Source organism: the organism of the source record quoted next, unplaced genomic scaffold, assembly GCF_019419815.1.
Source record: "Pyrus x bretschneideri cultivar Hongxiangsu unplaced genomic scaffold, Pyrus_bretschneideri_v1 Contig68, whole genome shotgun sequence".
Classification (NCBI taxonomy): Eukaryota; Viridiplantae; Streptophyta; class Magnoliopsida; order Rosales; family Rosaceae; genus Pyrus; species Pyrus x bretschneideri.
Window position 1 is genome coordinate 580,229 of NW_025999807.1, and position 144,179 is coordinate 724,407.

A 144,179-nucleotide genomic window follows, 5' to 3' on the forward strand; every position below is an offset into this window, starting at 1 on the left:
CCGTGCCTTTTTACATTCCCCCACACTTGTTTTCTGCAATATGTTGATCAAAAGGAATTCATTCTAAGTCATGCTTCACTATCCTTTAAGAACAAGGGTATGGAAATTCCTAATCTAGGCTAGGTGAGGATAATGTGGTTAACAAAGAAAATAGGCTAAATAAGGTTCAAAAGGGTTAATCCTACAATACATATGCAAAAGGGTTAGGCTTTTTGGCTTTGGTTTAACTAAACAACTTCATCTTATTGTATGTTATGCAATCAATATCATGCTTTGAATGAAATGGGCATGAGTTCTAGTATTTGGAACTATAATGATAAAACGCATTCTAATTAGCAACCAAGCAAAGAATGATGAGATCATGCAACGACTTTAGAAAACAAGAAATCACAGATTTATACTCTCCAAAGAATGTTTTAGGCTGAAGTTTCTCAGGGGTGTAGCGTTAGTTTCAGTTCCTTTCTTCAAGCATGTTACAAAAACTGATTTTCTCATGTGATTACATGTGAATTTGTAAACTATAATTATAACCAAGCATAAACCAAAGAGTAAATCAAACTTCTATCCATGTTTGTAACTTTCTTTAATAGTCATGCAATTAAAAACCAAATCCTCATCATTGTGTTGGAAGGTACCCTAAGACACAAACAAACACACAAAAACAACTTTAAAACAACTCTTTTTGGGTTTTTCAAAATTGTTTTCAATATTTTTTTCAAAATTTTCGTATTTTCTGATCCAAACATATAAAAACACTTCAAAACACACTAAAAACACTTAAAAACAGTGAGAAACAACATTAGAAGTGATAGGTGATAAAATCCCAGAAAATCATGCAAAAACAGCTTGTTTACCCCTCCACACTTAAATCAAACATTGTCCTTAATGTTTCAAACAAAGACTCACATTCAAACAAACAACATAAACTAACTAGCATGATGAAATAAAAGCAATAAAGAGAAGAGTTTCGGAACGCAAATCTAGTTATGGATTGTTGAATTGCCTAAGGTGTCTTTATTTGAATGCATGGGTTGTCTCCCAAGAAGCGCTTGCTTTAACGTCTTGCAGTCGGACCAAACCTCTTCTTAGGCTCAATTGGAACCCAAGGCATGGAGGGTTACATCCTCCACAATCTGCCCTTCAACACTTTCATAATATGGCTTCAAACGATACCCATTCACGTTGAATTCTTGGCCATTCCTTAAGCTTTGGATTTGAACTGCACCATACGGAAAAACATTAGTAATAACAAAGGGCCAATCCATTTAAAACGTAACTTACCAGAAAACAAACGAAGGCGAGAATTAAAAAGTAACACTTTCTGCCCTATGGTGAAAGTTTTGCTTCGAATCATCTTGTCATGGAAGGCCTTGGTCTTTTCCTTGTAAATGCAAGCATTCTCATAAGCTTCAAGCCTAATCTCTTCAAGTTCATTCAATTGAAGCTTCCTATGAATTCCAACCGCATTTATGTTCATGTTGAATGTTTTGATAGCCCAATGTGCCTTGTGTTCTAACTCCACGGGAAGATGGCATGGTTTGCCATAGACAAGCCGAAAGGGGGACATCCCAATGGGTGTTTTGTAGGCTGTTCGATAGGCCCACAATGCATCTTCCAAAGGCAAGCTCCAATCCTTTCTTGTTGGCCCAACGGTCTTCTCCAAAATTTGCTTGATTTCTCTATTGGAAACCTCGGCTTGGCCATTGGTTTGAGGATGATAAGGTGTTGAAACCTTATGTGTGACTTGATATTTCTTGAGCAACGCCTCAATGGTGTGATTACAAAAATAAGACCCTCCATCACTAATGAGCACTCTAGGCATCCCAAATCTAGAAAAGATGTTAGTTTTCATGAAATCTGCAACCACTCTAGAATTATTAGTACGGATGGCTTTTGCTTCCACCCATTTGGAAACATAATCAATCGCAAGCAAAATATAAGTGAAACCATATGAAGAAGGAAAAGGACCCATGAAATCAATGCCCCAAACATAAAAAATTTCAACATTGAATATAGGGATTTGCAGCATTTGATCCCTTGCACCTATATTGCCCATTCTTTGACAACGATCACAAGTTAAACAAAAAGTTCTAGCATCTTTAAAGATTGTAGGCCAATAAAATCCACATTCTAACACCTTAAGGGCTGTGTGTTGTGTGCCAAAATGTCATCCATATGCATAAGTGTGACAAAAAGTTAAAAGTGAATTAAACTCACAATCATGCACACATCTACAAAGAATCTGATCCGCACAATATTTCCACAAATATGGGTCATCCCATACATAAAACTGTGCCTCTTTCTTGAGTTTATCACGTTGGTGTTTGGTTATGGTGTTTGGAACTCATTTTGACACCAAATAATTCACCAAATCGGCATACCAAGGTTCATTTACCTTAATGGACAACAATTGCTCATCAGGGAATGTCTCTTGGATGGGTAAAGACTCCTCATTGCACACTAAACGACTCAAATGGTCAGCCACCACGTTTTCACTCCCTTTCTTGTCTCTAATTTCAATATCAAACTCTTGGAGGAGAAGCATCCAACGAATTAGCCTTGGTTTGGCCTCCTTTTTAGTGAATAAGTACTTCAAAGATGCATGGTCAGAATAAACAACAACTTTAGTGCCAAGTAAATATGAACGAAACTTATCTAAAGCAAACACAACGGCAAGAAGTTCCTTTTCAGTGGTAGAGTAGTTCAATTGAGCATCATTCAAAGTCCAAGATGCATAATAGATAACATGTGGTTGCTTGTTCTTCCTTTGGCCCAAAACAGCCCCTATTGCATAATCGAATGAATCATACATGAGCTCAAAAGGCATGCTCTAATCTGGTGAGACTATGATTGATGCCCTGGTAAGCATCTCCTTGAGGTGCTTGAATGCCTTCTCACACTCCTCGTTGAATTCAAATGACACTTCCTTTTGTAGGAGACGGCAAAGGGATTGTGCAATCTTGGAAAAATCCTTGATAAATCTTCTATAGAATCCTGCATGTCCAAGAAAAAAACGAACCTTTCTCACCAAAGTAGGAGAGGGTAAGTAACGTACAAGATCTATTTTTGATTTATCAACTTCAATTTCTTTTTCAGAGATGATATAACCTAAAACTATTCCTTGTTTTATCATGAAATGACATTTTTCCCAATTTAAAACAAGGTTAGTTTCCATGCATCTTTTCAAGATTAAAGTGAGATTATGCAAACAATCATTAAATGAGTCACCAAATGTCACATCCCGGCCCGGGGGGGGGGGACCATTTCCCGGGCTCGCTCCACCACCGTAGCACCATATTGTCCGCTTTGGGCCCCGACCACGCCCTCACGATTTTGTTTCTGGGAACTCACACGAGAACTTCCCAGTGGGTCACCCATCCTGGGAGTGCTCTCGTGCACTACTCGCTTAACTTCAGAGTTCCGATGGAACCCGAAGCCAGTGAGCTCCCAAAAGACCTCGTACTAGGTAGAGATGAAATACACATATAAGGATCACTCCCTTAGGCGATGTGGGATGTTACACCAAACACACTAAAATAATCCATGAATACCTTAATAATCTTCTCAACATAATCAGAAAATATACTTACCATGCATCTTTGAAAGGTGGCTGGTGCATTGCACAAACCAAATGGCATACAACGATAAGCAAAAGTACCAAATGGACAAGTAAAAGTGGTATTTTCTTGATCATCCGGAGCTATGAAAATTTGATTATATCCTAAATAACCATCAAGGAAACAATAAAAAGAATGACCGGCTAACCTTTCAAGCATTTGATCAATGAATGGCAAAGGGAAGTGGTCATTCCTTGTTGTTGCGTTTAGCTTCATATAATCAATGCAAACTCTCCAACCTGTTTGGATGCGTGTAGGCACAAGCTCATTCTCTTTATTCTTCACCACTGTGACTCCGGACTTCTTTGGAACTACTTGGACCAGTGAAACCCAACAACTATCCGAGATGGGTTAGATAATGCCACAATCAAGGAGTTTGATAATCTCCTTCTTCACGACTTCCATCATTGGAGGGTTGAGTCGGCGTTGAGCTTCTCTAGATGGTTTAGCCCCCTCCTCCATGAGTATACGGTGAATGCATATAGTAGGGCTTATTCCTTTCATATCGGCCAAAGTCCACCCAATGGCTGTTTTGTGATCCTTTAGAACCCTCGCCAACTTGTACTCTTCTTGTGCTGTGAGTGAGGAAGCCACTATGACGGGTAATGTCTCTTGTTCGCCCAAGAAAACATACTTTAATGGTTTGGTAATGGTTTAAGCTCAAAGGTAGGTGGTTGTACTATGGAAGGAAGCAAATTGTTAGTTGAAATTGGAATTGAAATTGGGATTGAGGACTTACAATTGACCCATGGCAAGGACTCTAGGGTAGCCACCACTTCAATTACATCATCACAAAGGGGCACGGCATGGAATTCCAGATTGGTGCCATTGGGTGCAATTGGTGCTGCCATTTGATTTTTCAATTCTATTCCACTTGTAATAACTGTTTCAAGTGCATCTTATGTAATTGTTCAAGATGTTCCTGTGCCAATGAATCAAAGATATCAATAAAGAAGCATGAATGATCATCATTAAGAAATCTCATGGTTTCAGAAATATTAAAATCAATAACTTCCCCATCAAATTCCATCGTTAAAGTTCCTTTAAACACATCGATCTTGGTGCGGGCTGTCTTCATGAATGGCCTCCCAAGAAGGAGCGGCAAGGATGTGGAATGGGTGGTTTCTTCCATCTCAAGAACATAGAAATCCGCCGGGAAGATCAAGTCATTAACCTGCACTAAAACAACTTCCAAAACTCTCTTTGGATAGGCATTAGATCGATATGCCAATTGAATAATCACAACATCGTTTTTCAATTATCCTAGGTTCATGGATGTATAAATAGAGTATGGCATGACATTAATTGAAGCTCCTAAGTCTAACATAGCATGTTCAAACTTAGTTTGGCCAATAATGCAAGGGATTGTAAAGCTACCTGGATCTTTGCACTTTGGAGGTAACTTTCTTTGTAAAACAACGAAAACGTTTTCACTTACCTTAACCACCTCTTTATTCGAAACCCTCTTCCTTGTGGTGCAAAGTTCCTTCAAGAATTTGGCATATTTGAGAACTTGCTTGATGGCATCGAGGAGTGGAATATTGACTTATACTTTCTTAAATGTCTCAAGAATGTTTTTGTCATTCTACTCTTTCTTTGCTTGCATAAATCTGCAAGGGAAAGAACATTGGGTGGAATAGGGTTAGAATTAATCGAATTTGAACCCTACTTACCTATATTAGCTGAATTAGATGAATTGGATGAATTGGGGTCCCTAAGTGGCTGCGGCAAGGGTGCTTCTACCCTTTTCGTGGCTTTGCTTTGCTCCTCTTATTCCAATTGCAGCTTCTCATCTTCGTTTTGACTTGTTTTGGATGGTTTTGGATTAGTGCCAACTTCTTTTCCACTTCTCAATGTGATTGCTTTGGCAGATTCGAATTCGCCATTTGGATTGACAATGGTTGAACTAGGGAGCTTGGCTTGGTCTCGGAATTGTCCTACAAACTCCGTTATCTGCCCAATTTGTTTCTCCAAGTGGTCCACCCTTTTGTCTTGATTTTGCATTGCTTTGTTTTGATTCTCATGCCCCTGAGACAAATTGGTAAGTAACTTAATAAGTGTATCATTGTCCAAAGACGTGCTTGGATTGGTTTGGGTAGGTTGTGTTTGGGCTTGATTTGGTGCGTATGGCTTGGTATAGAAGCCTGGGGGTTGTTGCCTAAATCTTCATTGTTTTTAAGGCTCCATCCACTTGAAATTTGGGTGATCTGTCCAACCCGGATTGTATATGTTGGGATATGGATCATTCCGTGGCTGATTTTGGCTTGGAAATCCAATAGCATTTCCACTCTCCCATCCCCTATTCTCAATCAATTGATGGCACTTTTCAAAAGGGTGTCCTTGGATAGACACACACGCCACATACACTTGGTCTTTGTATCCTCATTCCTTCGGTTATCTGAGACATAATAGAAGTAAGATTAGCTAATTGAGATTAAATGTCGGATGTGGAACTTACCTCATGCACTTGCTGCCGTGGGGGGTCTCTTTGCCTAATTTCTTCGTATTGTTGTGCATTTAAAGCACGGTTTGCAATTAGGGTCTTGGCTGCCATAGGAGTTTTGTCCACCAATGCACCTTCCGCTGAAGCATCAAGCATTTGCCTTTCAATTGGAAGAAGGCCTTCATAGAAATATTGAAGTAGAAGCTCTTCTTTCATTTGATGTTGAGGACATGATGCGACAAGGGCCTTGAAACGCTCATAATAGGCCGGAAAAGACTCACCTTGGCTTCGTTGGATTCCGCTAATTTTCTTCCTCAAGAGAATGACTCTTGAAGTAGGGAAGAATTTCTCTAGAAATGCTCTCTTCATGCTCTCCCAAGAAGTGACAGTCCCATGTGCTAATTCGTATAACCAATCTTTAGCCTTTTCCAATAAAGAGAATGGAAAGGCCTTCATCTTCAAAATATTGCTATCAACATTAATTGGAGTCATGCTTGAACACACCACCTCGAACTCTTTTAGATGCTTGTTTGGATCCTCCATGGATAACCCATGGAACTTTGGGATGTGGTTTAACAAACTAGACTTTAATTCAAAATCATCGGTCTTATCTTGAGCTGCCCTAGGGTATTGGATGCATAATGGTGCGGCATTGTCCATTCCCGAGGCAGAAAGCTCCTTGATTATACGATTGTCCGCTGCCATGACTTGTGCCTCTTCTTCCTCTCTTGCCGTGGGCTCCTCTTCCTCCTCAAAATCAGATTCCAAGCTAGAACTTGGTGGGTTAAGTTCTGGGTCCTTCCTCTTCCTTCTTAAAGTGCGCTCAAAATCATCACCAAAGTCCAAGATGTTTGCACGAACAGGTTGAGAGCTACGAGTCATAAACTAGTACCTACAAACAAGAAAAGAGAACAAGGTCAGCAACTAAAACAAAATATATGAAAAAGAAACAACAGGGGATGAGCAAAGTTGCTAATCCCCGGCAACGGCGCCAAAAATTTGATGTGATAAATAATAGCACTCAAATTAAACCCTCTTATTGACAATTGTAGTAAAGATGTAAGTAGGGATTGTTCTAGGCCGGGGATTAGGAGGGATTGCTAATCTAATGAAAACTGACTCAAAGATACAAAAATATGCTTAAAAACACTTAAACAAACTCAAAGACCCTTAACTAAACTTATATGACTCAAAACAAACTCAAAAGACTCAAAACAACACAAAACAATCAAATAGACTCAAACTAGACTCTAGGACTTAATTTGGACGAAAATAGAATTTGTTTTGACTCAGAACACTTAAAAACACACAATAGGACAGATTTGACACAACAAAGTAAAGGGGATTGGGTTTTTGACGAATTTAATGTAAAAACAAGTAACTAAAAGACCTAAACAAAGTTTGGACGAATTTGGGAAAAACTATGGATGATTAGCTAGCTAGAGGATTCTTTTCCACACATGATACATTCGAACACAAATTGATTTCCAGTTGCTTTTTCAATAAACCATGAACCTTAACACCCCAGATTAACCGTGACATCACTAATTAACCCTCATATTCTCCTTTAGTTATTGGATTGGATGACATCATTCGACAACCCAAAGCATTCTTCGAAAGTTCCCTACATGACATCATAATAGAGATACAATCAAAGATCATTACGTTCTTTGAAAATCATAAGTATTGACAAAGCATTCGTAACTATGACATCATGATACTCATGCTAGGAATTTAACTTAACATGATTGTGAAAACAATCTTAACTACTTGTCAATATAAGTTTGTAACGATTATGTGAAACTCCCTTATATTCTAGCACCAAATTCAAGCATGCAAATTAAGTAGGCCTCCCTAATCAACATACAAGAATAAGTTCTCCATCAAACGGTTAAGTAAATTGCATTCACAATTTATGAAATCACAACTGGAATTAATCAATTCATATCACAAACATAATCATGGTTTCAAAGCCTCCCCTAGCTAAAACGGGTTTAACCTCTCATGTTCACAACAAAACAATGGAAAATAGAATTAAACATTGAAAACAAAAGATAGATTACACCTAAAAATGTTCCAACACTCCAACTTGAATGCAAAAACGTCCAAGGCTTCTTCTTCTCTTCTTCTTCCTTGCTATGTTGCGGCACAAAGGGTTTAGGGATGATTTTGGATGTGTTTCTGGGTTAGGAGTGGATTTGGGTTAGTAGGGGAGTGCGGCAAAGTAGAGGAATGGTGTATGGATGTGTGGCTGAAGGTATGAAAGTATGGGAATGGTGTAAGAGTGAATGAAGGCTACGGCAAAGGGTGGTGAGTAAGGATGAAGGATGGCAGGTTGTGTATATGAGTGAATAATGTTCTCTATGGGTGCGGCAAAGGCTATTTATTTGAGGGAAAAGATCTTAGCTTTTATTAAATGGTTTAGGAAAGAATTAGACCCCAAATCCACAAGGAAAATGAGACTTAAAGTTAGAAATCCCAAGGGAAAAGGGAAGGAATTTGCGGCAACGAAGGATAGGAAAAGAAATGTGATTTAAAGCTGAAATTAGGCAAGGATTTAGGATAGAATAGGAATGTAAGGTGCGGCATTGACTAGGATTAAAAAGGAATGTGATCTTGGGACACAAAATAGGGAATAAACAATCCCCTTGCACGGCAAGGAAGGAACAAGTTAAGGTAAGCCACGGCAAATGCAATAAAGGTGCAAGGAAGGTTTAGTTTGTGTCTTAAAATGCATAAGAGTCCTTCAATGTTGCTAGAACTTAGGGGCTTTTAGGATTAGGAAAGGTCAAACCAAAATAAGAAACCTTGGCTTAACTTTCCTACTTCAAGTAGGAATCCTTCTTTGACTAGGAATCATTCTTTGACTAGTAATCCTTCTTTGATTAAGAATCCTTTTTTGATTAGGAATCCTAACATCTTTAGGTCTTCAATTTTGTCCATTCATTTTGCTCCAAGCATATGCTATCAATTCCAAGTCCAATTTTGCTCCAAAAGGCTCCAAAATGCACCTTCTTAGCCATATGAACCTACAAACACACGAAAATAGCGCAAAATACGAAAATAATTATGAACTAAAAACATAAATGTAAGAAAACAAGCTAACTAAGTCGCCTAAATATGCTCCTATCAATCACCCCCGTCTCAACACAAATGTACCCAATGGAATCATTCTTCAAGCCTAAGTAAGAATCCAGCCAAGACGAAGTTCTTCATGCTGTTCCTTCCCAATCCTCAACAATAAACATTGACAAGATTATGATCCCCCTTTCTACCTAACCCTCTTGGTCACGAAAAACCCATCGAAGATCAGGATTCAGGAATGCTTCCACTTTCTTTGATCATGGCTGAAAGAGAATCTAAACTTGCATAACAGCGAACCTGAGTTTTTACAATAATCCAACTTGTTACCGAAGGCTGTTCCAGTCTTTTGGGTTTGGAGCTGTTTTGGGTGTGGAAGGTGGTGTTTCAAGGTTTAGGTGGAAATGCATATCCATAGCAGAGCTCCTTTCACATTTGGCAGGAAATCTGGGATGATGTTATTTATTTTATTCACAGTTGGATCGAATGAAGTACAAAAATTAATAAGGGCGTGAGAGGTAAAAAAAGGCGTGAATAACACTATTTTTTTGTTTTTTGTTTTTGTAACGTTATTATTTTTATTTCAAGTAAGTTGTCTTTTGTCTTACTATTCTCAACTTTCGTCTGCTGAAATGAGCAAATTACATGGGACATGTTGGCTTCAACGTGGCATTTGAAAACAATAATGCATTGCCACGAGAGACCAAAATACACAACAATGTATTGTTGGATGGGAATGCAACTCGTTTTATGTAAGTCATTCTCCTTTACAAGATAACCAATATTAATCATAATACATGAATTAGTTGATGATGAGAAGCTCGTAGAATTGTATATTATACAAACTAATAGAAAAGCAAATGGCTCATCTCCGTCAAGGATCTTTTTTGGTGTTACAAGCATTTACACTAAACACAAGGCTTTACACCAATACTTTGCGGAAAAATTCAGGCGTAATTGTGCAGGAAGCCCTTTGTTGAACTACAAGATTGCGAAATTGTGTTCTGATGACTCTCGCTCAACTGATGATCAACAAAAGCAAAGAATATTGGGATCCTTGAAAAAAAATTCCGATAATAAAGCCTACTGGCACGCCATACCAGCAGAGGCAGTGTCCAAAAGTCTTCTAGCTTTTGGTTGGTCACTTGGGATTTGCCCGAATTTTCAATGAGAAAATCCACAACAGAGACTATAGCAAAATCAATTAATAAGTATAAAATTTCAAACACAAACCTTTCCATATAGGTTCGCCTTGGTAGGCAAAGCTCCAGATGCCAACAACAGTCTTATAACATCAGCATGTTCACCTCTTGTTGCATGATGAAGAGGCTACAGAAGATTTTTCAAAAAAATGACCACAAACATTTTTGAAAATCAAGCCCCGTTACAACATTTGATACACAGTTCCCATTTGAAAGCAAGAATTCATTTTACCATCTAATCATCTATCTAAACTCCCACGTAAAACACAATAAAGATGGGATTCGAGTAATACTCACAGTATCACCTTCGGCATCAGCTGTTTCTAGCATTCTTTTTACACGCTCAGCATCATTAGCACTGTTGCTCAAAAGTAGAACCACTTCGATGTATCCTACATCAATCATTTAGGAAAAAATAAAAAAATTGCATAGAAAGATAATTCACACATCGTAATAGTTACAAAGTTTTTATAGCCTACCCATCATACAAAGGAATTGCTCCATCTTCATCCTTAGCCTCCAAATTTGCTCATCTCTCCAAAAGTAACTACATTCGAAGAATTATTCTCAGCTCAAAGTATTACTCAACAAAATGAAAACAGAATCACATACTAAGCAGGCGACTGACCTGGACACAAAAAAGATTACCATATAGACAGGCCAGATGGAAAGCTATGTCTCCATCCTTCACTGCGTCATCGATGCTACCTACTAAGTTATCTGTATACAAATCAGAAAGAAGGGGATTGGGGAATGCATCGGTAGAAATTAGATAACACCCAGATATCAAAATGGAGCAATTAAATACCCCAAGAAAACAAATTTAATAAATCATGAATATTAGTACAATGAAATAAATAAAATGGGCAGGTATTTAAACGCATAAAAATCAAACGGCCCTTACGATAAACATTTTGCTTTTAGTCTTTCGTTACGATTTTTATATTAAATATTTGAAATTTAGAATAGAGGGGAAGTACATAGAAGAGTAGAAGAATGATGGTCGGATAGATGTAGAAGAAATGTATCAAAAAATGATGGGAAAAGTGAAAATTCAAAATGTGTTGGGTATCCCACATTGGTGGCAGAAAGAAAAAAATAATGAGTTTAAATATGATTACCCCATTCTAACTAATATTAAGGTCTTTTGTAATAAAACTCCATTCTTTATTTAACAAATTTATTTATTTATTCTTTTAAGTTGCCCACCACCATCATTGTGGTCAACCTATTCCGAATAGGAGCAACCCACTCTATGACAACCCTTAGAGCAGTTCCACCATGGTGTTTAGCCCGGTGGATAGGTGATGGAATAGTGCTAGATAGCCTGGCCTTGATGCTCCAGCGTGTGCCAGCCCGAGAGCCCGAATGCAACCTGACGCACGGCTGACGTAGCCTAGACATCAGCCACTTTTTTTATCTTTTTTTGTCAGGTCTCAAACTCTTCCAACATCGCATTGATCTCATCCACTATCCCCATCCTCTCCACCTACTGATAGGAGCATATTTAGGCGACTTAGTTGGCTTGTTTTCGTACATTTATGTTGTTAGTTCATAGTTATTTTAGTAGTTTAAGCTATTTTCGTGTGTTGTTAGGTTCATATGGCTAAGGAAGTAAAAAGGTGCATTTTGGAGCAAAATTGGGCTTGGAATGGATAGCGTATGCTTGGAGCAAAAGAAATGGACGAAATTGAAGACTTAAAGATGTTAGGATTCCTAATCAAAGTAGGATTCCTAATCAAAGAAGGATTCCCAATCAAAGTAGGATTCCTAATCAAAGAAGGATTCCTAATCAAAGTAAGAAAGTTAAGCTAAGGTTTCCTATTTTGGTTTAACCTTTCCTAATCCTAAATATCCCCAAGTTCCAGCAACTTAGAAGGTATCTTATGCATTTTAGGACACAAAACAAAGATTCCTTGCACTATCCTAGTCTATGCCGCACCTTTCTTACCCTTCTCTTCCAAAATATGCCATATATCTTCTTTCCCCTTTTATTCTAGTCAATGCCGCAACTTTCCTTCCTTTTTTCCATTAGGATTCTGATTTGTTACCCTTTTTCCTTGAGGATTTGGAGCTAAAAACCTTCCCAAATTAATTACTTATTGCCTTAACCTCTCTCCCTCTATATATACATAATTTGCTGCACATATTGGAGACTCTAGACAGCCATACACATCCATTCTAATTATTCCTCATTCTCTCCATTCATTCAGCCATCATCCACCCTCTACCACCATCCAACCTATCCATCCAACCTATCCATCCATCACCATAATTCATACCCAAACACCCTTGTGTCGTAACAAAGAAGGAGAAAGAAGAGAGGAGAAGCCTTGGACGTTTTGGTCATTCAACCTTGGATTGTTGGAGCGTTTCTAGGTGTATTCAATCTTTGTTTTCAATGTTTAATTTATATTCTCTTTGTTTTGTTGTAAACATGAGGAGCTAAACTTGTTTTAGCTAGGGGAGACTTTGAAACCATGATTATATTTGCAATATGAATTGATTAATTTCAGTTGTGATTTCATAAATTGTGAATGCAATTTACTTAACCGTTTGATGGATAACTTATTCTTGTTTGTTGATTAAGGGTGCACACTTAATTTGCATGCTTGAATTTGGTGCTAGAATATAAGGGAGTTTCACATAATCATTACAAACTTATATTCACAAGTAGTTAAGGTTGTTTTCACAATCATGTTAAGTAAATTCCTAGCATGAGTATCATGATGTCATAGTTACAAGTGCTTTGTCAATACTTATGATGTTCATAGAACGTAATGATCTTTGATTGTATCTCTATTATGATGTCATGTAGCGAACTTTTGAAGAATGCTTTGGGTTATCGTATGATGTCATCTAATCCAATAACTAAAGGAAAATTTGAGGGTTAATTAGTGATGTCACGGTTAATCTGGGGTGTTGAGGTTCATGGTTTATCGAAAAAGCAACTGGAAATCAATTTGTGTTCAAATGTGTCATGTGTGGAAGAGAATCCTCTAGCTATCTAATCATCCATCGTTTTTCCCAAATTCGTCCAAATCCTATTTAAATCTTTTAGTTACTTGTTTTTATCTTAAATTCGTTAAAACCAAAACCCCCCTTTGTTTTAAGTGTCAATTAGGTTAGAATTTGAGCTATTGTGTGTTTTTAAGTGTTTTGAGTCAAAACTAATTCAATTTTCGTCCAAAGTAAGTCCTAGAGTCTAGTTTGAGTCTTTTGAGTTTGTTTTGAGTCATATAAGTTTAGTTAAGAGTCTTTGAGTTTGTTTAAGTGTTTTTAAGCATCTTTTTGTATCTTTGAGTCAGTTTTCATTAGATTAGCAATCCTTCCTAATCCCCGGCCTAGAACGATCCCTACTTATATCTATACTACAATTGTCAAAAAGAGGGTTTAATTTGTGTGCTATCTTTTATCACACCACCTACAGCGGTGGTCACGGCGGAGGAGGATAAGGAGCTGATGGAGGATTCGGAGCATGCGATTCCGGTCTCTGCGATGTGAGAGACGAAGACTGCGCAGCAGAGGACATGGCGGTGGAGGAGAAGAAGGGGAGGAAGGATAGGTAGCAGAGTAATGGTTGGCGAGTAGGAAGAGGGAGAGGGAGATGAGGGCAATGGTCGTAATTTTGAGGCAAGTTAGAGTCTTTAGCATGTCGATGGTGGTGGCCGCGACAGCCGTCATGATCAGATTTGATTTTCTCGAGAATGCGAAGTAAACAACTGGAAAAATTTGAAGGGAAAATAGAGGATGGGTGTTAATGGAAATTAAGTAATTTAATTAATTAAAAATTAAATGGAAAATTAAATAATCGTGGAGTAGACTTTGCAAAATTACAAATCTTATCCGAAATTACAAATAAAATTATTTTGTATTATTTTATAAATAAAAAAATAGTAATATTTTATTGTTAATCGTCAGGGCTATTCAGTGTAGGGGTGGAGATGCAAAAGGCGATTACTGTTCATTAAGGGCAGTTACTGTTCACTGGGTGGATAACATAGTGGATAGCCTTAGGGGGCCTCCACCACGCTGGAACTGCTCTTAGGAAAGATCGAGTTAGATTTGTCCCGAATCATCAGTCCCTTGTCTTAGGTCAGACTTTTTTGTTTTTTATTTGAACAAACAATATTATCTACACTAAAATAGAGAGAGGTGAGTATAGCTTTAAAATGAGCTAACAATGATATAGTTTAGGCGAGAATTGAACTTAACACCTCTTACTTACAAATAAAGAGGAATACCACTATCAATATTCACTCTCCAATTTTGGGTTGGTTTTCAGATTGTTGCTTGAAAATTTTTATTTTTTTATATTGCACTACAAGGTATTGAAATTATATAAATTTATGTCTTTGGTCTGATCAACTAGTTGATCTTTTATTAAAAGAAAAACTAATGAAAATGAGTAAATTGAATAGTATCAGAATTGACTTTTTAGTGTAAAAATGTAATTTTTTGTTAAAGCGAACAATACCGATAACTTTTCATTAAAGTTCCATTTATTAAATTGATGGTATAATAAGCATGAGACCTGTATATAAGCTGACATATAAGCCATATTCATGCCACATAGACAAAGAAAAAACCTCAACACTTTGATGGAGGATTAGACATTCAAATAGACTAAGGGCTGGTTTGGTATTGCTGTGCTTTGAAAAAAAAAAACTGTTTCTGCTGTGCTGTGAGAATAAGCTCATTTTTGTTGGTTCACATTTTCATTTTTTTTTTCACCCAAAAATATGAAAATAAGCTGTTTTTAAATGTTTACCAAACACCTTTTCGAGCTCAGCTTTTTTTGATATCCACTTTTTATAAAAGCACATCAGTACCAAATCAGTACTAAATGTCTAAATTGATACAAATTCAAAATCACATGTGCAATGTGAAAAAATTAAGATATCATGGCTCATATTGAAGAACACATCAAACCTCGAGAATGTAAAATGTAGTTTGCCCTAAATGCTTCCCATCCACATTCATGATCTATTATCTGATCTCAGTGGGGAGATGATGGCCACCGACGATGTTGAGAAGTGTCGTCGGCGCTTGGGTTGGATTTTGGGTTCTAATATTTTGTTATTATTTGGTAAATTTGAGAGTATGCTGGAGAAGTTTACTAGTTAATCTTGAGGTACAAAAAGTTGAATTAAAACAAAATTTACTTAATTTTTTTTTTTAGTCAAAATTTACTTAATAATTAATATAGTCATAATTAACATAGCTGAGAAGTTTTATTAGTTGAGTGTTTGGTATTTAAGCGGGTACTTATGTATCATAAAATAAGAGAAGAAATACCGAAAAAAATATATATATATATATATATATTTTTTTTTTTACTTTTTTATACCATGTGAAACACCCGTGAATACCAAGTAACTTGAATATCAAGTGGCTGGCCTCCGAGTTTCAGAATATTAGTTGGAACTTGGAATCATATTTTCAGAGAGACGAATTTTGTAGCTGATGCTTTAGCCCATGTGGGCCTTACTTTAAAAAATCCTTGCTTATGGGATTATTGCCTTGCTAGTTTTAGCTGCGGAAGCTTTTAGATTTTGATCATTTGGATTATTGTTGTACTAGAGGCTTTCAGCTTTAATAATTTTTCTTTGCAGATTAAAAAAGAAAAAACCGAGTACCCAAAAAAATCTCTCTCTATAATGGCGGTGAGCGAAATCCGAAGGAAAACTAGCTAGATAAACCTTGTGACTAGCAAGCATCTATCTTTCAACCAAGGTTTGAGAAAGCCTAGGTATGAACTCTTTTGTCCACGTCAAGCGTGAACTGATGTTTCAACACAAGCAAAGGCTTGTGTCAAACGTGAGTCAAAACACTATTAAATTAACATGAAAACGCATCTCGTGCATAAGTTACAAACATGTACATCAAGTTAATTGAAACCTTTTGAACTAGTTCTAGAGTACTTTTTATCCATTCAAGTCCCACAAACAAGAAATGCATTTTGCATGCCACACAACCACATGGTTATGCCTAATTACCTAGTATGCGATGTACCAATGGTATATTAAAAAATATTCTGGCTCGCTAAAGAGTTGTTTGATAATCATTTCATTTTTAGGTTTTGTTTTCACTCCTTTCAAAAATGAATAGCTTTTTGTAACTACTTTTAGTTTTAAAAATATGAAATTTAAAAACAAAAAACTGAAAACTACTTTGTTGAGTTTTCATAAATTAGCATTCAGCTTACAGCTTTCATTTTTTTTTTATAATTAAAAAATGAAAACGGTTATCAAATAAGATTTCGGTTTTTACTTTTTAGTTTTCAAAAAAGTAAAAAATAAAAGCAAAATGGTTAATTATCAAACGGCTTCTAAATATATGTAGTATTATGATATATCTTTTTCGTAGCAGTTACATATTAGTGTTCAAATTTGATCGTTCATTTTTAAGGGGGATTCAATGCTCTATTGCATTGTAGGAAAAAAAAAAAAAAGAAGAAATATACGATGTAAGACTTGAATGTATTACATATATACATACATATATATATATATATATATATATATCGCTAATCATTTTTAAAGATACATCACATTTGCAAATAAATCTCACCTCTTAAAAATGTGTTGTGTATACACATACAAATAACTTTAAGGGTGTTCTATCCACAAACCCCTTTTTACTTCTCACACACTTCTTGTTAATTTCTGTTATTTGATTAAAAGTATGTATGGATACCATACCTCATAACTTTGTCGTTATGATTCGAAAGTACAGTTTAAACTTTTCAACTATTGTAACCGTTGCATGCTTACCAATTAATTGCGTTTCAGTGATACTGTTTACAAATAAATGAGTAATACTAGGGAGACTAAATTGTAGACCAGATTTTGTAAATTAAATGACATGAAAGTTGATGATTGAATTATTACTTAAGTATTGATTAACGTGTTTATTTCCCATTAGTGACATATCATTCAATTTACAAATTTAGTTTTCTTAGCATTACTCATAAATATACGAGTAATGTTATTCATACCATATTTTTATACCACTTTAGGTAGCATTTGATGTGGACAGACATATAATTTGAAACATTTGCAAAACCCAAGGAAATGAAGGAAAAGACTCCTTATATACCACAATCATCATTTAATTAACTAGTTTTTCTTAATTATTAGTTTATTAAATATTGTACTAAATTTAAAATTTTGATTAATTCAAATGATGTGGTTATCCACATCAAATGCCACCTAATATAGTATGAAAATATGGTACAAAAACATGATATGAATAGTATTTCTCTAAATATACTTGCATCATGCTCGATAGTTTTAATTGGATAGAGTAACAAACGGCCACGGAAGGGGATTTTCTTATATATTACCATTATTGCCGCCATGAACGGCCATGGAGATGATAGCTCTCCCCTGGGTCCAATAATCAACGACATCTGTGCGTTTCTCAGTGACATTTCGCAAACAAAGCTCCACTATGTCAGACGGGAGGAAAACCAGGTGGCTCACAGGCTTGCTCGCACTGGAGTTGGAAGTTTTCAGGAGTTAACATGGCTGACGGAACCTCCAGACTTAATTTTGGATGCTTTATTTGAAGATGCATCAAGTTAATTTTTATTTGCGATGTGAGGATAGTAAAAATTTGTTTATTTGTGCGAGATGCTCTTTTTCCTTTCGACCGGATTGAAAGTCATGGCAAGGTTTTTATCGAGATCCATGTTAGCACACTATCCACACTTTGTACGAATTCCCCTTTTGTCAATGAATATTGTGCTTTCTATAAAAATAAATAAATAAATAACAAACGGAATAAAAGAGCACGCGTGTGGTATACCACTTTCTTATATAAATGCATGGAAAATGCAAAGGTAGATCGATCCATAAAAGATGGGCGGTTAGCTTAGAGCTACTGGCTTTGCTTGCCATCCGTTTAAACTTTTATTTGCATTTTGTCAGTTATATGAAACAGACAGACAGAGACAAATGCTTTTAGTTTTCTTGTAAACCAAACAAGCGAACCTAATCCCTACTTTCGGTTCAGGTTTTGGTGGTGCCAAACTCATTCCAATTGCCATGCCTTATACCCTTCTTAAAACTCTAAGGTGCTCTGAAGTGTAGAATACGCCGGAGTATATATTCAGTACAAAAACAACGTAGCCAAAAATTTAATACACAAGTCAGTTAATTCCCCAAAAGAATTGATCAATTTCAACTATATGATTAAATTTTGGGCATGTATAAAGAATCAACAATGAATATTGAATAAGTAACAAATAATGTTGACTATTAATTGGGCCACATTGATTTTGGGGGTTTCTAGTTAGCTAGCTGTGTTTTAGTAATGGCAACCCACCAAAGGACAGGCAGAGAAGATGATGACTTGTTCCTTCTTGGGGCCAAAGGGAAACTTATTGGTTTCCTGCAGGCGCTCTTCTTCTGGCGCAGGAAGATTAAGATCCAACTGCAAAACATTTCGTGGTCTCTTTGATCCCGATTGAGACTGAGGAGGACTACTCATGGTTGCTACTGCTGTTGTTGCAGCTGTGTTTATGAATGTTCTATGCCTCCTCATATGACCCCCTAAAGCTTGACCAGATATGAACTCCGCGCCACACACCGAACACTCATGAACCTTATTGGCTTTGTTGTTGTTGTTGTTATAACAAGGACTAGTAGCACTGCTCAATGCCCTGAAAGCCGTATTCGAAATTTGTAATGACAACATGGTGCTTGTGTTGTTAAACCGATCAAATTCCTCCGCTTCTTCCACAAACGACAACGCTTTCTTATTTTCTTGCGTTGTGCTGTTAATATTAACCTGCTTACCAGGTTTCTTGTGACTGGCTCTATGTCCACCAAGCGCTTGAAATGATGGGAAGCACCGGTCACATGTCTTGCACTGATACAAACATAACCCCGTCGAAGCTGCAGCTGAAGCCGCCTTATTGTTGTTAACCAAACTAGGGTTTTGGGGTTTGGGGATGGAATTGCCTTGCGCCAAAAGAATCAAACAGTTCGCCATGTCCTCCTCTTCCTCCGTACTGATCTCTGTGAATTGATCAGCTGAGCTGGCTGGTGAGGCTGTAGGACCAACAACATCAGTACTATCTCTTGGTCTGGGACCTACAAGGCCTTCATGTTGAAGATGATCATGATCATAGCCTACACTTGATGAGCTTGAAGCTGTTGTAGCTATGGCAGAAAGCGGGGAAGCCAAACGTTGCCGTTTTGTGCGTTTTCCCTTGATGATCATCATCTGAGCCTGATCCTTATAACCCAAAACAGCTTCATCCTGATCTTGGTGATCTGCAGCTTCCATCATCATCATCATCGATCTCGATCTGTTGCAGCACCACACCAGCAACCCTACCAATAAAAACGTTTCGAAAATTTGAAACCAGAGAGAGAGAGAGAGAGAGATGGATGGAATTGAAGAAGCAACGTTAAGAAAGTGGGGAGGGTGCAATTATAGTGGTGAGATAGAGCGAGTTTTAAGTAGTAGAGGAGTCTAAAAAAAAGTCGCCCAGGTGATGAATAGTATAGTAACCTTGAGTTTTTGTGCCAAGGTTGGCGCTTTTAATTTCCAACCTTCGAAGTTATATATAGAAATATATAAAACAAGGCATATATATATATATATATATATATAAATGTATTTGTGTATGTGAGTGATCGAATATATCTATCTTTGAAGCATTTATACAGAAACAATACAGGTGTGTATTGACGGAGGGAGAGAGAGAGAGAGAGAGAGAGAGAGATTAGCTAGATGCAATGTAAGTGTGAGGAAGCGAGGCAACGAGTGAGATTCGGTTGGCTTTGAAGCAAACCCATTACTTTTTTCAAACGATTCCTGTCTGGAGAGGAAGAAAATTGGTTTGCAAGCCTGTGACTGCCACAGAATTTGTGCTTCTCCTCCCACCCTTTTTTTACTCTTTTTTGGTAAATTTGCTTTTCTTGCTTGTGTGTGTTTGTTAAATTATCGCCTGTTTGAACTATTTTTGGGTTTTTACAGTGTAGTTTAACAAATCTGACACACTGACTATTTGTACCATATTTATCGACCACCTTACTGACTATATTATAGGTGAGACAGATAACGATGAGCAATGCTGTATTACTTCCTCTTAACTAATTAACTAATTTAATAACTTATTACCCAAATGTTTGAAATTTGGTGGTTGGAGATCTTTGTGACTTTGTGAGGATGGGATTTTGATAAGTTTTAACTATTAATAGATTGGAAATTCATGACTGACTTAATCAAACTGGCTTAAATAATTCATGATGCAGTTGACCCACCCACTTCATATTATACACTAATCTCACTTCTTGGATGGACAATAACCCAAGAATCACGCTGGGCCTATGCTATGATCCAATTATTCGATTGACATTTCATGCTCCCTCGAATCATTAGGGCAGCTGCACCAAAAATAATTAGGGTAATAAAATAAATAATTAACACTTTCTTAGTACAACTTAGCAGCAGAATTACATGAAGGCTTATAATTTTACGAGGCAATCAAAGTGCAAGCATTGCTCTGCTAAATTTCTATCTCTGGGGACACAGTTAGATTTACTACCACCATGTACCCGCATTCTGACCGAGTATCGAACATATCTCAGTCTCCATACATCATCTTACAAAGCACACAAAAAAAAAAATTAGAAATATCCAACTAATTTTTAAGATTTGGGAAGAAAAAAAATGTAAAAGTTATAGCTATCAGCTAATCTGGTTCATGAGATTTAATTAGTTAACCCTAGTGGCACTGGAATGAAGAGAGCAAATGGTACCTAGATTGTAAGTCAGCGTTGTCTAATTAGATAATTATCTTATTAGATGAGCTGCTAATTATTGATGACTTGTATATTATGAATTAATGTGACATAAAAAAAAACAACAAGATGACTGGTGCATGCATATTCTATGTCCAATGATTGACAATAACAGCAAGAGTACAAGTACAACCAATGCCAAATATTAGAGAGAATGCTAATATTAATATATTCTGGAAAAAGGAATGTTGGAAAGAATAACTTTTAAGTTTTTCCTTCCAATACATAACTATCATCCCATTATTTATTAATTAACAATTAACACCTCTCCGTTCCTTCCTTCGACAAACTGTAATCTCTCAAGTTAGTAAACACCATAATCTCGTTTTAATTTTTTATACTGTACTTATTACGAACTTTCATATACGTCGGTTATGTATAACAACTAGTGAGACCATACCATACATATATATTTATAGTATATTATATATTTAAGAAAAAGAGTTTATATATTTTGGGTCATAGTTATGGGTGATTACGTGTCACTTTGTTACTTGACAAAGCCAAGATATATACCAAAAAAAAAAAAAAATTTTAAATACTTTGGACGGTGACCAAAAGTAGAGGGTAGAGTATTGTGGAGTAGAGGGTAGAGAGAGGAATGGGTGTGTAGGGAGAGATTCTTGGCGTAAGGAATTGTAGGGTGAGGAGGGGCTGTGTTGTGAGGGGCACGTAAATGCCAAGGCCAGCATCAGCTGTAGTTAGTGACACAAAGTAAAGCATCAAATTCAATTATTTTTTATTATTTTTTAGGGATTGGTGATACTTAACATGGGGTTTGCTTCATTAATTTTCCTTTGCCCTACTCTTTTCTTGTATGCATGATCATGTCCAACACACACACATATAAATATTATATACTAGGCATTTTCGTGTCCTTAAGATTAATATAACTACTCACTTTGGTTCCTGGATTTAAAAGCGATAGATATGGTCTCTGAATTTATCTATCGTCACAAACTTATATTCACAAGTAGTTAAGGTTGCTTTCACAATCATGTTAAGTAAATTCCTAGCATGAGTATCATGATGTCATAGTTACAAGTGCTTTGTCAATACTTATGATTTCCATTGAACGTAATGATCTTTGAGTGTATTTCTATTATGATGTCATGTAGGGAACTTTTGAAGAATGCTTTGGGTTGTCGTATGATGTCATCCAATCCAATAACTTAAGGGAATTCTGAGGGTTAATTAGTGATGTCACGGTTAATCTGGGGTGTTGAGGTTCATGGTTTATCGGAAAAGCAACTGGAAATCAATTTATGTTTGAATGTATCATGTGTGGAGAAGTATCCCTTGGCTATTTAATCATCCATTGGTTTTTCCCAAATTCGTCAAAATCTGTTTGAAGTCTTTAATTTACTTGTTTTTCTCTTAAATTCGTCCAAAACCAAATCCCCTTTACTTACTTGTTTCAAATCTGTCCAAAAGTGTGTTTTTGAGTCTTTTGAGTCAAAACCAATTGTATTTTCGTCCAAATTAAGTCCTAGAGTCTAAATTGAGTCTTTTTGATTGTTTTGAGTTGTTTTGAGTCTTTTAAGTTTGTTTTGGGTCATATAAGTTTAGTTAAGAGTCTTTGAGTTTGTTTAAGTGTTTTTAAGCATATTTTTGTATCTTTGAGTCAGTTTTCATTAGATCCATTAAAAATTTCTGTTAAATAAGGATAAAATGACAATAATACTCTCAATTTTGTCAAATCATTTTGACTCATTGTTTATTAATTAAGGTTATTTTTGTCATTTTGGTCTTTATTTAACAGAGATTTTCATGAAAGGACCAAAATGATAAACAATGGACAAACTCAGTGACCATTTCTATCGATTGCAAATCTCAAGGATCAAGTGTAAAGTTATGCTAATCTTAAGGATCATTTTGTGGCTAAAATGCCTTTTATATACTACTACTTCTCATCCACTTCTTATCCTCAAAAGCTTTTGTGCATCTAAAATATTAGAGTATTTGTTAGAACTAAAATAGAGAGAGAGAGAGTGGGGAGGAGAAATCAAAGTAAATAAAGCTTGTGAGAATGACTTTAATTCAATGCCATTTCACATAAATATCAAAGCTTAAAGCAAAGCCCATTGTAAATAAATTGCTTAAAATAAATAAAACTTAAAGATAACGACTATTATTATGGGAAGGGCTACAGTGTTGCACAATTCATATTATAATAATGTATAGTATATAGTATAGGATGTGCTATTATACTGCACCAATCATATTAATACCAAAATTAATGATAATAAGGAAAAATTAAATATTAAGTTACTATACTTCCTCTCTCCTTTCTAACGTGGTCATGTACAAAACCATAATATCTGTAAGATCCTATTAGTTGCTCAGGAAGTAGCAGTAATGGTTCCATCAAGTTTTGGAGTCAAGAGTAGAGATTGAGAATTATGGGATGACCAAACCGTTGGATCTGACCCAAAATTTTATTTCGGATTTTATCCGTTGTATTGGGTACGGATGAAAGGATAATGAACAACTTCAATGAAGGAAGCATTTCCATCCAAGATAAGGAAATTGGACTTTAAAAACTGCTAAGATGGTTAACAGTTTTTCCGTAGGTTAGTATTGCAAAGATCTGCAATGATTTTACTGTTGGATCTTTATGAGATTTTAACATATTATGGGAGAGAATATATGAAACAACTTTTATGAAGGAAAAGTTTCTATTTGAGTACTAGAGGTTGGAGTTTCAAAGTTCGTAACACGACTGTTGAATTTTCTGCGATTTCAAGTCTGTATTTCTTTTTTGCTTCTACCAATAATAATATATTGTCATACAACAAGATATATACTTCCTTTAAGAAAATTAGTCGTACTGAGGTATGAGTAGGGATGGGCAACTGGTATGGCGGGCGGGTAACCGAGGTTATTTACCCATAACCGTTTATGTTCATACCCACATAACCATTTACCCATTGGTTAAATGCATAAACCGTTATACCCATACCCATAACCATTTATAATCGGTTAATCATATCCATAACCGTGTACCATTTACCCATTTAACCATAACCATACCCGTTACCCGGTTATCCTTTTTTTTACCCATTTACCCCTTTTTCACCTGTCTATATGCTTTTTTTTAACAACTTGAAAATTACAAAAGAAAATTTTGTCATAATTTTCGTTTTCTGACAATTAAATAAGTTTGCTTATCTGGGTGCAATGAGGGAGTACATCCGTTCTAGTCAATGTGGCTACGCTCATGCCAGCATGCAGTAACGTATGTTAAACATTGACAAACGCACAAATTATGAAAATTCTCACTTGAAATACTTAAACTTTACTGACTCAAATGTAATTAAATTAAGGAGGAAACAAGCGATTGATCAAAGCAAGTTGATGATATTCATGGGGTTTGCACGTTTCAGGCAGGGAATCAAAACGCATCGCATCAAGCAATAATCAATAACTAAACGCGACATAGACAAACCCGTGTTCACCTGAGCTCTGATCAGCTATGTTGGTCCACTCGGAATCCCTGCTGAAGACCTCTGCTCTGCTTGTTGTTGAGATAGAGAGTGAGCTCTAGAGAGGGGAGAGGGTATCGAGGAGGGAGAGATGAGCGGGGGATGGGGCGTTTGAGACTCTGAGTTTGGTGGAGAGATTGAAAATTTAGGGTTTTTAATTTTTTTTTTTTTAATTTTACATATATTAAATTAAATGGGTAAATGGATACCCGTTATAACTGCGGGTAATACCCATAACCAATGGATACCTGTTATAATCGCGGGTAATACCCATAACCGCCCATTTAAATTTCATGGATAAACGGTTATCCCCATAATTGTTTGTTCGTCTAAATGGTTACCCATAATTGTAACAGTGAACATTAAATGGGTGGGTAACCGCGGTTACCCAAACCCATGGGTATTTTGCCCATTCCTAGTTATGAGGATAAAATGAAAGAATTTTCTTATTTTTGATATTCCAATCAATAGAGGTGAGAGGTAGGTAGTGCTTTACGAGCTTCATGGCGTGCTTTTCATTGACACAAAAGTTTATTGTGCTGACAACGTGGTGTGAAATAGACGATCCATGTAGTGGTAAATAAAGTAAATAAGAAGCAATATTAATGAGGTTCGCAAATGTGCCTATATCCTCGGAACAACATCAGTAGTTTTTTTCGTCATTTCAAATACTAAGAGTACAAATATAACTCTCCCTATTATTATATCTTCTCTCTAGCCTTAGCATAGCCGTCTTGCTCTCACATATAGATATGATAATTGATGGTATTTACAAATAAGCTCTACCCACGTATTTATAGTAAATAGTGTCGAGTACAAATGACTTCTGCTAAAGCAAATTATACACCCATACATAAATATTTACATCAGTGTTTTGACATGAAATGAATACAGTATCACTATACTCGGCCATTCACATTTCCATCCACATTTGTAAATGCAATTACATTTTTAAATCAAAGAGTTGCAATAATTACGTTGGTTAGATTTAGATCGGCAAATGCTGCCGTGTCGCCTCGTCATCAGTTTCGTCATGCCACATGAAAAATATCAAAAAACTGATAAAACGCACCTCATTTTCTTATCGGACGCTTTCCTCAACAGCTTCGCTTTCACTTGAAAGCTCTGCAAACCGCAAGGGGTAGGCCTTCTCCTTTGGGCCTTCCTCTTCCCTCGCCATTTTTACACCTTCAAGCTTCAGTTATCTCTTCTGGTTTACGTAGTTTTTAGTTAATCTAGGAGAATGGACGGCGGATTCGAGCCCCAGGTGTCCATTGACGACCACCATTCCCACCAGAAAGTCAACTCTCTCACCGATATGGAATCTGGGAATTTCGGGTATTTCTCCTTTTTCAAAAATTTTGAATTTTTGAGCTGAATTTTGTGATTAGTTGTTGTTGGTATTGATGTATTTTTTAAGGTGCGCGCATTACAGACGGAGGTGTAAGATCAGAGCACCATGCTGTGATGGGATATTCGATTGCAGGCATTCCCATAAAGAAGCTAAGGTCAGTTTTTATTTATTTTTCTTCCGGGTTTTTATTGATTTCGTGATCGTTGTGAAATTCAGCTTCTGATGATTTGGATGTTTTTGTTCTTGGAGCAGAACTCATTGGAGGTTGATCCTTTAGATCGCCATGATGTTCCTTGCCACGATGTGAAATGGGTTAGTTGCTTTTACTCCCTCTGATTAATCTTGTAAATGTGAGTTTGATATCAATTTGTTTGTACCATACTTGACCAATCCCGAAACTATTAAGCACCGGTCAACAGCATATCGTCAAGGACCCACAAGACTTTTCCTCAAACCAGGAGGCCAATCACAACATGACACATGTCGGTATCAGAGGCCAATCACAGCGCAACACGTGTTGATATCAGAGGCCAATCACAACACGACACGTGTCAATGTCAGAACAAAGCTAGAAACTCTCTTCTATAAAAGGGCATCATTCTCCCACAATAATTCCTAATGTCATTTGTACTAAACTATTCACTAGAACTCACTAAAAGAGAGCTTGAACCTATGTATTTGTGTAAACCCTTCACAACTAATGAGAACTCCTCTACTTCGTGGACGTAGCCAATCTGGGTGAACCACGTACATCTTGTGTTGTTTGCTTCCCTATCTCTATTCATTTACATACTTATCCACACTAATGACCAGAGCAATCTAGAGAAGGTCACAAACTTGACACTTTTTGTTGTACCAAAGTCCTCGCCGATTTTGTGCATCAACATTTGGCGCCGTCTGTGAGAATCGCACTTATTCCTACTGATAGGAGCATATTTATGCACCTTAGTTTAGCTTGTTATTGTGCATTTATAGTGTTTTTCCTTAGTAAAGTAGTCTTTTAAGCTAGTTTTATGTATTTTCAGGTTTTAAGGGCAAAGTATGCAAAAGGATGCATTTTGGAGCCTTTTGGAGCAAATTAGAGCTTGGAATGGACATCATATGCTTGGAGCCAAAAGGATGGACGAAATTGAAGATTTGAAGATGATGTTTCCTACTTGAACAAGGTTTCCTAGTTGAAGTAGGAAAGCCCCTAATGGAAACAGGTTTCCTAGTTGAATTAGGATTCCTAGAAGAATGAAGATTCCTACTCAAACAAGGTTTCCTACTTGAAGTAGGAAAGTCAAAATCCAAATGGTCTCAAGTGAAGCAACAAAGAAGTTTTCCAAGTCCAAGAAGGAAAAGGAGTCCAAGATGAAGAAGGAATGATGAAGACAAGGTTTCCTAATCCTAATAGGCAAAGTTTTCAAGTACAATGAGGAGTCCTTATCCATTTAGGACACCCTATCCTATTCTTGCCGTGGGTTTTATCCAATTCCCCTTAGTTTTAGGGCTTTTTAGAAGCCCTAAACATTATCCCTAAGCTTTGCCACACCCTTATCCCTTTTTCCCTACAAATTTGGTACTTAAAGCATGATTTTAGGAACCTTATCTTATCTCCTACAAAGGTGGCGCCCAAACCCTTCTAGAAATCTGATTTCCCTTGCCTTGCAAGGCATTCTAGAAACCTTATCACCTTATCCCATACCTGCCGCACCTAGGAAGCATTATCCCTCTCTATTCAAGTCCATATCTGATTACCCTAGGGTTTTAAGTGCCTATATATACTCATATTAACCCCTAGATCAGAACACCACCCCTTCACACAACATTCATTCATCCATTGAGAGAACCAACCTGTGCCGTGACCCTACTACTACCCATCCATCATTCCCCTACTTCCACACCTCCATCCCAACCTCCATACACCACCATCAACCCTTGCCGCACCACCCTACATACCTAAATCCATCCAAAAACCAGAAAATCATCCAAAAACCCACCATAGACCCTTTGCCGTGACTTAGCAAGGAAGAGGAGAAGGAAGACCAAGCCTTGGGCGTTTGTGCATTCAAGTTGGAGTGTTGGACGTTTCTAGGTGTAATCTATCTTTTATTTTCAATGTTTAAATCTATATTGCTTTGTTTTGTCATGAACATGAGAGGCTAAACTCGTTTTAGCCTAGGGATGCTTTGAAACCATGATTACATTTATAATATGAGTTGATTAAGTCCAGTTGTGATTTCATAAATTGTGAACGCAATTTACTTAACCGTTTGATGGATAACTTATTCTTGTATGTTTATTAGGGAGGCCTACTTAATTTGCATGCTTGAATTTGGTGCTAGAATATTAGGGTGTTTCACATAATCGTCACAAACTAATATTCACAAGTAGTTAAGGTTGTTATCACAATCATGTTAAGTAAATTCCTAGCATGAGTATCATGATGTCATAGTTACAAGTGCTTTGTCAATACTTATGATTTGCATTGAACGTAATGATCTTTGACCGTATCTCTATTATGATGTCATGTAGGGGACGTTTTGGAGAATGCTTTGGGTTGTCGTATGATGTCATCCAATCCACTAACTTAAGGGAAATCTGAGGGTTAATTAGTGATGTCACGGTTAATCTGGGGTGTTGAGATTCATGGTTTATCGAAAAAGCAACTGGAAATCAATTTATGTTAGGAAGTATCATGTGTGGAGAAGTATCCCTTGGCTATCCCATCATCCATTAGTTTTTCTTATTTTCGTCCAAAATCTATTTTAAAGTTTTAAGTTACTTGTTTTCCTTTAAAATTCGTCCAAAATCAAAACCCCTTTTCTTACTTGTTCCAAATCTGTCCAAAAGAGTCGTTTTGAGTCTCTAGAGTCAAAACCAAGTGTATTTTTGTCCAAACTAAGTCCTAGAGTCTAAATTGAGTCTTTTTGGTTGTTTTAAGTTGTTTTGAGTCTTTAAAGTTTGTTTTTGAGTCATACAAGTTAGTAAGAGTCTTGTGAGTTATTTAAAGTGTTTTAAAGCCTATTTTCACTTGTTTGAGTCAATTTTCATTAGATTAGCAATCCCTCCTAATCCCCGGCCTAGAACGATCCCTACTTATATCTATACTACAATTGTCAAAAAGAGGGTTTAATTTGTGTGCTATCTTTTATCACATCAAATTTTTGGCGCCGTTGCCGGGGATTAGCAATTTTGCTAATCCCCCGTTGTTTCTTTGTGTTTTCTTTTTGTTTTAGCTACTGACCTAGTTTCTTTTCTTGTTTGTAGGTACTAGTTTATGACTCGTAGTTCTCAACCTGTTAGTGCAAACATCTTGGATTTTGACGACGATTTTAAGCGCACTTTGAGGAAGAAGAAGAAGAACCCAGAATCTAGTACGGCTCCCAACCTTGAGGAGGAGGAAGAGCCAACGCCAAGGGAGGAAGAAGAACCCACGACACAAGAGGAAGAAACCATGGCAGTGGACAACCGTACAATCAAGGAGCTTTCCGCTTCGGGAATGGCCAATGCCGCACCCTTGTGCATCCAATACCCAAGGGCGGCTCAAGACAAGACCGACGAATTTGAATTGAAGTCAAGCTTGTTGCACCACATTCCAAAGTTCCATGGATTGTCCATGGAGGATCCCAACAAGCATTTGAAGGAGTTCGAGGTGGTGTGTTCGAGCATGACTCCAGTTAACGTTGATGGTAGCATTTTGAAGATGAAGGCTTTCCCGTTCTCACTTTTGGAGAAGGCCAAGGATTGGTTATACGAGTTAGCACCCGGAACTGTCACCTCTTGGGAGAGCATGAAGAGGGCGTTTCTTGAAAAGTTCTTTCCTACTTCGAGAGTCATTCTCTTGAGAAAGAAGATTAGCGGAATTCAACAAAGTCAAGGGGAGTCTTTTCCAACATACTATGAGCGCTTTAAAACCCTTGTTGCATCATGTCCTCAACATCAAATGAAGGAAGAGCTTCTAATTCAATACTTCTATGAAGGTCTTCTTCCCATTGAAAGACAAATGCTTGATGCTTCGGCGGGAGGAGCGTTGGTGGATAAAACCCCTATGGCAGCCAAGAACCTCATTGCAAACCGAGCTCTCAATGCACAACAATACGAAGGAATTGGGCAAAGGGACCCCCCACGGCAACAAGTGAATGAGGTAAGTTCTCAATCCGACCTTCAAACTCAATTAGCTAATCTTACTTCTCTTGTGTCTCAGATGGCCGAAGGAATGAAGACCCAAAGTCCAATTGTATGTGGCGTATGTTCTATTCAAGGTCATCCTTCGGACAAGTGCCCTCAATTGATTGAGAATGGTGGGTGGGAGAGTGCAAACGCCATTGGATTTCCAAGCCAAAATCAACCAAGAAATGATCCATATTCCAATACATACAATCCGGGTTGGAGAGACCATCCAAACTTCAAGTGGAGGGAGCCTCAACAACCTTACCAACAAGGAGGCTTTAGGCAGCAACCCCCGGGGTTTTACACCAAAACCCACGGCCAAGAACAAACCCAACCCCAATCCGCCCAATCACATCAAGGTACGTCTTTAGATAATGCTACAATTCTCAAGTTACTTACTAGTTTGTCTCAGGGGCAAGAAAATCAAACCAAAGTATTGCAAAACCAAGAAAAGGCAATGCAAAACCAAGACAAAAGGGTGGACCACTTAGAGAAGCAAATAGGGCAGATTGCGGAGTTTGTGGGACAATTCCGAGACCAAGGCAAGCTCCCAAGTTCAACCATTGTCAATCCAAAGGGAGGGTTCGAATCTGCCAAAGCAATTACTTTGAGGAGTGGAAAAGAAGTTGGCACTACATCCACACCATCCAAAACAAGTCGTAATGAAGACGAGACGTTGCAACATGAAGAGGAGACTGAAGGGAAGCCCACGGCAAGGACACCACTTCCATTGCCGCAAGCCCAAAAGGACCAAAACTCATCCAAGCCATCCCATTCGGCCACCAAAGGTAAGTTGGGTTCAAATTTGATTAATTCTAACCTCGTTCCACCCAATGTTCCTTTTCCTCACAGATTTTTGCAAACAAAGAAGGAGGAGCATGAGAAGGACATTCTTGAGACGTTTAGGAAAGTTCAAGTCAATATCCCGCTCCTAGACGCCATAAAGCAAGTGCCCAAATACGCTAAGTTTTTGAAGGAATTGTGCACTACAAGGAAGAGGGCGTCACATAAAGAGGTAGTAAGGGTAAGTGAGAATGTTTCCGCTGTTTTACAAAGAAAGTTACCACCAAAGTGCAAAGATCCAGGTAGCTTTACAATCCCTTGTATTATTGGTCAAACTAAGTTCGAACATGCTATGTTAGACTTAGGAGCTTCAATTAACGTCATGCCATACTCTATTTATGCTTCAATGAACCTTGGTGAATTGAAAAATGATGGTGTGATTATTCAGTTGGCCGATAGATCTAATGCCTATCCAAAGGGCGTATTGGAAGATGTCTTAGTGCAGGTGAATAACTTGATTTTTCCAGCGGATTTCTATGTCCTTGAAATGGAGGAAACAACCCATGCTCCATCCTTGCCGATTCTTCTTGGGAGGCCATTCATGAAGACGGCCCGAACGAAGATAGACGTGTTTAAAGGCACTTTAACAATGGAATTCGATGGGGAAGTGATTGATTTTAATATTTCTGAAACTATGAAATTTCCTAATGATGATCACTCATGTTTCTCTATTGATATTCTTGATTCTTTGGCGCAGGCACACCTTGATCAATTACATGGCGATGCATTTGAAACGGTCATTACAAATGGCATCGAAATGAAGGACCACATAACACCCCAAGGCACACAATTGAACACCCATGCCGTGACCTTTGATGAAGATGTGATTGAGACCGTGGCAGCCCTAGAGTCATTGCCACGGCTCCAAGGTAAGTCCCCTAGTCCAAATTCAATTCCAATTTCGACTAATAAGTTGCTTCCTTTTATAGAACAACCACCTACACTTGAGCTCAAACCATTGCCAAATCACTTGAAGTATGTGTTTTTGGGCGAGCAAGACACATTGCCCGTCATTATAGCTTCTTCACTCACGGCACAAGAGGAGGAGAAATTGGTGAGGGTTCTCAAAGAGCACAAGACGGCCATTGGGTGGACTTTGGCCGACATCAAGGGTATAAGTCCTACCACGTGCATGCATCGAATTCTTATGGAAGAAGGCGCCAAACCATCAAGGGAAGCCCAACGTCGACTCAACCCACCAATGATGGAAGTAGTAAAGAAGGAAATCATCAAATTGCTTGATTGTGGCGTCATCTATCCCATCTCGGATAGTTGTTGGGTTTCACCGGTCCAAGTGGTTCCCAAGAAGTCTGGAGTCACGGTGGTGAAGAATGAGGAAGATGAACTTGTGCCTACACGCATTCAAACCGGTTGGAGGGTGTGCATTGACTATAGGAAGCTAAATGCCGCAACAAGGAAAGATCACTTCCCTTTGCCATTCATTGATCAAATGCTTGAAAGGTTAGCCGGTCATTCTTTTTATTGCTTTCTTGATGGTTATTCAGGATATAATCAAATTGTCATAGCGCCGGATGATCAAGAAAAGACCACCTTTACTTGTCCATTTGGTACTTTTGCATATCGTCGTATGCCATTTGGTTTATGCAATGCACCAGCCACTTTTCAACGATGCATGGTAAGTATATTCTCAGATTATGTTGAAAAGATAATTGAAGTATTTATGGACGATTTTAGTGTCTTTGGGGACTCATTTGATGATTGCTTGCATAATCTTACTTTAATCTTGAAAAGATGCGTGGAAACTAACCTTGTTTTAAATTGGGAAAAATGTCATTTTATGGTTAAACAAGGCATAGTTTTGGGTCATATCGTCTCCGAAAAAGGAATTGAAGTTGATAAGTCTAAAATAGATCTTGTACGTTACTTACCCTCTCCTACTTCGGTTAGAGAGGTTCGTTCTTTTCTTGGCCACGCAGGATTCTATAGGCGATTTATCAAGGATTTCTCCAAGATTGCACAACCCCTATGCCGTCTCCTACAAAAAGAAGTGGCGTTTGAGTTCAACGAGGAGTGCGAGAAGGCATTCAAGCTCCTCAAGCACAAACTTACCACGGCACCTATCATCCTTCCACCTGATTGGACGTTGCCTTTCGAGCTCATGTGTGATGCATCCGATTATGCAATAGGGGCTGTTTTGGGTCAAAGGAAGAACAAGCAATCCCACGCCATCTACTATGCTTCTAGGACCTTGAATGATGCTCAACTAAACTATTCTACCACGGAAAAAGAACTTCTTGCCGTTGTGTTCGCTTTAGATAAGTTTCGTTCATATTTACTTGGCACTAAAGTAATTGTATTTTCTGACCATGCAGCTCTTAGGTACTTATTCACTAAAAAGGAGGCTAAACCAAGGCTCATTAGATGGATGCTTCTTCTCCAAGAGTTTGATATTGAAATTCGAGACAAGAAAGGGAGTGAGAACGTAGTGGCTGACCATTTAAGTCGTTTGGTGTGCAATGAGGACTCCGTACCCATCCAAGAGACCTTCCCTGATGAACAATTGTTGTCCATTAAGGTATGTGAACCTTGGTATGCCGATTTGGTCAATTTTTTGGTGTCAAAACGTGTTCCAAGTACCCTAGCTAGGCACCAACGTGATAAGTTAAAGAAAGAGGCACGATTTTATGTATGGGATGACCCATACTTGTGGAAGTTTTGTGCAGATCAGATTGTGCGTCGTTGTGTGCATGATTGTGAGTTTAATTCGATTCTAACCTTTTGTCATACTTATGCTTGTGGTGGCCATTTTGGCACGCAACGCACTGCCCTTAAAGTGTTAGAATGTGGTTTTTATTGGCCAACAATCTTTAAAGATGCTAGAACATTTTGTTTAACTTGTGATCGTTGCCAACGAATGGGAAATATAGGTACAAGGGACCAAATGCCGCAAACACCTATCTTTAATGTTGAAATTTTTGATGTTTGGGGTATTGATTTCATGGGCCCTTTCCCATCTTCGTTTGGTTTTACTTATATTTTGCTTGCGGTGGATTATGTCTCAAAATGGGTGGAAGCCAAGGCCACCCGTACTAATGATTCTAGAGTTGTTGCAGATTTTATAAAGACTAACATTTTTGCTAGATTTGGGATGCCTCGAGTGCTTATTAGTGATGGAGGCTCTCACTTTTGTAATCGGACCATTGAAGCACTACTCAAGAAGTATCAAGTCACACATAAGGTTTCAACACCTTACCATCCCCAAACCAATGGCCAAGCCGAGGTGTCCAATAGAGAAATCAAGCAAATCTTGGAGAAGACCGTTGGACCAACAAGAAAAGATTGGAGTGTGCGTTTGGAGGATGCATTATGGGCCTATAGGACGGCATACAAAACACCAATAGGCATGTCCCCTTTTCGGCTAGTGTATGGCAAGCCATGTCATCTCCCCGTGGAGTTAGAGCACAAGGCTCATTGGGCGATCAAGAAATTCAACATGGACATAGACACAGCGGGAATGCATAGAAAGTTGCAATTGAATGAACTTGAGGAACTTAGGCGTGAAGCATATGAGAATGCTTGCATTTACAAGGAAAAGACCAAAGCTTTCCATGACAAGATGATCCGAAGCAAAACATTCTCCATAGGGCAAAAAGTTTTACTTTTTAATTCCCGCCTTCGGTTATTTCCGGGTAAGTTACGTTCTAAATGGATTGGACCTTTTGTTGTTACTAATGTTTTTCCACATGGTGCAGTTCAAGTCCAAAGCTTAAGGAATGGGGTGGAATTCAAGGTCAACGGACATAGATTGAAGCCATACTATGAGAATGCCGTGGGGCAGGTTGTGGAGGAGATCTCACTCCATGCTGTGGGCACCAATGGTGCCTGAACGAGGTCTTCGTCCGGCTGTACGACGTTAAAGCAAGCGCTACTTGGGAGGCAACCCATGCATTCAACAAAGGAAGACCGAGAAAGCATTCCAATTCCAGATTTGCGTTCCTAAACTCTTCTCTTTGTTGTTGATTTTGAATCTGCCATGTTAGGTTGTTAGATGTTGTTTGTTTGTTTGTTATTTGTGTGAGTCTATGCTTGAAACATTGAGGACAATGTTTGATTTAAGTGTGGGGGGGTAACCAAAGTGTTTTGATGCAAATTCGTAGGGTTTTGTCACCCATAATTTCAAATGTTGTTTCTTGCTGTTTTTAGGTGTTTTTAGGCTGTTTTGGTGTGTTTTAGTATTTGTTGTTCTAAAATTCCGAAAATCACATAAAAATTTGAAAAAAATTGTTTTGAAAACCCAAAAAGAGTTGTTTTAAGTTGTTTTTGTGTGTTTGTTTGTGTCTTAGGGTACCTTCCAACACAATGATGAGGATTCGGTTTGTAATTGCATGACTGTTAAAGAGAATGATTAACATGGATGAAAGTTTGTTTTACTCTTTGTTTATGCTTGGTTGTGGTTATAACTTATGACTTCACATGTAATCAAAAAGAAAAAAATTAGTTTTGTAACATGCTTGAAGGAAGGAACTCAAACAAATGCTACAACCTTGTGAGACTTGAGCATATAATGTTATTTGGAGAGTTAAAATCTGTGCATTCTTGTTTTCTAAAGTCGTTGCATGATCTCATTATTCGTTGCTTGGTTACTACTTAGAAGGCGTTTCATCACTATAGTTCCAAATACTAGAACTCATACCCATTTTATTCAAAGCATGAAATTGATTAGCATAACAAATAACAAGATGAAGTTGTGTAGTAGTCACCACCATAGCCAAATAGCCGAATCCACCCTTGTCATTTGTATTGTAGGTTTAAACCCCTTTGAGCCTTATTTAGCCTATTTTCATTGTTAGCCACATTATCCTCACCTAGCCTAGATTAGGACTTTCCATACCTTTGTTCTTAAAGGATAGTAAAGCACGACGTAGGGTGAACTCCTTTGGTCAATATATGGCAGGAAACGAGTGTGGGGGAAGATGATAGGGCACGAAAAAAAAAAAAAAACAAAAAAAAAAAAAAAAAAAAAAAAAAAAAAAAAAAGAAGAAGAAAAAAAGAGAAATTCGTAGAAAAATCAAAAGAAAATAGAAAAGTGTTGAAAAGAAAGAAAAAGAGTTGAAAAATAAGTGAGAATGAACTCACAAGTGTTGGTTGTTGAAGGAAGGGTCCAAAAGAGTGAATTTGACCCTAAATGTTGCATGAATCTTCCCTTGTGTGTACTAATTGATGTCGGCCATTTGAAGAGAGTTTAAGTGTCAAATTCATTACTTTGCTTACTATTGCTTTAAAGAACGTTTGTTTTATCCTTTACCTTTCTTTGTTAGCCAATACCCCTAGCCCCGTTACAACCCTTGACTTTAATCTTGAGTGTTATGTGTTTCAATTTGTGGAGTTTAAAATTGGTACGAGCATATGGTGTCACTGGTTCTCGCATCTAAGTAGTAGCATTCCATTCATGAGATCGTATTGATAAACATGCTATTTAACTCCGAAAAGTGCTTTCTTTGTCATACATATATGTGAGCATTCGTTTTCATATTTACATCTATCTTCTCACATATAACTAGTATAGGGTGTGTAGTCAGAAAATCTGTGTGAAAATTGAGTGCATATCGAGTAAGGAATTGAGGGAATTCTCTAAGGCATGTTACTACATTCAAAATCATGTTTTAATTGGTTATTTGTGAACTAATGAGTAGTGACTATGATTAAGTAAATGCTTAAGCGTAAAGATGGCTAAAATCTGTGGGAATGATGATTTTTAACATGTCATGTGCATTGGAAATCCCTGAGGCGATTGTTGGAAGGTGTAGGTTGTGTTTTACTCGTTTTACTTCGTTTATTTACTTTGTTTCATTTTGTTTTGGTCGAGGACTAGCAAAAGCTAAGTGTAGGGGAATTTGATAGGAGCATATTTATGCACCTTAGTTTAGCTTGTTCTTGTGCATTTATAGTGTTTTTCCTTAGTAAAGTAGTCTTTTAAGCTAGTTTTATGTATTTTCAGGTTTTAAGGGCAAAGTATGCAAAATGATGCATTTTGGAGCCTTTTGGAGCAAATTAGAGCTTGGAATGGACATCATATGCTTGGAGCCAAGAGGATGGACGAAATTGAAGATTTGAAGATGATGTTTCCTACTTGAACAAGGTTTCCTAGTTGAAGTAGGAAAGCCCCTAATGGAAACAGGTTTCCTAGTTGAATTAGGATTCCTAGAAGAATGAAGATTCCTACTCAAACAAGGTTTCCTACTTGAAGTAGGAAAGTCAAAATCCAAATGGTCTCAAGTGAAGCAACAAAGAAGTTTTCCAAGTCCAAGAAGGAAAAGGAGTCCAAGATGAAGAAGGAATGATGAAGACAAGGTTTCCTAATCCTAATAGGCAAAGTTTTCAAGTACAATGAGGAGTCCTTATCCATTTAGGACACCCTATCTTATCCTTGCCGTGGGTTTTATCCAATTCCCCTTAGTTTTAGGGCTTTCTAGAAGCCCTAAACATTATCCCTAAGCTTTGCCACACCCTTATCCCTTTTTCCCTACAAATTTGGTACTTAAAGCATGATTTTAGGAACCTTATCTTATCTCCTACAAAGGTGGCGCCCAAACCCTTCTAGAAATCTGATTTCCCTTGCCTTGCAAGGCATTCTAGAAACCTTATCACCTTATCCCATACCTGCCGCACCTAGGAAGCATTATCCCTCTCTATTCAAGTCCATATCTGATTACCCTAGGGTTTTAAGTGCCTATATATACTCATATTAACCCCTAGATCAGAACACCACCCCTTCACACAACATTCATTCATCCATTGAGAGAACCAACTTGTGCCGTGACCCTACTACTACCCATCCATCATTCCCCTACTTCCACACCTCCATCCCAACCTCCATACACCACCATCAACCCTTGCCGCACCACCCTACATACCTAAATCCATCCAAAAACCAGAAAATCATCCAAAAACCCACCATAGACCCTTTGCCGTGACTTAGCAAGGAAGAGGAGAAGGAAGACCAAGCCTTGGGCGTTTGTGCATTCAAGTTGGAGTGTTGGACGTTTCTAGGTGTAATCTATCTTTTATTTTCAATGTTTAAATCTATATTGCTTTGTTTTGTCATGAACATGAGAGGCTAAACTCGTTTTAGCCTAGGGATGCTTTGAAACCATGATTACATTTATAATATGAGTTGATTAAGTCCAGTTGTGATTTTATAAATTGTGAACGCAATTTACTTAACCGTTTGATGGATAACTTATTCTTGTATGTTTATTAGGGAGGCCTACTTAATTTGCATGCTTGAATTTGGTGCTAGAATATTAGGGTGTTTCACATAATCGTCACAAACTAATATTCACAAGTAGTTAAGGTTGTTTTCACAATCATGTTAAGTAAATTCCTAGCATGATTATCATGATGTCATAGTTACAAGTGCTTTGTCAATACTTATGATTTCCATTGAACGTAATGATCTTTGACCGTATCTCTATTATGATGTCATGTAGGGGACGTTTTGGAGAATGCTTTGGGTTGTCGTATGATGTCATCCAATCCACTAACTTAAGGGAAATCTGAGGGTTAATTAGTGATGTCACGGTTAATCTGGGGTGTTGAGATTCATGGTTTATCGAAAAAGCAACTGGAAATCAATTTATGTTAGGAAGTATCATGTGTGGAGAAGTATCCCTTGGCTATCCCATCATCCATTAGTTTTTCTTATTTTCGTCCAAAATCTATTTTAAAGTTTTAAGTTACTTGTTTTCCTTTAAATTCGTCCAAAATCAAAACCCCTTTTCTTACTTGTTCCAAATCTGTCCAAAAGAGTCGTTTTGAGTCTTTAGAGTCAAAACCAAGTGTATTTTCGTCCAAACTAAGTCCTAGAGTCTAAATTGAGTCTTTTTGGTTGTTTTAAGTTGTTTTGAGTCTTTAAAGTTTGTTTTTGAGTCATACAAGTTAGTAAGAGTCTTGTGAGTTATTTAAAGTGTTTTAAAGCCTATTTTCACTTGTTTGAGTCAATTTTCATTAGATTAGCAATCCCTCCTAATCCCCGGCCTAGAACGATCCCTACTTATATCTATACTACAATTGTCAAAAAGAGGGTTTAATTTATGTGCTATCTTTTATCACATCACATACTCTCTCCAGCTTTGTCAAGCTGGTTTCCACCATTCGCACACTTTCTTTCGACCAGACACCCCTCTCCAACATGGGGAGTGAAGGGAGCCACAACACGCAGAACGACACCCCCTCGCACTTAGTGCAAAGCAACTAAACAAGGAATGAAAGAGGTTTGCTCTTCAGGCTAAAGTCGATGAGCTAGAGGCTCAGAGCAACAAGATAGCGATAAAGAATGAGATCCTCCAAGAGCAGTATGAGAAGCTCTTCGGAATGCTCTATGAAGCTAGGCATACTCAAACACACGAACTCATCGCCCCCGAGGAAGTCAACCACCACCTGGGTGCCTCCCAAGACGGGGGATCACCTGCCTTCAACATGGATATCCCTAATGGGGAGCGAGTTACTCATCAAGGTGTTGATTAACATGAGACCTCTCTCGACCCAGCTGCTTTGACCCAAAGTAGGAGAAGTGGAGGAATGCACCTTCTTACAGAAGGAGTAGAAGGATCAAAAGCCGTTTATCGCGACTGTCGAGACTTCCTGAGGCAACGTCGAGAGAACCCCATTCATATAAACTCGAAGGTCAATGATCCAAGGGTTTCTAAAAGGTTCGGTCCTCTTCTATGCCCCAAGCCAATTGCCAATTTAGGGAATGAGCGACATGTCCTAGAGGAATATGAAAGTATGGGGGACTCGGGGGCGTTTCAACAGGCTCGCCCTGGAAGTCAGTATGGTGAGTCCAAAGAAAAATCCCATGCCCTTGACCAAGCTTTCCTACTTCCAAGAGGAGATGGAGACTTACGGAAGAAGGATCCAGCAGTACCTGACTCCACTCAGGACCCCCTTGTCCTACAACTCCTTGAGGAAGTAAACAAGTTGAAGGCCGAACGTCAAGCCGAAATACTTGACTGGAACCAACCTAAGCCTGGCCCTTTTACAAGGAGGATCTTCGACACCCCCTTCAAGCAAAGACAAAGCAGAAGCTTGGCTTACAACTCTACACTGGAAGGGAGGACCCGGTTGAACACCTTAACCTCTTTGAGTCCACCATGGCATACTGGATGCACACCGACGAAGAAAGATGTCTTCTCTTCCCCTCTATCCTTTCTAGCGGAGCTCTGAATTGGTATTGCCGTCTTCCACCTAAGATAGTAGACTCAATTGAGGAATTGAGGAAACTGTTTGTCTCTTAACACATCTTCCAGACAAATCGCTTACATTCTGCAGATGACTTGTACACTATTAGCCAGAAGCCGAACGAGTCACTACGAAAGTATGCTGGCTGTTTCAGCCATGAGTATTCTCGCTGCGCTGAGGCAGATGACAAGACCGCCATCAAAGCCTTCACGACAGGCCTACGTGATTGTTTCTTCAAGTATATGATCAATGCCAACACTTGGAAGACTTACTCAGGGGTGATGGCACAGGCTTACAACCACGTCTTCGCCGAAGCAAGGACATACCAAGGGAACCCCCATATGGTTAACCCCTATCAACAAGTGGGAAGTGGAAGTCAAGTTCTACCAAGTGAGGAGATCTTGGCCATTTAGACACCCATTGCATCATCTCCTGCCTCATTTAGCTGCTCGCTAAGTCACCAAACGTATTTGTCTCTTGGTAAGAGGAAGAATTTTTACTCTCAGCAAGCCTATTACAACAAGAGGGATAAAAGTTCGTATTAAGACAACCAGGGATGAACGTACCGTTGACTATTATGAAGGAAAATTTGTGAAAAACAAGTTCATTTGAGCAACATCAACAACATGCAATTTAACAATTAAAAGGCGGAATCATGTTTATATGCACTCAAAAACAAAACTTAACCCATGAACTTCAAAGCCTAGTAGATAGGTGAATCAAGACTCAACTCAAAACAAAGTGAGTTGAGAAATCAATACCTTTGTAGATTCCTCTTTGCATAAGCAAAGGCTAATCACCCAAAGAGAGGGCCTTCATTCCTTGCATCTTAGATCCATGGATTTGGATGGATGAAAAGGTTTCTTCAAGTTCCCAAAATTGAGAACCTCTAAGTCTCCACACCAAGGCATATTGTAGAAGAAATGAGTGACCTAGAGGAAGTAAGATTGCTAGATGTTTTCCTCTAGGGTGGCCAGCCTCTTTGAGAGCAAAGGGAGGTTTGTGTTCTCATCTTTACTCCTTAGAAAACCCTAAGGATGAAATGGCTATAAAGATGTCTTTATACCACCTCACAATGGAGTGGCAAACTTGCAATTAAGCCAAGTTCACTACCCTCCTCTAAATGGCCGGCCTAAGGGGATTTATTGGGCTATTTGGGCCTTTGTGAATCATTATTCATTAAGTTGTCATACAACTTAAGTCAATGGACTTGACGTTCGAAGCCCATTGGGCCTTAAGGTCCAAAACTATCCCGAGGTCTTTTAACGAACTTATTCGTTTGATTAATAATCATATTAATTAATCCTTGCCATAAATAATTAAACCATTTAATTATTCTTACTCATCTCCGTTGAATCTTCAATCTCTACCTTACACGGTGTACGATCCATTAGGTTCCTTTTAGCGAGGCAGTGGGCGATTCAAACTCTTTCAAATCGATTGTGTAATGAAACTTACTTTCAATTCTCCCGTTAGTGATAATACACTTTTAGGGCTTCCACAAACCATGGTTGACGCCTAGCAGCATGTCATGGTTACCCAAGCTAATCAGAAGAGGTGGAGAACCTATTCAGTTTTAGGATTACAAATGCAATACGGTCTTTCTCTAATACAATACTCTTGACCACATTGTTTGGTTTGATAGTTTATTCATGTCTACTATCCAATGTGAATCTTGTACTTATATGATTACCTTGAATGTGATCTGGAACGCATTCCAACATCTCATTCATACTCTGGCCAGAGATTCTAAATCATATCATAGAGTATTCTCCCTCAAACAGTTTGAAGGTTAGAGATCCCTTGTTGCGCATTCACTTGCCTCCATGGCTAAGTGGCTTAACCCCGACGATGCCGTGGACACTCGCCTGATGGAGTGACTTTGACATAATCAAAGATTAAGGACCTAACCACAAGACAACTGTGATGCCTCAGGTCAAAAGACTAATTTGCATTATCCCAACCATGAGTTCTCATGTGACATGAATATGAGAACTCTTCGTTGATCGTGTTCAGTGAACTCATTCTCTATTGAGCAACTACGTACTTGTCTTGATGTCACACACACCAATGACTCGAGACTAGTCACTCTCCCTGAGAGAAGACATAGCACGTACTGATCTTAACGGACTGTCAATGCCCAATTGACAATCCTATGATCAGGAACGTTTAGGATGTGTCAACGAAAGAATGGTCTCATGAATCTAACTTCTTTAGATCGCATTCTTCCAATCACATATTCCTTGGACGTATCGTTTAAGCATATAACATTTATATGAGACGGCTCAAACAATAATCTTTGCCCTTTACATTTAAACTACATTAGTTTGAAATGTCCGTAAAGTATCATCATATGATTGGTTTTAGTGCACATTTCCAACAATCTCCCACTTGCACTAGAGCCAATCAGCTTAGTCATCATTGATGATACCTCTTCTGTAATTCATTTCATAAATGGCTAAGTAGTAGGCCTAAACAATGGATATCTATATGTTATCCATAGAAGCAACCTTGAGAATAACGACGTCACCATTATACATGATTCTCAATCATGTGGTTCAGTCTCTCATTTGAGTTCGGACCTTGATGAGACCTTGATTCCCTGGCTTGAGCTATTGCCCCATTAGTGTTATACACTTTCTGGTTGGAACCGAATGGAGAGTTCATAAATGAACTTTCCCATCCAAACAACAATGTTGTAAGCTTCTATATGGCAATATATTTTGCATACTTGATGGAACACATTAAAGTCATTACTTTTAACGTTTCCACCCAAATATCTCTTTAGTCATAATAAAGAGATATCTCATTATCACTTCATTCATAATGAAGAGATATTCTATGATGGATTAGATTCATAATCTAATACATTTACGCTTCCATTACGTTACTCTAATTCTTCCTCATTCTTGAGGAATCCATCCTTAGTATTTCTTAAATACCTTAGGATTCACTTGACAGTTGCCATGGTTCTGATCCTGGGCTTGCACTGATATCATCTTGTACCGTTCTAGGTACAACTTATATCAATGTTTTCATACAATATGAAATACATAAATCACCTTTCTGCGTATGCATAAAGGATTCTATTTACGCATTATTTCTTTGGGAGTCATAGGGTACATTCCTTTTGAGAAGAACAACTTCCTAGTCTCACTAGTATTGTCATTCTAATTGAAGTTTATCATCATATGAGAAACTTCCTAGCATCTCTTGTCTATTTTAGGGATTGATATAATCCAATTATATCTTGAAATCTATCATTATAGATTTCCATCCCATGTATATAGACTATGTCTCCCATATACATTCTATCATTATAGAATGTTTAAAGTCATAACTTTAACGATGAAGAATTCCTTTCATTTTCAAAATTAATATATATCATGTATATATATTCAAATTTAGGAATATGATTAACTCCCACTAATCTTTTGTAAACCTAGTAAACAAAATATTCATTTACATCTTTATGAGAAATCAAACGATTTGATCCTTTTTCTCATAAGATGCTTATAGCTCCCACTAACTTGCTGAGATTCATGATGGATGGATCTCTACAACTTATATGTCTTGTGATTCTTAGTTTTAGACATATATTATCAAGACTATCTTGATAATGGTTTCGGAAACCCATATTATGTCCAAACATTGAATCACCATTTAGTTGTTTCTAGCAATCTTCGAATTAATTGAAACTAAGACTATGTCAAAGACGGTTTCTTCAAAGTCAACCATTTTCTTTGAGTGTAGTCACCTTAAGCTACCGATTAGCTATTAAGGTTTCATTATTTCGATTCAAATGGTACTTTACCATTTCCTTGAGTATATGTCATATATATACACTCAGTGTAGTCATAAGGATTTTCATTCTTATTTCTTTCGAATTAAGAGGTGTAACTCTATGACATAGTCATAAAGTTCAAACCATTCAACTGAGACGATTTATAAATCCTTCTCGACTACCTTGGAGCTTGTGGTGTAGGAACTAGGTTGTTATTTTTGTTGATCATATCAAACAAATATTGCTTATTAGCACACAACCCCAAATCTTAACATGTTTAAGATTTGTCTTTCTTTCCAACTACATCTTATGGAGTTATGAAAATTTTGGAAGATCTTCTAATTGACAATCATATTGTTTTTAGAAGTGTATATATATATCCTATATATGGGTAATAGATAACATCCAACGAACTAAATTTTATTCAAGTTCGTTCTTCTCCTAATGGAGAAATTCATTATCTTATGATGCTATTTTCCTTGATATCTTTCAAGGAAACTCATCTAAAGTGTTATCTTTCCTTGGATCAAATCCAAGGAGGTAAATACTTTAGACGTCTTACTCATCAACTCACATTTCTTGAATTCTTTGAAACCTTTTGCAAAGTATTCGGACTTGTGTTTATTCAAAATAAACTATAGTCCAACCGAGAGTGATCTTCGGTGAATGTCATACAACATGAGTAGTATTATGTTGTGGACAAGTGCCACTAACATCTAAGTGAATTAACCTCAACAACTTTGTGATTCTTTCTTCTTTCCAAAAGAATAAAGATTCGAACATTTCACCTCTATACAATTTTAACAAGAAGGTATTGGATCCGGATCTAACGATCCAAAGCATCCATCTATGACCAACTCGTAACTTATGTTTTAGAGGTATCACAACTCAGTTGGGATTAGTCACTACCTTGCAACCTTTTGGGTTTTAAGCATCATCGTATTCTAAACAGTTAAACTACCACATCATCTTTACTATAGAGACAACCAATTAAATTACAATAATCTAATTATTGATTAATAAAGAACAATGTTTTGTCAAACAAAACATTTATCCATCTCTACTATAGTGACGGATTTAAGTTCCTTAAAATTGGAATGTAAAGACAATCTTTAGTATTTTCCAATTTTTTTGGTAGTTCATATGAGGAAGTAAGTACAATCCGCTTTCGCAGAGATCTATATTTTATTCACTTTCCGAATGTGAAGTACTTTCTCTTCTCTCATTAATCTTCTACTTTTTATTAGCACACTTTTACAACAATTGTAAAACATAGTTACTAATACGGAATCAAGCATTCAAGTAGAAGAACCAACTGTTTTGAACTATTTCAAGAACATATTACAACACCTTCGAAAGGTGTGTTCTTGACACTTGCAAGACATTTCTTGCAAATACCCCTTCCAATGTCCATCCTTTCATAAGGAAAGTTTGTTCCCTTGGAGTTATTTTGCCTTCTTCATTTGACTTCTCCTTTGACTACAATAGTCATGGTCCCTAAACTCCCACTATCTCTCTTGAAACTTATTTCAATTGTGTTATACACATCAAACAATTTGGAGAGTGTGCGGTTATTGTTCACTATATAGTTTACAATAAACTTAGTGAACCATTAGGATAGGGACACAAAGGTGAAGTCCTTGCCTAGTTTCCGTCTCGTTAAGTGGTTTAACACTTCAACACTCAATGATTCAAAATCATCATAAGTCCATATAAATGGACTATTTTTGTCAACCAACCATTTTGTTCTAAACATAATAACAAACTTTCAAGAGTTGTTCAAGGCAACTCTCATTTCTTCATACAACAATTTGTAAGTGAAGAATCATGGCACATAAAGTGTCCATGCCCTTGTGCTTACTTCTCAAGTTCCTTGTTCGTGTAACAAAGAGACAAGCACTAAAGTTTGTGTTGATTAAGGGTTGTTCAGGCAACTCTTATTTCTTCATACAACAATTTGTATTTGAAGAATTTATGACATTAAAAGTGTTGTCCTTCTCATGTTAGACTTATCTAACATATTCTTCCAATGATACATTATCAATAGGAAGATTGTGAGGATGAGACTACTTAGTTACATCTACAAGCCATTAAAGACAATCTATGGGATTGTAGAACTAAGTCCGGAAATTAAAGCATTTGGCTTTTCTTTGTCAAGTTTTGGATAGCGTTTGCAAATATATTGGTAAACAAATACATAACGAATATAAATTGATTGATTTTAAGCCATTTGATTCGGGTCTTTAAATCAAATAGCACCACCCACTATTTTTGGCAAATTCCATAAACCTCATCGGAATTCGAGAGTTTTGGAGGAAACTCTTAGTAGGGTATGGGAGGCTCACTATTACCAAGCCCACCTCACGATGATACGATATCGGCTAGCATTAATAATAATGAGAGAGTATGCTTACTCATTTGCATCTCTTGCAAGTACCCATCTTATTTGGCCTCTAGAGAATGTTGCCTCACAATGATATGATATCGGCGCCATTGCACTTAGTTAAGTTATTCCCACCATGCTTAGTTCATGAAGGGGTTCAAGAATAGCCTCACAATGATATGATATTGGCCATCCTCGTTGCCTACACTCACCTCATCATATGCGTATAGACTCCTCCTGAGTGTAAGCATGCACTTTGTACTCCCCCATGATAGGGTGAAGCCGGTGTACAAGTCACAAACGATTGGAGCCTACCACGGTGGAAGGCCACGAAGAGATATTCAAAGCATCTCTCGCTTATCAACTTAATAATGGTTTGGTTGAGGGTTTTAGGTCTCATCACATAAATATTCATTTTAATCTAATTAAAACAATTTTGGTCCTATTACAACTATTGGTCCATTTGATTGATTTAGTTGTATATAATACTCCCACTAAGCTTTTAAAACGGTTTTTAAAGCAAGAGTATATGATACTACTAACATAAGGTTTGCATTCATTGATGGACTATATAGTTGCCTTAGGGCCTTAGGATGACTATGAACCTTTGATTCGATTCAACACGAGCCTAGTGTTGAATCTCGGTCTAGGGATGGTGATTGATTTTAGTTACGCGTTTAATCACATTAAGGCGTGTTGTCTTATTGGGCGTTGGACCCAACTACTCCAATTTCATGCATATCGAATAAAACAAGAAAGGAGTACTTCAAAGTAAATAAGAGTTTATGCTCTTTTACAACAATTGATCAAATCAAATTACTTTAAAGTAAAGAAGAGCTTATGCTCTTTTACAACAATTGATCATATCAAATTACAACCAAAATTTAATCTACACATTCCCATGGTTCAAACAAATTTGAAACGGCCATTCACATAGCTCAATTATCGTAGGCTAAGGTTCATAATCACCCTTTCTTTAATTAATTAACGCTTTAACTAATTAAACTTGAATGCAACATTTTCATTTGGTTTTTGTATCCATAGAATTGATTTAAATGGAGCTAAATGAAATGAAAATCCAATTCTCATTTAAAGAGACAAAACAATTTTGTTCTCTACCTAACTTGGGCCAAAATGCTATGATCTCAACTTTTGGGCCATTTTGCAAAACTTAAACTTTTGGGGTCACTTTGTAAAAACACAAAAGTCCACTACTTCATGTAATTACAACTAGAACCCAAAAAATTTCCACAAAAGCTAAAACTTCATTAAAGGAGCAAAACAATTTGTCCTTTTAGTGATTTTGGACCTTTACGTAAAAACGTAAACTTTTGGGTCAAAGTACAAATACACAAAAGTATCAAAACTTTATGTAATTGCATGAAAGCCCCACAAAGACCCTAATTGAGTAGGGTGGCCGGCCATTGAAGCAAAGTATTAAAAAAAATTTCAAAGTTTTTGTAAGTGGGGTGTGTGAAATGGAATAAATCATTACACACCTACCCACTAAAATTTCTTTAATTTTTCAAAATAAATATCTAATATATTTAAACATAAGAAATATTTCAAAACAAAAACTTTATGAAATAAATCAAAACTTTGAATCAAAACACCAAACCTTTTGTTCTTGGCAAGAACATATCAAGAACAATGAAGAACATCCATGAAAACCCATAAGAGCTCCATGAACATTCTTCACCCAAAAACATACCAAAACCACTCAAACTTAAGGGAAATAACATACAACCATACTAGGGTACATAGGGGTTCCAAAAGTCACTTTAAAACACTTTTAACAAGTCAAACAAGAACCCAAAAATCCACCCTTTGGATTTGGCCGAATTTCCCCAAAAACATGGCACCAAATTTTAGCTCCAAAATTCATGCTCATATGAACTACATCTACAACATTTGAGATGGCAAATTTTCTAACAAAATTTACATTCAAAGAAGCAAGAATAAAGCTTGTAACAATTACAACATTCAAATCACAAACTATGAACTACAAAACCCAAAAGGATTCACCAACTACTAGACTTAGGCTCTTGATACCACTTGAAGGAAAATTTGTGAAAAACAAGTTCATTTGAGCAACATCAACAACATGCAATTTAACAATTAAAAGGCGGAATCATGTTTATATGCACTCAAAAACAAAACTTAACCCATGAACTTCAAAGCCTAGTAGATAGGTGAATCAAGACTCAACTCAAAACAAAGTGAGTTGAGAAATCAATACCTTTGTAGATTCCTCTTTGCATAAGCAAAGGCTAATCACCCAAAGAGAGGGCCTTCATTCCTTGCATCTTAGATCCATGGATTTGGATGGATGAAAAGGTTTCTCCAAGTTCCCAAAATTGAGAACCTCTAAGTCTCCACACCAAGGCATATTGTAGAAGAAATGAGTGACCTAGAGGAAGTAAGATTGCTAGATGTTTTCCTCTAGGGTGGCCGGCCACTTTGAGAGCAAAGGGAGGTTTGTGTTCTCATCTTTACTCCTTAGAAAACCCTAAGGATGAAATGGCTATAAAGATGTCTTTATACCACCTCACAATGGAGTGGCAAACTTGCAATTAAGCCAAGTTCACTACCCTCCTCTAAATGGCCGGCCTAAGGGGATTTATTGGGCTATTTGGGCCTTTGTGAATCATTATTCATTAAGTTGTCATACAACTTAAGTCAATGGACTTGACGTTCGAAGCCCATTGTGCCTTAAGGTCCAAAACTATCCCGAGGTCTTTTAACGAACTTATTCGTTTGATTAATAATCATATTAATTAATCCTTGCCATAAATAATTAAACCATTTAATTATTCTTACTCATCTCCGTTGAATCTTCAATCTCTACCTTACACGGTGTACGATCCATTAGGTTCCTTTTAGCGAGGCAGTGGGCGATTCAAACTCTTTCAAATCGATTGTGAATTGAAACTTACTTTCAATTCTCCCGTTAGTGATAATACACTTTTAGGGCTTCCACAAACCATGGTTGACGCCTAGCAGCATGTCATGGTTACCCAAGCTAATCAGAAGAGGTGGAGAACCTATTCAGTTTTAGGATTACAAATGCAATACGGTCTTTCTCTAATACAATACTCTTGACCACATTGTTTGGTTTGATAGTTTATTCATGTCTACTATCCAATGTGAATCTTGTACTTATATGATTACCTTGAATGTGATCTGGAACGCATTCCAACATCTCATTCATACTCTGGCCAGAGATTCTAAATCATATCATAGAGTATTCTCCCTCAAACAGTTTGAAGGTTAGAGATCCCTTGTTGCGCATTCACTTGCCTCCATGGCTAAGTGGCTTAACCCCGACGATGCCGTGGACACCCGCCTGATGGAGTGACTTTGACATAATCAAAGATTAAGGACCTAACCACAAGACAACTGTGATGCCTCAGGTCAAAAGACTAATTTGCATTATCCCAACCATGAGTTCTCATGTGACATGAATATGAGAACTCTTCGTTGATCGTGTTCAGTGAACTCATTCTCTATTGAGCACCTACGTACTTGTCTTGATGTCACACACACCAATGACTCGAGACTAGTCACTCTCCCTGAGAGAAGACATAGCACGTACTGATCTTAACGGACTGTCAATGCCCAATTGACAATCCTATGATCAGGAACGTTTAGGATGTATCAACGAAAGAATGGTCTCATGAATCTAACTTCTTTAGATCGCATTCTTCCAATCACATATTCCTTGGACGTATCGTTTAAGCATATAACATTTATATGAGACGGCTTAAACAATAATCTTTGCCCTTTACATTTAAACTACATTAGTTTGAAATGTTCGTAAAGTATCATCATATGATTGGTTTTAGGGCACATTTCCAACATATTATGACTATGGGGCAAAGCTTCACTTTTTCAAAGTGGAGGACTGGGTACTGAAGGAAATGCTATTATAAGAAGGCATACACATTACAAATGTTTTGACTTTCAACCACTTGAGATCTTTTGACACACAAGCCATTCGGAAAATGTTTAAAGAAGAGGGAATTCAGACAACTTCTTCTGAGTCTTTTGCATTCCTAGCACTAGAACACTTGGTCTGCGCTGACCTACCCCTATACTCCAACTCAGAGCTTCAACATGCGTACTTTGATACAAAGTATGTGATACTAAGTGTTATAACCAACATGGTTCACATATCGAAAGCATGGATCCCTTCATGCATAGCAAAACATTCATAAGCATCATTCATGCCAATCAACATAAACATCATATATTCCAACACATTTATATATAAACATCATACATTCCAACACATCCATACATAAGCCAACTGTGCTTCGAAAGGGTTCAACATACTTTGTGTCATTCGACACTTGCTATAATGTGCCTCGACACCTTGCCCTTATTCTCATCAACCAAATGATGAAATGTGAAGAAAGAACTCATCTTCATGCCACCAACGAGGTGATGAAATAAACAACCCGTACTCTCCTTCATGCCACCAACCAGGTGATAAAATGTACAACCTGTACTTTAATATCATTTGGCAACTTGCCACTCATGCCACCAACCAGGTGAAGAAAGAACTCATTTTCATGCCACCAAACAGGTGATGAAATGTACAACTCGTAATCTCCTTCATGCCACCAACCAGGTGATGAAATGTACAACCCGTACTCTAATATCATTTGGCAACTTGCCACTCATGCTACCAACCAAGTGAAGAATGAACTCATCTTCGTGCCACCAACCAGGTGATGAAATGTACAACCCGTACTCTAACATCATTTGGCAACTTGCCACTCATGCCACCAACCAGGTAAAGAAGGAACTCATCTTCGTGCCACCAACCAGGTGATGAAATGTGATGAAAGGTGATAAAGGAACTCATGTTCGTACCACTAACCAAGTGATGAAAGCAACTCACCATTCATTCCACCAACCAGGAGACGAGTAGTACAACCTATACATGTGACTCCTAGCATTCACAAATAATAAAAAACCCTCAAGTTTTACAACTCAACTAGGGGAGCACTTATGCTTAACAAGAGTTATAGTCACCAACAAAGTCTTATTGCAAGCCACCAACGGCTTCAGTGCATGGTATATGAAGATCAAGCTCTTCAGCCCTCTTACATTTGCTTCAGACATTTCTCCTCTGTAACAATGCAAACACTACAGCTCGTAGAAAGCTTCACATACTCTTGATCAAGACTGTTTGAAGCAAATTCAATTTATATGGTTCATCCAAACCTTCGACTACTACAAGGTGTGGCTTGCATCACAATCTCTTGCTCAACAGTGTGGAAGCAAAATTTGTATATGTTGTCTCTCCCACATTTTCAAATTTTTAATTTTCCCCAAAAAAAAAAAAAAAAAAAAAATTGGGAAATTCAACAACTTCAACAAATGAAGGGTAACTACAACTCTCAAAAGCTTCACACACTCTTAATCAAGATAGTGTGAAGGAAAATCAATTCATAGTGCCCAACAAAGCTTCAACCTCAAAGCTTCACCTACAAAGTTTCAACATCAAAGCTTCACCACAAGAGCTTCAACAAATGGAGGGCAATAACAAATGTCAAAAGCCTCACACACTCTTGATCAAGATAGTATGAAGCAAAATCAATTTATGGTGCCAACAAAAGCTTCAACAAGCGAAGGGCAACAATAATTCTCAAAAACTTCACACTCTTGATCAAGGTAGTGTGAAGCAAAATCAATTTATGGTGCTAACAAAAGCTTCAACAAGTGAAGGGCAACAACAATTCTTAAAAAGCTTCACACACTCTTGATCAAGATAGTGTGAAGCAAAACCAACTTATGGTACCAACAAAAGCTTCAACAAGTGAAGGACAACAACAAATGTCAAAAGCCTCACACACTCTTAATCAAGATAGTGTGAAGCAAAATCAATTTATGGTGCCAACAAAAGCTTCAACAAGTGAAGGGCAACTATTCTCAAAAGCTTCACACACTCTTGATCAAGATAGTGTGAAGCAAAATCAATTTATGGTGCCCAACAAAGCTTCAACATAAAAGCTTCACCTATAAAGTTTCAATATCAAAGCTTCACCACAAGAGCTTCAACAAATGGAGGGCAACAACAAATGTCAAAAGCCTCACACTCTTAATCAAGATAGTATGAAGCAAAATCAATTTATGGTGCCAACAAAAGCTTCAACAAGTGAAGGGCAACAACAATTCTCAAAAGCTTCACACATTCTTGATCAAGATAGTGTGAAGCAAAATCAATTTATGGTGTCAACAAAAGCTTCAACAAGTGAAGGGCAACAACAATTCTCAAAACGCTTCACACACTCTTGATCAAGATAGTGTGAAGCAAAACCAACTTATGGTGCCAACAAAAGCTTCAACAAGTGAAGGGAACAACAAATGTCAAAAGCCTCACACACTCTTGATCAAGATAGTATGAAGCAAAATCAATTTATGGTGCCAACAAAAGCTTCAATAAGTGAAGGGCAACAACAATTCTCAAAAACTTCACACACTCTTGTTCAAGATAGTGTGAAACAAAATCAATTTATGGTGCCCAACAAAGCTTCAACACAAAAGCTTCACCTACAAAGTTTCAACATCAAACAAAGCTTCATCAATGGAGAGCAACTACATTCTCAAAAAGCTTCACACACTCTTGATCAAGATAGTGTGAAGCAAAACCAACTTATGGTGCCAACAAAAGCTTCAACAAGTGAAGGGCAACAATAAATGTCAAAAGCCTCACACACTCTTGATCAAGATAGCGTGAAGCAAAATCAATTTATGGTGCCAACAAAAGCTTCAACAAGTGAAGGGCAACTACAATTCTCAAAAGCTTCACACACTCTTGATCAAGATATTGTGAAGCAAAATCAATTTATGGTGCCCAACAAAGCTTCAACACAAAAGCTTCACCTACAAAGTTTCAACACCAAAGCTTCACCACAAGAGCTTCAACAAATGGATGGCAACAACAAATGTCAAAAGCCTCACACTTTTGATCAAGATAGTATGCAGCAAAATCAATTTATGGTGCCAACAAAAGCTTCAACAAGTGAAGGGCAACAACAATTCTCAAAAGCTTCACACACTCTTGATCAAGATAGTGTGAAGCAAAATCAATTTATGGTGCCAACAAAAGCTTCAACACAAAAGCTTCACCTACAAAGTTTCAACATCAAACAAAGCTTCATCAATGGAGAGCAACTACAATTCTCAAAAGCTTCACAAAGTTTCAACATCAAACAAAGCTTCATCAATGGAGAGCAACTACAATTCTCAAAAGCTTCACATACTCTTGATCAAGATAGTGTGAAGCGAAATCAATTTATGGTGCCCAACAAAGCTTCAACACAAAAGCTTCACCTACAAAGTTTCAACACAAGAGCTTCACCTACAAAGTTTCAATACAAAAGCTTCAACTACAAAGCTTCAACACCAAAATTTCACCTACAAAGGTTCAACTCTTAACTACAAAGCTTCAACACAAAAGTTTCAACACCAAAAACTTTACCTACAAAGGTTCAACTCTCAACTACAAAGCTTCAACACAAAAGCTTCAACACCAAAACTTCAACATCAAAGCTTCACCAAAAAAAAAAAAAAAAAACATTTTCGAAAATTCAAAAAAAAAAAAAAAAAAAAAAGAAAGAAAGAAAGAAAGAAAGAAAGAAATGAGCCTAGACCTCTATTTCTTTGGGCCTAACAACTTTCATACCAAATATATATGAAGGAGGAGTTTTGGGCAACCACTTAGAAAGAAAAATAGTGAAGTTTTGTTTGGAAAATTGCCTACTGGCAAGACACCTCCCTCGACCGGAGACTTGGGGGACTCATACCATATACCACTACACCTTGGTACTCAGAAATTTTACGACTATTCAGTGCCTTGGATTTTTCAAGTCCCCAACCGAGAAGTTTTCCTCACTCAAGAAATTAAGAGAGCACTACTTCAACCTATAGGGACCACCCACGAAGTTTCAACATGCAAACTTCAACAAAATAAAAAATCCAAGCTCAGCATCATTGCTCTAATTGAAGAGATCGAGAAGCCTCAACAGCCTTTTGCTAACATTGTTGTCAAAGAACAAAGCTTCGCCATACCACATCTACTACTTTGTCAAACAGCAAAAGTATCCCATATTATCAGGATCGAACATACTCCAGATTTGACGGACTTGTTTTGACCCTCAAATTCTAGAGTTGGCTCGCTCCTTTAGAGGAAACCAGAAAACCCTCCAGCTTAGTTCAAGAATACACCTGTGGAAAGTCAAGTACAACAAAGCATGTGCCAATTCGTCCGTCTTCTCCAAAAGCAAGAGTACCTCATATCATCTCTTCTCCCTGTTTCTTCTCTTTATCCTTGTTGCTGAATGAGAGACAGGGAGAATGAGTACAATCAGTCGGAACCCATGATCAACCTACTGATCTGAGACTGATTGCTTGGAACCCTGATTGCTTACCTTGTCTGTCACCTCCTTCAGCAGATCTCCTCGCTTAGAAACTTGGGGGACTCCTACTATATGGTCTGTATCACACTTAACCAAACCCGAAACTACAAGTAAGCTTCAAATGAAAATGATACATTACCTTGTGCGTCAACGCTAACTAAAGATACCACTCTTGGATGAAGGAAAAGTACTTCTAAGAGAAGATGCCACTACTACTTACAGGACAGAGAAGGCAAGTGAAGGCGACACCACACTTCGGTACTTGGAAGTTTCGTGATTACTCAAGGGTTTGGATCTTGCAAGTCCCCAACCGAGGAGCTTCCCTCACTCGGGAACTTAGGGGAGCACTGTTTGTACCATACTTGACTAATCCCGAAACTACTAAGCATCGGTCAACAACATACCGTCAAGGACCTGATAGGAGCATATTCATGCGACTTAAATGGCTTGTTCTCGTACGTTTATGTTATGTTTCTCTAGTTATTTTAGTCCTTTATGCTTCTTTTGTGTGTTTTCAGGTTCTAAGGGCTTAGGGAGCAAGAAAGTGCATTTTGAGGCTATTTGGAGCATTTTTGGGCATGGATTGGATAGCTTAATCATGGAGCAAAGAGGATGGACGAAATTGAAGCCTTGTATGCTCTTTGGGGACATCAAACAAAGGGCCTAGCCCAATCAAACAAATCCTTTGAGCCATGGAAAACCTCTAGCCCAATCAAACATATTATGCCATGCAAACCAACCTATTTTAGGCCCATTCTATGTACTTAAACCCTAGCCCTTTAAACTAGCCCTATTATGATTTATTCACTTCCATACTCTTCTTAATTCCACATGCATTCACACACATGCACATCATTCACTCACATTACCTAGCCACATGCTTTCCAAGCTTTCCCCCTTAATCATTAAGCAAAACATTCACACACATGCACCCAAAACACATTGCCGTGCAATGTGTTTCCATTTTCTGCACCTTTCCTCCTTGCAAACACATGCATTCATCATTATAACCCACCTACATTCTACCTAATCCACATGCCTTCCCAACAATATAATTGAGCCAACACATGCATCCAAACAAAGCCAACCTAGCTAACCCTACATGCATTTCTTTATTCATTCTTCATCACATGCATTTTCACCACCATTCACACACACATTCACCCTTTGTGCCGTGCCTTCCCTCTCCTATTTCCAACCACATTCTTCCACTTCCCACTTCATCATTACACCACCTAATCCACATGCACTCCCATCCATTTCATCATTGCATTCATCACCAAAGAACCAACAACAATGCCGTGCATTACTCATCAATTCAAGCCACATTCCACATGTTTTCACAACCTAATTCACATGCACATTCAGCCACCTTTCTCCCAAAAACAGTGCACATGCATTCATTATTCATTCACTTTGCATTCCCTTTACATATACACCCCACATGTCCCTTTCCATCATTCAACACATGCATCACAACCCCAAAACTAACACAAAACAACTCAATGCCGTGCACTCCTTTAGCATTTCCAGCTTTTCCCTTTACATTTCACATGCATTCCATACTTCTCCTAGCTATTTTCCATCATTATTTCAGCCACCATTCACTCTTTAACCCACACACACTTCACACAAACAACATTCACATGCATTTCCAACACAAAACACACTCAAAACCGTGGCCACCTTTGCATTTCAGCATTCCCATTTGCATTTTCAGATTTCCAGCTTTCCAACCTAGCCAAGTCACATGCATTCATTCATAATCATTCACCAAACATGCAGCCACATTTCCACCCACCTCCTAGCTGTCATGTTCCCTCCATTACTCCTATAAATACCCTTGCATTCATTCATTCATATCTCATTCCATTCACAACACAACACACAACACAAACACACATCCCTTGCCGTGCATATCCTTCCATTTCTGTGCAGTTTTTCTCCTCCATTGCAGCCACTATCCAACCACTTCCCATCTGATAGGAGCATATTTAGGCGACTTAGTTAGCTTGTTTTCTTGCATTTAATTAGCTAAACTATGTTAATTATAGTGTTTAAAGTTATTTTCGTGCAATTTCAGGTTTTAGTGTCAAAGTATGCAAAAAGAAGCAATTTGGAGCATTCTAGAGCATTTTTGGGCCAAGATTGGATAGTGCAAGCATGGAGGCATGAGGATGGACGAATTTGAAAGGCTTGAATTCAGTTAGGGAGTTGCAAGGGGGCCTAAATACCTGATTTCTAGAAGGCTACATTGCAGCCACATGCACTCCCATCCTTTAATCCATTGCAGCCACATGCACTTCCATCCTTTCATCATTACACCACAAATCAGCCACATGCACTTTGCCTTTCATCATTGCACCACAAATCAGCCACATGCACTCCCATGCTCTCCCATTAATTAATTCAAGTCCATATCTGATTTCCCTAGGGTTCTAAGTGCCTATATATACTCATATTAACCCCTAGATCAGATCACCACCTCTCATACACATTCATTCACGCCAGAAATTCATTCCCTCTCTCTAACACAGCCATACTTCACCATTCTTCATATTTTCTGCCCAAAAACACTCCTTGCCTTCCCCTACATCCATCCCTATCCTAAACACATCATTCTACACCATCCATAACTCCCCATCCCTCCAAACCTATCCTTAGACCTTGTGCTACAACGAAGAGGAGGAGAAGAGTGCCTAAACGTTCATACAATTCAAGTTTGAGTTGTTGGAATGTTTAGGTGTTTCTTTTCCTCGATTCCAATGTTTAATTTCAATTCTCTTTGTTTTGTACGTATGAGGAACTAAACCGCCCCTTGGCTAGGGGGGGATTCGAAATATATGTTTATGCTTGCATTTTGATTTGATTACTTCTAATTGCGTTTCATAAGTCGTGGATTCAATTTGTTTAACTGTTTGATTGATAACTTATTTATGTATGTTTATTGAGAGTATACGCTTAATTTTCATGCATGAATATGACGCTAGAATATAAGTGAATTTCACCTAATAGTTACGAACTTATATTCACAAGTAGTGGAGGTTGCTTATAAACAATCGCGTTAAACGAATTCTTGGCATAAGTTTCATGCAATCATAGTAACGAATGCCTCGTCAACACTTATAGTTTTCATGTTGCTTAATGATTCTTGCTTGTATCTCTATTATGCAATTCATGTAGGGAACTTGTGAGGAATGCTTTGGGTTGTCGTATGCAATCATCCAATTCATTAACTTAAGGAAAACTTGAAGGTTAATTTAAGCGGACCTAATTAACCCGGGGTGATGAGTTTCATAATTTATTGAAACGCAATTGGAAATCTTTTTATTATGCAAGTGTAACATGTATGGAGATGAACCCCTTAGCTAGCCATCCCATCCATTCAATTCCATCACATTCATCTTTACAATCTGTTTTTAAATACAATCTGTGCATTTTAGTTAATTTCGTCAAAAACTCAATCCCCCTTTACTTTAATGTCCAAATTAGTTAGAAAGTGTTTTAGTTTGTGTTTATAAGTGTTTTGATTCAATTTGTTATACAAATTCGTCCAAATTCACCAAAGTGCTCAAAACTGCCCAGAAAGTGTTTTTAAGGCAGTTTTGAGTGTTTTGGGTGATGTTTGAGTCTTTTGGTTTGTTTTAGTGTTTTAAGTGTTTAGTTTTGCATTCTTTGAGTCTAGTTTAGTGTTAAAGTGTCTTAGTTTGTGTTTCTAAGTGTTTTGATTCAAGTTATTACCCAAATTCGTCCAAAGTACTCAAAGTGCTCAAAACTGCCCAGAAAGTGTTTTTAAGGCAGTTTTGAGTGTTTTGGTGCTGTTTTGAGTCTTTTGGTTTGTTTTGGTGTTTTAAAGTTTAGTTTTGCATTCTTTGAGTCAAGTTTAGTGTTTTAAACTTTGTTTTTGAGTTTTTAAGTCAGTTTCCAAGTGTTTAGCAATCCCTCCTAATCCCCGGTTAAGAACGATCCCTACTTATATCTATACTACAATTGTCAAGAAGAGGGTTTAATTTGTGTGCGTATAAATCTCGCATCAAATTTTGGCGCCGTTGCCGGGGATTAGCAACTTTGCTAATCTCTTGGATTGTTTTATTTTCGTTTGTGTGTATATATTTTTAGTTTTATTTTGTTGATTTTAGAAGCAAGACATGGCACTTGATAGTGTTTCTCTTTTGTCACAGCTTATGGAAGAGTACCAAACGCAAAGAGTTGGTACATTTGATCATAATCAATCAAGGAACGACGTGTTTTCCAATACTTACAATTCGGATTGGAGTGATCATTCAAACTCTATGTGGTGGGAACCTCAACATATTCAACAAGAAGGATATTGGCAACCATATGAGGAGTTCTATACAACACCTATGCAGCCACCACAACCTGGCCAAACAAATTCAAGTGAGTCTTTGTATAATGATACGGTTAGTAAGTTACTCACCAATTTGTCTCAGGGGCAAGAAGATCTAAACAAAGCAAGGCAAAATCAAGACAAAAGGTTGGACTACTTGGAAAAGCAAATTGGGCAGATCGCGGAGTTCGTAGGACAATTTCAAGACCAAGGCAAACTCCTTATTTCAACCATTGCAAATCCGAAGGAAGGATTTGAAACTGCCTTGAGAAGTAGCAAGGAGGTTGGAAGGGACCCTCAACCATCAAAATCAAATCACAAGGAAGAGGAATACACCCAACCCACGGCAAGAGTGGAAACACCTTTGCCGGAGGCACCTATTGCTCCTACGCCATCTAATTCAAGTAAGGTTGTTCCAAATTTAATTAGTTCTAACCCCATTCCACCTAATATCCCTATTCCTTGCAGGTTCATGAATTCCAAGGAAGAAGAAAGTGAAAAAGACACCTTGGAAGCCCTTCCAAAGGTGAAAAGTAGGGAATATCATGAATTCATTAAAGAGGACGTTCTTGAGATAAACAACCCCAAAGAAGTTGAATTTTATGACACAAGACAAGGACCAATCCTCACATCAAATCTAACCAAGTGCAAAGTCCCTGAAACGTTCAAAGAAGGGGTGTTTATTCTTGAGTTCTTATTGGATCACATAAGTAAGCCACCTCCTCCAATTTCAATTTTCTTTTATACTAACATGTTGTTAATGATTCAGGCATCCAATCTTGAATTTAAACCATTACCGGATCATTTCAAGTATCACCTTCCATTCAAAGATCAATTCCATGCCGTTTGATTCAAATAGAAAAAAAAAAAAAAAAAAAAAAAAAAAAAAAAAATTCATATATTAAATAAAATAAAAGAACATGGCCAAATGATGGAGCCTTCACAAAGGATGTTTACGTGAAGCCCCACTACGAGGCATCGGAGCGGAAGGCATCGGAGCAGAAGGCATCAGAGCAGGAGGCATCGGAGCGGAAGGCATCGGAGCGGAAGGCATCGGAGCAGAAGGTATCGGAGCGGAAGGCATCGGAGATAGAGCGTTCCAGGCCTCAATACTTGGCGGAATGCTGGATGACCCAGGAAAAAGGTGTCTCTGGAAGAAAGACGCAAGTCTTTGACGGTCACTTTGCATTCGACCTTGAGATTCTTGCATCTCATCAAGCTTCCTCTTCATGCCTGACGAATAGTTATTTGCAAGCACATGCAAACTTCTATTCTCGTACTTAAGCTGTTTGATCTCCTGCTTAAGACTCTCCACCTCCGCCATCAAGGATTCAACCTGACGGGAGCGAGCAAGTAGGCGTTGGCCCATGTTGGACACAGAGCCAGCACACTGAACGCTAAGAGCCAAGGACTCTTGAACGGCCAACTCATCGGACCGTCCTGAAAGCAACTGACTATCTTTTGGAGTGAGGAGGTTCCTTGCTACTATTGTAGCTGTTGTGGCATCCTGCATCACGGAGTCTTCACCTGTAAGAGGACCGTTAGAAGATAAAAAAGAAGGGCGCCATACGTTACCTTGACGCGGCGCGCCCGTATCACTGCTTCTGCTGAGACTCAATTCTAAGCTAAGGTTCGATGGGTTTGCCATTTTTTCAAAGGTGTTCAAAGAGAAGGGGTGGATGGAGTTAAATTTCAAAGGGCCGGAGACAATTTTCAAAAATGGGCAGTCTTCGGAGTGTGTATGTTGGTGGTGATCGATAGCTCTATAAAAAGCCAAGGCGACGCGTCCACCGATTCAAAAAGCCGGAATTTCCTGCGTAAAGTTCGGCGACGTTCTCTCGGCTTTTCAGAAACGCGTTCAACTTTGTCAACACGTGGAGGCCATCATCGCAACTACACATCTTTAGCCGACAAGCGCAAAGTTCGGCGACGCTTTCTCTACTTTTCAGAAAACGCATGCAGCTTTGTCAAAAGAGCCGCACCCACACTACTACGTGTCGTTCAGAAAGCGAAGGGGCGTCGCTCAAAAATCGAAGGGGCGCCTGCTCAGAAATCGAAGAGGCGTCGTTCAGAAATCGAAGAGGCGTCACTATTTCAAAAAGCCAGATTTGCGGGATCAAAACGTTTGTCAACAAGGGTAAAAGAACAACACCACCACTTGCTATTGGGAAATCCCTATATATGTCGACCTTCATCTTTTATGGCAAGGCAAACCTGAAGAAAATGCCCAACTCTTCCTCACTTTTGAGGGCGCACTCCCAGCAAAGCCTTTCGAAATACTCAATTCTTTCTTCTTCCCCAAAGATGATACCAGATGCCTGGAGTACAGATGACCCAGGAGGAAACAGCACAACAAATACATGTGCTGATTCATTCACCGCTTCTTCAAAAGCAAAGGTATCTCATATCATCAAGGTCAAAAGCAAAAGTATCTCATATCATGCTCTTTCCCTGTCTTTTCCTTTGTCTTTGTTATTACTCGCATAGCAAAGTAAAAGAAGCAATCAGCCGGCACTTGGAGTCAGTTTTCCGACGGCCGGGAATCCCTTTCCTGATTGCTTACCTAGCGTTGCTCTCGAGTAGTCATCTTCAACGGTTGATACACTTCCAGAGAAGGGACCACTTCTGCAAAGGGGAGCAAGTAAGGCAAGGGAAAATGACACATTGAAGCATGTGGAGACAAGCAACAACTGCATATGCTGAGCTATCCTCTAACCCTCTTCAATACGTATTGGAGAGATTGAACAAAGAAACAGATAAAAGGAGGAAGCTCAAACCTTCGGGGGAGACCAAAGGAAGCCTGCTGCCCAGTTCAAGAGTAGCACAAAGGAAAATCAACGATGGGAGCAGCGCAGTTCAAGAGTAAGCCTGTGGAATCACAAAGATCCAAGCCTCAATGCAATTACCAAGGAGAAGATGGAATTTACACTCTATAACCAGATTTGCGTCTCTAAACTCTTCTCTTTGTTAACTACATTCTGCCATGTTTAGTATGTTTAGTTGCTTTTTGTGTGTTTACTTATGTTTTGTGTGAATCTATGCTTAAAACATTGAGGACAATGTTTGATTTAAGTGTGGGGGGGTAACTAAGTATATTTGATGCAAATTCGTGGGATTTTATCACCCATAACTTCAAATGTTGTTCCTTGCTGTTTTAAGGTGTTTTTAAGATGTTTTAGAGTGTTTTAGTATGTTTTGTTTTATAACTCCGAAAATCACATAAAAATTTGAAAAACATGTTTTGAAAAGCCTAAAAAGAGTGTTTTAAGTCGTTTTTGTGTGTTTGTGTCTTAGGATACCTTCCAACACAATGATAAGGATTTGGTTTGTAATTGCATGACTGTTAAAAAGAGTTATAAACATAGAGAAAAGTTTGATTTACTCTTGGTATATGCTTGGTTATGGTTATAATGTATGACTTCACATGCAATCATAAAAGAAAAATTCGTTTTTGTAACATGCTTGAAGGAAGGAACTCAAACAAACGCTACAACCCTGTGAGACTCGAGCCATTACCTTCTTTGGAGAGTTATAATCTGTGATTCTTTGTTTTCTAAAGTTGTTGCATGATCTCATTATTCCTTGCTTGGTTGCTACTTAGAATGCAATTATATCATGATAGAACTAAATGCTAGAACTTATATCCGTTTCATTCAAAGCATGACATTGAATTGCATAACACATATCAAGATGAAGTTGTGTAACCACCACCATAGCCAAATAGCCTTACTTCCCATATTTCATATATGTTGTAAGTTTTAACCCCGTTGAGCCTTGTTTAGCCTTTATTCTTTGTTTACCCACATTTTCCTCACCTAGCCTAGAGTAGGACTTTCCTATACCCTTGTTCTTAAAGTATAGTGAGCATGACTTAAATGAATTCCTTTTGAGTTACATTATGCAAGAAAATGAGTGTGGGGGAGTAAAAGTTTGTTCTTACGTTTATATGTATGTTTTGAGATTCAAAAAAAAGAAAAGAAGAAGAAAAGAAAAAAAAAAAAAAAAAAAAAAAAAGAGTGAAAATAAGTAAGAATGAACTCACGAGCGTTGATGGTTGAAGAAAGGGTCCAAAAAGTTGAATATGGCCCTAAGTTTTGTGTGACTTTCCCTTGGGTGTTCAAAGTTGACTTCTGCCGTGTATGTGAATGATGCCGTGGGATCCTTGTGCTTTCCAGCTTTCCTAGCTGTTTTCCACCACATTCCAGCACATGCATGCTTAAACAAACAGCCATATGTTCCCTCCACTACTCCTATAAATACCCTTGCATTCATTCATTCAGATATCATCTCATTCACAACACAACACCCCTCAAACACATCCATTCTTCTTCCTAGCCGTGAGTTTTTCTCCCTTACAATCCAAACACCATCCATCCAATTCCATAATTCCCCAATCCATTCAACACACCAACAACATCCCTTAGACCTTATGCCACAATAAAGAGGAAGATAAGAGAGCCTAAACGTTCATACAATTCAAGTTTGAGTTGTTGGAATGTTTAGGCGTTTCTTTGATTTCAATGTCTAATTTCAATTCTCTTTGTTTTGTAAGTATGAGGAACTAAAACCCCCTTAGCTAGGGGGTGATTTGAAATATATGTTTATGCTTGCAATATGATTTGAGTACTTCTAATTACGTTTCATAAGTTGTGAATTCAATTTGTTTAACTATTTGATTGATAACCTATTTGTGTATGTTTATTGAGAGTTGACGCTTAATTTTCATGCACGAATTTGACGCTAGAATATAAGTGAGTTTCACGTAATAGTTATGAACTTATATTCACAAGTAGTGGAGGTTGCTTATAAACAATCGCGTTAAACATATTCTTGGCATAAGTTTCATGCAATCATAGTAACGAATGCCTCGTCAACACTTATAGTTTTCATGTTGCTTAATGATTCTTGCTTGTATCTCTATTATGCAATTCATGTAGGGAACTTGTGAGGAATGCTTTGGGTTGTCGTATGCAATCATCCAATTCATTAACTTAAGGAAAACTTGAAGGTTAATTTAAGCGGACCTAATTAACCCGGGGTGATGAGTTTCATAATTTATTGAAACGCAATTGGAAATCTTTTTATTATGCAAGTGTAACATGTATGGAGATGAACCCCTTAGCTAGCCATCCCATCCATTCAATTCCATCACATTCATCTTTACAATCTGTTTTTAAATACAATCTGTGCATTTTAGTTAATTTCGTCAAAAACTCAATCCCCCTTTACTTTAATGTCCAAATTAGTTAGAAAGTGTTTTAGTTTGTGTTTATAAGTGTTTTGATTCAATTTAGAGGTTTTAGCAAGCCCTCCTAATCCCCGGTCTAGAACGATCCCTACTTGCATCCTTACTACAATTTGACAACAAGAGGGTTAATTTGTGTGCGTATAATTCTCGCATCACCATCCCTCAAACACTTCCATTCCCTCTCCTAGCCGTGGGTTTCTTTCCATTTTCTATCTTTCCTCCATCCAATTCCATAATCCCTGATCCTAAAACACATCCCAACCATCCCATCCACCTTTGTGCCGTAGCAAGGAGAAAGAAGGAAGGACTCTTGGATGCTCAAGCTTCGTTGTTGGTGCATTCTAGGTGTAATTCGTTTTATGATTTCAATGTTTAATTTATTTTCCTTTCATTTTGCTATGAACATGAGTGGCTAAACCCTTATTGGTTAGGGGTGATTTCGAAGCCATAACTATGTGTGCAAGTTGATTTGATAAATTCCAGTTATGAGTTCTTGAATCGTGAATGCAATTAGCTTAACTGTGCGAGTAATAACGTATTTGTGTTTGTTAATTAGGGGTCGACACTTAATTGGCTTGCATGAATATGATGCTAGAATATAAGTTTGTTTCACATAATTGTCACACACTTATATTCACAAGTAGTGAAGGTTGCTAGTCACAATCGCGTTAAGTTCAATTCCTAGCATAAGTGTCATGATGTCATAGTCACAAGTGCTTTGTCAATGCTTATAGTTTTCATTGAACGTAATGATCTTTGATTGTATCTTTATTATGATGTCATGTAAGGAACTTTTGAAGAATGCTGTGGGTTGTCGTATGATGTCATCCAATTCAATAACACAAGGAAAACTTGAGAATTAACTAGTGATGTCACGGTTAATTTGGGGCATTGTCATTCATAATTCTATGAAGGAATAACTGGAAATCGAGTCATTTGCATACTTGTCATGTGTGGAGAAAGAACCCCTAACTAGTCCATCATCCATTCAAAACCCCAAAAACGTTTCAAAATCAGTTTTACTTTGCAATCTGTTTTCTCAACTTTAATTTCGTCCAAATCAAATCCCCCTTTACTTTGAAGTCTCAATTTAGTTAGAAATTGTTTTGGTTCATGTTTTTAACTTTGTTTTGGAGTTCTTAGGTCAGTTTTCAAGAGTTTAGCAATCCCTCCTAATCCCCGGTTTTGAACGATCCCTCACTTATCCATTCTACTACAATTGTCAAACGAGGGTTTAATTTGAGTGTCAAGTAAATCTCGCATCAGGACCCACAAGACTTCTTCTCCAACCAGGAGGCCAATCACAACATGACACATGTCGGTATCAGAGGCCAATCACAGCGCAACACGTGTCGATATTAGAGGCCAATCACAACATGACACGTGTCAATGTCAGAACAAAGCTAGAAACTCTCTTCTATAAAAGGGGATCATTCTCCCACAATAATCCCTAATGTCATTAGTACTAAACTATTCACAAGAACTCACGAAAAGCGAGCTTGAACCTATGTATTTGTGTAAACCCTTCACAACTAATGAGAACTCCTCTACTCCATGGACGTAGCCAATCTGGGTGAGCCATGTACATCTTGTGTTGTTTGCTTCCCTATCTCTATTCATTTACATACTTATCCACACTAATGACCAGAGCAATCTAGCGAAGGTCACAAACTTGACACTTTATGTTGTAACAAAGTCCCCACCGATTTTGTGTATCAACACAATTCATCCTCCCACCTATCAGTGTAAAAATATCGGTCTATATATATAAGTCGAGAAGGAAAGAATGGAATTTGGAAAATGGAATAGAATAGAAACTATTGTTGGATATTTTTCATAACGGAGATTTGATTTCATCAGGGTTTTGCTGGATATGAATGTACTTTCCATTTATTTTTCTGCAAATCATGTGTAGCATAAACTGGTTAACATCAGAGGATGTGTTTCTCTACGGACTGTGGAATAATAATTACTTGGGACATATTAACTTGAATTGGTCCTTTTCTTTCCTTTTTATTTCCCTCTAGCTCTTCATGCCGTTATCGTTTAAAGATTTTCTTAATGGTTGAAATGCTACTGATTCATTTTTAATTTGTGTGCCTTGTGCCTTTCAGATCATTTGCACCTTGTGCAACACCGAACAAGATGTAAGATCTCTTGTAGACAATTCCAATGATGGTAATTATGACAAAAAAAAATCTAAGGACTGAGGTTAATGGATTCTCAATTTCTGATATCTGTTTCAGGTTCAGCAGCACTGTGTCCAGTGTGGGGTTTGCATGGGAAACTATTTTTGCTCCAAATGCAAGTTCTTTGACGATGATGTAAGCCTTGAGTTCTAGTCTGATGAAAAAGAGAGACTCCTTAGTTCATAATGTCATAATTATTGAACCCTACTTTGAAAACACCTGTATCATTGATAAATCCAATTTACATATTTTTTGCCAGGTTTCAAAGAAACAGTATCATTATGACAGATGTGGTATTTGCAGGTTGGACTCTTTTCTACACTTCTCTGTTGTTCGATTTGTCGTTTGAGCATTCAATTTTGTTGTTTGCATTCTTGTTGTTGCATTCTTAAATTTTTATAATTACATGTTACCTATCATTATCTTACTTCTCAAAAAATGTCTTCATCGATAAGACATTTGCACGTGTCTAAGTCTGTTCTAATTGTTGTTACAGAATGTTTTCCACTGTAACAAGTGTGGTAAGATGTTAACCCGATCTTTTTATTTCTATTAAATTCTTTTAATCAGACTTGTACAAATAGCCTGAATTGGAATATCTCTATCTGTGTTAGGATGTTGTTACTCAAAGGCGATGAAGGATTCAAACAATTGTGTGGAAAAAGCGATGCATCATAATTGCCCTGTGTGCTTTGAAGTAAAATTTGGAGAATACTGTGTCTAATGACTAAGGGAAATTCAGAAAGTTAACCTTCCGACAAATTAAGGATTTTTGGCCTCTTTTTCCAACAAATTAGTGCACCAACTCACATCGGTTATTTCTGCAGTTTCTTTTGGATACAAGGTAGGACATTACTGACTTGCGATGTGGACACAATATTCATTTGGAATGTGTAAAAGAGATGGAGCAGCATTACCAGTAATTCATCTGACATAGGTGATTGTTATAAATGGTAAAGAAACTGTAGCCATATTAATTGTATATAACTGTGCAGGTATTCATGCCCAGGTTGCAAAATTATTCCGCGATATGTCCCGTGTATGGGAAAAACTTGATGAGGAGGTAAATCAAGGATTCGATGTCTCCATTTAATAAGTCGTATGACTACCTCTTAGTTACCTGTCTTTTCTAGTTTACTGATCTCTTTCAAATCAATTTTAGGTTGCAGGGACTCCCATGCCTCAGAAGTATCAAAATAAGATGGTAAGTGTACGCAGATGGTCACTTTCTGTTGCTTCTGCAACTATTGGGTAATTAAATTTTGCACACTTTTGGTTAGGTTTGGATCCTCTGCAACTACTGTGGTGAAACATCTCAGGTTAATTTTCACATTGTGGCACACAAGTGCCTCAAGTGCAAATCCTACAATACAAGGAAAACACGAGAAGGGCCAGCGTCGTTCTCGTCTAGGATTACTGCAAGGTGAATAACCTCCAGATCAAAATTTATGATGTATTTCTTCCCAAATTATTTAAAAATGATCAGCTTTTAGTAGTGAGATAGGGAAAATTGGTATTGCCAGTCCCTTTGTGCTTAGGCCAGTAAGTTTCTCGATAGGTTTTGTCATGGAAATTTTGCTTATACTTGAGCCAATTTCTGTCAGCTACTGGGTAGGGGAATCATTTTGCATTTGAAAGTATGGGAATGTATTGTATGCGGCTTCATCAACGGAAAATGATACAAAGTTTCAGAAAACTATCATGAAATAAATTTTCTGAAGTACATATGAATTTATTTAAGAGAATGAATGAATTTTAGCGGGGCAAAACCGAAAACAACCATATACCTTCTGAGATAGACTCGAAACACACAGCTTCTGGAGAACATATAGAATTTGCCATGCATCTTAATCAAAATGTGCAAGCGCTGGTTTATTACAGCTGAAAAGTAAAGTTTATTTTCCTCAAATTTTCGGAGGTTGTTAGTTACGCCCGTCTCACTTGACGAACGATGAACCGTGGAGCTTGACCTCCCGGTAATTGAGAGGTTGTACCGGTCTTGAATTCATCTCCGCATACTGCATTCAAGTTAACCAAGAGGAGTTAATATGTGTTAAAGGATATTTACTGTGGTGTAGCCAGTTATCTAGAACTATTTCACACGGACAGGGTAGTCACCTTGTAAACGGCCTTGTGAAGCAACTCCACTTGTGATGGTGAAACAGTATGTACCTGTGGACAGTTTGTAATCAGCTTGGTTTTCATTTTCGGGTAAGTTTCGAGGGCTGATGAAGAAGCTGTACCTGTTTGTTTATGGTCCAAGTAACTCCTTCGGTGCAAGGTGGGGTTGTGTATGATCCTGTGTATCTGTAAAATTTTGAGGTCTTCTTCTTCATCTTCCTCTTCGCTGCATCCTGATGCGCTTTCTGAGCCTTCTTCATTTTCCTTGGATCGATTACTCCCAACGGTACCGCCTTCGGTTTCTTAATCATAGACGATATCGCCTTTTTCACCTGTAAGTATGAATAACACCATTGATCTCCTATATTTTGCCTTTTCTAATTTAACCGAAACGAGTTTTTACCGTGCAATGGTTGAGGCTTTTACCTCTGAGATAAAGGGATTGGGTTTGCCAATTTTGTAGAGGAATCCAACGACGGCTACACGATTTTTCTTGTCTTTGTGAATCATGTGCAGCTCCGCATCATACCTTATGCCATTCATGGTGTGCTCGGAGGGGGCGTGCCAATGGCATTGGTGGAGAATGTATTCTGTGCCGTTGATCATGACTCCTCCTGCATCGCCCTCCCATACAACCTGCATAGTCAAATTACAACACAAGAAGTAAAAAGAATCATGCATCTGATGGTAGAAAAACAAGAAAAATAAGGATTTTCTTTCACTTTCTTACCGATATAGCATGACCTTCATTCTTCATCAAGGCTTCGGTAGGCTTGTAACTGATTGAAAGCTCATCAAGGTTGAGTTAACTTTGAGGGCAATATCATCCCTCAAATCTATTGGTGATTGTAGTTTTCCATACTTACATGTACTCCATTCTTTCTTGAGGTCTCCCCAGTGTTCCGGTCCTCTATCCCCGTTACCAAATTCAAACTCTATGGGATGTCCTGCACCAAAAAAAGGGAAACACAATAAGACTGTGACGATGCAGATGTTGGTTAGGTCAGTCAGCCACGTACTATGCCTTTTCAGAACCCAAATCAAATCCCCATCGGTTTCTACAAATTAGAGCAGTTTAGAATGTCACTTTTTAAACAAAGAACATTTAGATGATGATGATGAAAAAATGCACGTGCGTGTGCACCCACACATTACATATAATGTTATGTATATGGCATTACCCAGCTCATTGGTAAATTTGGAAGCTGCAATGGGTGATGCATCCCAGAAGAGAAGAAAAAATGTGAAAGCAATGAAGCCAAGGTGGATTTGGTTTGATACAACCATGTTTTGAGAGACAATTGTCACAAATTGTTAGACCCCCAAGAGCTCCTCCCTCCCAGGTTTTATAGAAATATATATGTTGCAATTGCCAGTAGAGGGATCTGAATGGGGAAACAATTCACAATTTATCCACGATCAATGCTGTCTGTGTGTCTGTGATTTACACCCAATATATGGCTCTTGTAAAACCTCTAGCCAGTACGTAATTAGAATCTCTCTCTCTCTCTCTCTCTCTCTCTCTCTCTCTCTCTCTCAAAATATTCGTGTCCACAAATCATCCTTGTTATAATTAGCTCAGATTTGGGGAATCTGAGAGGTACGACTAAGAAGTAACGAAACCCGAGCGAAAAATGTCGTTAACCAACAAAATTAGCTAGTATATGTTTTTAGGTGAGGGATTTGGAATTACTTAAAAAAGATAAACCACAAAACATAGAGGGTTGGAAATGCTCCTCCTCGTGAGCATTACAAAGACATATGCGGAAAGATATTTATAAATATAACTCGTCCTAAATAGCAAATAATTGAATGAGCTAATCAATGAATGAAAATAACTTGATGGATTACTTTTCCTTTTGTTTTGTGTCTTTCTTAAACTTGCTGAAAAAAGGAATTTTATATGATCTTCACACGCACGCAAAATACTCAATAACAACCCAACTAAGGGATGGAGGCCATGACACACAACTAGACCAGGGCAACATAAATATATTATGGTTACAGTTATCGAGGCCATGGCTTAATGGATGTATTTGATGTATTTCCATATAAGAGTAATCGTTCATCGATATTTAAACTTGATGAACAAGCTCTCTCTATGGACACTAGTACCCAGACTGTCAATACATGGGCGAACACGCCTATTACTATGTATATATTGTGGAGATATAAATTAACTACCTCAAATACGAGAACAACATGTGGACTATTAGCTCAATATAATGAATTTACTCTTGACGTCGTAAGCAAACTACACTGCACCTTAAAAGGTTAAATATGTGTTCACCCAGTAGGTCCTGTGCCTTCGGGCTCATATACATATCAAGCATCCTTCGGGCCCATGATATCCCCATTTCTAACCCTGTGCTTTTTCCGGTTCAAGGAGGCAGGGGTTGACTCTTCGGAGTCTCATTTTGGTGTCTTGCGCTCCCGTGCATCTAACTGTTAAAGGCCTACCATCAGGGACTTCCCCATAGTTTGCTGAATGTGCCTTGGATTTATCCAATATAAATCAACCTTTAAGTGGTCTGCTACATGTAATAGGAATGTAATATTGGAGAATAATGTACATTGTGATTTGATCTCTTAAGATATCAATCTTATATCAAGTGTCTTATAATATAATTAGGATTGATGAAGTCCTTAATTACTTGTGATTATGATACTTTTCTTGGTAGCTAAGAAAGTGAGATTAGGTTTCTTTATGGACGGAACCCCTAGCCCTTAGTTTGTATAAATACTAAGGTCCCTACAAACCCTAGATACACACAACATAATACTTCCTATAAAATACCTGTATCTAGCTAGGTGTTTGTACAAGACTTTGGTGTTGTTGTAGCCTTCATCTTCCTTGTTCATCTTCCATGGTTACTATGAGAATCAGGTTCGCCATTCCTTCGTTTGTGTTTTAATTATATAACTATGTAAGGCTAACAATTGGTATCAGAGCCATTGATTATATGATTGAAAACTATTTGCTAGGTTTGACGTATAATATTTTCATGAGTTGCGTTTTTAATCCAAGTTATGATTGCATATACTTGGCAACACCACCGTGTTGTTTCAATCAGTACAATGGACGATTATTAATGGCTTGTATAAATCATGGTATACAACCACCATGTTGTTTCAATCAGTACAATTGATGACTATATATCAATCCTTATATATAAATCATGGTATCATTGTCACTAAGTACTATGGTCTAGTGGTATTCCTCTTCACTTGTAAGTGAGAAGTTTTAGGTTCGATTCTCACCAAAGACGAATTTGAACAACATTATTGTTAGCCCATTGTGAGTCTAAGCCCACCCCCTCCCTGATAATATCGATGCTATCATAAGTATTTTACAGTGGAAGCCATGGGGCATATGTTCTATTTCTAATATAGTTCAAAGTGATTCCTTTTTTACCAACCATATTAAGCCATAGAAAATAGCTTGCGCCAGGGACACACGAAGTCACAAGTACAAAACGACGAGCAAGGCCTATGTTCCTACATTTCACTCGTGTGTATACTGTTTTGGCACTTTCTCGAGCTTAAGTGGGAAGAAGAGAGAGTACTATATGAACACCTAGTGGTTGTTGTTGAGAAAAATTAGAGTACGTATCTCTTAAAGTGTTGGAGAGACAGAATAAGTAAACAAATTACTTGTATCACACACACACAAAATATTAAACCACAACAACTCTCAAAGACACAAGAAGTTATGACACTCTCTCACTTTCTAAAGACAAACTCTAGACCCCTCACACTCCTTACAAGACTACTCATTTACAAGACTACTCTTACTTCTTGCTTCTCACTTCTCGCTTGGTTGCTTGCCTACTTTCCTCTTGGTTGCTTCACTTAAAACTACACACCTATATTTATCATGCACTCTACCAACATAAGCTATGCATAATAGCCTCACATCTTGCTAGCTTCTAGTATATTCTAAGTACAAGCAGACGGATGACGATCCTCTTTGTGAGGATTCTAAGAATCAATTCATCTTAGCCATTTATTGTACATTTTGTGGCCAACTTTCGTTAGGTACTCTTTGTGTTTAATTTTAAATAAAAAATTTACAATGATGTCTAGCCGCATGATGACTGACGAACGGATATGATGGACTAATCCCTAGGATCCTCACAAAAAAAATTTGGATATGATCCTATTCCCAAACAAACATACTTAATCATTGCTAGAAATGTAGAACATCTAGTTCCTTTGTACCGACTGCGTTTAATGGTTTGGTGTGTTGTGCTAGGATAGCACCAAACCAATTGGAAACTAACTCAAACTAACCCATAAGAAATATATCAAATGAAATGCAAGAACAAAAATTAAAAAAAAAAAAGACACCAAGATTTTAACAAGGTTCTTCAACAGTCAGTGTAACTAAGGTACATTATCGGAGCAGTAAAAGCTTACCCAATAATCCATTATCAACCAAATGGGAGTTTACAAAGTGTTGGCAATCTCACAACCCAAAATCTCAATACACCAAATAGCTCTCACACACCAAAGAAACAAATAGAGAAAGAAATATAATGAAGGGTAAACTGTCAATTTAGTCCCTAAATTATCACCTTAGTGGAAATTAAGTTCCTAAACTATTTTTTTAGGAAAATTAGTCCCTGAATTATAAAAATTTGTCAATTACATCCCTAATGTTATATTCGCAACTACTATATTCAATTTTCAGGCAATTTAAGTCACGTTACTTGCATGTGATACACATTAGAGGGTAGATTGGTAGTTTTTCATAAAGAAATAGTGTATGAAATTAACTTTGGAGGAGAAATTGGTTGTTTTTCATAAACAAATAGTGTAAGTTAACTTTTGAGGGTAAATTAGACATTAAATTTGCAACCTATATGAAATGTTAAGGGCTTACAGACGAGAAAATAATGCTATTACACTCTGTCAAGTAACTTAAGTTGACCAAAAAGAGAGAGGATAAAATAGCTTTGAATATAATAGTAGGGATGAAATTAGCAATTTCTAATGAATGGGACTTATTTTACCGAAAAAATAATTTAGGGACCTAATTTTCACTGAGGTGATAGTTTAGAGATTAAATCGGCACTTCACCCTATAATGAATAATTGTCTCTCTATACATCGCTCAAAGCTATTACAACATCAAAGTAACAACAACTACTACTTTGATGGATGATTGCTAACCAAAGAGAGGAGCACTTTCTTCTTCTCTTCAAGGTGGGGCTACGACACCTTTTTTTTCTTTCTAATGTTCACACAAAACAAAGGTAGCAGTTGCTGCTTTATAAAGAACCCTAGCCGCCCATTGCTTTTCACATGGGCCAAATAAAAAAGGCCCCTTAAATGGGCAGCTGGACCTGCAACCAAAGACCCCTTATAATTTGGTCATATTTCAACAATCTTTACCTTGGTCAAATTCCGAAAGCGCCATGACGAGCCAAACTAACATAATTAACAATCGACACAAAATCAATCCTGAAAGTAGCAAGAGAATAATTCATGTCGAGCCAAAATGCTCCAAAGCTCCTACTGCTCAATGCCTTCTTTATATAGGCAAAATATGAGCCAAGTTCAAGCAATGAACAAACTTGGCTACACCAACAACCTTCATCAACACATCAGCGGGGTTGTTGTTAGTTGGAATCTCCTGGAGAATGATCTCCCTTTCACAAACAACTTTGGGAACAAAGTGATAACGCACATTTATGTGCTTGGTCCGTTGCATGATGAACCTGATACTTAGCCAAATAAATGGCACTCTGACTATCACCATGCACTTCCATCTACTTCTGATTAACCCCCAAATCTATTAAGTCATATATCCAAATAACCTCATTTATAGCTTCAACAACTACCATATATTCAGCCTTTGTAGTTGACAAGGCAACAGATGATTGCAAAATGGACCTCCAACAAACTGGCCCTTTAGCCCTAGTAAATACATAGCTTGTAGTAGACTTCCTTCTATCCAAGTCACCTACATAATCGGAATCAACATAACCAACGGCAAATGCCAATACCATAGTCATCCCTCTGAAAGCATAAACCAACATCCCGAGTACCATGGAGATACCTTAATATCCACTTAACTGCATGAGAATGCTCTTTACTAGGATTGTGCATATATCGACTCACCATACCAACTGCATGAGCAATATCCAATCTAGAGCATACCATTGTGTACATCAAACTACCAACCAAATTTGCATATGGTATATTTTTCATTTGCAAGCTTCTCTTTATCAGTTTTAGGACATTGTAGAGAACTCAATTTAAAATGAGGAGCCAAATGGGTACTAACCAGTTTGGTTGAATCATGAACTCCAAATTTCTGAATCAACTTCTCAAGGTATTGTTTTTTATTCAAGCATACTAAACCCTTCTCTCTATCTCTAGTGATCTCCATGCCAAGGATCTTCTTCGCTTCACCAAGATCCTTCATCACTGAACTTATTCTTCATTTGCTTCTTCAATTTCTCAATCTCTTCAACATTTTTTTTCCGGCAATCAAGATATCCTCAACATATATCAATAAATAAACGAAAGACCCATCTTGCAACTTCTTGAAGTACAGACAATCATCATATTGACTTCTAGAATAATTTTGACCTCTCATAATTTATCAAACCTCAAATACCATTGTCTTGGAGATTGCTTCAAGCCATAAAGTGATTTCTTCAACTTGCAAATCAAATTATCATTCCCTTTCACTTTATACTCATTCAGTTAACACATATAGATCTCTTCATTCAAATCACCATGTAGGAAAACTGTCTTCACATCGAGTTGCACAAGCTCAAGATCATATTATGCAACAAGAGCTAACATAATACGAATTGAGGAGTGCTTCATAACCGGAGAAAATATTTCATTGTAGTCAATGCCCTCCTTTTGTGCATACCCTTTAGCAACTAATCTTGCTTTGAATCTCACACTACTTTCTCATCAACATTTTCCTTCTTGGCATAGACCCATTTGCAACCGATAGCTTTCTTACCCTTAGGCAATTTAGCTAACTCCTAAGTCTTGTTCTTCAAAAGAGAATTCATCTCATCACCTATGGCAATAGACTCTTGAGGTGAAACTTGCTCTTCATCTTGAAAAGAGTCTTCAACTTCAACTTTTTCAACATCCTCTTGGTCTCCCACTTTTTCACTTGTAGTGGAACATCAGCGAAAATAAGATTTGAAGTGCTAGAGGCAACATTCTCAAGCTCCACTTGTTGGACATCTTTCACATTCTTCACAAAGTCTCTAAACATACTTTCTTCGTCAAATGTCACATCTCTACCGATTACAAGTTTCTTCATCTTTAGGCACCACAACCTGTAACCTTTGACACCACTATTAAAACCAAGAAAGATAACCTTTTTGGCTCTAGGATCAAGTTTATTTTTAGTTACATTAAAATAAGCAGGTGCACCAAAAATACAAATATAATCATAATCAGAAAAAGGTTTTCTAGTCCATACCTCCATTGGGGTTTTACATTGAACAACTGCTAAGGGTAACCGGCTGATGATGTGATATACATAAGTAACTGCCTTTGCCCAAAATTGACTTGCTCAAACCCAACTGAGACAACATACATTTAACCTTCTTAAGCAAGGTTCGATTCAATCTTTCTACAACTCCATTTTGTTGTGGAGTTCCCCTAGCACTGAAATGTCTCACAATCCTTCCTTTTTGCAAACTTTAAGGAAAGGGTCGGACGTGTATTCTCCACCATTATCCGATCTCAAAATCTTAATCTTCCTCCTAGTCTGGTTCTCAACCATTTTCTTCCAACTCAAGAAAATACTCAACTTCATAGTGTAGACCCAATACCTTCTAAAATAATCATCAACAAAAGTCATGAACCAATGCCTACCACTCAAAGAGGGAGTATTTGTAGGACCCCAAACATCCGAATGCACATAATCTAGAATGCCCTTTGTCTGATGTACTGCAGTACCAAACTTCACTCTAGTTTGCTTCCCCAAGACACATGCTTGTAGAAATCAAGCTTACAAGTTGTGGCACTTTTTAGAATACCTTGTTTCACAAGCCCTTGTAGATCTGTCTCATCAGTGTGGCCTAATCTCATATGCCACAATCTAATAGTATCTGAATCAGATCTACCCATATTTTCTGAGACTATTGCTTGCTTCACTTGTCACAGTACTTCCTTGCAATAGATACAAATGACCGCATCGAGGAGCTTTCATCACAACAAGTGCACCATAAGTAACTTTCAATGTCTGCCTATCTTAATGAAACATGAAGCCCTTGGATTCTAAATTGCCCAAAGAAATAAGATTTTTCTTCAAATCTGGTACATATCGAACACCTATCAACTTTTTAACCATGCCATCATGCAACTTCAAACGAACAGTACCGATCCTTTTTGTTGTACAAGGATTCTCATCTCTTATGAAAATGACACCACCATCAAACTCTTTCAAGCTTGAAAACCAATCCTTGTGAAGAGTCATATGATGAGTACAACTTGTATCCAACTCCCACTTGGTAGCACAATCAAATGATGAGGAATCGGTTAAAAAAAAAATCATAAAAATTAGTTTCAAGCTTAACAACATTAGCTTCAGAACTCACTTTGCCTTTGGTTTTCAACCTAAGACAATCTTTCTTCCAATGGCCCTTATTATGACAAAAAGCACATTCATCTCTTTCCAAGCTTTTTCTACCTTCAAAATTTCTTGTAGGTCGAGACTGATTTTTTCTTACTAGAGAAAGATCTCCTCTCTAATGATCTACCTCTAACAAATAAAGCCTTAGGGGTGCGTTTATTTGGACTCATTAACTCTCATTGGACTGGATAAGACTAGACATTAGTGTAGTCTCGTGCTTGTTACATACACAGACTAAGTTAAATGGGATTAAACGGGACACGCACAAACTATCTCCTTCACTAGCAGGTCTTAGCCAATCCCCCCGAAATCTATGGGATTGCTAAGACCTTCGATGTATCCCTTCTTTCTTTGCGTCGTGTCCTCTCTCATCTCTCTGCTTGCTACATATGCTTGTGTTGCCGTCGCTTACACTGACAAACCCAGGATCTCTTCGTCTGTTCATTTTGAAACTCGAAGCACGCAGAATCAAGTCGTATCCTCTGGAGGGCCTACACTCTCAATCATTTACTTTACTCGATTTTATGGGTGAAAACTAATTTATGCAAATGTTGCAAAGCTTCAAATGAAATTTTGGATTTGCAATTGGAGTTTGGGGTTTGCATTTTGAGTCTGGGTTTCGTGATTCGAAGTTGGGTTTTGTGATTCAAGTGAATTTGCGATTGAATTTGGGTTTTCTGATTTGAATATGGGTTTTTGCAATTCCAGGGAATCTGGGTTTTGTGATTTGGGCGAATTTATGAAGATGTGCAAAAGATTGAGATGAAGTTGTGGTTGCAAAGGCTCCACATAATGATTATCAGAAGAACCCAATCGAGCAAATGATGATTATGAGTTGTGAGGATAACTTTTCATGGAAAAAATGGAGAACTTTCTCAAGAGAGAGTGTGCTCTAGAAAATGGTAAAGGTCAGACCAAAAAAAAATATGAAAATGGTAATGGAAAAAAAAAAAAAAAAAAAAAGATAAAAAATTATTTTGTTTATTAGTTCGACACTGGACCAAATGCTTTACTAATTAATCTAACTTAGTCTAGTCTAAGCCAATCTAGCTTAGTCCAGTTCGAGATAATCCAGTGCAACAAACACACCCTTGAGGTACTATCATGATTTTTATCTCTATACCTCATTTCATAATTCATCAAAGCATTCGATACATCTTCAAATTTCATAGTTTCTTTACCATGCATAGTAGTAGTAACAAAATGCTCATAAGACTCCGGCAAAGAATTCAACAATATTAAGGCCATATCTTCATCCTTAATATCCTCATCCAAATTCATTAAATCGACAATCAACTTATTAAAAGGATCAAGGTGTTTAATCATTTTTGTACCTTCTTTATATTGGAAGTGGTAGGGTTTTTTCTTCAAATGCAATTGGTTCTCCGCACTCTTCGTCATATACTTGTCTTCTAAATTTTGCCACAACACATTTGACATTGTCTCCTGCATCACAAAATACTTCTGAGTTTTTGCAAGGCACAACCGAATTGTAGAGCAAGCCCATAAATTTAATTTCTCCCATTTAGACTTCGACATATTTTCCAGCTTATCTCTCAAAGTGCCAAGTGGATCACATCCTTGACCTCACATTGCCACATTCCGAAATCGTTTGTGCCATCAAATTTTTTCACTTCAAACTTTGCATTTTGCACCATAGTTCTTGCAAACCCGGAGTTGCTTCCAAAAGGATTCTCATCTTGCCTGTCTGACATCTTTAACAACTAGACGGCACTCAATAGCAACCAGTGCTCTGATGCCAATTGTTGTGCTACAATAGCACCAAATCAATTGGAAACCAACACAAAGTAACCCACATCAAATATATCAAATGAAATGCAAGAACAAAATTAGAAAAAGACACCAAAATTTTAACAAGGTTCTTCAAAAGTTAGTGTAACTGGAGTACGTCCTCGGAGCAGTAAGAGCTCACCCAATAATCCACTACCAACCAAATGGGAGTTTACAAAGTGTTGACAATCTTACAACCCAAAATCCCAATATACCCAATAGTTCTCATGCACCAAAGAAACAAATAGATAAAAAAAAAATAAAGAATAATTTGCTCTCTATACGTAACTCAAAGCTATTATAACAACTATTTTGATGGATGATTGCTAACCAAAGAGAGAAGCGCTTTCTTCTTTTCTTCAAAGTGAGGCTGTGGCACCCCTTTTTTTCCTTTCTCTACTACTCACACAAAACAAAGGCAGCAGCTGCTGCCTTATAAAGAACCTTAGCCACCCCACAGCTTTTCACATGGGCCAAATAAAAAAGGCCCTTTAAATAGGCAACTGGGCCTACAACCAAAGACCTCTTATAATTTGACCATATTTCAACATGATGTTCATCTTTAACATGGTTGTGGGTTGGTTTTATATATTTCTAGTAACCAATATTAAATGAATTAATATTCATTGGATTAAACTAATTAATTGACCAACATTCTTTAAGTAACAGAAACATTGCTTCCAGTTTTAATTATTAATTTCCTTAATTAATATTCACACGCCTGTAATATGCACATTATTCTTCTAATTTTTCTTAATTTTTATTTTATTTAGTGAGAAGAAACAAAAGAACATTTATGTAAATAGACATGCACCAATTTCCTTGTTTAAATTCATAAACATAGGAATTTAGAATTTCCACATGGAAAAAAACTTGTAATTTAGGACCTCTAATCCCCAAGTTTAAATTCCATGTAAATATGTGTCACTTCTCAATTTCTATGATTGAGAGTATTTAATTTCATTGTTTTTTTTTTTTTTGATAAAATTATTCTTTTGGGTCAACCAAACAAGAAAATTAACAAATTCTAGAAAATAAAATCCTGTCATTTCAATTCCCGTCCTTTTAAAATTCCTTAGTAATCTTAAATTTCTTCATCCAAACATAATATAAGAGAATATTTTGATAATCTCTTTGTAAAGATAACGAAGACTTCCTTGCTGAAGTAAAATGTTTGTAAAATTTTGGCTTTCATGATCAATCATCATACTTCTTTTTATTTCATCTGAAAAAAGTTGAAACCGCCGGTTTTGGTTGCAACCTTCTTTTCAAACAAGTCTGATGTACAAGTCAGTTTCAACACGACTTGATTATGTGATTGCTGGGTTCAAGCTCATCTGCTATGATTAATTTCAGTCACACCCTCACAGGATCTAATTAAGTTTTCCAATGTTTTGCATTTTTTGGGTCTATATGTAGATGTAGCTATTGAACCAATATCCAATGTTGCGCTAATATTAAATGAAAGGAATTAGAATATGGATGAGATATAATGAAATAGAGCCAAATAATTCCGTTTTACTGGGATTAAAAATATGATTTGGTAAAAATTCCCTATTTTCAACACCATGGATATCGGAAAGTGAAGAAAGCATTCCCCCACCCCACCCCCCTCCCTAGGGGTGGGCATAAAAACCGCCAAACCGCAAAACCGCATCGAACCGTAAGAAAAAAAACCAAAAAAAACCGTGTTGACCGGAAAAGTCAACTTTGAGTGAAAAACCGAACCGAACCGTTCAAACCGGTTCCGGTTCCGGTTTCGAATGACCAAGAACCGGCCAAACCGAACTGAACCGTTTTATTAATAATAAATAAATAAATTATATATACACACACATGTCATGGTATAATAGGTTGAAAAATTGTGTACAGGAGCTGCTGCTTCTTGCTTGCTCTCTGAAGTCTGAAAACCTGCGATTTGCTTAATCATTTTTTTGTTTGTTGATTGATTGACCAGTGCATATGTATTTTAGTTGTCTCTTTTTGTTGACTTGGTGCCACTACCAAAGACATTTGTATTAAAAAAGATGTGTTGTATGCAACTTTATGTAATCAGTTTTAGAAGATGTATTTGAATGCATAATGATTTGGTGTTCAAATAATTTATTATTAGGAACCGTAAACCGGCAAGAACCGAATCGGAACCGGTGTAGACCGAACCGTAATGTTCTAGTAATAAATTTAAGTGGAACCGCACCGAATCAAACCGTTAATATATTTCGGTTTCGGTTCCAATTTAGGGGTGGAACCGCTCCAAACCGCACCGTGCCCACCCCTACCCCTCCCCAAAAAAAAAAAAAAAAAAAAAAAACACTAGAAATAAGCCAGTTCATTCCTTAGTTGAAAATCACTACTTATATATCTAGTATTGGCCACAATTTACAGGAACATTATGTAGCACATAGTGGTCATTATAGCGGTTCCTTCTGATCCTAGAAAATGTCCAGGGGTCTTTTGATTTAGACTCAGTCAACAGAGCTATTTAGGCCCGGTCAAAGAAGGTTATTAGTATCACTTAATACTATGGTTTAGTGATATTTCTCTTTACTTGTAAGTGAGAGGTAGGTTCGATTCTTGCCAAAGATGAATTTGAACCACATAATTGCTAGTCCATCGTGAGACATTGTTCAATTAAAAAAAAAGGTTCCTAGGTGGTATTAATAGTCAAAGGGGTTCGATTCTTGCTAAAAGCAAATTTGAACCACATTATTGCTAATCCATTGTAAGGCATTGTTCAATTAAAATAAAATAAAATAAAGTTTCCTAGGTGGTATAATAGTCAAAGGGTTTAAATCGAATAAATTTTAGTTGGGCTTAACCTAAAACTTAAAAAAATTGGGTGTAAACTTAATCGTCAACTTTTTTAATCGGCCATTTTGAGTTTAGATATGCATCGATCTACAGTTATAAAATGCATTTCTTTGCCATGAAATTCTTGATAATCAGTTCTCCATTGTTCGGTACATGCTATACAAATTTTTGCTTGTATTTTACACAAAGGCAAATAATGCACTATTTTTAAATATTGAATATCTTGGAAGGCACTAAAGAAAGAAGAAAAGGCTAGGAAAGTTCTTGTCCTCCATTTCGTTTACACAGGCATGCTGCGTCTGCAAGACAGTTGTGTAAATACATTCATTCCAACTTGGTTATGATTACCGGCCAACAATTATTTATCGATTGGCTCCAATCGCAGCAGCGCCGTCTGTGGAGCCAAAAATAATCAAGAGGTAATATGCGGATTTTTAGGTGAAAAGGATAAAATTACCTCGAGGCACACCGGGATTTCTATGCGCGAGTAGCAGGCAATCATCCCACAACCAAGTCAAAAAGTGCCCAAAATAGGTATTTATTCAAAACCTATTTCATCCAATATCATCAAATCTTCTCCACTAGGTAACCCCCAAATCATTCATTTTTAATTATATTAATTAGCTAATTAATTGATTTATAATTCAATTAATTTGCTAATTAGCTACAAATCAAGAACCTAGCCCAAAAAGCCATCTAAATGGCCGGCCACACCCCTATATAAACACCCTCATTCTATCCAAAACTCAATTTCTATTCTCTTGCTAAATTCTCTAGATTATCCAAACACTTTTCCCTCAAAATTCTAACTTTTGCATCGGAGGTTCTTCGGCCAAAGCCCCCTATTCATTGTGGGCGCGTGAGGCTCTCGGCCTTGATCTAAGGTGTTATTTGTTTTATAGGTGCAATTTTGTCCAAGAACAAGGAGGAAGAAATTTACATCCACAAATTGGTGCTTTCATTAAGAGTTGAGTCACACGCTTATACAAAACTCTCGCATCTAAGGTTTCTTTTTGCCTATTAGTAGATTCTTTGTACGTTCTTATTCTAGGAATTTTTATTTCTAAAAATCCTTTGATAAAACGTGAAAAAAAAAGTACAATGGCAAGAGATTCGGAAACCTTGACGAATGGAAACCCCAACATTCAAGGATTAGGACTATGGCGATCTACAAGGCTCAACATAGCGGTGAGTGGAGCAGCATCCCCACGAGGTACCACCATGTCAACCACCACGGTGGCCACCCATGGAAAAGCTCACGGCTCCAAAGCCACGACCCAAGCTGTGCCATTTCAACCTTCAAGGGCCTAAGCCTTAGTTGAGTCGGCTTGTGCCTCCCAAACCCAACGCAAGCCCAATGCGTTGCCAAACCGAGCCTAAGCCTCATACCTGCGTGTGCCACACGCTGAGCAACCCACTCCGGTGGCCCGGCCTACTCCCTTGGTTTCCCAAGCAGCCCAAATCGGTCTAAGATTAGTTCAACCGTCCCGGCTTCAAATTTCTGGGCCTACAATCAAATCGGGGGCATTTTCACCATATTTCTTCGCAGATTTGACATTTCCCAACTCAAATCTTGCACCTGAAGTCTACCACACTTCCACTACTCAAGAAGGCACATTCTTTCCAAGCTCTTCCAACCCAAATAGAGAGAAACACTTGACTCGACAAGTCATAGAGTTGACAAGCGCCCTCGCGCAACAGACGACCTTAGTGAATTAGCTCTTGCAACGCAATGAGATACAACGTGCCCCAGACGAGGTGTACCAAATTAGGACAAGGGCAGACAAGGATCCTCTCCAACAGCGTCCTGGTAAACAGCCACTCGACGAGCCACAAACTGAGCGTTCGGGTAGTGTACACTCTAGATTGGGCCTCTAAGATAGCGTATGCTTCCGTCTTAGCTCACAAAAGAGCATGTACTCTCGACTAGGCCCACAGATGATCATACATTCACGGTTGGGGCCACATTTCGATAATTAACATGAGCAGCTGTCCAGGCGAAGCATTTATTTGTGGTTAGGCCCGCAAGGAGCATCATCCACATTACATCGGAGTAGGCAGCACGACGGACGGAGAGAAGCAATCACTCAATCCAACTCAAGCTCAACCAGCAGCTTGCGAAGAATTCTCTTGTCTGTTAGGAATGAACCACATGCACCGCAGCCGCGACATAGACCAGCCGAGCACACATAGAAGAGCAATCTAGACTAATGAGTCACGACTGAGGGCAACCGAGAGCTCTGCTACCCTCAACAAAGGCAAATTCAAGAAGAAGTAGAGAGACTATTGACTGAGCGATTGCACGATTTCCAACGCAATGACGTCACTGATGAGGTACTACGATGGGACATGACCAATAAGCAGATCATCCTTCACAGACAAGATGAGCAGGCAGAGCCTCTACGAGAGTTTAGCATGCCACATTTCACATCCTTCAAAAGAGATGGAGACCCGGAGAGACAATTGAAGCATTACCAAAGCGCAATAACCCTCTATTGAAACAACAACGATTTCATGTGCAAGATATTCGCCCCAACTTTACAAGGCGAGGCGTAAGATTAGTTCTACACCCTGCTACCACAATCTACAAGGCGAGGCGTAAGATTAGTTCTACACCCTGCTACCACAATCTATCCGGAGTTTCGACGAATTTTCTTTTTGGTTTTTACCAAAGAATATTCATCCTATTGCTCGATTAAGAAAAGGTCCTACCACTTGTTCAACGTTAAGAAGAACCCAAAGGAGTCGCTTCACGACTATGTGAAGAGATTCAAAGCAGAGAAGGCAAAGATAGTCGGATGCAATGACTCGATAGCTATAGCAGCCTTCCAAACAGAACTCCCAACAGACCACCTACAGTTCAGAGAATTGATCATGAAAGAAGGTCTAACTCTGGTAGACTTGTTTGCTCTGGCAGAAAAGCATGCACTTTGGGACGAAGCTCTCCAATCTAGATTTAAGGACTTAAAGGAGTATCTGATATCACTTTCCTACTATCCAAACTGGAAGCAGCGGAAGACCTATTCGCATGTTTGACAGTATTTGAAGCAGTAATAAGCTCTACCATCATACGAGAAGAGCTGGGGGCCCGACTACCTGTATTCCACAGTTCAAAAGCTCTCCTCGATGCGGAAACCAGCTACTAGAAATTCAAAAGCTAAATTTGACGACAGTTGTTGCAAACCAAAAGCTTAAGTTATACCTTCAAACACACACAATCATCCTCATGACGCTTTATTCCGCCTAATCCACATGCGCGACGATAAAGGCCCAGACATTGGCGGTGCAAAGTTTTTTGATGAACGCAACAACTTAGCCTAAAAGGCATGCCAAGGGCAGACAAACACTAGAAGGACACTAGAAAGCAAGTTTTGTCCTCGTCGCCCCAGAAGATTCTACATAGGAGCAACATGTACTGGCAGTTGAGCACCACTTCTTGCTGTGCGTCAAGCTGCCTCAGCCGACCCTTGCTCCATAATTCAACTCTAGAGTGACCCAATACCGACAGTTGAGCATCTCCTGTTGCATGTAACATGGCCCCAGCTCCACGACTTCCTACCATGCATTCACAACGTAATACAACGACCCAACGATGGTTACACGGCTCCCTACTGCACCTTAGAAGTAGCCAAGCATGCCCTGCTGTGCCTGTTCCACCCGATGGAGACTTCTGGCATTTGTATGTCGACGGTGCATCCAACTACAAAGGTACAGGAGAAAGTGTGGTCCTTGTTACCCCAGATGGTTCGATGTCTGAGCAAGCGATCACTCTAGGCTTCAAAGCATTTAACAATGAAGCAGAGTACGAGGACTTACTGGTAAGCCTCCGAATGGGAAAAAACTTGGCGGTGAAAAAGCTTGCATTTCATTCTGATTCCCAGCTTATCACTAAGCCAAACTACTTGAGGCATTTCAGACTTACACCTTCACTTAAGTTCCACGAGTGGACAACGCTTATGTGGACACACTAGCCGACCTAGGCTCTGCCCTCAACCACTAACTCAAACGATTTATTTTAGTGGAGTATTTAGATATGCCAAGCATAGAGGTAGAGCCAATAGCCAAGGTGTCACAAGTAAGTACAACTCCAAACTGGCAAGATTCCATTATAGACTACCTAGTCAATGGCACACTCCCTATGGAAATATTGTCTAGAAAACTCTAAACAAAGGCAGCACACTACTACATGTATAACGGTTCTAAAGGTTCTAAGCTCAATCCACGAAGGCATTTATGGAAGTCACTCCGGAGGCCAATCCTTAGCACAGAAGGCTCTAAATGCAGGCTACTACTAGCATACGCTGCACGAAGACGCTAAGGAGTAAGTACAAAAGTGCAACCGCTACCAACACTACAAGTGGGTATTAGCACTACCTGCTGGCAAATTACACCCGTTGACGAGTCCTTGGTCATTCATGAAATGAGCAATCGACCTGGTAGGGTTAATACCACCTGCTATTGGGGGCAAATGCATGATAATCGTGACAACCGATTACGTCACCAAATGGGTAGAAGCAAAGTCTATGACTACCATAACACATATGGATATAAAGCGCTTCATATGGAGGAACATCAGTTGCCGATTTGGTATCCCTCAATCCATTGTCACAGACAACGCCCTACAATTCGTAGGCAAATATTTGGCGAAGTTCTTCCAAAAGTATGGCATCAAGCAGCAACCGAGATATCCTTAAGACAATGTGCAGGCTGAAACATCCCATAAGACAATCCTCTACTGCCTCAAGAAGTCCCTCTCCGACAAGAAGGGAAAATGGCCAGATCAACTTCTTGGATGTCTATAGGTATATCACACCACCAAATGATGAGCCACCGATGAGACTCTTTTCTCTTTGGCATTTGGTTCAGAAGTGATCATTCCTCCCAATGTCATCGTGCCAAGTATCAACACTTAACTACCAAGCATCGAGCAAAACAATAAGGAGATGGCCACAAGCTTGGATTTGGTAAAGGAGAAGAGCGAACAGACCATCACTCGCATCGCAACCTACCAGCAGCAGCTCCTCTCCAGCTATAATAAAAGAGCCAAGATCTAGCAGTTCCAACCAGGAGATCTAATCCTAAGAAAAGCCTTCATCATTGCCCGTAAAGAAGGCTCTAAAAAGATGGATCCCATATAGGAAGGTCTGTACAAGGTCAGCAGAGTAGGTGGCAAGGGTAATTACACCCTCGCCACCATGAACGACAAAGAGATTGGAAGCAATGGAACGCCTATAACCTGAGAAAGTACCATGTGTGACCCTTCACTATATCAAGACCCGAAAACTTAAGCAGCTCGATGGGCACAACCTCACAAGCTGAGGACTATCCAGTTGTTATGTAGTTCCTACCTTACAACTAAGTTCTCGTTCGTTTCACTCATTTTTCAATGAGGAATTCAGAAGTAATCTACAACTTAGCTCGACTGCATGCTTACAACAACAGATCACTCCTGCATTTCAAAAGAAGACTGCGCCATTCTTAGGGACTCATCGTAAGAATTGCGCCCCCGAAGGACCAACTATGCTCTTTAGTACGAGAGGGTAAACCAATTCCCCGACACCCATCTGGGTCTGCTCTTCAGTGTAAGAGGATAAACTAATTGCTCTCCAATGCGAAAGGGTAAACAAATTCCCCGACACCCACATGGGTTTGCCCTCCAAGGCGGGAGGTTAAACTTACACTCCAAATATCTAGATGTGGATAAGCCAGGCTGCCCTGGTCTAACTAGGTGCACGATGACTTGTGCCGAGATTCTTAGAAGTAACCATAATGGTCTTTTTCAAGGCTTAGTTAACTGAAGGATTTTGGGTCTCTTGGTGTAATCCGTGGGATATCGAGCCTCAGAGATAGAGGAGGCACATTACGCAGTATGCCCTATAGACAGCTGCCCTGGAACCCTAAAGCTACTACCGAGTGCACTAAGGCAGCCTATGGTTTCTAAAAGACTGCCTACAGCTTGCCTTTCGAGTAATAAAGTCGCGCTAGACTTATACAATCGCACATTCTTGTGAAAGGTTAAACAATCTAGCGTGCATATACGAAGCTTTATCCACTGTCGACATGCTACGTAGCTGATAAGCTTCACCTCTGCCAAGCGCAGAATGACCTACACCAAGTCCTAAAGTGTTGTGATACTTGCTACGCAACCTACGAAATTGGAGAAAACCAAGGTTAACAGCCTAGTGGTCACATAGACTTGTCTACTTTTGTAAGTAAGGTGTCCGACTGCTGACCCTATGGCTAATAACTTTGCAAAGTTCTACACTAACACTTACGGCAGCATAGGCTATGCGGCCTTTCTACTTATAAAAAAGTAGCACATCTGCCACTGGTCTATAAAGTCTAATTAACTAGCAAAGATTGAAGAAAGCAAGTTTATTAAATTTTCTAGCAAAATTGATAAATAACTAACAAAGACCGAATAAGTTCAAGCAAGGCAAAAACAACAAGGGAGAAAATCCTAAAGACCACCTAGAAGATTACTCTTTAGCAGCTTGGGTACTCTACAACTACTCGGTCGCCACACCTTTAGTAACTGTGACATTCTCAGCAGTGGTACCATCTGGCACTTCACCCCTAGCTGCTCCAGCTTGGGCACTCTACAACTACTCGGTCGCCATACCTTTAGTAACTGTGACATTCTCAGCAGTGGTACCATCTGGCACTTCACCCCTGGCTGCTCCAGCTTGGGCACCAACATCTTCAACTACTTCACCAATGGAAGCCTCAAAAGTAAAAACAAACAAGTCTTCCGGAGAAATAGAAAAGGTCTCAAAACCTCGAGTCCAGCCTTCTCACCCTTCAGCTGCTCATTCTCCTCGAGCAGACCAACATGGACGCACTATAGCTTATCCACTTCCTTCTTCAGACTTTCGTTGATCTTCGGTATACCTTGAAGTTCCAACACTTAGGGTTCAAGCCTATCGATGATTCTCTTGAAGTAGATCGCTTGATTATAAGTAGCAATTAACTCTTCATCATTTGCATAAGCAGCAAAATGAAGCTCAGAAACTGCAAACTCAAGATCTTGAATCTGAGGTATGTAACATCGAATCTCATTCTCTGCACTTTCATACTTAACTTGGATCGCATTAATCTTAGTTTTCAAGTCGACGATCTCTTAGTGAGCGGTCTTAAACTGCAAAGAAGTGGGGGCAGAAATATTAAACCACTTCAAAGTAATGAGCTCAGAATCCAACCTCTTGATCTCCTCGGCCGAGAAATAAGCTTCAGCTACCATAGTCTTCGCTACCTCCTTGGCAGCCTTACTATATCTGTATCATAGCAAGCATAGCAATCATTTTATATTAGGTCGTATGCTTTGCAAAGGAACTTAGGCAAACAACCTTTCCAACGCCATCGAGAAACTTGGCACAAACGTCCATGTCTTCAAGCAGATACGGTTTCAAAAGCACAAAGATCTCAACAACTTCCCCAGAAGCAAGCTTAGTGAATTTCTCATAGGTACCCATATGAGCATTCTCCTATTTCCCAGCAGCGAATCAGTCTCAACAGTAGAGGGAGTGAGCCTTAGCACCACTTTAGTGGTAGAGTCCACCTTATCGTCTTCATAATAGCAAGCCTCTCTAATGAAGAACTGGACTTAGCTCTCAATGGATGTCTTGGTACACTCTTTTGCATTAGGGGCATGACAGGACCTTTACGCTAAGCAATCCTATCACTAATCATACTAGCCATTCTTGACATGGCAGATGCCATAGGCTCAGATCTAGCAGTCTCATTTTCCTTCCTATTAGAAGAAGTTATATTAATCATAGGCTCTCAGCAGCAGACAGACCCTCACGAGCAGTGGAGGAAGTCTTCAGTTTTTCTCAATCGGCATCTCTTCAGCAAGCGGGGAAGATCTCTTCTTTCTACCTTCATTCATAGTAGGCTTCACGACATGGTTCAGAAGAGCCAATGCATCCGCCTTGATCCTCTTTACCTCATCTCTTGGGAGCAGCCCACTTTTCTCCCGGCAAAGAGGACTGAGCAGCTAACATCATTCACAATACTTAACAAGGAGGCTCAACCTATTCTGGTTTTTCCCCTCATTTTTTCTCTCGGACCAGCAGATAGGAGGCCTATATACCTAGCATTCCAGCAACCCATGAGGCTCGCGGCCTTCTCATTTCTCTTAATCACCGGCCTGGCCCGCGTCAGGTCCAAGAGCCTAAAGGACATGAGCCATGCAGCTCGCCTAGCATTGTGCCCCAACGCCTCAATCTGCGACCCCAGTCGCACAAATGACCCTCGGCTCTAGCCAAGCCAAGAAGCCTAAGCGATGGTCCCTGCCACAACACCTCCTTGGCCCATGCCGAGCCGACTCTTAGCCCCTATTAGCCGACCTGCCACACCACCCCGACGACTGCCCCGCAACAGCACTATCCAAGAAGAAGACAAGGAAAATTAAAATTTTCTTACATCGGTGCGGCGCAGAGAAGACGAAGAAAGCAACGAAGGATGGTTCTTTGTACGGGCAAGTGTAGAAGATTGCTAGAGGATAGGGAACAAATATCCTCTAGCTTTCTTTCTCTTGTAGGGTAGAAGAAATTCTGTAAAGTTGACTTAAGGTAGACTTAAATAGACTTTAGAAGTGATTTATTTCCCTTTCCTAGAAGGATCTAATTCTAATTAAAGAGGGAATCTACATCAAAATAGGAACCAATCCTACGTTTCCTTAAGCAAGAAGATCTCTACACCTGCTGCCTTTTCCTGTGAGCAACCTAATAGGTGTGGGGGCATTTGTGGAGCCAAAATAATCAAGAGGCGACGCGTGGATTTTTGGGTGAAAATGACAAAATTACCCTCGAGGCACATCAGGATTTCTACACATGAGCAACAGGCAATCATCCCACGACCAAGTCAAAAATGCCCAAAATAGGTATTTATTCAAAACCTATTTCATCCATCCTCACCAAATCTTCTCCACGTAACCGCCAAATCATTCCTTTTTAATTATATTAATTAGCTAATTAATTGATTTATTATTCAATTAATTTGCTAATTAGCTGCAAATCAAGAACCTAGCCCAAAAAGCCATCTAATGGGCGGTCCATCTCCTCCCAAGGTGGCCGGCCACACCCCTATATAAACACCCTCATTCTCTCCCAAAATCAATTCCAATTCTCTTGCTAACTTCTCTAGATTCTCCAAACACTTTTCCCTCAAAATTCTAACTCCCCTCCCCCCCCCCCAACCAATTCATCGTGGGCGCGTGAGACTCTTGTCCTTGACCTTAGGTGTTATTTATTTTGTAGGTGCAATTTTGTCCAAGAACAAGGAAGAAGAAATTTGCATCCACACCATCATTATAAGGTGTTCGTTTTTGAAATTTCTTAGCTAGTGTGACAATTTTGATAATTTGTATCGAAGTTGCTTAAGTTATTTATTGTAACAAAAATAATGAAATGTCATTTATTATTTATTTAAAATTCACATTCAATGATGACTCACAACCAAAAATGAAAGAGGAAAAATAGAAAAGTGGGACTTGGGAGAGAGATTTTCTGGCACTCAACGTGCGCCAATGTCTCACTTCGGACAGGCGAAACGCCTAGCCAAAAATGTAGGTAAGTTCTCGTGCATTTGGCCGTTGACTTCTTTTATGACATTACATAAATGACTTGACATCATTGGCTATGTTTTGAGCATCCTCCTTAGATCCATATAATCCTCTTCTCGATAGTCCTACACAATATAATCCATTCTTTCCCTTGCAATGATAAGGATGCTTGGTCTTGGAATTCCATCTTCTTTTAAAAGATAATCATCCCCATGTCATAATCATAACAAATTTCTATATCACCTTAAGCAATTAAAAATTAAAAATTGAAAACAAAATGGTTATTATACAGTCTTTAAGTAGTCACCTTTTTAGTTGAACCTGGCCGATCTTTTGAATCCAGTACAAAAAATGATTGCGTTAAATTTGTATGACTTTCCACTTTTTAGTTGACCTGGCCGTCTTTTATGCTGCCTATGTCGGTCGGCAAAACCTGGTTCTCACAGAATTTGATCTTTCGATAGGCACTAATGCCAATGGCTGGATACTTGCCGTACTTCACCTTTATATAAAAAGGATCCTCTTATGGCCTCTTTACCCCATAGCTAGGCAGGTTTCCAAAGACCAGCTTGGTAAGCACAACCAGCAAAGAATCAACCATGCTTAATGGAAACTGTTTCAACAAAACCAAGGCCAAGTAAACCATTCCCCTTGAGAGAAAATGGACCTGCATTTAGATATCATATTAATTTGGGAAATTTGAAGGACCTTTAGTGACGAATTTGTCCCATTTGTCGCGCAATGTTTAATTAACATTTAAAAAAAGGCACCCATATTTTGATTTTGGGAAATTTTGAAGACCTTGAGTGACGAACTTAACTTGTTGTGTTGTGCAAACGATTAAGTGCAACGAATGCGTCCCTTGCGTCGCGCATCCCTACCTTGAGAGACGAATTTTCTTGTTTTCGTCAAGCTATTACGTTATGCGCAACGACTTTCTAGTATTTGTCACTTAAAATTGACTTTAATTTGTTTTTTTTTTTTAAAAAAAATCCTTTATCCAATTACAAATTTTAGTAAATTAAAATTTGTTTATATACAAAAAATTAAATACACTTAATTGCATTGTATATGAGTCAAAAGTCCTTAACCCTCATCTTTGGTACAATAAATATTACTATCTTCACTTTGATCACTTTTAGTCTCCCATTCATCCTCATCCGTTAGTACATCACCAACACCATCCATGCCCTCAGGTGGATTGTATCTTGAGAGACTTCCGAGATCAATTGTAATTGAGTTCTATAGGAATTTCGATTTAAGGACCTCCAACTACCTGAAATGGTTGTTGGACAATATTAGCATCCCGAATTGTTTCTGCACCAATTTGTGTCTAAGTTTCAAGGAGTTGGTCAGCAAAGTTGTCGTCATCGTCATTGTCATTAGGATCTCGGTCCAAGATATCATACACCCCTCTGTGATCAATCATCTGAACAACTTTCCATCCCCTCCCAGCCTTTGGATCATCGATGTAGAAAATTTTCTTGGCCATCGTTGCCAAAATGTAAGGGTCTTCACTGTACCAACATTGGGTAGTGTTCACCAACAGTAAACCATCGTCCCGTTTAACACTCCCATTCCTACTAGGGTTCGTATAAAGCCAATGACACTTAAAAAGGATGACTTGGCAACGATTTTTGTTAGCCAATTGGACCACACTTGTTAGTTTGCCATATAAATCAATGTCTGCAATATCTCTCACTCATGGGACATGTACACCGCTATTTTGAGACCAAACTTGTCATCGCGCTCAGCTCCTAAGAATTTTATGCCGTTCATATGACACCCTGAGTACAGTTTCATACGTAGAGGTTTGATAGCCAAGTTGTATAATTCATCAGTATACAAGGGAGAATTGGTTTCCTTCAGTTTTTTCACCTACTTTATACAAAAAAATTGACATGTTGGTTTTACCAAAATTTAAGACAACTGACATGCAATTATATTTTAGGACAAAACCAGCCAAAAAAACCTAAACAACTTGTTTGCGAAACCAACGAGAAAACAGGTCACAATACTTCACGGCATATAAATTTAAAAGATGTTCCTGCTTCATCAACTCTTCATGCTTATCCAAGTACTTCATTATCTCGTTGCAATTGTTAAGTACGAACCAATGAGCTACTTGCATGTCCCTTTCGATGAACGAATTGCCTCGTACTGGTTCGCCAATTGGTTGTGCGATTTGGGCAAACATATATAGTTTTTGCCTTCTTACATCACTGTCATTATTACGGTGTAGTCAATTAAACATCGTTTCAACGTCTTGTAAGTACATAGCACAAAACATATTTGTCTCAAATGCTACCCAAGCCTCCATAATTGATCCTTCGGGCTTCGCCCTGTTCCTTACACTTTTCTTTAACTCATTTAGTAATCTGCAAAAATAAAATTGTTATGATTCAAATAAGTTAAATCGCAATTGATCACAAATTAATTAATGACTAAGGACTTTATACCTTTTGGATTGGACACATCCATCGATAGTTGATGAGTCCGACAAGTAATGCCTTATCTGGTAAGTGAATCATTATGCGGATCATGCTTGTTAAGAAAGAAGGAGGAAATATTTGTTCAAACTTGCATAGGACTTCGACAATGTCAGTGTGTAACTATTGTACATCAGACTTCCGCAACGTACTAGTAGATAATTGACAAAAAAAACTGGCCAACAATAGAACCAGCTTCACCACATATTCTGGCAATAGGTGTCGAATACCAATTAGGAGTAGGCATTGCAGTATGACATGACAATCGTGAGTCTTAAGCCCATAAAATTTGCCCCCATCTACATTTGTGCATCGTCTGATATTTGAAGCATACCATCTGGAAACTTTACGAATAATAGAAACTTTAAAAACTTCTTCTTCATCTCTGGTTTTACTAAAAAAGATGCTAGCCCCTTTCTGGCTATCTCACCCTCCCTCGTCATCCATAAACATGGCTTTATTCCCATTCGCTCCAAATCGATGTGAGCTTTGATCATGTCTTTCATCTTTCCCTCAATGTCTAATATAGTTTCAACCAGTGTATCAAACGTTATTCTCAACATGCATAACATCGAGGTTGTGGCGTAATTTCAATTTCGACTAGTACGGTAGCTCAAACAATATACTTTTGTGTGTCCAATTGAGATGGGTGTCTGATTTGGTCTTGTTTACTGATTTGCCAAACGGACCAAAATCCAAATGATTCAAGTGCACTAAAATATTTTCTCCGGACCATTCTCTAGGTCTTGGCTGAATCTTTGTTCTGTCGTAGAATGTTGTCTCGTTATGACCCCACTCGTGGTCCCATGGCAACCATCTACGATGCCCTAAGTAACAAATCTTCCTTGGAAACTGGGCATGCCAAATAACCCTTAGTACTCTACCAGGGCATCATAACATACGCGGAAAAATCGTTTATAGTCCACACCATTGCTGCTTGCAAGGTGAACATCTGCCCAGTTGCTTTATCGTATGTCGGAACTTCGTTTTCCCATAAATCTTTTAGATCATCGGCCAACAACCGCAAATAATCATCGATAAATTGCCCGGATCCTCGGTTATCAACATATTCATCATCATATATTCTTTCTTCATGCATTTCCAAGGCGGCAAATTGTACGAAATTGCGAAGATTGGCCATGTTGTGGTTTTGGTTTAATACCCCGAACAAATTAAGTCCGTCTTTGGCTAGCCCTAATCTTACGTTCCGCGGATTTCGTGCAAAATCGTTGTACAAACAATATGCGTCAACATATACAAACGTTGAATCCTGGGCTTTATTGGAAGATAACGCATAACTTTTTGTGAAATCTTCGTCATTCTGTTTTGAGCTGTCATTTTAAACCTCGACTCTTTGCATACAAAGCATTCATCTAGCACTTCATTTCCCTTATAGAACAATACAATTATTTTTACACACGTGAATTTTGTCATAACCCAATCCTAGACCGATCAACACCTTCTTTGCACTTTTGTGATCTTTAGGCAAACAATTGTCCTTTGGACGCATCCTCTTGAAAAGCCCAAAAAATAATCAAAGCACTGATTGGATATATGAAATTTTATTTTTCCATGCATCAGCTCCACAATAGCCGTCAATACCGAAAAGTCCTTGCAACCGAGTATAATTCTTGTTTGGCACTTTTTACTAGTTTTTCACAATTTTTGAAGGCTCCATTATCCATGGTTTAAGGTATGTCATCTCCCTTTTCCTGATCAAAATTGGTCAAGGCATTTGGGAAAACATCATCTAGGATATCCATAATTTGTTCGTTTAGATCAACATAAGATCAACTGCTTCAACTAATGGGGTCACATGTGAAGATAAAAGATGTACTAATCGTTCCCCATGATGATTCCAAGTGGTATACGTCACCATCATACCATGTCTTAATAAATGGTATCGAACATTTTCATAATACTCAACCATTGAATTGTCACATTTTCTACACGGACACTAGATTAGAGGTGAACCCAGGTTGTGCGCCATTGCGAAATCAATGAATTGATTTATTCCATCCAAGTATTCGTCTGCACATTTGTTAGGATTATATATCCATTGTTTGTCTATATCTCCTGTGAAAAAAAACAAAATCACAATGGTTACAAACACTCCAATTGTAACATGCCACCTTATGCCTTCAGTAAGGGTCTTATCCCATTCAGGAATGCATAGCTACGTGTCGTATTTTATGGCTCTATTAGATTAGATTTCAACGTCGAAAAAATCTGGCAACATATCCCTGCAGTTCTTCAAGTGTAGCACGTATGTACTAAATACGTACGTAGCACTCAAAGAATGCACAAACACGCTACCAAATTTATCCTTATCGAAATCTAATCAGTGAACCGCAAACTATGACAGATAACTGTGCATTCCCAAACTGTCCAAAAGTTGGGACAATTCAAGAATTAATTGGACCATGGTCATGCTTTTGCATCTATGCGCGAAATCCAACTAATTCTCAAACGGGAAACTAAGTTTTCATGAAAATAACGTACAAAGTTAATACTTAACTTTGTACAAAAAAAAAAATATTGTATGACCGTACAAAAATGTTTGCATACAAATAAATTGTATCACATAAATCCTAAAAAACAAATAAATAAACTACATTTAATGGTAATGAAATAGTAAAAGAAAACATACCTCCGAATACGTTCCTCGCCGATGGTCATTAAAAAAACACCTACGCACAATAAATTTAATTTTGTTAGTTTCATTGTGTAATTTAAAAAAAAAACAAATTATTGAAAACAAATTCACTTACCAAATGATATATAGGTGATGAAGAGCGGGAGCACGAGACCGAGTGATTGAGCTTAGGGAGAGGAAAGATAGTGAGCTGAGGGAGGTGAGGCAGAGCTATAATGAATTTGCAATTTTTGCCTATCTGCGTATGGGAAGTTGAATTAAATGCCACACTCTTGCTTTGTCGTGCAAAACCTCTTCATTCTAGTACATAGAGCCAAATCTGTTCTCATTTACTACGTTTTTTACCCAATATTCACGACGAAACCTTCATCGCGTAAAACATATACATTCCACGTTCTGGCGCCAACTCATGACCATTCCCGCGTTTCCTGATAACCTTTGCACAACGACATGGTTTTGTCGCTTAATTTTCCTTTGAGCGACAAAAAAGTGATTTCATCACTATTTTGTTAATTTTTTTTTTTTTAAAATACTTTTTTTTTCATTTATTACTTTATTCATTTTAAATCACATACACATTTAATAAACAAAGTATTAAATTACATCCGAACAAATCTACAAATGTTTAAATTAATTAAAGTATTCATGCATATTTAATTAATATAATCGTTTATTACAGTAATATTTTATTCAACAAAAACTTTAAAATCGCATATTAAAAAGTAACGTTCATATAAAAACTTAAAACCCAAATGTTATTATTTAATTAAACATAAATAAAATTCTATTATGTCGCTCGTGGTTTTGTTATTCGGTTCAGTTTTGCCTCACGTTCAACATCAAACTTCCACTCTCGGAAATAGGATTTGAATATGTTGTCGATGCACTTCATCAAATTTGGGTCACTTTGGTCAATGACGCAATCAGCTCATCGACCAAGTATGTCTTTATCTCCTAGGAGACAGCTCTCCAAGACTCCCAATCCGCATTGCATTTGTCAAGCACTAATACTCGCACATTGTGCATAAACTTGTTGCACATATTCGACTTCTAAATTTCCATAAATTCTTCATAATTGATTTGGTAGCTGCTCCCTCCAAAACTGTATCAGACCACGGCCACATCTCTTTTTTTTTCTTGTCTACTAAAAAAATATTTATTAAAAATAATAACACAAAATATAAAATGTATACAAAACACATAATTAATTTAGTGGGTATTACCTTTTTCGGAACTTTCGCCTTCCATCCTTTTCGATGAATGAGCACTTGAGTCGGCCATCGTGCTCAAATTTAAATAACAATTGAAATTGTAATCCGAAAAAAGGTTTGAGAAATATGGAAACTGAAAATGGTTCTTTATAGGAACCTTGGCCACCTTCCGCGACGAAGGTTCTTTATAAGGGTTTGAGAAATATGCAAAACCCCTCAGAAAATGCCGCACTGATTCTCTGATTCAACAGCATTGAATCCTAATCAGAAAATTGACCATCTGGAGTAAAAATCTCGTAGGACGAAACCCTTGTCATGCATGACTTCGACGAGAAATGATTTGTCGCCCGTTGATTACCCCCTTACATGACGAACATTTCATCACTCAAAACATATATATTCGAAATATGGCGGTAAATTTAACCGCGTTTTTTGCGCCCTTTACGCGATGAAATGTTTGTTGCACAAGAAAATTTGCGGGACGAATAAGTAATTCGTCACGCAAAATATATAGCGACGAACAGATATGCAATTGATTATAATTATGAAATTTACGTAAACATAGATCTTCATTATCTATATTTACGTAAATTTCATAATTACAAACAATTGTTCAATTATAATATTTATTCTAAAAATAATAGAAAACTTAAATAAATTAATCAACCAATTCAATTATTTAAACAACAAAACATGAATCAAAGGCTAATTAAATACAAATACATAACTTAAAATAAAACCTTAAAAATAAATATTGTCCTAAAAAACATAAATCTAAAACTATCCACTGGTCCTCCATTCTGCTCTACGTAATAACGCCACTACTTGTAACCCCTCTTCAACGCCTTCTCCATCAACTTCATCAACTCTTCGTTCATATCATCAAGAGTATAGTTACACTGTTACACATATATGCAAATGATTATTTACAACATATAAAAAAATAATTTCACAAAATTAATTATATTCAACATTTGTCACACTTAGTAATAGTTGATCCATCACCGCCTTCTTCACGTCCTCGGGCACAAATTTTCAAGAGTGCCACTCAGTAGTAGGACAATTGTTCTGCATTGCTAGACGAATCGAATGTGCAAATTCCACTTATTGCGTCATATCATGAGGCCCAGGGCAGGCTTGGCAATTCTTGACACGACCCGATAACCCGACATGACACGACACGAAATTAATAGGTGTTCGGGTCAACACGATAACGAATCGGGTCGTTATCGGGTAACCCGATAAGCACCTATTAAGATAACGGGTTGGTTCGAGTATACACGTGGGTAACACAATACACGATAAGCAGAATATTAATTTAATAATTTTATAACCCTACAAAATTACTATAATGATTATATATATATATTAATTTAACAATTTTATACCCCTAAAGACTATAATAAATAAATATATATATACACACACGCACACACACACACACACTAAATTAACTATAATAATTATACCCCCAAATTATTAACTATAATAATTATATATATATATATATATATTAAATTTTAAATTAAATTTTATACTTCTAAAAACTATAATAATTAATATGCATCTTGAGTGCCGCCCTTGGAAGAAAAAGGGAGGGGAAAATGAAAATTATAAGAAAAGCTGAAAAGGAAACAAAAAAAGAGAGGGAAAGATGGGACCTAGTGGTATTTTCAATTTTTCTTGCTACTAGTAGGGTGGGTTTTTCCACCGTGGTCTCTCATCTCAAGTGTGCACTTGTTATTGTTAGGATAAGATCTGACAGCTGTGTTCTTGACACGTGTACGTCATTTACCTCTCTCTCTCTCTCCTTTTTTTCATTGTAACGGGAACACAAATAGTACATCATGTGTTTTAATAGAATTGGTGAGAAATTGAATTTTAAGTTATTAACTTTTTATCACACATATACCGCTGTTTTGATGGGATATGCATTATATGAAACTAGTTTCAATGATCCAACCGTCAAACATGTTTGTCTATACTTCGAGATCGCATACGCCAAAAATTGCAAAAAACAAACATTCTGAGATCAAGTAACGGGACAAAACTTTTCGACGGTTATAAAAAGAAAAATCACGATTTAACGGTCATTTTAACTCCGATTTTGATGATTTTTTACAGCTACACTCTTTGCCCTATATGAATACAATGATTGAATTCGATCTTCAATTTAAAATATTTACACTAGTGGATACCACCAAATCTTATGTTATACTTAATGAAAGTATGAATAAACTCTTAAGTGTTAGTGAATTTATTGTTTTGATGGGATACGCATTCTACGAAACTAGTTTTAATGATCCAACTGTCAAACATGTTTGTATATACTTCGAGATTGCATACGCCAAAAATTTCAAAAAACAAACATTCTGAGATCAAGTAACGGGACAAAACTTTTCGACGGTTATAAAAAGAAAAATCATGATTTAACAGTTATTTTAACTCCGATTTTGACAATTTTTCACAGCTACACTTCTTGACCCTATATGAATACAATGATTGAATTCAATCTTCAATTTAAAATATTTACACAAGTGGATACCATAAAATCTTATGTTATACTATATATATTAATTTAACAATTTTATACCCCTAAAAATTATAATAATTAATTAATTATATATATTAAATTAAATTTAAAAAATTGATGACCATTGGATCGGCTGAGATTTAACCTCAGCCGTCCATAATATAATTATATATATATAATTAAATTTAAAAAATGATAACCATTGGATCGCCTGAGATTTAATCTCAACCATCCATTGTATCTCGTTAACTTAACTCTTAGAGAGTCAAAGACCCAAATCATTCTCTGTCTTTCTTGATTGATTTTGACCTCATGCTACGGTGCTTGACCCTCCTCACGAGCCTTACCTCAGTCTCAGATCAATGACCTCATCAGCTCACCCTCCTCGTCGTCCTTGACCTCACCCAGACTATCACCTCACTCAGTCACTCTGTCAATCCTCACTCCTCAACTAAATCGTGACTTCACCAATTCACCCACTGTCCATACCAGTACCACCCAAATCCGGCTTCTGAATCAAGCTCTCGGTTTTAGTCCGCACTCCTCATCACTGCACAAGGTAAGAAATTCCTGCAATAAACTTAAGGGTTTCTGAATTAAGGCTTTTGGAATTAGGAATTTCTGAAATTAGGGTTTCTAAATTAGGGCTTTTGGAACTAGGAATTTTTGAAATTCAGGTTTTTGAATTTGGGATTTTGAATAGGGACTCTAAATTAGGGCTTTTGGAATTCGAAATTTCTGAAATTCATGTTTCTGAATTAGGGATTTTGAATAGGGACTCTGAATTAGAGCTTTTGGGATTTTGAATAGGGACTCTGGATTTTGAATAGAGATTTATGTTCTTTCCTTCTTTGTTCTTTTTCATTTTAATGGTTTAAGATAGAACCAGGAGCATGATGAAATTAAACATTTTATGAAGATGTATTTATTCGGATGGAAATTAAGTCAATCAAATTATCAATTTAATTTCTTAATATACAAGCCTACAATCAGGACGATGATGAAAATTTCACAAAACTACAACTTTCGAATATTCTTGTGTGCTAATTAATTGGTATTTTTTCAGAAAAATTATTTTTTTTTATACAGTTTTTGCATATTTTTAACTAGTATTCTGCAACTATTCATTTTGATGAAAATTGTGATTGTATGCTCTCATGATTCTGCACATGAGGTCTTAAACAGAGGGTTACCCAAATAAGGCAACTTTTGGCTATATTTGAACTGTTTTATAAAAAATGATATTTATGAATTTGAAGAGTAAATTTTGGCTATAAATGATAAAAACTCTTATATATGTTTGCTTACTGTTTGAGTGCAATTATATATGTGAAATTTGCCTACTGTTTGCTTACCCAAAGAGGAAATTTGCTTACTGTTTGAGTGCAATTATATACGTGAAATTTAAATGGATATGTGAATTTGAAATGGATATGGTATGAAATTGGTATGAGCAAGATTTTACAGTTTGTTTTTCTTTCTTGAAGCAATGGATGTTGTAGAGCAAGATTTTATGAACCTTAGTGATGGTGTGTCAGTGGAAGTGACAATGGGATTACAACCCGATCATGGAAGTGAAAATACAGAAGATACAAATACAAGTCCGGCAAAGAAAAAGGTTAGAGTGATCAAATTAGGTAAGCGAACACTCAAGTCTCCTGTTTGGAAAACTTTCAACAAATTGACTACTGTTTTTGAAGATGGCAAAAGTCGTGCTCAATGTAAAGATTGTAAGAAACAGATAATAGATGATAGTCATCATGAGACGGGTAATATGAATAGACATTTGAAAATATGCCCTGGACAGACTAGTGGATTATTGTCGGTGTCTGAATTATGTTCCCAAAACTTTGATCCTGTGGTACTCCATGGCTTATTGGTAGAGGCCATCATCAAGCATAATCTTCCTTTTAGTTTTTCTGAATATGAGGGAATTAGGGCTTTATTTGCATATATATCTTCTGCTATTAAGTTACCATGTAGAAATACAATTAAAGCCTATGTGTTGAGGATGTTCAAAAATGAAAAACAAAGGCTTCATAATTTGGTAGGCTCAGTTGAAGGTAGAATTTGTTTGACATCAGACTTATGGACCTCCCAATGCACTGATGGGTATCTTGCTCTTACTCCTCACTTTGTAGACAAAGATTGGAAATTGCATAAGAGAATTTTAAGTTTTTGTCACATGCCTCCTCCTCATACTGGTGTTGCATTATCTGAGAAAATTAATGCATTGGTGACTGAGTGGGGGATTGAGAAAAAGTTATTTTCTATTACTTTGGATAAGGCTTCTTCAAATATTTCTTTTGTTAGCATTTTGAAGAATCAATTGAATCTCAGAAGTCTTCTTGCGATGAATGGTGACTTCTTTCATGTGTGTTGTTGTGCTCATGTCTTGAATTTGATAGTTCAAGATGGACTTAAAGAAATTAATTCTTCGGTGATAAAAATTCGTGAATGCATCAAGTATATAAAGGGCTTTGAGGCTAGGAAACTAAAGTTTTATGAATGTGTTAGACATGTAGGGATATTGGATAGTAGGAGAGATTTGAGACAAGATGTCCCTACTAGATGGAACTCAACCTATATTATGCTAGATAGTGCAATTTTCTATCAATATGCTTTGATTCATTTAGGGTTGAGTGATTCCAATTTTACTAGTTGTCCTTCTTCTGAAGAGTGGGATAAAATAATGAAGATTTCCAAGTTTTTGTGGTACTTTTATGAGGTTACGTGCTTATTCTCTAGGACAAGGTACCCCACATCAAACTTGTTCTTCCCTAAGGTGTTTGTAATCCAACTTCAAATTAAGGCAGCCATGAATGACTCTGAAAGTTTCATGAATAAGATGGGGACTTACATGTACATGAAGTTTGAGAAGTATTGGTCAGAGTACAGTTTGATTTTGGCAATTGCAATCATCTTAGACCCTCGTTATAAATTGCATTTTGTGCATTGGGCTTACACAAAGCTTCATGGTGTGAATTCGGTTGAAGTTACAAAGGTTAATGACAAATTGGATGATCTTTTTGGTGTGTACTTGGAAAAACTTATGCATCTTGATAATTCAAATACTCCAGTGAATTCAGTGCCTAATCATCAAACAGAATATGTAGATGTTCTCTTTGAGGTAACCTAAGTTTGTTTTTATTTACTTTATATATTTGTAGATTGCAATATTAGTAATTTAGTACTATAAAAAGTGTTGATATTATATTTGAAATTGACATGATGCATGATTTTTTATGATGTAGGATTTTGATAATAATTGCGATGGTTCAAGTTCGATTGAAAAAAAATGAATTGCAGAATTATTTGGAGGATAAAAGAATAGATAGAAATGTAGACATTGATGTTCTTTCTTGGTGGCAAATTGAGCGTTTTCATTATCCGATACTTTCTAAGTTAGCATGAAATGTGTTAACAGTTCCCATTTCAACTGTTGCATCAGAATCTGCATTTAGTATTGAGGGTAGAGTACTAGATCAGTATTGTAGTTCAAGCTTTGTTGTGCATACGAGATTGGCTATTTGGAAAAGGAGGTAATATATTTTTATATGGTATAGTACTATTGTTTTATTTATTTTCATAATTATTTTGGTAAACTTCTCATAATTTGAATGATTGTTAATGTTTGGTTTTTCTATACTTAGTTTATGCGGAAGAGAGTTTTGACATGGAAAACCTTACTGAAAACATCATCAACATAACTCTTGAAGACAATAGATCAAGCCAAAGTTCCAATACAATTTCCCCATGATGATTGATGTAAATTGAGGATTTTGTAAAAGGAATAACATGCAAGCTTTGAGTTCCATTGGCAAGGTTTAAACTTTTGAGAAAGGCTTCACAAACCTTGAAAACAAAAACTCTTTCATTTTGCATATCCTTGCACATTTAATATTTGTAATAAATTAGTAGTGTATGTATTATTTTTTTATTACTCTTATTTTCGAGTGTAGATGTAGTACTTAAACGACAAATGTGTTTTAATGTTTTGAAGTAATATTTATCTGGGTAAAGTGGTATGTGCAAATTTAAGGAAAAAAAATATATTTTTCTTAACAGATCATAACGGGTCGAGTCACCTTACCCGTTGGGTAAAGTGACTCGACTTGTTAAGGACCCGTTAAGATAACGGGTGTGACACGACACGACCCGTTAAGATAACAGGTGTTACACGAAAACGACACAAAGCACAACCCGTTTGCCAGGCCTAGCCCAGGGATCATCGCTCTCCTACTATCCTTATTATCTGCCATCAGATGTACAAAACAATGTGAAGAAAACTGCAAAACAATTTGTGCTTATAAAGAACATGTAACACTTTACACGACGAATAGTTCATCGTGCTTACACGACCCCAACCTTTGAGCGACAAACCATTTGTCACGCAAAGTACGAAATAAATACCACGACTTCAATGCCATTGACCATCGCTTTGTGCAACGAAGTCTCGTCCCTCAACGTTATGCGTGACCAAACTTTCGTCGTGTAATTAAGTGGTAAATACGTAGCAAATATGATGACTTAAACGCTAACTGACTGTTTCAGTGTTTTTGCGTGAGGAAATCTCATCTCACAAAGGTTTTAGTGACAAACATTTTGTCATGTAAAGCCTTGTGCGACTAATTGAAAATATCTATTTTATTCCATCTCGAAAACAGTTTCTCAAAAAAATAATGTCAATATTATTGTATTTTGGAAATCTGTTCTCGAGATGAAACAAAATAAATACAGTTCATATAAATTTATTCTTTCAACTTAATAATAATTTAGTGTCATTATGTAATAAACCATAAATATACAAATAAAAAACTATTCTAATCATCCGCTAGTCCAGCCACTCCATGCTGTTCTGCGTCACGTTCAACATCAAACTTCAACTCCCGGAAACAATACTTGAACACGACGTCGATGCACTTCATCAGATTTGCATCACTTTTGTCAATATTCCAATTAGGCTGATATGCAAAAATAAATAAATTATACATATCACTATTACATTCTATCTAAAGAACTAAATTATTATTAACCAATTAATAATTTACACTAACTTTTAACACATCGATCATGACCGTCTTTATCTCCTTGGGGATGTCTCTCTAAGACTCACAATACACTCTGCATCTGTCACGCACCAATACCCTAACGTCACCCCTAAACTTGTTCACCATATCTAACTTCTAATATCTTACTAATTCTGCGTAAGCAATTCGGTAGTGGCTTTTAGCAGAAGAAGTGCATTGAACGCATGTCACAGCTCTTTTCTTTTTCTTGTCTACCAACAAAATAAAAACTTATATTTGTCTACTTAAATATTTAATTAATTTAAACAACCAACATAATTTAGTATGTATATTATCTTTCTTAGAACCTTTGCCCTGAACTCTCTTTGATGAAGGAGCACTAGAGTCCACCATCGCATACTGAAAAACAAACAAAAATTGGAATAATAATTCAGTGAAAGTAAAGAGTTTTCAGATTGAATTGTGAATAGACAAAGAAAAATTGTCAATTTAAGGAATTCTAGCTACTTTGCACGACGAAACCTTTGTTGCACAAAACCATGGAGTAAGTACTGCATTCAACACTTTGACTAAACAACTGACAGTCTAGTAAACGTTTGAACCTTTGCATGATGAAACATGGCATTGCTCAATATGTTTATCCCATTAAGTTCTTTCAGACGAAGTTAAGCGACAGAATGTTACATTCATCACACTAACTTGTTTTGCGCGACGAGTTTTCTGTCATCGCATAAAGTTTGGTCGCGCAAATGGTTTTTTTCTACTAGTGTATATATGTTCATGTGATACGCAATTATGTTATGTGAAATTTTTGAATCAAAGCATCGAAATAATTTACAAGCAATTAGGGTTTTTAAACCCTAGAATTTGAAAGAAAAAAAAATCTAGGATTTTTTTGCAGTTGAGCTATGACGTGGCTAGCATCGAGCCTAATTGGCTGGCTTGCAGGCATGCCACCACCTTGGACGACATTGTTTCGACGCCATAGACCACCTATAGCAACCCCGTGGGCTTGCTGTGCGCACTGGACAACCAAAGGCCTAGTTAGGGTTTTGTACGGGCTTATAACCCTAGTCCACTCCAGAGAAGCCTGCATCTCTGCTAGGTTTGCTTCTGCGCACCCAGCCCAACTCCAGTAAGCCTATCGCTTGCTGGGCTCAGTCCCAGCGCTTCGGCCGGTGACCAAAAGCCAGTTTTTTGACTGGGCTTCTCGCACCCAAGCCCAAAACCCAAAGCCAACCCTTTGATGGGCTTCGTTGCGCCCCACTTAGGCTAGCGCATGCTGGGCCATCCTCCCTGCGCCGATTTTTGGCCCAATGCTAGCAGCCTTATGCTGTTGGGTGTCATTCTAAACACAGCCCATGGCCTGTAACCATATTTAGGCTGCTGTGTAGCCCTGGCGCACTGGCCTCTAGCCAAACTACAAGGCCTTATCTTGTGCACTACATCCAGCCCAACCGAGCTGGGCTACGTTCTTTTTTCAACTCGATACCATATTTATCAAGCTATAATTTTATTCGTGAACGAACCTGTGAATTCTTGCGGCAGGCATTCTCGAGGTCTTTGGTCCAGTTCGAAGCCAAATTCAAGCTTATATAACCCCGAATATCATTATTTTGCTTCTACGATCAAACTTAGATGGTTACAATCTATCTAATTAATTAAAGTGACCAGCAGTCCATTAATCTGACAAAACATCCAAAATTATTAGTTTAAAGCCCACTTTTTAGCAATTAATGATTCAATAAATTATTTCTTTTCTTTGAACTGTTGACTATCTTTCGTAGTCCTGATGTACTCACACTTGGGCTTCGAAAGCAAACCCCAAATTCACTACACTTAGTTGTGTCTTGTATTCTGTGTTCTTGCAGGTACCCTCTTTTATGAACTAGAAGTTCATAACTAAATCAAACTTGTAGTTTCAAATTTAGTTCCTTTGAAACATGAAATTTTCATGTTTAAATTAAACCTATCCATGTCTATAAAACCCGAATGTTCTAAACTATATGTCTATGGTTTTTCATATAACTAACCATGTTCTTTTTTGTACCCTCTATTTTAGGAACATGTCAAACTTGAACAAGCTTGATTTCACCTTTTTGGAAGTATCTTGAAGAAACTACGTGAAGTGGGTCAAAGACATGAAGCTCCATGTCACCGCTAAAAGTTTACGAGCCGTCATTGAAGAGGCTACAGACGTCCCAGTTGACGAAGCAAAGAAAGCTACCACCATGATCTTCATTCGAAGACACATTCATGATGCGCTGCAAACCGAGTACCTTTCCAGAGATGACCCACACACCTTATGGCTCGCCTTGGCTCATCGTTTAGATCACTAAAAAGATATTTACTTCCCTGAAGCAAGACACAACTAGCATCATCTCTGCTTCCAAGACTTTAAGTCCGTAAATGAATATAACTCTAAAGTTTGTAGAATCCAATCACTTCTTTAGTTCTGTAACGAGGACTTGACCAAACATGATCTCTAGGAGAATACCTATTAGACCTTCAATGCCACCAATATGGTCTTGCAGCAATAATATATGGCACCTAAGTTCACCAAATTTTCAAATTTGATCTTTGTTTTACTTCTTGCTGGAATGCAGAACCAGCATTTGATGAAGAATCATCAAGCTCGATTGACTATCTTAAACGCTACGCCTGAAGCGCATAAGACTAATTCTAGCAGCCACAAACGATGAAAAACCTGTTATAGCCGTGGAACTATGTGGCAATCCCAGTCACTAGCCCAAGGTCAACAGAGCAGAGGCCTTATTGAACCATATATTTTCACAAAGGAAAATATATTAGTAATAAAAAAAAAGAAAAAAAATTGCTTCTACAAAGGAAGAAGCCGTGCAAAACATGGCTTCCTCAACAAAAGAAGACATGCAGTCGGTTACGTATTAAAAAGGGGTAAAAAAAATAAATAGTAAGAAAATATGTGTTTCTTTGCAAAAAAAAAAGAAAGAAGATGACGTGCAAAACATGAGCTCCCTATTTTTCTGCAACAAAAGGACGTGGAGGACTGCATACAATTGGTGGGAGAAGTTAAGAGAAAGTGGTGGAGAACATGGCCTTTACCTTGGATGCCTATAAATAGGCACTAGATGTAGTACATGAGGAGGAGGAAAAAGGAAGAGGTACTTTGCAGAAATTGAGAGAAAGAAAAGAAGCAACAAAGTACTGCCGGAAGAGAAGACGAAGTAATTCCATTGCTGGCGGGTCCGAACCAAGACTTTCAAGGAAGGAGAGCAAACTACAAGCAACGATCAGAAGGTACAAAACCTATGTTTCTTATCTCTTCATTTTCTCTCCAGTAAATTTATTTTGCAGGCAAGTGTTGTCTTGGGTAAACTTTGGTCAGCTATAAGAACCTATGTGCTGGCAACCCTTGTGTTCCTCTATGCCTGTAAAAATTCTCAGGAGTTGTAGTAGTAAAAATAAAGTTGTGCTCCCATTAAAAAGATACAGAAAGATGCCTCCAAAAGTTCTAGGATCTACTTGTCAAGCATTTTCTCGGCATAGCATGTCTCTATATAGACACAGAGATGCCAGAAGGTGATATTTACAAGGGGTCAAAATCTACTTGTCAAGCATTTTCTTGGCACAACATGTCTCTATGTAGACACGGAGGTGCCAGAAGATGATCTATACGGAATGCTCAGATCTACTCGTCAAGCGTTTTCTCGGCATAACATGTCTTTATGTAGACACATAGGTGCCAAAAGGTGATCTTTACGGTGACGATCAAAATCTACTCGTCTTGCTTCGGGTCTTATTACAATCGGCGATGCCAAAAGATTGTAGGCAGAGGTAGACAAATGGCCTATATGTAGACTATCATTTGGTGAATGCATATTAGATAATCGTGTCATAGTGTTGTGCTAAAACAAATGATAAGTTTTTTTGTTTCTCTCTACCTCAGAGTTTTTCTCTCATTCTAAGAGTCTTTCTCACCGACTATGTGAGTTTATAGATCCAGCAAATCCTTCTGCCATCAGCCCTTTCCAAGGAAAGGTCGGTGGCAACCCCGTTTCCCTTTTGTTTTTTTCTCTTCCATGTTTGTCAGCCTGTTGAAGTTCCTTTCGAGTGCAAATATAAGGATAGTATAGTGGCACAAGTAAGTGTGTCGAACCACAGGGACTAAAAAACAACTTAGTAAAACCTTTGATTCTTACATATTAGCATCAGCTAATGACTCTTATGATTTAAAATTGGGGGGTTTAAGTAATTTTGGAAAAGAAATAAAGACAGAAAGAAAAGGGAAAAATTAGAACTATCTAAAAATAAACCTAAAACATGAAATAGGTTAGAAACGTTTTTAGGACATAAATCTGACTTAAAATGAGCTAAGGCCTTCCCCTAAACATTCATGAATCAATGAGATGATATTTTAACTTATTCATTTCAAATGCACAACTAAGATATTCACATATCTAGCATGGTATATCACTAGATTGTATGAATCCTCACTTTCTTTGCATGTGAGATGCATGGCATATACATCAAACTTATATTTGTAGGTGCAACCTATCATAACATATACTCAGATTTAGCACCTATAAACTCATTAAGAACGAAGAGGATTATGAACATCACATGAACCCTAGAACATGGCATTTATCCTAGATTGTCATGGAATCAGCTTATGAACATCACCTAACCATATGTTGCCAAGGAATGAAAGAAGATATGACAGTCATCCTTATCATTCTCAACAGAAAGCAAACATAAACAAGGTAGCTAAGCTTGAAAATATGTGCTTGAAACAATTGAAGGCAGAAACTGATTCTAGCTTGCAAATGAAATTGATAAACTAAAATTACATCATAACATTAACTCAATCATGTCTAGGGCTTCAAAGCAGCCCTAAGTATCCATAACCTAAATTAAAAACATAACAAAATACATAAAAAGTTAGGAAAGCTAGAACCTAGAAACGGCTCAAGGTGGATGACTCCTTCTCTTCTTTGATGTTGTGTATCTCCTCTTTTTTTTCTCCTTCAAATTCTGTGTATTTTTCTCATATTAAAGGGCTTAGGATTTTTCTAACATTTGACATATTTACATCCTTAAATTGACTCTCATTTATAGCTTATTACAATCAGCTTTTAGTATAGGAGTAATTGAAAAGTAGCGGTTATCACACTTTGTAACTGAATAGCTCCTCCAAATCACAAGCTGTAAAGACCATCAGAAAGAAGACTTCTAGGGATTTCCAACCATATATGGCCCATTTTCTAACTCTTTCTGAGCACTTCAGGGCAAAGCTAGTAAGTTGGCTGTTTTGCAAGGGCCTTTTCTGGCAGATCTTGGGCCACTTATGAGCTACGGTCTGGTCTTGGCCAAGTTTGGCTTCAAAATGTCCATTCTAGGGTCTTAAGATATTCAAAATATGATGATTTCTTCAAGCCCTTACTTTCATCCTGAAATACAATACAAACAACAAAATACCTTGTGATGCATAGAGATTTTAAGTCAAAAACCTAAGTAAAAGAGGGCGTAAAAGTATAACTTTATGCACTCAACACAGCCTACTTTCTCCCTTGTTCTCTGGCCTACCTAATTTTCTTCGATTTTCCAATTTTCCCCTTCCTTTTCACCACAATGTTTCTTCTTTGCCATGCTTTCAAACAACCCATTTTCTTCCATGCCTTTTTGGATTTCTCTTACCTCTATGTCTTCCATCTTCAATTTTTCTCTCTTCTTCACTAGGCTCCATCTCCATCATCTATTAGCCCACAATTATTTTGATTCTGGAGTTTACCGTATCATGTCGTGGATCTAGGGAGGGTGTGTAGAGTTTTGACTCAGGTGTTCACACCACCACCTTTGTTGACCTTTGATGGTCCTTCTCAATGTTCGCCCTTATCAGCGATGTTGATCGTGGGATTTCCTTCTCATGTGCTTCCTTGGTTTCGCCAGTGGGATGTTCCTTCTCATTGGTTTCCTTTATGCTCTGGATCAGATTTTTGTTGTTATTGTTGGGGAATGATGGAGCTTCGTTCATCTTCGTTCTTAGTGATTTCTATGTGTTTAGCTTCAGCAGATTCTGGTGGGGCGGGATCAAGGTGGATGCTTGATGCTCTGGTGGCGCAATAGGCAGTAGGTGGCTAGGTTTTCTTCTATTTTGTTGTTTTGGGCTCCAATCCTTTAGTTGGTTTGGCATTTTTATTGTACTACTTTGGTGCCCTTTTTTTTGCTGTGTAGTTCCTTTCTATTTGGCCTTTAGGTTTTGTTATTTTGTTGTATTGGTAATGAATTTTACCTTTTTACCAAAAAAACAAAAAAACCAACCCCTAGCTGAAACAAATTTTTTGAAATAAAACTGCATCCCTCCCTCGCTCTTTCTCTCTCTGCAATCCTTATTTCCTCCCCATCTTTGTCGATCTCTATTACCCCCTTCACAACCATACCGCCTCTCTCTGTCTATAATGGCTCCATCAACAAGCATCCCCCTTAATCTCATTGAGACGAAGCATACCCCCTCCTAAACCTGCAATGAAAAAAGTACCCCCAAACTTTTCACCCTTGTCCGTCTGATCTGAAATCAAAACAGGCAAAACAATAATTTTGTTGTTTCAGTGCAGGGCTTTAGCTCTTTGAGTGGGCCGTTTCAGTGTTGGCCATTAACCCTTTAAGTGCAGGCATTCCCTCAACCAAGCCGAAGGCCACATCGGACCCAAGAGCAGCAACCCAAAGTAGAGCATTTTTGTGAAGAATGGCAAAATAGTAAATAAATAAAAATAAACCCAATTTCACTGTTGCTTATGAACAATGTCACAATCCCCTTAACTTGAGACTATAGTAATAAGAGGAGATGAATTCCGGTCATTGGGTGGATTAGTGAATGCTTTTAATTAGCTAATTTACAAACTGCTTGTGTGGTGGTCTAATTCCAGATATTCTATTGACCAAAAAAAACAAAAAATCCAGATATTCTTATTACTTGTGAGTTTATTTGTACTAACTCGGCAATTTCTTACACGACCCGTTAACACGGCATGAAAATAACGGATTTCGGGTCAACACAATAACTAATCGGGTCATTATCGGGTCACACGATAATAGCCCGTTAATAACGGGTCCTTAACAGGTTTACACGAGAGTGACACGCGGGTAACTTGTTTCGACACGATAAGAAAAAAGTTATTTTGATGATTTTAATTTTTTAAACTACTAAAAAAAACTTACTATAAAATGCAATAGATATAATGAATATGTATATATTGTTTATTAATTATTATTCTACATAAATTTTAAAATTTAAATTTTATTTATTTATTTATTTTTATAGTATATTATACGCAAATATTGAGATTAAAAATCATAAAACACAATAAAAAATAAAAATATCAAGTAATTTAAAAATACCAAACACATTAAAAAAATTATAATAATTAATTTACATGTGCAAAAAATATGAAAAAATATGCAAACGTTCTTAGTCGCATCCTCTACGCTTTGAGAATAGGTATATGATCGTTTGAATTTTTAAAACCATACAAACTCTCATGAATAGTATTTTTAAGGGAGTTCAAAATAAACAAATTCATAATCATTAATGTATAAGTTTGAAAGATGTGAAAGCATAATAAACGTTCATAATTGCATCCTCAATGCTTAGACGATGGTTACATGGTCGTTTAGATTTTTAAAACCCTCCAAATCTCATGAACAATATTTTTTATTTGATTGCAAAATTAATAATAATTATTGTAGAAGTGTGAAAAATGTAATCACTTGTAATGAAGAGCTTTACAACTTTCATGAAGGGGTCAACTCTGAAATTTAGGATGTATATACTAATTTAGTATTATGTTTTACATTTTTTGGGTCAAATTATGTTTTTCATTTTCATTTTTATTGATTTAAAATATATTTTTCTTAACGGGTAATGGATCGGGTCATATTACCTGATAATATTAACTGGTTGATTTCGGGTCGGGTTATATTACCCGTTTACTTTAACGGGTATTACACGACACGACCCATTAAGCTATTGGATATGACACGAACACGAGAAACACAACACGAATGCCAGGTCCTAAGAAAATTCTAAAACTAAACAAATGGCAACCAAATAAGATATGGAAAAATCTTATGGTTGAATAAATTGGAAATACTTATATTTTTGTTGACAAATACTTGGTTTTATTGACACGTGGCTTCAGTGGGTAATACGTTGGAATTCATTTGTTTCTTATTTGGTTCTGGTGAATGGTATCATTCACACCAGATGACTTTATATTAAACCTTTCTGATAATTGGGTTGTCTGCATTTTTTTTTTTTTTTTTGTTATTTATTTTTCTTACTCAAATAGAAAAAGGATTCCTTATTGTTTTAGAAATGGGTGATGCTAGGATTATAAAAAGGATCGATGCCTCAAATAAGAATGATATATTTTTCAATGTGTCCACAACATTACCCGGTTGAAATTTGAATTTACCCTCCCGAATTAAGACTACTTCTCAATACTGGTATTACGAGCTTGTACCTAATCATGTAATGCCCTTCGTTGAGTTTGAGGTGGAAAATGAAAGGCTACCAGAAATGGGACACCAGAAACTCACAATGGTGCAACAAATTCATGCTGTTTTCTCATGTTTCACAAATTCAACACAAACTACAAAGGGATTACAAGGCTACTAAGAAAGCACAAAAAACCAACAAAGGAAATATTTGATCTATTAATTAATAACCAAGTGGAGAAGACACACGAACAGACACGCGATTACTTGCGGAAATAGTCTAACAGTCTGTTGGGGACTGTGGTTACCCTGTTTGGGGCTGTGGCTACTCTCTTGTGGACTCGCTGCATTGAACGACTCTTGAGGGCTTGATGCAGCATTAATCGTTGTGTGATGAGATACTTTGTCATCACTTAACCATGATGATGAGCCATAGAGCTTGATACCTCGGTCATTGGCAGGTTGCAATGGTCTTGCATTCATCACTGCATACTGCATTATAATTAACAGAAAAAAAGTTAATATGCATGTCCCCAAAATTTATACCTCACTGATGAGTATACAGAGTTAATTGATGCTCTAGTGTATCTAAACTTAGTACAGTATTCACTAGCAATGAGCATTTGGTTTAGCTGGTTAAGGTTTTATGATCTTGAAGGAGGTCGTGATTCTAACATAAAATTACTCACAAACAACAAACTTTTAAGCACAAATATCATTTGTCATATTTTTCACATCAATTGAATCAAATTAGTTATATTCGTATTCTTTTCTTTAATACACAAATAATCCTATGCATCACAAGTTGACATTAGCCACAAAGATTGTGCCCATGTGTAAAGATTAAGTGTCTACTTGTTTTTTTTTTTAACAATAAGAGTGAAACATATCATATTTGATTAAAAAATATTGTGTTTTTATCTAAATGATATGACTAGACACAAAAACTATATATATATATATATATATATATATATATATATATTTACAAATAAATATATACACCACATGGTGAATTGTGCCATAATTAAGTCTTATTGGCATAATTACCGGTCCAACAAATACCACGTGGTGAATTGTGCCAAAGGGTAGTATCTCTACAAATAAAGACAGCTAACATATTTTAGTCAGTTTTATTCCATTATTCAATTTTTACCAAGTTCAAATCTAAATAATTGTTAAATTAAAAAAAAAAAGTAGAAAAAGAAAGAGTAAGCACTAAACAAAGATAAGGTGACTTACATCATCAACTACTTGTTTAAGTAACTCCAGTTGTCTTCTTGAAACAATATTTACCTGAGGATGCAGTGTATGGTTAGCTAAATGTTTATTGATATATATCAAGACAGGGAAAATTCTTTAGGGTTGGCAAAGGGGTTGTACCCCTTCGTTTACGGTCCAAATAACTCCTTCAGTACAGGGAGGGGTTGTGAGTGATCCCACGTATCTGTAAAATCTTAAGCTGGGCCATTTTATTTCGCTTGGATTAATCACTCCCAAGTGTTTCTCCTTCGTACCAATCACAGACAGTATATCCTTGCTCACCTGAAAAAGTGGAACAGTTGGAATAACGCCATCAATCTCTTAAAATTTCATTTACATATATATGTGTTTTGAGGATTTTCACCTTTAAGAGAAAAGGATTGGGCGGACCAACTTGGTATAGGAATGCAATTACAGCTACACTGTTCTTGTCGGCGCTTCGGTGTACCATGTGTAATTCTAGATCATACCTAATGAGGAGAACTCTTTAGAGATGGAATAAAAGTTTTGGATTTTAAAGACAAAGGAACTGAGGGAAAGAGACCTTATGCCATTGATGGTGTGCTCGGATGGAGTGTGCCAATGACATTGTTTGAGGAAGTAATTTGTGCCGTTGATTTGGATAGATCCAGCATCACCTTCCCATTCAAGCTGATCCAAATAATTACAATACATAATCAAGAAATTGGCAAGAGGAATAAAACCAAAGCTGTATTTGAAAATGAAGGCAGCACACTAACATTTTTGCTAATAATGATTATGCTGGGTTAATATTAATATAGTGTTTCTTCAGTCACCATTTTTCTGAATTCACATTGACTATATCATTTAATCTCCAGTGTTTTTTAATGAAATCCTGAATTCAAATCTCACAAACGATAGATATTCAATATGGAAATAAATAAATAACTCTTCATTACCACATACGTTGTAAAACTTCACAGACCATGCATTCTCAACGTTTTTTTTTAACATATATGACATTATCTACACTAAGAGGTGGGGAAGTCAATTAAACCTTTTTACTTACAAGTAAAGAAACCGCTAGACTATAATACTATGTGACATTGTACTCATTTAAAACCATGAAACAACTCTAAAGTGATTTTAACTTTCTCACCGCAACATAGTGACCGTCATTCTTGAGAGTTGCACCAGAAGGCTTATGGTGCATTGTAAGATCCCTAAAAGTTGGGATCACTTTGGTGGCACCATCCTCCATTAAGTCTATTGGTGATTGAGATTTTCCATCTTTGCATGCCGTCCATTCTTTCTTAAGCTCTCCCCAGTGTTGTGGCCCCTTCTCGTTTCCTTCTCTATAATCAAACTCTATTTCTTGGTCTGCATAAAAAAATCAAATCCAACATGAATGTAATAATGATGATGATTATAAGATGATGGAAATGATTCCCTCACGACTTCTCCTTCTGCACATGAGTAAGTAGGAGGAGAGACTGAGTGTGCGGAAATCAGTTTCAAATACAAGTCCATATATTTAGCATTACCAAGTGGTTTAGCTGTAAGTGCTATAGGGTGCAAGTACAGAAGAATAATTGTTAAAGCAAAGAACTGAAGATGAGTTTGCTTTGATTCAAACATCATTCACAACCAACAACGACACAAAGATCATTTATACAAGTGTTGAGAAAGAGATGCCTCAGTCTATGAATACTGAGATTTATAGAGCTTTCTAAATCATACAAGGCGCACTATCTCGGTAAAAAGGTTACAGGATCTAGATGTGGAAGTAAATGCTATCATCACCTATATTAGATGCTACATTTGAGTAACTTACCTTGACTTATTCTTAATTTTTTGGTTAATTAATACACACACACGCACACACACACATGAGAATTTGCCAAAATTGGAGGAAACATATTTTTGAAAATAGTCTGAAAGTTATCTGTATTGGAGGGGAAAAAGTCATATATCCAATACACATTTTTATAGTTCTATATTTTTAACTAATACAATCATTTTTTCTAATACAATGATATGGTAAGATTCAATGTGGAAAATTTAGCCAAAGTCATACAATGAACCAACCCCAATAACTAATTCAAACTTGGCTTCATCAAGAATCGGAAGTAATATATACCTCTCACTTACAGATGAAGAGAAATATCACTAGACCGTATTATTAACTTCTTTACTATTTTATTTTTAATTATATAATTTATGTTTCAAGTTTAAAATATTACTTTGAGAGAGGGATGAAATTAATTTTCATATGCAAGGTTTAACAGGCTAACTGCTCGTGCATGGTCCTTAATTTGCAGAAAGGATGCAAGCTGCTGAGTTGTAGTTTACACAAGGGTTTTGACTTTTGATTTGTGAATTACATCCTTTATTTTGAGCTATTCATAAGTTGGTAAGTAGCGCCAGCTGGTGGCAGTGGGAAATAATTAATGATACGATGTAATTTCTATAGTCCATTTGCAACAATTTCATCTTTTATTTCTTTTACTGCGTGACATTTTGAATAAATACTTTGAGTAATCATTTTGTGCCATTATCAACTGCAACAAGAAACAGATGCAGAGAAAAAAATTAAGAAGTACATTAAAATAGGAATCCCAAAGCAGTTGGAGATCAAATTCTTGTAGAATTTGTATTACTTGTAAGGCAAGAAAAACCATTATGATTAGTACAAATAAAGGCATAAGGCCATGAGGTGGAACACAATTCTCACATACACTTGAGCCCATATCTCTCTCTCTCTCTGTCATCCCTTTCTTTTCTTACCCACTTTTATAATTAGTTTCATAATATGTTATTAGCATGAACGTGTCTCTACAAGAAGCAGATGATCCCAAAGAAATCCTGCGTACATTTTTCAACATCTTCATCAAACATCCTAGTAATCATAAAACCTTAATGTATTTGAATTTAACTTATATTTATTCTATGCTATATCCAAGTATACTATGATTACTGTTCTATGCTATATGCATGTTATATGATGATGAATATGTGTGAGTATATCGAAAAGAAAAGAAAATTAGGATTCCAAAACCCTAGAAACTGCAGGAGCTATGTCTAGACCTAATGAAAGTGACAATATCACATATATCAGCTGCAAACATGCATTCAAGGATAGATGTGCCTTCTGTACGTCGAAACATCGTACTAGAAGGATGAGCCGGCCCGAAGGATGGGTGGCCGCACCTGTTGCTCGACTTGGTACACTGGTGGCTAGCCAATCATTTGCTACTACCCTGAAGCATGGTAGAGAAAACCCACAATACACATTAGTGAACCTAGTTCGAATCCTACCATTGCTAGCTCATACATTCCAACACATAAGGGTATTCTAGATTATGAAAGCGCCATTGAAGAGACGAATATGCCTCCCAAGTAGACCTGTAAATGGGTCACTCGTTAACATTTTTTTTTTATTACATTTCATTCGAATCAAATATAGCCCCGTTTTGTATAGTCGATCGACCGTGAAAACCCTTCGGCAACCATAAGTTGCTTCCTGTTACACACGAGTGTAGAAGTCTGCAGACATTAGACTGAATGCCACTTTGCTTCTCTCTCTCTCTCTCTGTAGTTGCAAGTAACAGAAGAACAACAAAACATAGCCCATCAGCACAATGCAACCCATCAATCAGAAACAAAAGCAATCAAAAACCCTAAAAGAAATAAGCTTTCATTCTCTATTTTCAGAGACTGAGTTGCATTGGTTAAGGGCGTCCAAGGCCGACTCAAATGGGTCGAAAGCTATGAGCTGGACCACCTTCCCGAATCGGTTGATGTCAAAATCGGTGATGGAGAGAGAGGGGAATGAGAGCTGAAATTCGAGGGGGAATCAACGGTGAAAAGAGAAGGGAAGAGAGCTAAAATTCGAGGGGGTGCAGTGTGAGACAGTGAGGGTCTTCTATTATTGACTATTGAAATTACACAAAATTGCTCAATAACGGGTGTTAATGGGTTTCGCGGGTTCACCCAAAATGACCCATTATTTAACGAGTGATTAACAGGTTAACTCGTTAACCACCTGACCCATTAAACACTCACCTGAATACTTATTTTAATGGGTCAGGTTTAAAATGCCAAGTCTACTCCCATGTATAGAGAGATATTGGTCATTATGCAAGGTTAGATGTACTTCGGAATCGGAATAAGATGATAGTGTATTTGTATACACGATAGATATTGATATCATGATGAGTGATGACATTGAACTGCGGTGCATTGATGAATGCCGACGTAAAATTGATTAGTCAAACTAGAAACAAGAAGCCCATGTCAAACTTGATTCCATTGTGAAATGTAAAATATTTGGGTCCGTAGTTCCACCACCTCCAAGTGACGCATGTTGGCTACAAGTGGGTTTTCGTAAGGAAGCGTAATGAGAAGAATGAACTAGTGTGATATAAGGCACACCTCACTATGAAAGGATTCTTTCAACACCCTGGGATTGTTTACGAGGAGACGTATTCCCCCATAATGGCTAATATAACATTTCGCTACTTTATTAATTTGGTAGCTTTTGAAAAACTGAATATGCAGCTTATGGACATGGTAACTATGTATCTCTATGGGGATCTTGATAAGACTTCTACATGAAAATTTTCAAATGACCTACATTGACTGGACCATATAGTTCTATACCATGGAACACCATCTTATTTGATTGAGGCATTTAATCTACAAATTGAAGTAATCCGACGAATGTTGTATTATTGTCTGATTAAGTATTGATTGGTCAGGGATATGTGAAGAATGAAATATCACCATGCTAGTTTATCAAGAAGTCACATTCTGGTTTTGCATAGTTTCTGTTATGTTGATAAAATGAAGCTTATTAGGACTCCCAAAGAGCTTAAGAAAACGGTTTGGCAGCAAAAGTCAACATTTGAGATGAAGGGTCTAGGCAGCACTTGATATTATCTCAACCTAGAGATTGAGCATTGTTAGCAGTTCATTAATCGAACTACACTAAGAAGGTTGCGGCACTTTGATGAGGATAAAACGAAACCTTAGTACTCATATGGTTATTCGAATGCTAGATGCAAAACGAGAGCTCCCTTTTCATCCTGAAGGTGATACAGAAGAGGTGTTGGAGCCTGAATATCTATATCTTAGTGCAATGATGCTTTATTGTACTTAGCTCAGTGCATTACACCAAACATCTTCTTCGTTGTTAATCTTTTGGCAAGTTATAACAAACATGAGACACTAGAATGGTGTTAAAGATATCCTTCATTACATTAAGGGTACTCATCAATGATTCTGGCTGAGAGTCGTTGTTCAGCATATTTGAAGCACTTGTGGACTCTCTTCCATGGTTGACATCCTTACAACGATCTATGAAGACAATGCTACTTGTGTCGACCATATCAAGAATATATACATCAAGTTAAGCAGATCTCATCCCAAGACAACACCAAACATATTATGCTAAAGCTCTTCTTTTCACATAAACAACAAAAGCATTAGAAGATTGAAGTTAAGCAGATCTCATCCCAAGACAACCTTGCCGACGTCTTCAAGGAGTCACTTCTAAAGTCTACTTTCTAGAAACTTGTTCAAGGAATTGCTACACATAAATTGTCTGATTTTCAATGCTAGTAGTTCTTATTATGAAATTTTATCAAACTCAGGGATATTATTCAGAAGTATACTCAATTTTCTTTAGTGTACTCTTTTCCTTGTGTATTATGACCCGTAGCTTAAAGAAATGTCTTTTATTACCAAAAAGATGAATTGACAAAAATGCCTTGGTAAGGTGTATGTTGAATAATTACGGACCACTGAGTATAAATTAGTTTTATTATTTTTTACAGTTTTGTTCAATTAGTACTTGTACTAATGAGTGTGTGAGAAAAAGTGGATTTGAAAATGAACGTACGAAGACTAAGTTATGTCTTGGGTTAAAAATTTTAGAATTCTGCAAAGATTCTAACGACGGAGCTCGACAACAGTGAACTTAACGACTTCAATGAAGGATTCTGTTAGTTGTAAAGGAATATGTAACTGAAAGCTATATTCTGTTACATTCTTCAGCTCACATTTGCTTGACACATGGCAGCAATGGACGGTGATTGCAATTGTTTTGACGTAGCTATGCGAGGTCGACTGAGATGGCGTACTCGCCAACGATGGTGGCAAGTACCATGGAGCATGATGCATGTACAACGGTGCTTGGCATCATGTGACTGTCCATATGGTGGCGTGCAGTGGAGCGTGGCGATATGAGACTTACCATAAGGTTATTCGATGTCATGAAACATGTGGTGCACTCTGTTTTCACTAGTTCAGAGTCATTTATCGTATTTGACACTAGAAACTTACATGACTAATAGGTAACTAAATGTGTTAATACAGGTGCAACTTACATGACTAGTAGGTGACTAAATATGTTAATTCAAGTGCAAACATAACTTGTCTTAATGAAAGGAAAGCGCCTATTGTTGAGGAACAATATGAATTTCTATAAGTGGATCTTTTGATAAACTGTTTTGGTGAACATGATGATATTGGTAAACTTACATGCCAATGATCTCGTTCTTTAATGAGACTAGATTTGAGATTGTTGAGTACATTATATTTAATTGAGTTTATTATATTGTGATTTATATTCACCACATATTGTTACATGTGTTATTATTTCCAGTAGATGCTAGATGTACTAATAGACGCTAGTAATGACTTGAAAGATAGTAGATGCTGGCAATATACAGGTAGATACATGTGATCGCACATACACTTTGTTTTTCACCTCTATAAGACCTAGTGAGACAGAAATGATGGTGAATGACGACAAATAGACTAGGCAATAATGCATCTCTCCTATGGAGTAACTATTTTATCTAGTTGAAATAAATTATAATAAAGCTTGTGTTTTTGTTTGAGCATCGCACAACTGTTTGCGAGAATTATTGCATTTACTACTATTATGCTGTGAATTGATGTGACATGTCATAATGAGTTTCAACCATACGTGTTCCTAAGTGAGGAGATTGTTGTAGTTGAACTTTTCCTTGCAGGATAATTGTTAGTTATTTTGCTAAAATTGAACACGTTGATTCTTTCTATCACATACAAATTTTAATTTTTTTTCTTATAGCTTCATCACCTATTTGGTAATGGCCATCACATCTCTACCCTTTGTTTGATAGCTATTGGGTTAAGTGTGTTAGTTTGGTATCAGAGCATGGTTAGAAGTTATGCATTTGCATGGGATGATGCATGTTATTGTGCTAATATTTTAGTGTCTTTATTGACAGAATTATGCCTCCTAGGTGGGAATAAACTGATGTACCTGGTTTAAAGCAATTGACTGATCCTTTAGCTCAGTTGATTCTAAGTGAAAGGTTGTCCACAAGTAAAAATTGTCGTTAGCCATGAATCTTATACCATTGACGATCACAACTGAGTGAAGCTGCATAATCATGGCTGGAACATATAAAGGATGTATTGAAAGTAATGAGATGTTCTACTGATCAGAAGGTTAACACTGCAATATTTTTGGAAAGTGTTAAGAATTGGCAAAAGTCTGAAAAGAGATCTATTACCACCACTACAATTGTGATTTGGGAAATTTTTAAGACAAGGTTCAAGAGAAGTTTTTTAAGTCACGAGTTTTCAAGCAATGAAACCTCAGGAATTTTGTTCACTAGAGTAGGGTGATATGCCTGCAGCTGAGTATAAGTGTGAGTTCCAAAGATAATGATGAAGCAAACAAGAAGCAGGTCGTAACTAGACTTAACCCTTGTGCACTTTCACAGTGGTGAAGCTATGTATGAATCTACTTTTCGTATTGCTCAAAGTGTGGAACAAGTGAATAATTGTAAGAATGAGAAACAAACAATGAAGGGTAAATAGACAAGTAGTACTGTTTAATTTAGTGGGTTTCGTAATAATTTAAGGCAAAGAACCTCAAGGAAGCTTTGTCTATTAGCTGAATGAAACAGAAAACTACTTTTAAGACAGGACAATCTTCAGTATCTAATGGAGGATAAAATCCTGCTACCCCTAGTTTGAATAAGTTATTGGCTAGAAGCTCAAAATTTTATGGAAGTGGATCATGGAGTGGTTCTTTTAGAAGAGATATCATCCCTTTGTGTACTATTTGTTTCACGTACCGTGAAGGTAAATGTAGGTCAGGATCTGGATTGTGCTTGAACTGCACCTTATTCCCTTAAACCATGTTGACTCTGAATTATTTGGGGAATGCACTGCCTTTCCAAATATCATGATGTCATCAATTGCCAGAGGAAAAGAACTACTATATCTTAAAGATTTACTTGGATTGCTGCCAGATCGAGAGACTAAGGTTTCTATCAAACTCATAACTAGAATCGGTCTTATATATCTCATGTTGTATCGGATGACACTAGTTGAACTAAGGAAACTAAATGTTTGGCTTCAAGAACTAGTTGACAAAGGTTTTGTATAGCCAACAATAAAGAATTGTTATCATTTTCCCATAATAGATGATTTTTTTGATCAATTGATAGGAGCCTAAGTTTTCTCTAAGATTGGTTTGAGATCAGGATATCATCAGTTGAAGATTTGTGGTGAGAATATTCTGAAGACTGCTTTCAGAACATGGTTTGGTCATTATGAACTTCACGTTATGCCTTTTCGATTAGACAAATTTGTGATACTATTTTGTTGATGGTATACATGTGTAGTCTAAGAGTGAACAAGATTATGCAAGACATCTTAGACTAGTTTTGGAAAGATTAAGAAGGAGAAGATTGTATGCTAAGTTAGGAAAGTGTCAATTTTGGTTTACTAGCATGGGTTTCTTAGGTCATGTCAGTTCTGCCTAAGAAATTTTTGTAGATCCACAAAAATTCTCTGCAGTAGTTAACTGTAAACAACAAAAGTATATGTTAAAGATAACAAGTTTCTTGAAATTTGCAAGCTATTATTGAAGGTTTGTAAAAGACTTCTCTTCTATAGCTGCCCCACTTACTAAGTTGACCCAGAAGGGAATAACTAATGAGTGGAATGAAGATTGTCAACGAAATTTCCAAGACCTGAAGTATTGTCTTACTCATGCACCAGTCCTTACTATTCCTCATAAGAGAGGAGAATATGAAGTCTCCACTAATGTTTCATATCAAGGTCTAGGTTATGTGTTGATGCAGCATGTAGACTGATAGCTTATACTTCTAGATAGCTGAAACTTGATGAGCAGAACTATACTACCTATGATCTTGTGTTGACATCAGTAGTTTTGGCACATAATATGTGGCGAGACTATCTTTATGAAGAGTCATATCGTACTTTTGTTCATCAAGAGTTTGAAGTATCTGTTTGATCATAAAGTATCTTAATTTGAGGCAAAGCTAAAATATGAAACTAATCAGTGATTACAACTATACGATCGATTATCGTCTGGTCATGTTAATGTAGTAGTTGATGCTCTCAATCGTAAGTCTTATCGTCAACTTTTTCTCTCTTTTTGAGATTTATCTACTTACTCTTGTGAACAAGAAAAAAACTAGAGTTCAATTAGGAGTTGAAGATGGTGGAGTCTTTTTATCTTATTTCCAAGTTAGGCACGTACTTGTTGATCGGTTTCCCTCAGCTCAAAAGAATGGTCATTTGTGTCTCAAATGATATCACAAGATCTTAAAATCAAAACAGATAGGCTGCTTATGTTGGGAAATTGACTAAATGTCCCTAAAGATGAAGAACTGAAGAAGAAGATTCTACCAAAGCACACTTCGGCCTACACTATGCATCATGGTGCTACCAAAATGTATTATATTATTAGACCATGCTACTATTGGTGGGGTATGAAGATTGACATTGTTGAATATGTGAGAAGATGTCTAATTTGTCAACAAGTCAACGTTGAGAGGTAGAAACCTTCAGGGTTGTCTCAACCGCTTCCTATTTCTGTTTGGAATTGGAAGAGATTATTATGGATTTTCTGTATAAGCTTCCTCAAACACAGGATAGTTATGATGGCATCTAAGTTGTAGTTGATTGACTCACGAAGTTAGAGCATTTCATTGTGGTTCATGAAACTTATTCAATTGCTAAATTGGCTAGACTCTTCTTTAGTCAGATTGTTCGGATACATAGAGTTCTTGTACCAATTGTCTCTGATTGTGATGTTTATTTCTAAATTATGGAAAGCTTTTCATCAAGCTATGGGTACTCAATTACTGTACATAAGTGTTTCATCCTCAGATAGATGGGCAGTCTAAGAGAACTATCTAGACATTTGAGGTAATGTTAAGAACCACTATAATACAATTCATGGCACTTGTGACATATATCTACCATTGATGGAATTTGCTTACAGCAATAATTTCCATACAAGTATTGGTGCGACACCATTTGAGGTGCTATATAGGAAATCTTCCAGAACCTTATTCTGTTGGAATGAACTGGGTGAACGAGCTATTCTGGGTCCGGAACTAGTGGATGACGTCATTCTAAAGATTAAAGTGATGAAGAGAAACCTAAAAGTAGCACAAGATCAACATAAAGATATTGCACATAGACATGCCAAAGGTAGGAAATAGATTGTAGGTGATCGTGCATTTCTACAATTATCACCTTAAAAAGGAAAATTATGTCCATGTTACACTTGCCTTTACTATATTACCAAAAGAATTGCAGTTGTGCGTATCCTCTGGATCTACCACTGGAGTTGTCTTGTGTTCACAATGTTTTACGTGTATCCATGCTATATTGCAGTGGGGGAGCCAAAAATTGAGGTTAGGAGAGGCATTTAGGCTAGGCTATATTAAAGGGATTAAGCACAATATAAATAACGTAAGAAAATTTCAGGTGTTTGTTGTGTTGACTGGGTAAGTATTTTGATGTAATGAGTGAGCAACAATACTTTAGTATACTCACTTGTAATGAGAGTTTGATCTAAAATCACCTACTTATAAGTGAAAAAAAATACAGTTACACTATTATGGTAATTATAAACTAAAGAGAAATGATGATGCTTTAGAGATTTTATGGGACACTTGGTATTACAAAATTATATCATAAACGGTGAACTAGTTGAAAACGTCATAGCTTACAACTGCTACCATGGTAACAGACCATGTAGTAGACCTTATTGTATGATAAAATTATTTTTCTTTTAGCACCTTCATGCAATAAAATGAGGGTTAGACAAGTCTTGTAAACCAACATGTTAATGTTGTGGTAGGAGCTGCAAAAGCCAAAAGGGGCTTGTGTCTATCATGGTCCTTAAGTGGCTCCGCCAGTTGTTACATGCTTGATGGTCAACATGTTTGGAAACTGCCATCAATGGAATTGCAGAAGGATTTGAGTTATGAAGAATAACTTGTTGCTATTCTTGACCAAAGAGATAAAACTCTTTAAAACAAGGTAATTCATTTAGTGAAGGTTTGAGAAGAAACCATACGATCAAAGAAGCTATGTGGGAGACAGAAGAAAACATGAAAACTTAGGATCCAAATCTTTTCTACTAGTTAAGTTGTAGAAATTTCCAGGACAAAATTTTCTTAAGGGAGTAGACTCGTATGTCTTTTAAATAAATATTTTTTATTCCCAAAAAGTGTGAAATGATGAAAACGCTCTAGTGAGGGTTGTGGTAAATAATTATGAACCACTAGATTTAAATTAGTTTTCTCATGTTTTCAAATTTTATTCAATTAGTATTCGTAATCATGAGTGGTGAGCGAAAGTGGATTGAAAAACGATCTTATGAAGGATAAGTTATGATGACAAAAAAGAGATGAACTTAAGACTAGAGTTCACAAAAGCTCTCTGGCGAGTTTTGTGGTGAAAATCGATGAACTAGCTGTCGGTCGAGCTCAAAATTTCTTTAAATTGAGTCTAGGTGATGGACTCATACCTTATGTGTGGTTTTTGGGTTTCATTTCAAGATTATGTGCTCCTTTGTGTTCAGTTTTCAATTTTCGACAAGGGAAATCGACAAATTCTGACGAGTTCAAGGTTAATTATTGTCCAAACTTTGTTGGTTTTGATTGTGGTGAGTTTCCCAATGTTATTGTTAAGTTTTCTAGTTGAATTACTTGAAATTCATTTTCATGGAAATATGCAGAATCCCATTAAGATTCTGACGATAGAGCTCAGCGGTCAACAACGGACTTAACGACATCAACATTAACGGAATCTCTAACGGAAAACGTATATGCAGTTACCATCATTAGTTCACACTTGCCTAAAATGTGGTATCACCATGCGTGACTACCATTGCACTAGCGCAGCTGTCTTGTGGCAACTGTGGCGGCGCATCTGCCTTAACCAAGTAATGTGTGATGGTGTGTGATGATTGTTATTATGGCATGTGTATATCCTTACGATGGCGGCATGTAGGGACCCAAGACCTACCCTAAGGTTATTCAACATCCTAAATCACGTGTTGCACTCTGTTTTCACTAAGTCAATTTATTTATCAAGTTTGACACTTTTGAAACATTAAATGACTTGGAAATGACTAAAAGTGTTAATACCGGTGGACACACGACTTGTACTAAATACTTAGCACTTTTAAGCATTATTTATCTCCATGTGTGAGAGGTTTTCTCTCATTCTGAGAGTCCTTTCCATTGTTAGTGTGAATGGTTTCCCTGCCATTTAATTCTATCGCAGTTGGCCCTCGCTTTGGCGGGGGTCGGTGGAAGATCTTTCATTCTCTAAGTTTCATCTCTTTGTTCATTTTGCTACCTTCACCTCATGTTATCCATACTGATTTACCCACTTCTTCAATTCTCATGGACGTCTATCTTCCACAACCAATTTCATTCCAGTTTGTAGTCAATTTTCAATTCAATTTGTTGCGATCTTTCTAGAAGGTGTGTAGAGTTCCAGTGATCATGCTGGCTCAGGTGTTTACAACACCACCTCGTCTCTATCTGCCTATGTTGGCAATGTTGTTCATTGTAAATCCATGGATTTCTTTCAATTTCTAGCTGAGATCGGCACAGTGTTCGTGGTTGGGTGATGGGATTTTCGTGGTTTTAATCCCTGCGGTGCTGCTTGTTAAGATTTTTGGTGTCTGCTGGGGAATGTGAAAAGGATTGATTGGGAAATACTTTTGCAGTGGTAGTAGCAGGACTCTAGAATTTTCTTATGTTTCTGTTTCTAGCTTTAGGCCGTGGTTGGGCCCTTTTAAGTTTGTTGTGGTGGCCCCTGTTTTGTTTTGTTTATATGTCTATATGGGCCTTTGGTTTGTAATCTAAGTTTGGAATAAAAATTTTGTTCCTTTCTACAGAAAAGATTTACCAAAAAAAAAAAATATGACGTGTGCTAACGAAAGGAAGGCCTCTGTTATAGAGGAACGATCTAAATTTCTACGAATAACATGATGATTTTGATAAACAAACATGCCATTGATTTCAGTCTCGAAAAAGACTAAATTTGATATTGTTGAGTACATGACAGTTAATTGAGTTATATTATATTTTGATTTATTGTCACCATATGGTTTGTTGTAAATTGAGTGTAGAATTATCTGCGGCATTGTATATTTATAAGTGTTTTTATTTCTGGTAGAGGCTAGATGTACTAGCAAATGCTAATAAGGACTTGAGAGTGGTAGTTGCTAGCCATATACAGGTAGATCATGTGTTCATACATGTGCATGTACTCGCATTAGTAGATGTTTGTAATGTATTGCAGTTCCTTATGTATGATTTCTGTTTTGTGACTAGCATGTATTTTTAACTATATATTGTAGTAGATGAAGGAAAATATATGAAAAACTAAGCTTATGAAGCAAAATAATACATGCATTTAACGATTAAATGGCGGAAGCATGTTTCTATACAATTTAAAACAAAAATTAAACCTTGAAATTCAAAGCCTAGTAGTGGTGGTGAACCAAGACTCAACTCTAAACACAAAGAGAGTTGAGGACTTTTATACCTTTGAAGCACCTCTTTGCTTTGTAAAAGATATTAACCCATGTGAGAGTCTTCCTTCCTTTTTCTCCTTACTCCTTGGCTCCATGGATGTGGATGGAAGAACTTTGCTTCTTGGCTCCATATCTTCTTGGATTTGGAGGGAGAAATGGATTCTCCAAAAGCTCCCAAAATTGAGAGCCTCTAAGTTTTGACACCAAGGATGGTTGTAGGAAGAAGATGAGTGATGTGAGAGGAAGAAGATATTATTATCTTCCTCCCACATGGCTAGCCTCCTAGAAAGGAAGTGAGAGCTTGTGTTCTCTCATTTTTCCTCAAAGAAAAACCATTTAAAGAGGTTAAGGCTTTAAAGTTGCTTTTATACCTTTTTCTACATGAGACGCAAACTTGTAATGATCCACCACCACTCCCTCTTGTGCAATGCTAGTTTTGGCTTTAATTTTGGGTTAATTTTCATCTAATTTTAGTTGTCATACAACTTAAACTCAATGGGCCTTGTGGATCAAAACCCTTTTGGGTCCCGAAACCCAAAACTAACGTAAAATCATAATATGAAGCTTTAATATGATTAATTAAACATATTAATTAATCATTGCCTTATATATTAAACTATTTAATTGTCCTCACTCATCTTCATGATTTCCTTCAATCATTATTTTACACGGTGTGCAATCCATTAGGTTCCTTTTAGCTAGGCAATGGGCTATTAGAACTCATTCTTAAGCAATTGTGAATTGAAACTTACTTTCAATTCTCCCTTTAGTGATTATACACCTTTAGGGTTTACACAAGCCCTCACCTAACAGTATGACATGGCTACCCAAGCTAACCAAAAGAGGTTGGAGAACCTATTCAGTTTGGAATTACAAATACAATACGACCTTTCTCTAATACAGTATTCTTGACCACATTGTTTGGTTTGATAGTTTATTCATGTCTAATATCTAATGTGATTATCTTACTTATATGAGTAACTTGAATGTGGTTTAGAATGACTTCCTTGGTTTAGAATGACTTCCTAAATCTCATACTCTGGCCAGAGATTGTTAATCATATCATAGAGTATTTTCCCTCAACAGGTTAAAGGTTAAAGATCCCTTATTATGCATTCACTTGCCTCTATGATAAGTGGCTTAAGCATAACTATGTCGTGGACACCCTCTGTTGGAGTGCCTTTAACACAGTCAAACATCAATGACCTAACCACAAGACAACTATAATGCCTCAGGTCAAATGACTACTTTGCATTATCTCAACCATGAGTTCTCATGTGACATGAGTATGAAAACTACTTGTCGATCGCGTTCAGTGGACTCATTCTCTATTGAGCACCTACTTACTTGTCTTGGTGTCAGTCACACTAATGACTCGAGACCAGCTATTCTCCCTCATATAAGACTTAGCAAGTACTGATCTTAAGGAACTGTCAATGCCCAATTAGCAATCCTATGATCAGGACCGTTTAGGATATGTGTACGAAAGACAATGGTCTCATAAATCTAGCTTCTTCATATCACATTCTCATAATTACATATTCCTTGGACTTATTGTACAAGCATATAATATTTATATGAGACGACTTTAAATAAATAATCTTTGCCCTTATATTAAACAAGTTTAGTTTAACATATGAGATGTCCATACAGTATCATCATATGGTTGAGTTTAGGGCACATTTCCAATAGTAAATACTAGTATGTATTTTATACCATATGAGTTTTCTAAAACGGGGGTTAGTCGAATTGATTCAGACTAGATAAATGATTATGATCCACTCAAACTTAGTTTTTTACCCCGTCACGACCCAGTGAGACGAAGGCAATGGTGAATGACGACTAGTGGGCTTTAGAAGTAGTGCATCTCTCCTACGAAGTAGGGTGATTCACTTCTATCTTTATCTAGTTGAAATAAATTGTAACCAAGCTTGTGATTATATTTGCACATCACAAAGAGATTTGCGAGTACTATTGCTTTTATTACTGGTATGCTCTAAACAGACGTGACATGTAATAATGGGTTTGAATCCTACTGTGTCCTCAAGTTGAAGGGTTGTTGTAGTTGAACTTTCCCTTACAAGGTAATTGTGAGTTCTTTGTCACATACAAATTTTAAATTTTTACCTATGGCTTCATCACCCATTTGGTGATATCCATCACATCTTTACCCTTATTTTTTTGGATATCAGGTAGGGGTGTGGCACTATGATCTGGATCATTTTCTCCCATTGGGTTTTTTTTGGATTGACAAGGTTTTGATAAAACACCTACTATAGGTTGATCATACATTTGTGTGCGTTCTACTTGCATACTGAAGACGTTTAGTTTTGATTTAATGCCTTCTTCTTAGACTATGTGTTGCTTAGGTTTTACCATAGTCAAGTATTGTGAGGTTCACTTCAATATGCATTCTTTTGTTGGTTTTTAGACTCGCATTCGCTCATCATTCTGACTAAACGAGATGACTTCATCAACTGCTTTTACATCATCTACGAAGATTTGATGTGACAAGTACTTGAGTGAGACGACTTCATCAACTACTTCTACATCATCCACGAAGATTTGATGTGACAAGTACTTGAGTAATACACTCAAGGGGAAGTGTTGTAATATTACTTATACCGCATGAGTGATTGTCTAAATCATTTTTTAGATTATATTTAGGATTTCCATGTAATCTAGAAGAGCTTATTCTTTTAGGTTTGTATTACTTGCAAGGTGAGTAAGCCTACTAAGATTACTATAAATAAAGTTACAAGTGATAAGAAACATCACCACAAAATTACCCAACTCTCTCTTTTCTCTTTGTCGTTGTACCATCTCTCTCCGTTCAGTAAAATAGGCCGTAACAGTATTCAAAACACTATTAAATGAGCTGATGTAATAGGAGTGATGTTCTTTCCAAGTTACTCTCCCGAATTGGAAATTGTTCTAAATGCTGGTGGTATTACGTACATATCTAATCATGGCCTTGTTTACTTACCAGAGATGGAAAGATGAAGAATTCGGTATGAGATACCCAAAATCAATGTAGGTCCACATAACTTATCATTTTTAGTTGGTTAGTAAACACATGAATATATCATACTCAAATTCCTTTCGAATTTAGTAAGCATATAAATGAGAATATGATACCTGCAAACTCATAATTGTGCAACAAATCATGTTGTTTTCTCATGTTACACAAATTCAACATAAAACTAGAAAGGGATTACAAGGCTACTAAGAAAGCAAAGAAAAACAATACAGGAAAAATATTTAATTATCTTAATTAGTTTATAACGAAGCAGAGATGATACGCAAAGAGACACACCATTACTTGTGGAAATAGTGATAAGTGATAGGGTTTTTGCCACTTACAAAAGTAGGAATAAAAACATTTAAAAATACTTGTAAGAGTACAAGGTTATCGTAGTATAGCAGCTCAAGGAAGATCGTTTTCCACAGGGATTGAATGAATAATTTGTACTTAAAGTAATCCTTAACTTATTATTTAAAACAAAGTTCCGAATAAGTTGATTTTGAAATTTAAAATAATAAAAACGAAATTAAATAAAAACAATTAAAATCAACAAAGTAAAGAAAGCAAAAGAAAATGATTTTGGAAAACAATTTAAACACTAGGGTTCTGACGTCACCATTAACAATCCTATACAATTTTACCAATTACTTATGAATTTCTACATACATGCTTTGGAGGTTAGGCTTTCCTAATACATATTTTCCTCATGATGTTCAAGCGAACACATATATCTAATATGCAATCCGTTTGTGATGTTCAGATCAAATATAGACTCATTAAGCTTTGTGAAAACCCTTTGAAAAACCATGCAACCCTTAAGAGTGTGATGTTCACCTTAAATGAACTTACAATTACTAATCACAAGAAGCCCTCCTCAATTTCAGGGTGATGTTCTAACAGAAATTGCATCAAATTACTTATCTAAAAACCCTAATGGTCGCGAATCATTTAGACAATTAGATAGTTTAATCGTGGTGATTAATAATTCAAAGTAAGCATGCATCCATTCATAAGAAAATTAATAAAGTCACATATTCATGCTAAGGCTCATGGTTTCACCCTAACAAACGGGAATTAGTTACCAACAACTATAAAATAAAATATTATTGAGAATAAGGATTTATCATTTTTAGCCAAAATTTCACCCTTAGTTTCAAAAATATCATTTTTAAAAAAAATATTTCAAATATATCCAAACCACACTTGAATAGACTTAAATACCCTTAATACAATTACATTCTTTCAAATAATCTTGGCTAGAGCTCAAAGTTGGGTGATTGGCAAACCAGTTGCGGGCATTGTCAAATTAATGGAGGATACTTGCAAATTCTCTCCTCTTTCCATGAATTTCTATCACTAGCCCTAATACGATTTCATAATATCATAATCCATTCATCTTTGTTTTCTTCTCTAATGGCCGGTTTGGTGGTTATGAGATTAGGATTTCAATATTCTAGTACGTCTTTTCAGGGCTTCTAATTTGCCCCTTTTTGCTACCAAAGAGACATTTGCAGGTTATTGTTGGAGGACAATTTCATCAAACATGATTTATTCCACCTTGTTGATAGATTTTTTACCCCTTAACAACTTGGCCCTGATGGCATAAATTTTTAAAACCAGAAAACGATTGCTACATAATCATTGTTAAACTTATAAACAAAACAAAAAAAAAAAAAAAAAAAAAAAAAAAGCTGAAAATACATGTTGTTTCCATAGCCTTTCATGGTTTATGGAGATTAGAGAGTATTTATTTTGAGATCTGATGGGGTATGAGTTTTTCATTTTAAGGATATTTAAGTCTATTTCAAGTGTTTGTTTTATATTTGAAATATTTTAGAAAAAGCGATATTTGTGAATTTGGGGATGAAATTTTGGTTAATATTTCACAAAAATTTCAGAAACGTCAATCTGGAAAAGCTGCGCGCTGGGCCTTTATTTTATCACCACAGTCAAATGGCTTGGTAGAAAAATCTAAAACTTTGACACAATCATCTTTAAAGGGGCACGAATATCCTCCAATTGGAATGACTCCAAAATTGATCCGTTTGATCACTTTTTACTCCAAAGGAGGTCGAATGTCCTACATTCAAAATATAAAACAAAGTATCAAAGTTCTAATAAAATAACCAATAAACTATAACTAAGAATAGGGTAAAATATATGGTATAATATTGCCTCATCAAATACCCCCAAACTTAACTTTTTGCTTGTCCTCAAGCAAAACAAAACTCAAAAACAAAAGAAAAACTAACAAACTATGAACTTAAACAAACATTAATTAAGACAATTTTCACCTTCAAGTCACCATCCATAGAAAACGTTAAAAATTAGAACATCTTTTCAAAAGTTCCAACTAATCGCACCACAAAGCCTAAGCCATTTAGAATCAATTAGAAAAGAATTTATGAACTTCCTTTGGTGTAAAGTGAACCAACAAAGTTAAGAAGACTCGACTAAAACTTTTTCCACTCGTCTTCTTTGTTCATACTTCACACATACTAACTTCACTTTTTCTTTTCTTTTTTTTTTTCCTTTTTTTCTGAATTTTCTTTCAATTTTTTTTTCCTTTTTTATTTTTTCTATTTTTTTTTTCATTTCTTTTTCAGTAATAGCGGTGATTGTGCACTGTCAGTTCCTTTAAGCTTTCTATCCAACCCATGTAGCAAGTTTTAGGTCAATGACTCCCAAACCCTAAGGCTTGAGGGCACTAGGTGTAAAACACCCCTAAGGACTTACTAACTCAAGCTGGAAAGGCTACGAAACCAACTAACCGCCCTGCCTCATGCCAAAACTTTATCGTTTGACTCGAGAATCACTACTGATTAGGCCCGGTTACCAAGCAAAGCCTCATGCCAAAACTCTATCGTTTGACTCGGGTGGAACAATTATCAATTTATAACACATACTAAACTTTACTTTACTTAGAACAAAAATTAAAAATTTAACTCAGATGAAAAGCAAGTGTTTCAATCCCACTCCCTACAAACCATGTTGGTGTGACTGTACAAATTTTCAAAGTATAACTCATGATTTAGTGTCTAAACAATGATAAATAAATAAAAACTCTACTATGGGATAAAATCTTCACCCTGTCCATTTGTTCTAACATTTAAAATAATCTATAGATATTAACTTAAAAACGAAAAAAAAATTTAAACTAACTTAAAAATTAAAAATCCAAAATTCTTATTTCCCACCCACAAACTAAAATTACAGATTGCCCCCAAGGTGTGAAAAATAAAATAAAATTATAAAAGTGAAAATGATCAACAAAACCAAAGAAAAAGAAAGATATTACCTGGGCTTGAAAATGAAGTTGTTGCACGGCTGGACTAGGAGCAAATGTGGCCCAAATTTGAGCCTGAGATGACTGGGGGCCATGATGTGGCTCATTCTAGCAAAAGATGAAACAACCCATTTGATTACCATGCCCAAATCCAAAACGTCCCAGCCAGCTTGTTTAAGCTTACTCGGATGCTCATTGACCTATTTAGAATGCCCAAGCTGCTTCAGAGAGCTTCTCTCTCGACATTCTTCCTTTCTCAGCCCAGAGCCATTTCTCTCGCAAAATCCAAAACCATACCCCAGAGCCGCACTATACCCCCAAATTTAATCTCCGAATAAGGACCATCCAAGTGCATTTACCACTCTTCTACGATGTCCTCCTTTATCTTCTTGCTGCCTCCATGTCTTAGAAATCCAGCTCCCTTGAGCAACAAGACCCTTAGCCTGCGAAGATGACACCGCAAATCGCATCCTTCTCTAAGTATGACACACTCACAGGTCTTTTTTTTTTCATCCCCATTTCCCCTCGATTTTGTTTCAGATGCTTAGATTAAGGAAAAGTGAATGAAAATTGCCTAGTGCATGTGTGTTTCCTATGTTGTAGAGTTTGATCGGAAACGATGAGGACGATAGAGAGAAGGAGATGCAACCACCTAGCACGGATCCGAAATGCGGAAGAAATACAGACCATGGAGAAACTGAGACTCATGGATCCGCATTGAAAAGGTATACTTCTATATCCCTACAACTATGTGGTCTCAGTGTATTGAGTTAGCATGTTCGTCATGCATGCAAAGCTCTATAAATTCATCATGTCTTATTCTCTGTGCTATTACATGCTGCATCCATGTATCTCTTGATTTGCCCACTATGCTCATGTGCTTGGTGTCTGTCTGTGCTTGCATGTACCCACTGATGTATATTTGAACCCAAAATTGTGGATAACAGAAACTGTATCGTGCCTTGATGAACCGTGTCCTCTGTGCTACTTAAATCCCCGAAAGGTAGAATGTCTGTATTAGGAATTTGGTGAATGGTATGTAATAATTTTCTTAGGGGAGAGTGCGAGTGAACGGGTCTAAGTGGCACAGAAGCTTCTCAGTAACCCCCTGTGAGTATTTCTGAACCTCAACTTTGTTTCTGCACTCCGCACTGCCTAATCTCATGAATGTAGAGGAATAGAGTAGAGGTACATTTTGGCGAAATAATTTCACAATCAGCAGGTGGTGTTTCTTCCCTTGGACGTGGCTTGCTGGCAGATTGCTCTTCCATTTCTGCACCATTTCCCCTTGATCATCATAGCTTTTTCCACAGTTTAATGGTTGAATTTGAAATCCTTGATTGGTTCTTTCAATGTACAATTTAGATGATTCCAACAATATACAGATTTTGTTTTCCACCGAAAGCTCTTGTGGCACATTAGGCTGCTCAAAATACTGTTGATTACATGACCACATAAAATAAAGATGCTTTTCTAAAATTGGGGTGTAGAACTCTGAATAGGGATTGTTCCAATGCCTTTGAGTTGTTTCTCATATTGATATGCTTTTGGACAAACTCAAGAAAATATTCCCTTTCGGGGCACTGCATAATATTATGAGTCTTCAAACAGTAAAGAGCGCAAACTATAGATTTAAATGCATAAAAACCCTTTTTTGCTAAAGAAACCCATAAAGGTAACTCTCTTGCCGGTGGTTCCATCATGGAATTGCTCTCAAGATCAACAAACTATAGCCTGCAAAACAAATAAAAAATAAAATCAACAAATAAATAAAAAGATATATCCAAAATAATTAACTAAGAATAAGATAAACACAAATTATTTGAAACAATTTCCGGTGACGGCGCTAATTTCTTGATAGGGTTTTTACCACCTACAAAAGTAGGGATAAAAACACTTAAAAATACTTGTAAAACTACAAGGTTATCGTAGTATAGCAACTCAAGTAAGATCGTTTTCACAGGGATTGAATGAATGATTTGTATTTAAATTAATCATTAACTTATTATTTAAAACAAAGTTCCGAAAAGGTTGATTTTTAAATTTAAAATAATAAAAACAATTAAAGTCAACAAAGTAATGAAAGCAAAAGAACACGATTTTGGAAAACAATTTAAACACTAGGGTTTTGCCATCACCATTAACAATCATATGCAATTTTACCAATTACTTATGAATTTCTACATACATGCTTTGAAGGTTAGGCTTTCCTAATACATATTTTCCTCATGGTGTTCAAGTGAAAACGTATATCTAACGTGCAACCCATCTGTGATGCACATATCAAATATAAATATGCCAGACTCATTAAGCTTTGGGAAGACCCTTTGAAAAACCATGCAACCCTTAAGAGCGTGATGTTCGCCTTAAGTGAACTTACAATTACTAATCCTAAGAAGTGTTGGAGTAAATGTTTTTATTTAAATGTTTAAATATATATATGTTTTGCTTAATTACCAATATTATATGCATAACAGTCAATTTATTTTGACCTTATCAATTAGATAAGAAGTTATCTCCTCTTAAATATGAAACGTGTGATTCCTTTTCTATATAAAGAAGAAGATCAGGTCATTAAACATATTCAAACCGTTTTGGCTTTTCCATTTTGAATTTGCTTTATGTTTTGATTAATATTTATGTCAATAACCTGTAAAGCAGTCCTTATACATAGAAAAGTATAATCATTTGATATACTTTATATATATTCAAACCGTTTTGCTTTTTTCTGTGCGATTACTTTACGTTTTGTTTTTTTTTTTTTTGCCATTTTTTCATGCTTTCAAGCTCTCATTAATCTCTCAAACCCTCAACATCTCTTTCTTTTATAGTATATATAGTAGTCCCTAGATAATTGAAAGTATACGAAAAACTATATATATTTTCTGATATACAGTTTTGATAAGTAATATATTGAGAGGGTGTGAGTTCGAACGTTCTTCCACTGTGCAAGGAAGAACTTTATCAGAAGAAGAAGGTTCTAGGTTGTTTTATCCTAGGGACGACATGGTGTTTGTGAAATGCTTGCACACTTTGGGCAGAGCCACGAAACATCTTAAAGAGAGCGACTTAGTCCGCGACTCATCCCAAGAATCATTCACCACTCAAGGCTTCTACATTTTTTGGGTAACTTTGTTCCTTTCTATTTCAATTTCCAACAAGAAGCCGTCCTCAATTTCAGGGTAATGTTCCAATAGAAATTGCATCAAATTATTTGTCTAAAAACCCTAATGGTTGCGAATCATTAAGACAATTAGATAGTTTAATCATGACGATTAATAATTCAAAGCAAGCATGCATCCATTCATAAGCAATTAATAAAGTCACATTTCATGTTAAGGCTCATGGCTTCGCCCTAGTAAACGGAAATTAGTTACAAACAACTATAAAATAAAATATTATTGAGAATAAGGATAGAAAACACCTAGAAAATAAACTTGAAAAACTCTCTAAAGTGTGTGTGCGTTCTCCTGCTCTCCTTCTGTCCTCAAAACCCTAATGGCTAAATATCTTTATTTATACTACTACAAAATAAAACCCTAAAAGGTCTTAGAATAAAACTAGGAAACATAATAAAATAATAAAACAAAAAATAAAAGGTTTCCTATTTAAACTAAAATTCGGATTTCTCATAAAATTAGACTTTTTGACCAACCAAATCAACTCCAATTTGGTTCCAAAAGGTCTCTTTTGAGAGCTGGAAATGTCCCCTACAAATCCTCAAAAGGAATCTTCTATAAAATATGCCATCTTGACCTCTAAAAGACCCAAAACGTCAATTTGTAAAAGTTGCGCTAGGCCTTTATTTCATCGCCACTGTCAAACGGCTTAGTAGAAAATTCTGAAACTTTGATACAATCATCTTTAAAGGGGCACGAATATCCTCCAATTAGAATCACTCCAAAATTCATCCGTTTGGTCACCTTTTGCTCCAGATGATGTCGAATGTCCCACATTGAAAATATATAACAAAGAATCAAAAATTTACCAAAATAACCAATAAACTATAACTAAGAATATGGTAAAATATATGGTATAATATTGACTCATCAATAAGTGCATTATTTCTCAAATTTTCATGTTAATTATCCCTAAGTTTTGTTAAGGAATTGATTATAAAAGAATCTTATTACTTTCCTTTTCTCAGTTTCAGCCAATCTGCACACTTAGAACGTTTTTGGTGATAATTCAACTTTCTAGAGGAGTTTTGATGCAAGGCAATTGGAGAAGGAAGCTAAGAGGCTGAAGATCGTTGTGTCCGAATTTCATAATTCTTCATGAACCATCCATTCCAGTTTTATAAATCAATCCCGCAAAAGTTGTTTTCCCATCAGAATTGCGCAGATGTGGGAGAATGAAGATTTGAAGGTTTTCACGATTTTTTCCTAGTGGCGTGCAATATATGTTTGGAATGATAAGAGATAAAGCTACGTTTCCCATATTTTTACAGAATTTTCCAAAACATAAATCGACCCCAAAACTGGTGTGCAAGACAGATGACGTGTTTCCCAAGCCAAGAATGATTCTTTCCTAGTTTGTGTCATTAATTGTTTAGGAGTTTTTTATATTTAGGACAGTTTCTCTCAGACCTTTTAGGGTTTTTCTAGTATAAATAAGGTGCCCTAAGCTCTCTCTACATCCCCCCGCATCCCTCGATATCACCCACACCACTACACCATTCACCATCTCCGCAATTAGTGAAGAAAAGCTTAGGGACGTGCTTTGCCATGGATTCGAGGTTCTATCTTTCTTTTCTTTTATTTTTATTTCTATATGTAACTAAGTTATTTTCTAAGGTTCTACATGAAGTCATGACATGAATATTTGCGAAGTACTTTATTAATTATTATCCGATTATATGTCATGTTATATTCTTAATCTTTGTGAGTATTTTATTCTAGATTCGGATTTCTAATAATCGATCACCTTTGCATCTAGATAGTTAGATACATCTATGAGGATGGCCAATCAATTAGGTTTATTGGAAGTAAGATTAAGAAGAGCAGACAAACTAGTGAGGATGACCAATATCAAGCTAGTCCTACTTGGTTGACATGATTCTTCTACTCCTAATGGGTTTTTATGTGTGTAATTATATGCCTAACCAATAGGATAGAATTATCATACAGAGATACAAGAGTTGATGCCTGACCACGGATTAATTCATACCTTAGAAAGAACAACCTTTAACATTGGCATTATAATTGGATAGTAGTTGGTTCTAGGAAAAGTAAATATTATTGTTATTGGTGAATTCATAACCTTAGGTTTTCTTGTGCCGTGTGTTTATTTTAATTAATTATCTTATCTTTTTCTTATTAATTTTAGTCTTAATCAATTACTCAATTATTCAATTCAATCTATCATTTCTTTGTTTAATAAATTCTAGCGTGATTATTTGGTTAAATTGGTGTTAAAGCAATCTAGGTGGGATCGACCTCATATTTGCACATATTACGACAATTGATTCATGCGCTTGCGAGTTTAATTTGGTTTAAATTAATCTATTAGTTAAGTTAGTTTAAATACACCTCAAGTTTTTGGCACCGTTGCCAGGGATTGCCCCTTAATTCCAATTCGGCTTGTTAATTGCGCTTTACTTAATTTTTTTAGTTCAGTTTTCATAGTTTTTTTTAATTTTTTTTTTTTTTGAAAAAAAAAACCAAAAACAAAAAGGATGTGGTAGTTTGTTAGTTTTCAAACCCACTGTAGGATTCTCTTTATGGTGGAATTAAGTTCTTTCCCTTACTTTTCTTTTACAAAAATTTTTAATTTCTGTTTATTATTTTCCTTTTCCATTGTTACTTTTTAATTCCATTTCATTGTTTCATGTAGTAGGAAAGAGATGGCTTATCAACAATTTCCAACGAAAAATTAGTCTTCTAGTGCTTAATTCTCATAATTTATACAAGAAGCCACACCAGTGGAGCCCAAGAAACCTTCATGGGAAGAAGCTTTTGCATTGATGATTCAAGCTAATATGCAGTATCAACAAACAACAACTTAACTTTTGCAAATTCTCACTCAAGGACATCAAATTCTCCAATATGGGGAGCAAGAAAATGCCCAAACAATCGCAAATTTGGAGAAGCAAGTTGGTCAAATTGCTGCAGTATTGAGTGAAAGAGACAGCAAAATATTTCCAAGTGAATCCAAATTTAATCCGATTCAGCGAGATGCGTTCCATGAAGAAGATAGTGCCTACACCACATTGAGAAGTGAGGAGGACTTTGACCATGAATTGAGTGAATTAGCATAAGATGAAGAAAAGATAGAAAACTCAAAGTTGGAGGACCCTTTGAATGAGTCACCTAGCTAAATAGCCACTACTAATTGGGCAATCCCTGCCGAAATTCAAGGTGTTGACAAGGTACCGAATTTTAAAGTGCTTGAAGCGAATCCAATTCCACCAAAAATTCATGAGTGTTACATATTTGAGTCCATTGATCTTAAAGTTCCTAGTGTAAAACATGAGTAAACATTAAAGGGAATGTAAAGATTGTGTAAATATTAGGAGTCCTTTATTAGGAAGGATATATGTTTGTGTCCTTTATTGTTTCCTTATGGAATAAGGATTGTTTGTGTATATATTTCAATTATGCAATGCAATGAAATTTAAGTCGTAAAATTCTATTTGGCATCTAAGCCTGGTTTACTGTAACCCTGGACACTGAATTTTTTTTTTTCTACTGATGTGTTTTTTCAACTGACTTGTTCCTGTGTTTCTTCTTGCAGCAATAAGTCTAGCCGTGCATTGGTGCATTTGCAGCAGTGTGATTTTGTTGCTGCCGTGTTTAGTGCTGTGCCGTTTATTAGGTGCAGTGAAATTTGTTCCTATAAGTCAGAATGACTAGTGTGGGTGATAACTTGGTGCTGAAATTAGAGGGTAATTCCTATACACCAACCAACCATCCAATGTTGAACCCGGTTGTCACCCAGAATGATGTGTTCACCGTACCAAACACTGTGAAACTCAACATATCAAACTACCTTCTTTGGTCTAAATTATTGGAGATGCACATCGCTGGACATGGTAAAAAGGGCTTCATGACAGAGTATCAAGGAACCTGAAGAGAATAGTGATAGGTATGAAATGTGGGAGACAGGGAATGTAATAGTGAAAGGGTGGTTGTTCAATTCTATGAAGCCTGCTATCATGGGATTTTTCATTCACCTTCGAACTGCAAAAGAAGTTTGGGAAGAGGTGGCTCGAACATATTATGATGGTTCGGATATTTCTCAAATTTATGAGTTAAAAGTAAAATCGTTCCGACTTCGTCAAGAAGGTCGACCTGTTGGTGTGTATTATGCTAACCTTAAGTCCGTTTGGCAAGAGTTAGATCAACAGAGACCAATCAAGATAGAATGTGCTACTAATCTCAAGACACTTCATGAAGAAATCTAAATAGATCGTGTTTATGCATTCTTGGCCAGTTTGGATGATATCTTTGATACGGTACATACTGATATTTTATGAACTCAACCTTTACCATCTGTTAAGAAGGTGTTTTATGTCGTTAGGTGTGAAGCACAACGACATGCCACTATGATGGGTGGGAGTAACATAAATAGCCAAGGGACACTATCGATGGCTATGGTATCTGGGCCACCTGTATCTTTCCATCAAGCTAATTCCTCTAATCCATCTTTGAATTCTTGTCCCGATACTCGAGTGAACAAAGATGATTTGAAGTGTACTTTTTGCGATTAAACCCATCATACTGAAGATACATGTTTTACCAAGCATGGGGTGCCTTAATGGTTTCCAGAATTGAAGAAACGATTACATGCCAATGAGGGAACAACTGGAGACCGTGCCTTCCTTGTTGCTGCCACACCGACAGCCAAGAAAGTTGAGCCTAACTCTGGTGATCCGAGTCAAACTTTGTTGACTTGTACTACTCATGGGACTCATCCTCCAACACAGGTATTGTGAGGCGTGTTCTTTTAGCCTCTGATACTAAGCATCATACTAGGGCTGGGCAAACGGGGCCTGGACCCGCGGTTAGGGGCGGGTCCGAGCGATTCGGGGCGGGTACGGGGCGGGTCCTGTTTTTAAAATTCTGAAACGGGGCAGGGCGGGGCGGGTCCATGTCATTTGCGGGGCGAGACGGGTCTTAATTGCTGAGGAAACGGGTCCCCGACCTGAACCGTTTCCACCTTCCAAAAATTTGAGATTTAATCTGATCCGTTGATTTAATCTGATCGCACTCAAGTAAGAGTCTCAGACTCTGCCTGCCAGACTCCCACAGTCGACACCCCACTCCCCAAATCTCCTCTCCTCTCTCGTCTCAGTCCTCGCTCGATCGTCTCAGACCCCACTCCCCAAATCTCCTCTCATCTCTCGTCTCAGACCCCTACTAACTCGACTCCCTGAGACTCATAGTGAGTCAGTGACTGTCGACATTACATCAGGACCTTAGGTAGCCACCATCACCATCGTAGGATCGTCTCCTGACTCTCCTTCAATCCTCCCAATCGTGAGTTCCGACAACCACGACACGGTCCACACCAACCTCGCCGTCGAGAACACTACCATCATCCTGCAAATTCCTAGGTAATTTATGAATTAGGGTTTCTGATTTAGGAATTTAGGATTTTTGCATAAGCTTTTCAATTGATTTAGGAATTACGTGGGTTTTTGATTTGGGAATTTAGGGTTTTTGGGGCTATGATTGCATAAGCTTTTTGATTGATTATATGGACTGCTGCAATTTGATTACTTGCAGAAACTTGTTTATTGGTTTTGAATTTTATGGATCTGCTTATAGATTGTAGATTTTAAGTTGTTTGGTATTTAAATTTGCAGAAATTTAAGAGTATTTGATATCCATAGTTTATTGGTTTCGAGTATTTGATATCCATTGTTCTCAGG

The 144,179-nt window shown here is 37.2% G+C and overlaps 2 protein-coding genes and 3 pseudogenes across 2 annotated transcripts; 1 reads left to right on the top strand and 4 right to left on the bottom strand.

Annotated features, from left to right (window-relative positions):
* Positions 1 to 10,088: 10,088 nt before the first annotated feature.
* LOC125472233 lies at positions 10,089 to 17,757 on the bottom strand (annotated as a pseudogene).
* Positions 17,758 to 18,461: 704 nt separating this feature from the next.
* Positions 18,462 to 19,924, bottom strand: LOC125472228 (zinc finger protein ZAT5-like). Its single transcript, XM_048573420.1, has one exon. The coding sequence runs from the start codon at positions 19,650 to 19,652 to the stop codon at positions 18,657 to 18,659; it is 996 nt and encodes a 331-aa protein (XP_048429377.1). The 5' UTR covers positions 19,653 to 19,924; the 3' UTR covers positions 18,462 to 18,656.
* A 5,618-nt stretch (positions 19,925 to 25,542) lies between these two features.
* LOC103949368 lies at positions 25,543 to 68,279 on the top strand (annotated as a pseudogene).
* A 118-nt stretch (positions 68,280 to 68,397) lies between these two features.
* Positions 68,398 to 70,100, bottom strand: LOC103949348 (alpha carbonic anhydrase 7). The gene is given in 7 exon segments (XM_009360462.3): positions 68,398 to 68,601; positions 68,702 to 68,755; positions 68,827 to 69,036; positions 69,131 to 69,340; positions 69,435 to 69,508; positions 69,511 to 69,651; positions 69,886 to 70,100. Coding segments are annotated over 7 exon segments (876 nt in total). The 5' UTR covers positions 69,992 to 70,100; the 3' UTR covers positions 68,398 to 68,520.
* Positions 70,101 to 115,370: 45,270 nt separating this feature from the next.
* LOC103949350 lies at positions 115,371 to 116,749 on the bottom strand (annotated as a pseudogene).
* Between the last annotated feature and the right edge of the window lie 27,430 nt (positions 116,750 to 144,179).

Excerpts from the sequence above, each read along its gene's own strand:
- LOC125472228 (XM_048573420.1), bottom strand. The coding sequence starts at position 19,652 with ATGATGATGATGATGGAAGCTGCAGATCACCAAGATCAGGATGAAGCT.